Genomic DNA, 144,179 nt, shown 5'->3' on the forward strand with positions numbered 1-144,179 from the left:
TACCTCTTTTACACCGAAGTCCCGGGTCTGACCCGGGATTTGGAACACTATTCCAATCCGGATCTGACCCAGGACAAACCCCTTTTACACCGCTGCGCCATTCATACATTCTTCCGGTGCAGGTGAGAAGCGCTTCTTCCCCTCCGCAACCCTCTTACCTCACTCCGCAGCAGTCCAGAGGCAGGGAGGTGCAGTGCTCTGTGCTGGTCGGCCCACCCCTGGTGCAGTGGTCGCTTGGAGAGGTCATCTCCAAGCGCCACCGAAGCCCGGCAAATAGGGTGGCATGTGGCACAATCCGGATCGTGACGTTTACACTGCAGGGTAACACGGGAACGACCAGTGTTCAATCCTGTAAACTACCAGAGTTGGATCCCTGGACCCGGATGGATCCATCTACACTGACAAAAATCACGGGTTGATGCGCATCCAACTAGGATTTTTAGGTCGGTGTAAAAGGGGTATTAGAGAGACATTGGGGCTGATGGTGTAGGCTCCGTCTTTTTTTTTTCCTCTTTCCCCATTATATTTATTGTTGAAATATTGTTTGAAAACTTAGTTTACATACAGAAAAAGAAACTGTATTAGTCCTACATGCATTAAACACTTCAATAACACACAGAGTGGCAGTTGCACAAATCAATTTATTGTCCATACATATGCGACTGATTGCCACAATTCCCCAATCCCCTGACCACCGGGTCGTGGCATCGGAGAATTACAACATGTTGGATTTCTCAATTTGTCGATCCCTACCAAAAAAATTATTGGGATCTGCGAGTGGGGGAAGTTTAACATGCATTTCCCAAATTTCCTGACAGATAAGCGGTTTTGGTTGCCGATCGGATCGATGTCGGGGAATTGCAGCGCTGATGTATGGGTCCCTTAAAGAAGAAGCTAATCTAGACAAGAAAGAACAGAGAGTTCCCCAAAACACTGCTAGGTTAGCCCCTTCCTTACAAGCACCTATGATGGACCAATAAATTGAATTGAGCAACTGCCATTCAGTGTATTACTAAACTGAGAGGCAGGTATGAGACCAGTAGTCAGAGGGTATGCTGATCCTTGTAGTGCCATACTGGGGTGCCTCCAGGTAAGTTAGCTCTCAATTTAGAAAACTGTAGATGTATGTGCTATTATCATGTAGCAAAAGAAAATACATAAATGCATGACCAACAGTGGGTGCTATTATCATGTAGAGTTAGGACCACCAAAAGAGACGCCTTGATGTGGCTTGGTGGCTTACTATATATAACGGAGATCTCTGCATTGCTATTATTATGTAGGGTGAGAATCTCATTTGCTGGCCCTTTGCAGTGTGTTGTGGATTTCTGTATTAAACACTTAAGTAGGAAAATCAGGTCACAAACAAAGCCACACAACTGCCGTTTTTCTAATATTTTAATATTGTTCACCTGCAAACGGTAGCAAAACATTATTAGATTTATTATGCAGACATAAGTGTTCAGGATGGATATTTTAGGCCTATGGAAATGGCTAGCTTTATTGGGCAAAATAAGTCTGTGGGTTTCTTCATTGTAATGAATAAAATGTATACATAGTTTCTCATTTAACACTTAATTTCCAAGCCAAATTGATAAAATGATTACAATGTTTTGAGCAGGGCGGACACTTCGAGCCGCTAAGTTCCTGCTCTCCCACATAGCATAAAGTGTTATGAGTTAGAAATACTGATATGAATTACCTAGTCCCTAAGAAAAATATATATATACAGTACTGCAGCATAAATGAATATGGAATCTGCAATAACTTACCAAATTTAATATACCTTCAGTTCCCCCTTGGTGCCCAAAATGTTAGCCAACACACTGCACTGCAATATTCTGCTAACACATCTCTAGGAATCCAAGGGGGTTGAATGAAATAAAAAAAAAAAAAAAAAGGCTTCCAATTGCACATATTACCTTGTTTTTGTTCCTTTTTTTGTTTAAATACAAAAAAAAAAATATAATTGCAGGCTCCAAAAGAACTCCCTGTGTTTAAAGCTTACGCTGGTTAAACAAACAAGACAAACAGTGCAAGAGGCAGTACATGTACGGTGATGCCTGGTAAGCTCCTGTGTTAGTCTAAGGCTATAAGAAAGGGTTCGTTGATGAACTTCCTGCTGGAAACTGCCCAGAAGGTGCCCCGGCCTGCAAGAAAAGAAAAACAGTATAATTGCAGTACTAGAGGAAACGAGAAATGATCGGTTTCACATGGCAGGTATTAATGCAGGACATCTATGAAATATTTGATAAATGGAGTTTATACTTCAATCCTATACCTTTGTTGTTGTGCAGTATTATACTTTGGAGTCTTATGTGCATGCACTCTGGGTGGCCAATGTGTTCGCTGATAGTTCTTCTCCCCCATGTATGACTGGGGGGCTTGGCGGTAAATTGGGGGGCTTAGCGGTTAATGACAAGGGCGCTATCCGCCCGTCATTATCGTAGCTGCTATCTACAAGATAGCAGTGCCAATGTGCTGGGCAATGTATGAACGGTCAGCTCGCCTGACCGTTCCGCCCGCTGCAGTTATCGCTATCGACAGCTGTGTGTGCGACTGAGTCTCTGAATCAGCATGTGAAGTGCTACGATGCAACGGCCGCAGCTTTTTTGCACACCAACTTCCGTTTACAGACTCAGGTGCCCACAGATATACAAGTGTCACATATCAAATGAATCAGCAGAGTCTCCTGATGCATCCTAGTTGCATCGCATCGTGACAGACATATTTCCGTCAAAATAGATGTTAAAAAGACGTCTGGGGCTAGCAGAGTCTGACGGGACCTGGCACACCGAGAGGGGCTGTTTGACCCAACTGAAGTATCTGTAGCCATCAGCTGAAATATTGAGGATATGGTCACAAAGCTGCAAAGTAACAGTTGTTGTTTACCTTCAATCTTGCTGTATATTATTAGTCAAATTAATCAGCACAGTTATCTGGTGCTTCTCAGTCACATCACATTGCGACTAAGGCCCATATTCAATCTGAGCCGAGCCGCGTTAATTTAAGGCGGCTCGGACTTTCCGCTGGCTTCGCCTGTTTTGTAGGCGTTAAAGTATCGCGCGCGTGCCCGCGTATCCCCGTATTCAATTTGAAAGTAGGCGAAAACGGCACCCGGCGATACTTGGACTTTGATGAAGGGATGCAGAAGAGCATTTATTTATTTTTTTTAGTTTTTTAAAAGTGGTCCCATCAAATTTGGGGTACATGAAAATGGGTACTAGCATATTTTTAAGTCCCTAAAGGTAATTGTATAAATTCTGAAAAAAATACACCTGCCGCAACTCTGCGCAGTAAAAAAAAAAAAAAAAAAACACACCTGCCACATACTTGGGGACCCCACCAGTATTAATTTAGTTAGTTTGGCTTTTCGCTTGACAATTTTTTTTTGTCACCCCAAAATTTTTTTATTTTTTTTGGGAGGTGTCCCGATTTTTATTTTTTTTTATTTTTTTTGGAACATTTCGTTTTAAAGGGGGCATTCCCAAAAGCACAGGCTATTTTTTTTATAAGCCTGCACCCCTAAACCTCAAATCTAAACTTTATTTAACTTGCTATAGTTCATTAAAAAATTATCCCTGTTTTTTAAAAATAACCCTTGACCCCATTTATGCCTGGGACCCCCCCAAAGATGTCCTGACATGGGGGATCACTATGAGTAGCCCTGTTTTTGCCTGCAAAAGAAAGTCGGGTTTTTAAATAGCTTTTTTTCCTGCAGCGGCTATTAGAAATCCCGACTTCCTTCAGGAGATAAAAATGGGGGTACCCATAGTGATCCCCCATGTCTACACATCTTTAGGAGGATCCCTGGAATATTTCCCCAAAATTCCTGTAGTGTTGTACCTATAAAAAAAACGGAATACAAGTTGAAAAAAATAAAATAAAAAATGACTTAGGGTCCCCCCCCAAATGCCAAACCAGCCCCAGGCTTGGCAGCCAGTGGTTGTTTCTAAAAATACGGGGAACAAAATATGTAGGGTTCCACCGTATGTTAGAAACCAACACCATGCTGCAGGGACTAGTTCTGGTTTTAAATATAGGGGGAAAAAAAAAGTGGGGATCCCTCTATATTTAAGACCAGCACAAGACCCAACCGACTAGGGTGTAATGCCACAGCCCGGAGACCCAATCACCGGGACTCCAGGTCCAAAGCATTACACCCCAAGTCGGTCAGCGCAAGCCGGTGATCTCGGGGGAGTCGGGGACCCCCAAAAAAGGGTCCCCCCTCTCCCAAGCACCACAGGCTTACGCTGAAGCCTGGGGCTCATCCCCATACCCCTGGAGCGGTGGGTATAGGGGGCAAAATAATGTTAATGTAACACTATTGTACTTTACAGTGGAACTACACGTGCCAGCATGCCTGCCATTTTTCACTGATTGGCTCTCGGGACTGCCAGCTCCGTGGATGTGCAGTCAGCTGGAATTCGGGAGCTATGAGTATGTGTGGCAACACACATACTCATAGCTAGTACGTGGATCGGGTAAACGCGCTTTTTGGTGTTGCCAAGTCCCGGGAATGCTGCGGAGACCAGCGCAAGAATATAGGCGAGTATGAAATCTTCCAGGGCCATGTTTTAAGGATGTTCTACTGGAGAAGGGGACAGATTCATCTGGTATAGGTAAGTATGTGTGAATGGGTAGGTGTGTGTAATAGTTATGCTGTCATGGTGTGTGTGCTTTGTCTTTTTTTAACTATTTATTTTACAGTGAAATTACAGGTGCCGCATGTCTGCTGGCACTTGTAGTTCCACAAGTGCAAAATGGCAGGCATTCTGGCACTTGCAGTTCCACTGTAAAGTACAATAGTCTTACATTATTTGGCCCCCCCATAACCACCAAGCAAGGGGTAGGGGGAAGAGCCTCGGGCTTCAGTGTAAGCCTGTGGTGCTCGGGAGAGGGGGGACCCTTTTTTGGGGGGTCCCCGACTCCCCCGAGATCACCGGCTTGCGCTGACCGACTTGGGGTGTAATGCTTTGGACCTTGAGTCCTGGTGATTGGGTCTCCGGGCTGTGGTATTACACCCCGGTCGGTTGGGTCTGGTGCTGGTCTTAAATATAGGGGGTACCCCACGTCTTTTTTGCCCCCTATATTTAAAACCAGCACTAGTCTCTGCAGCCTGGTGTTGGTTTCTAAAATACGGTGGAACCCTATACATTTTGTTCCCCGTATTTTTAGAAACCACCACTGGCTGGCAAGCCTGGGGCTGGTTTGGCTTTTGGGGGGGGACCTTATGTAATTTTTGTTGGTAAATTTTTTGTACTTTTTTTTTCAGGTTCAAAAAAAACGTGAATTTTCAGAAAATATTCTAGGGACCCCCCTAAAGATGTGTAGATATGGGGGATCACTATGGGTACCCCCATTTTTAACTACTGAAGGAAGTCGGGGTTTCTAATAGCCGCGGCAGGTGCATAAATGCGTCTTTGAATAAGGTGATGCAGAAGAGCATTTAGAAGGTTTTTTTTAGGGCAAAACAACTATGGCCATCAAATTTGGGTTACTTGAAAATGGGGTTCAGCATATTTTAAAGTTGCTAAAGTGACTTAAAAAAAATTGTGAAAAACCCACCTGCCGCAAATACCTGCAATAAAAAAAAAAACACTTGGAGCATACTTGGGGACCCCCCCCAAAGTCAAGTTCGCTATTTTTTAAGTTTGTACCCCAACTTTTTTTTTTTTTCAAAGTCAACTTTTGGGGTGCCCTTACATTTTTTTGACACAGATTACCTTTGGGGGACTGTCTGAAGGCTGCACGGGGATTCCCGAAATGTTGCACCCCAAAACCCCAATTCTGCACTTTTTAACGCCTGCCATTCATAGGCGATACTTTACCGCCTATTACATTGCATTGACTTAACGCCTAGGCGGAAAGTCTTTCAAATTGAATACGGAGGAAAACTAAAACAGGCGATGACGACGTCATCGGCGGTAAATTACCACGAATCCGGACTTAACCCCTCAAATTGAATACGGCCCTAAGACGCATTTTGGCAAAAGAAAAAAAAAAAGACACCTAACACTAGCAGAGCTGCACAGGACCTGATGGCTCACTCACGCCAGACATATAGCATGGCGTATTAAGGATGGATTTAGGTGGACACATCTTAATGTGCGGCTTTTCTTTTCCTGCTGGTTGTGGTGGTGAACTGATGAGAAATTCCATCATACTTTGTAGCTTAAGAAAGCGGAAAGGTAAACCCATTGGAACACCTTAAAGTGCAGCATTTTACACTCATGTTCACAAAACAAAGGAAACACATGAATCTGATGGTCAGCAAAGGAATACAGTGCAGCAACTATGCCAGTTACCAATACAACTCCTTCCACTTACTACAAGTTGTCCCTTGTTCTGTTTTCTAACAAAGTTTATCTTGTGTACGTACCAAAGAAAAGGAGGAAAGGGAAAAAGAATCCAAAACCAGTATTCCAAAAAAGGGCAGCCATAAATTACTTGTATTTATTCAATTAGAAATGTTATTAGGTATGCATTATTAGGTATGCATTACTTATATGCACTGTAAGGTCTCCCCTGTATCCGTAATACATTATCGACGCAGCAAAATATTAAAACCAACAATTAATGAAAATTAAGCATTAAGGTTATTGTGAAAACAGGTCTCCAAACCCCCAGTCGTTTATTTATATATAATATATAAAATTAGGTAAAGGACCCCATTCTCCAATGCCACATTTATTCTCTATAGAAATGATTTCTGAATATGTATTCTGGGCTTTGAGCATTATTCACAGTATAATTTGACAGGCTGTGGGCTAAATATAGATCTATACTTTAGACTGATAATAATTAGCACAGATGCCTGAGATTGTGCTTAGTCAGTTATTCCTTCAGCCTTTAGAACTTGAGAGACAATTTCCAAATTGGTGGCACGATGGTAACACGTCAGATCCAAGTGCAAACCACCCCATACACTTAATGTGCCCATACACGGTGCGATAAATCAGCCGATCCGACGGATTGGTACGATTTGGCTACTCTATCGTACAGTGTTTGGGCATGATATCGGAAAGTGCGCGCACCCGTGGGGTCGTACATCACACCCCCAGATCTTACTGCAGGTTCAGTCGATCAGATGTGCGATCCCATGCAGCACTATGCGAGTGGGGGGAGCCGGCATATCGGGTGGTCGGCCACCCGATCTCAGTGGGTGGGAACGCCCGATATGTTGGACGTTGGATCCCCTGTTGCGTCGCACGGTGCATATCGCACAGTGTATGGCCCAGCTTTAGAAGACTTAAATATCATGGTATGTGTGGTCACTCATGCAGTTACTCACCATGAATGGATTGCTAGAGACGGCAGGAGCTGCAACCTGCCCAAATGGAGTAACCACTGACTTCCCCGGAGCAAACACACCAAAACCAGCTCCTTCAAAAGAAGAAAAAGAAAAAAGATACATTAATAAATGAGATTTAAGTCACAAAATCTCCTTGAAAACCATTTAAAAAAAAAAATAACTTTTAAAAAGGGCAAAACCTAAAACAGACCAACTTGTTGGCTATACAGTACCTTGTATATTACCATTGGGCTGCTGTGAGAACGCAGTCTGTTGGGGGAAGGCCGTCTGAGGGGGGAATGCAGGCTGATGGAAGCTGCCACTAAAGCTGGTAGGAAGACTGTATGATGCCGATGTCCCGAACCCTGCGGGCATGCTTAGAGAGGCTGTGCCAAAAGACGCTGTGCCAGAGGAAAAGAAATATACGCGAAGTAATAAGGTGGTACACAAAACAGGAGCAGATTCCTACACTAGCAGTGACCCCATATAACGTGGCAGCAAATATTTCTGTGTCCCTACAACAGGCTGGAAACTATTGGTTACAGGAAAACAATGTTGGAAATGATGCAATATAACTCGCTTTAGTTTGTAAACAGTCATTTGTGTGCAAAACAACTATGGGGAACCGCTGAGGTAAATGTTGCCTAATTACCTAAAGTCGGGCCATGCACAAGTTTCATGAAACTAAAAGATCACTATATGCGTGGGCTTCTGCAAATGCCAACAGCCATAATTGGCATGACCACAATTTTAACGATAGTCAGCGGCTGGTGCCAAAATGGGAGCAGACTTCTAGGTCTGCAGCCAAGTAGGTGATAGGGGCTTCCCAAATACCCCTCAAGACAAATAGATTCCTTCTCTAGTGCTGACAAGATGTACACCACTACTGACTCTATGATACCCAGAGCGAAAGGGCATTCTCTTATTTATATACTGGAGTAAGGAGGACTGCAGCATCACACTACTGTGTTTGTAGTATTGCGGTTGCAAAGACTTCTATATCTGACACCTAGTCAGCGCTGGAGAATAATATCTGTATTAATTATCACATTTTTACCAGTTCAGACAGAAAAAAGTAATTGGAGGACCAAGATCTCTGAGTGCAGTCACCGGGAACCTGTATGTTCTGGGCAGCACAAGCGTTTGGTGATCAGACTGAATCACATACGTCTGCCTATTTTCCAGGAATACAACATACTCCTGATGCAACCGAATCATAATTACTCACCAAAGATTGGTGACCTAACAAAATGTGGCTTTGGGGAGATTTTAGTTGACTGCAGCAAAAGTCTAAGCTAAAGTATAAAGATATACAACTATCATTATACAACCTAAGCAAACAAATATAGTGTAATACATGCACAGATGTGGAAGCGATAGTAACATCCTTAGGAAAACTATAGATAAAGTACAGTTAAACTCTTTCGGCGAAGAGCACAATGAATTTAGCTATGATTTTCCTTTTGCAGTAGATCACACACACAATAACCAAATCCATACAGCAACAGGTCTCTTAATAAACGTCTTGCAGTGCACTAATACTGATCTACAACAGAAGGCAGTTACATGCTCAGAGATACAGAAACAGAATTTCCACACAGAACCATGAGATAAAGGAGAAAGCTGCATACATAAATACTTATTAAAGTCATGCAACTATCACCTGCGTTAGTAATCTGGTTTGTGTAGGGAAATGTTTGAAGTGTCCTCCGAAATAAGACTGAAACAGTGTATAACAAATTAATAACCCTCCACTGACCAGCACAGAAGTATAAGGTCAAATGCACAAAGGTAACTCAAAGCCTACATTATCTGCATGATCATTCAACAGAAAGCAATGTACATAAAGTAATTAGCAAGTATGTTATAAATTGCTATAGGGACTAATGCACCCTGGTGATCGGAGCACTCTGCCCTCCAAACAGAATGGTTCCCCATCTACCCATTTCTGAAGCACAGAACATTAACAGGTCTCGACCTCCAGTGATTTAGCTGTAATGCATTTGGCGCAGGTTGCAGGTATACTGCAATGTAGTCACATTGGCCAGAGCCATACTTTTATATTTACCAGTCAAATTATAAATATTGTTCCCATATAAAAGTGCATCTACAGCGGCTATAAATGGCCACCAATACTGTGCATGTAGGGGCCTAGTTTGGTACTGATTAGGGCGAGTCTGGGAGATACAGAGGAAGAGGGATAAGCTCAGGTCAAGCTGGCCTGTGTGTGACAGCAAGGGGGCAGTTACTTATGGGACACACATCTGTTGACATAAGAGTTGTATCATACCCTGCCTAGCTCCATCTCGAGACTCTAGCACTTTTTATGACAACAGTATCTCACTTGTAACTAGAGATGTGCGGTTTGGTTTTATTTGGATTTACTCGGATATGTTCGGATCTCAAAAACGGCATCATATTGGCTATCCGGCTGTCACGTGTTTTGGATAGCCAATGAGATAAATCCAAACTAATTCGAATTTGAGATAATTTGGCGATAAGAACCGAATAAAACTGAACCCGCACATCTCTACTTGTAACAGGTCACATAATTAATTACAAAACATTCTAAAGGCCCCTACACACAGGACGATTTTTTTTTAAAACGATATTGCCATTTTCGACCAACTGGATCTACATATCGTTTAAAAAGTACCGTGTGTAGGGACTATAATACGCGCTCCTGCTGGTCATTGTCAGTGATCTCTTCAACATGCAGAAAGATCACCAAGCTGTCTTTCACGATTTGCCACACATCGTTCCGTGTGTAGGGACTATAATACGCGCTCCCGCTGGTCATTCCCATACATCGTTCCGTGTGTATGCACGATGAACGATGTCATGGCTGACATAGATGCACGCACAGATCAGGGAGATCCGTGATGCATGCATGTGTGTGTAAGAATCAGACACAGATGCACTAGACAGAGCAGTGAGATCCATCTGTGTTAAAAAAAAAATATATATAAAAGTATAAAAATGATGGTGAGAATCGTGAAAGTAACCACGAATTGTAATTTTTTTTGCCAAGCCCTATGAATTTTGCCTACATGGAACGAAGAGGAAGTGATCCACGCATAGGAGGAGGGGAGTATGGATTACTACTGGACAAGTGGACGCAAATTAGCTATAGGGATACATAGGTGAGTATGTGAGATAGTGAGTGTGAGTGTACATGTACTGTATATGTTTTAATAAATGTTTACTTTCACAATGTGTGTTCTATGTTTTTTTTTTTTATTAATTTTTTTTGCAGTGGAACTACAGGTACCAGCGGGCCCGTAATGCCCCGCAAGCTGGTACTTGTGATTCTCCAAGTAACAGCATGTGGGGGAGGCTTGCTGGGACCTGTAGTAGTTCTGCAAAAGATAATATTTTTACTTCTATCAATCACACCACACTTTACATAAACAACCCGGCACCCACCGCTCCAGGGGTGCCGGGGTTAGCCATGGGCTATCAGCCTAGGCCTGGGTTGCCCTGGACCCCTTTTATTGGGGGGTCCCCAACTCCCCAGGGATCCCCGGCCAGGGCTGACTAGCGGTCAGGGGTAATGCATTGGCCGGGAAACCAGGTGAATGGGTTCCCCTTGCTGTGGCATTACCCCTCCTGGTAGAAAAAGTTGGATGCTGGTTATTGCAAATACAGGGGGGATCCCCTATATTTCCATAACCAGGACCCGATCAGAGCTCAGTGCTGGTTGCGTTAAATCCAGGGGACCCGTACGTCATTTGTCCCCTGAATTTTGGCAACCAGGGCTGGCTCTGAATAGCTCAGTGCTGGATGTGCTTAATACAGGGTACCCCTACCTCATATGTCCCCTGTATGTAGCACAATCAGTACTGGGTCTCCAAAGCTCGGGGCTGGCTGTGCCCTATTTTGGGGGGGGAGGTACGCCGTTTTAAAAGAAAGAAAATTTGATACTGTTTTCCTTTTTTTTTTTTGACACAGAAGCACAGACGGTTCTCACTGATCCGTCTGATGCATCTATGTCTGATTTTTTTTTTTTCATGCAGATGCATGCATCACGGATCGCACTGGTCCAAGCATCTGTCTGCTATCTTTCACGATCTAATGATATGCAAATCATTAGATCATGCACGATAGATCTTGTGACACATCGTGTCCTGGAGCTGCCGGGGAGAGTTCGAGGGAGATCGTTAACGAGATTGGATCGTTGCCTTCATCGTACAGTGTGTATGCACCTTCAGAGTTAAAGGAACGTCAACCCCAAATTGTGCATGCATGATTGTGCCTAGCACAGGGAAATGTATGTGCGTGACAGAGTGTTACATTATCCATGTGTGGAGGCTATAAGCAAATGAAGGGTGCTTCGTCTGCCATGTCTGCACTTTACACCTTTATAGATCTGGCTACTCCAAGGACATCATGTTATATTGACAGCAGTGCTCTGCGGATAAAGCTCTGTGGAGTAGGCAGCACTTGTGATGAGACGAGAGTCCATCATCCTGGATCAAGCCTGTGAATCTGATCTCGCACAGTGTAGGACACAGACAATGTACAGCCTTTTCCATACTTCTAAGACTCTGTACAGGACAACGGGAAAGAGGAGGAGCTGCAAAACCAGCTATTGCCGATGTATAACATAATGAGAACATTGTAAGATAACTAAGTAATAGTATGTGCAGAGCAGAGAGTTGGGCTATGTAACATCAGTTATTGTATATCATCAGTGTATCGGATGGAGTATAAGTGTTTGACGATCATAATTTCAACACTCAGAAAGGGAACAGTGTCAGGTCGAATCCGTATTGCCGGCCTGTTAATAATGCAAGTTTAAGCATTTTAACAGTGTCTGCTTTACAAGTTCAAGCATGGTGCTTTACCATCACGTTTGGTTGTAAAGCAGACACTGTTAAAATGCTTTAAAATGCCTTAATAACAGGTTGGCATTATGACTTGTCACACTCAAAGCGGCATACCGATGTATCTCTGTTATACAATCAGTTATATTGTGAATGTGTTTTTAAAGAATATCTACCAGTCAGTTTACACCTTTCAAAACCCCCTTCTGTCCCAATCACCAGGACTGGAGAGGACTGGAATCCCCATGGTGCATGGCATATTTCTCCTATACACTGAAAGGGAACCATTGTCTGAGGGATGACAGCAGCAGACAGGTAGTCTCTGTTGCTGCCAGATTGGTGAGGGGAGTGTTTATGGACCATTATGGTTAATGTTTAAGTTTATATTTAAAGGACGCAATCCATGTTCCCAAAACAGGACCTTTTCATCCCCAGGGCTGGTAACTTGAAGTGTGATTTGGACATTGCTCCGAATGAGAATTGGTGTTCAAACTGCGGCTTCTGCCAAATCCAGTGTGGAAGACAATGGCGTCTCGCTGAGTGAGAATGTCAGGAGTAGATAGCGGTAATGTGATACAGAAAGAGCGGTAATTGTGGAGGACCTGAATTCCTGCTACACCCCATGGTTCCAATGGGAGCACTCTGTGGACCTTGCAGACTTAGGCCCTGATTCAGAGCCAGACGCTCTGACCAGAGCGCTCCCTCTGAATCAGGGCCCACCTCCATTAAAATGGAGCGTCCTCCTGGACGCTCGTATAGCTGTGGGTCACCACCCACAGCATATACGAGCGTGCAAAATGATGATCGCGATGGTCTTGACCATCGCGACCATCGGAACTGCGAGTGAAAGCCTGCGGTTGGGTTTCTCAACCGCAAGGCCAGGAGTGATTTTAGCTCTATCAGAGCCAAAATCACTCCCACTGACATCACTAGTGATGTCAGTGGGGCCGGCTTCAGACGGTAGGCGTTCCCTTGGGAACGCCTCCGTCTGGCAGGCCTGCCCACCAAAGGGGGCGTGCTGTCAGTCACCATCGACAGCACGCCCCCTTTGATGAGACACTCCGAGCGAAGGAAAGTCCTTCGCTCGTCGGGTCTCGCGCATGCGCACGACGGAGCTCCCTCCGTCGTGCGCATGCGCAGTGGGGAACATCGACCCACTTGCGAGCGTACTGCCGCTCGCGAGTGGGTCTGAATGACCCCCTTAGTGTGCCTCATGGACGGGGGATAGCTGAGCCTTGTTCCCTACTATGCTAGGTAGGGAGTTGGCTATGTGGCAGCAATCAGGAAATCACCATCACTGAAGCAGAATCTCCCAGCGATACTTCCCCAATCCAAGCGGGTAAGCATGACATCGGCAATAACTACAGGCTCCGTACTGAAGGGTTCATTGACAAGGTGGAGAGCTCTCCGGGTGTGTTAATACAGCTGGCATTTCTTTCTACATAGTTACAGTTGCTGTTTTTACACGGTTACTTTATGTAAAATGAAGGTATGAATGTACCTTCGCTATTGTGTCTTTCCGGTGTGTTGTGGGTACCCACGAGCTACCATGCTGCTATAAATGCCTATGTCAAGACGGTAAGGCACACATAAACCCTGTATCCTCACAGCACTACATTGTTTATAATTGTAATAATAAAAATAAGCGAATGAGAAGGAAATAAATGGTACTGTACTAAATCCATTGGTACATTATCCAATCCCATCAAAATATAGTGTAACATTACCCTTTAAATATTACTAGTTGTAGTAGGTCAGTGCTTCCCAAACTCTCTCCCAATGGCCCACCTAACAGCCCAGGTTGTAAGGATATCCATGCTTGAGCAAGGATTGTTAAATCAAAATGACTTAAGTTCTAATTATCTGTGCTCAAATGTGTATATCCTTAAAACCTGGACTGTCTGAAGGGGTGGTTTGTGGTGCATGAGGACAGTTTGGGAAACTCTGCACTAAATAATAAAACAAGAACAAACAGGTTGAAAATTCTTTAGTAGCCACTTACACAAACACACTGAGACACTATCAGCAGTCTAAAAAGACAAAGTTAGGCACAAGCTACTCACAGACATCCATTGCTCCTGCGGCTGTCGGTAGTCTGGCCTGGTGGAATGGGTGGAATGGGGCACTCTGATACTCCATCTCTGTGGTGTGACCATCTCGGATTCCTGATTGGGAAGAAAACTTCATACAGTCACTAATATACTATAGAGCAGGCATGCCTGACACTGAATCACAATGCCTAAAACTCCAGGCCATAGTGATTCTGCACGTACTTAACTTTCAACTCAAAGTCAACCATTAGATAAATTAGAGCCGGTAACTCAACTTTTATGTAAGATCCCCAAAAACTGGTGTAATATAAAGTTCAAACCAGCTTTTAAATGACAGTATTGAATGGGGCTCAGAAAATAATGGCTGAACAAATGAAAATATTACATTAGCAGCACTGTGTAAGTAACGTAAAACTAAAAATGGGGGTCAGTATCATGAATTTTGACCTCCCCTAGTAAAAAGTGAAACATGTTCATGGACACTAGAAGCTACCTATATAAATGGCTTGCTACTGCACATTCTATAAAAACTCAAAATGTAAAAAATTTAATTACAATTTTAAATATTCTTCAACTGTCATCCAATTTTCCATTAATCAGCGGATCTGGTAATGATTAGCGTTCCAACACTGTGACCCTCACTTCTACTGAGGTTCGCCTATCTCAGACAAGCTTAGGTGGTGGTGATTCTCCTCCGTGAACTTTGCAGCCTCACAAACGGGAAGGTCACAAGACAGAGGCACTGCCAACAGTAGCTGTCCCTTTTAAGAGTGCAAGTAGGAGAGAGGTATGTGACAGCAAGTGTCCCTGGAGGACACAGTGGATAGTCAGTACGCTAGGCCGCAGTTAAGTAGTGTTCCGTACATATTATAACCTTCTGAACTAGACCTGGTACTTAACATTCAGTTTTGGGACAGAATAAACAAGTTAGAAAACAATATTAGCTGACATCCTAACACGAGAAATAGGAAAACTAAAAATGGTAGACGTTTACACACTCATATAAAGAATGCACCCATACCTGGAGGCGCTCGTCCATTTGTCTGGAAAGGGTTAACAGCAGGTAAAACAGGAGCGGAGACAAATGGGTTTGTGGAAGCAGGACCTGAAATGTATATAGGTTGTAACATGACAATGTGCCAGCAGTGAGCAGCCAGGCAACACCTTTTACACAATGTAACATTCTTCTAAACCACATTGGCAAAATATGCCCGATAGTAGTCACGGATTCCAGGCTGAAGTTGCTGTAGTAAGGGAACAACTAAGATCTTGTGCGACAAAGCCTTCTACAGAATGATTGGGGACCATGACACATACAACTATCCAAAACACACAGTTGAACAAATAAGTCACAGCTCTTTACTCACCTCCAAAAGTTCCTGCGACTGAGACAGTCTGATGCGTGTGCGCTGACGGGACATTAGATGGCATTCCAAAAACATTGCTGCAAGAGAGGTGTAGCTATTCAGTTGTGAAATACAAGGTGCAAACATAACACGAAGAGACTTTTACATGATTGGGAAAAGCTTGAGTGGACATATTTTTTACCTCATTAGAGGGAACTGTTACAGCCAGACCAAACATCCATGACCAGTAACACAATAGCAATCTAAAAGCAACACTATGATAGGCTATAATGGGCCTTTTTGTTTGTTTGTTTTTTTTAATTAGTGACAAATGTCTCTGCATTAATTAAAAAATAGCAAAGAGATTTCTTGTTCTAGAACTTTATATACCATCATGTCAATTCAAACACAAAATCTTTGCAAATCAACTCATAAGACTAATATTGTAGCAATAGCGGAACCTCATAATTAGTATAAAAGGGGATTTCAGCAATAATTATGCCACAGAATGGGGTATGGGAAGACCTAAAACAACTAGTGGCACTTGTTTTGGTTTTTGACTTGTTTTGAGGATTAACAGACTCCTCCTTTGTTGGCTGCTAGTGTTACATATTTAAGTGTTATCAGATTTGCCTGAATTATCCTTTTGTTTTCGGCCATATGTTAAGTTCTCTGTGAACCATTATACAGGGCAAATCACAATGATGTTCCAGATTATGATTTGCTATACAAAATGTAATGAGAAGTTCAAATTCCACACTGTGAGTTCAGTGTTGATTCTGCTAGTGTCCATCAGGAGTCACCTGAGGAACATGGCAACTAGCGGAGAGCATAAGGCATTAAAGTTTTTTTTATTTTCAAACAAGTCCGTCGTGAGCGTTCATCTGCATTTGCAGCCAAAATTTTTGGGGGACGATGACACCAACCCAGCAGCAGGTCAATTCGGAAGTGGAAGTCATCATCATTTCCAGACACGGGCTGCATTTGCAAGTGATAATCGTTAATAGGGGAAAAAGCAGTGAAGCGTTTCCAAACAAGTTTCGCAAGGAGCCCTCAGAAATCCACCTACTGAGCAGGCCGAGAACGTCGTATCCCGCATAAAATGGTATGGTGGGTTCTGCGGTAAAGTTTACAAATGAGACCCTATTCTCTGCAGATGCTGCAAGCTCTGAAGAACAGTGACCCCAACATGCTCAGGGGGTTTGGGAGGAACATTATTACCGGCTTCGATGTGTGCAGTGCTATGGGTAGAGGGCACATTGAACATTTGTTTCAAAGAAACTTGTTGACTTCTCCTTTTCATCAGTACTTATTGTGTTTATGTTAAATTTGCGTAAAAAAACCCAATCGAAATCAGGTACACAATTTTGACTTACCCTGTATAATGAGAGAGAGAGAGAATAAGGTGACAGAGCAGAGAGGAAAGGCCTCAAGAGAGAGAATAGAGGACAGGGGCAAGGCAGAAACGAAGGTCCCGAGAGAGAGAGAGAGACGACAACAAAACACGTTTAGTTTACCAGATAATGCCTGTACCTTATATAATACTCCAGCGTTCCCGCTAGGCTGTTTTAGTGGGGCGCGGCGCCCTGCCCTCCTTCTGGAAGGCAAAAAGCGCCCTGCCCTAACAGCCTGCGGGAGCAGTCTTCACCCGCAGGTCGCAGTGTCCCGCGGGTGAAGAAATGTGCAGTGACCCGGTCACCCCCGGAGAATAGACGCCGGGCGCATTCCCCACGGCATCTATTCTCACTGTCCTTAGGGCTTGGGGGCTGCCCGGCGTGTCCGTAAGTGCCGGGCACGCCCCCAAGAGTGACGAAAAGGGGACGCGTCTTAGACACGCCCTTTCCAATGATCACGCCCCCTTCTCGGTCGCACGCGCAATGACGTGCCCTCTCTAGCTCCGGCGCCCTGTATCGCGCCGGAGCTAGAGTGAACACTAATACTCTCTCTATATATTTTTGTTTACAGCAATAGGACATTTGCAAAGTGCTGTTGAGGAACAGATTCAGCAGGACAGTAAAACTGATTATTGTGATGAAACTAGTACCTACATTGCAAGGAGCTACCTTATGTGCTGGTCCTAGCCCAGTGGGTGAGCTTAAACCAATAAATTGCAGCGTATAACAGTCAGTGTCACTGTCATAGGTAGCAATACTGAGTGTTTATTACCAGATACATTATTCTGGGCATCACAAATAGACCACATAGTCTGCAAACAAAAAATATGGTGGTTGCTCATATCAGCTTAATGACATAGCACAGGTGCTTGTAAAGGGCGTAGTTTACACTGAACACAGAAAAAAGGGATTTGCCCATCAGCACACTGTAGCAAAGTCAACAAAAATAATTAAATCCTACATGATAATAGAGATTCAGAGGTATTAGTTACATACATTTGCAAATATATGAATAAGCGCGAGGCCAATAGTCAAGGCTCCTCTATACTGGCGTAACCCCTTAATGTTAGGGATGCCAGTATAGGGGAGCCTTGACGATTGGCCTGGCGCTTATTCATATATTTGCAAATGTATGTAACTAATACCTCTGAATCTCTATTATCATGTAGGATTTAATTATTTTTTGTTGACTTTGCTACAGTGTGCTGGAGGGCAAATCCCTTTTTTCTGAGACCCCATAGTCTCTTATCTTCTGCCACAAAACAAGGACAGACAATGAGGACAGGTACATTTATCTAACATACATACTTGTCTGTTGGGGCTGGAACTGGGCCTAATGTGGCAGAAACTGATGCTTTGTTATAGCTGCTGGCTTGACCACTGCCACCTAGGAAAACATAAGCTGTGTAAGATACCATTGGATGCACTTGAATAATATACTGTAATGGTGAACAAAAAGTCAAAACATAGGTCAATGGATTAATTTCTTAAATGGAGCATATTGTCTTAACCAATGTAATAGATCTTTCTACAGCAAAGCTATACGATAGTTACTGCAGAAATCGGCCATAGTTTTATTAGGAGGCAATGCTCTCTAAGTCTCGCAGAAGATGCTATTGGTCTTCCAAACTAAACAAAGCAATAAGACAGAGGCAAAAAAACAAACAAAAACACATATGTAAAGGCAAATACTGCAGGAGTAATGTCAAAGAATAAATGCAACATGCTGTAGGGGTCATGTCAAAGTAAAGGCAAAAACCTGAAATGATCAAAACTATGCAATCTGATTACACAGAAAGCACAAAAATCGACTACTGATATCTCCCTATTTGTACTACTCAATAGTCAAATCACTTATCTATACTAAAAGAGAACATTTCTAGTTCATTTCCAAATTGTACCAAAGTTGCCAAAATGTTTAGTCTTTTATTCTAAAGTAACTTGGTAATATCTTATTTCTAGTTATTAGTTGCCCAACAACCAATTTCCTTGCGCTTAATAATTGTTTTGTTCCACCTGAATTGCTGCTAGTCCAATTTGCCAGTAACCAGCTGGCCCAATTAAAACCCCACACTTAAAGAAATAGCCAAGGCTGGACTGCGCTGTTGGTATATATATGTGTCTCTAATTTACTGGTAACGCTCGACTGAAATGAAAGATTGACTAAGGCTTCTTTCAACAAAAATAAAATATTTAATAAAAAACACATAAAATACTTCACAAGCATGAATGTATCACAATAGAAATACAAATAGCAAATATAGCTTATTACTGCTGCTTGTGATCTTATACATCCTTTAGATACTTGTGTCAATGGTAGTTAAAAAGGCAACAATCATGCAAGTTCAGGAGATACAATCTCATTTCTGCTCGGTAGCACAGTAAATAGTACATGCTGAGGTGCTCTTACCCATCTGTAAATTATACGTGTCTGAAGGTACAATCCTTATTGCAATAACGTTTTTTAAACTATTTCGTCTACAAGTTTCGCTCCGTACTAGGAGCTTTTTCAAGACCTTAGGTCAAGGAAAGGGTTAAAACAGCTTGTGATTACCCAAGACTGCCTGCCTAGCCGCTATTGAGTGCTCTTACAATATCCAATCCAAATGACATTACCATCTGGGCCGAGACAAGCAAGCACGGAGGAAAGTATCTAAGGATTTATAAGATCACAAGTGGCAGTAATAAACTATATTTGCTATTTGTATTTTTATTGTGATACACTCATGTTTGTTAAGTATTTTTGTTTGTGTTTATTAAATATTTAACTTTTATTAAGAGAAGCCTTGGTCAATATTTAATTTCAGTCAAGCGATACAAGTAATGGAGCGTACACACGGTCAGATTTGTCAGACTTGTCAGATTTGTCAGATGAACGATTGAACGATTTGAACGATTTTTGACTGCATTAAAATGAATGGAATCGTCCAAGTCTGACTGCAAACCCATCAGATGTCAGAAATCGTTATCCGACAAACGGGAACGCGCATCGTGGATCGTCCATCGTTCAGGCATGTCAGATATGAACGATTTTCCTCCAGATATGAACGACTGAACGATTTTTAAATCGTTATCGTTCATATCTGAAGGAAAAATCTGATCGTGTGTATGCACCATAAATTAGAGATACACATATACACCAACAGCGCAGTCCAACCTTGGATATTTCTTAAAGTAACTTGGCAACCTAAGGGAAATTTAGGTCATCACTGTGGTCCCTTCTGAGCCCAGAAGAGGGTGCCGGTGCCCAGCAGTCTAACCGATCACAATGTCTGTGTAATAGAACTTTCAAAGGATGACTGATCCCTCCCCTGCGTGTCAGCTGTGTTGCCAATACTCCCAAAATTAAAGCTGCCCACTGGTATAGGACTTATAGCGAAGGCAATCAAAGCAGAGGCAGTAATAGCCTGCGGTGTGGGAAGTAATATAATTGAAATACAAGGTAATCTCCAGTGCTGACTTTAGTGTACATAAATATGACTTTGCATAAACACCTCAAATGTGCACAGCTCACATAAAGTGAGTAAAGTAGGAGGCTATTCATTAAACAAAGTTCTGCTCGAACTGGGAATGGTTTATCCATATTTAACCACTTGCCTGGCATGGTCGCTTCATTTCCGACCACACCAGGCTGTGTATTAAATGACATAGTTGCAAATGATACGACCTGTCAGAAATGCACAGTGGGCGGCTGCCGGAAGATAATATTTCAGCAGCCACCAATAGCCGAGGGACCTCCTGGCCCTTCTACATCCCTGCACCCTCCCCCAGTGTCTGCCCTGCTGATCAGTCAGCATGGCAGGACCCCCCACCTGGCGGCTGCAGAGAGGAGCAGCAGCCAGGAAAATGTAAATTAACACCCCCAGTGTGTACCTCAGCCCCCCAGTGTGTACCTGGGGAAATCAAAGTCACGATGGTGGCGATATCCCAAACATCATAATTGATATAGTAAAAATTAATGTTAATGTGTCTTTAAAAAGAAAAATTAATTAAATTTAAAATTGTGTTGGATAAGTATTAAATAGATGTTCTTGGCCTAATTCAATCATTACAATAAACTATTTCAGAGCGGTTTTTGGAAAAAAAATTCTCTCAATGAAGTGGTTACAGTGTTTATGCAAAGTTACATTTATATACACAAAAGTCAGCGCTGAAGATTACCTTGTATTTCATATTCCTCTTTGGAAGCTTCCGTCTATCTCTTTGGCTGCAGTCTTTAGATGCTTTGGCACCAATTATTTCTACTTTGACCCCAGTAATAAAATAATTACCAAGCTCCCCCATCAAGCACAAATACTTGCTTTAATGCTTAGAGAAATCTGAAAATGAGGATAGCCCTCCTGAACCCTCATCTTGATAGGTTTATAATATCAATGCATGTCATACTTTTTTTATTTTTTATAATCATTTCATCTATTCTAAGCATTATTTACATAAAAACCCATGTCTGTGAAGTTGTTACAGTGCGTATCCTCTTTCTAGCACCTGTTCGGAACATGGGCCAAAAATTGTGTTATGCAGAAGGTGACGTTTTATTGAGCTAGGAAAACATACCAGGTGTGAGCAAGGATGGAGGTGCAAATAGAGAGAATACCCCATGTGCTAAAGCCAGGGTGGCGTGTAAAGAACATGCACTAATATATATATATGTATTTCTCTCTCTTCTTACATTGTGCACTACTGAAGACATTGTCTAGGTCAGCAAGAGCTGCATATTTATCTGCTGAAGTCTGGCTGGGTTTACTAACAGCAGCAGTTTTACTGGCTCCAGTTGAATTGAAGGCTCCAAAGTCGGCGCTGGAGGACTTGGGAAAGTTGTCAAATTGAGCAAAGTTTGCATTAGCGTTTGTACCTAAAAAATAAAAAGGAACTCTTGAAAAAGTCAGAAAAAAATCAAATACTCCCTCATATAACATGACGGGTGGTGTCGCTTTGTGTTTAATCAACTCAACACTGAAGCACTAACCCTGATGTGTAATATTCAGACGTCTAAACGTTGTCTATTGTATTTTCCTACAGAAAAAAAGCTTTACAGTCAGCATTGTTACAGTAACATATTTCCCTTATGGGACTAGGCGTTACTACACCACAATAATTGATGCAAAGTACATAATTATACAACACTCAAATGTGCTATATCCGAAATCTTTTGGGTCAGCGTACTTCTACAAATTCCGACCATTAATGATTGTGTAAAACCTTTCCACTTACAAAGGTGGCTAATAAATTTGAGACGTCGACAGAACATTTATGAAAACTGGTGCACAAAATGAGCATGTGCTGTAACCTACAGCAACCAGATACTAGCTGCTTTTTCTATTAGTTTAATAAAGGCAAAACGTGTTTGGTAGAAATTGTGATATAGCACTAAAGGTTTCATAAATGGTCCTGTAGGTGCCGGGTACAACCTGTAAGCCATCCACAAACATGGGGTACATCTAATCTACAGACTACGGTAAAAAGCTACACACACCAAGTACAAATGAAACATCAGTAGATGCCCCCCGCAGGGACAGGAAAACTTACGGTAGGAGGCCTGCAGACAGAAAGCAGACGTAAAGTCGCCAACACTACAGCTGGTTGAGAGCGTTCTGAACGCTGAGTGGCCATGAAAAGGTGACAGGGTGAGGTGGAAAAGAAAAAACAAAAGGGATGCAGAGTAAAATAATCAAGACGCCATGTTCAAAGAAATGAAAAACAACAAAATACAGACAAAACTGGGAAGAAAAGTGCATGCAGAGACCAGTAGAAAGCTGCAGACCACTAACTTGCTACTTGCTGTTCCAATGAAGTTATGACACGTAAAGGGAACTCCTAAAGTTGGACAGTAACAAAGGTTCATTATTGAAGACCGTTTACTAGCAGAGGTAAGGGGCCACAACAATAAATCATAGCACTTTCTTTCAGGACCAATCACTGCCATTTTCTCCTTGCAAAGTAGAAACATGTTGGCAGTGTTATAGTCTTGAAGCTCTTTGTATTCCTCCAATAACCTCTGTTCTTTTTATATAGGCTGCATGAAGTAGTGAGATCCCTGTTGGATGCCATGTCATAAACAGGTTTAAACTCTACCATTATCCAAGAGGCAAGCAGCAACTGGACACTATTGGTAGTGTAGTATAGCTAGAACAAAAATAATTGCTATCCCAAAAGGCAGAAACAATTCCTATATTACCCGAGATGGGCAGGAATAAAATCCTGTTGGCCAGTGCATACACGAGCCTTTGTGCGCAGCCATAGCACAAAGCCAATGTTTAAAGGCATGAAACTAATATATATTCCATAAGCGTTTGATCATTTTAGTGGGTAACATATAATACTAATATTGCACTCCTTTACCTAGCTTCTACACAGGAGCAATTAATGCCAATTTATAAACCAATTTCTGCAGACCAATCAGAACACTGCAATTTCTCCCTGACCATGTCAAGGATTGCTTCAGATGTCAATGTGTGTATAAGCATAACATAACCTAAAATAAACTAGTAGCAGAGAGCTATTATTGAGTTTCTGCATCCAAATTTTTATTCTTCACCAATAAATAATGTCTAAGGATTTGTATTATGAAAAAGATGAAAATCAGTAATTCTAATGTATGGGCCAAATGACGGCCTTTCTGGCTTCACTTATCAATGACGCTCATGCTAAATTCACCATTGCCAAGTGTTGGTGTTCACCTGTGGTTAGCAGACAACTGACCAAATAGAATGAGCTGGATTATGGTTAAAGAAAATGTAGTTGGCATCCTTTTGACAAACACAAACAATAGTATAACTACAACGCACTCCTCCCTATATCAATATAAGCCATAATCTGGGTCAGTGTAGTGGTCTTGTAGCAAGATTCCAGACTACATATTCCCTCAAGCCTTCAGTATTGTATTTCCCCAGTGCACAATTCTACAGTGCTGGAAAATTGCATTAAAATGCAATGTACTAGAGCAAACATTACAATATGGGATTTTCATTTTTGTATAATACAGCCTTAAAGAGAGTGTTCAAGGGGCACAGTATGTCCCCTGGTGGCCTGACCCAGCATATTAAAAATGGAAGCATACGGTTTTGTTAATAGCTATGGATTTACATGAGACTTATCCTGATATATTTGGCTTCTACAATGAAAAAAACACTTTGACAACTGTTTAATTTAAAAGCCAGGTCATTTAATGATGTTTTCTTACAGGTCAATGATGTTCCTAGCTAAAATAATTTTTTTAATCTTCAGAAACAACATATTGTAAGACGGTATGCAAACATGCAGGCCCATACCCTGCTGGTGGATCTAATCAGCATCACAATACCGACAGCGGCTTCCCGACTGTCAGAATCCCGTCAGATTGCAGCGGTAAGTATTAGGGTCAGGGAGAGACTTAAGGCCGGTACACACTAGCTGATGTCTAGTGTGTACCAACCCCGTTAGCAACGAGACCCGGCCGATGTCTGGAGTGACAGTGCGAGAGAGGGGCCATGCTGCATTCGGTAGGCCTGCATGCAGGTCCGACACGTAAAGTCACTGACGCGTGGGAGCGTGCATAGTCAGCGACATGACGGGTACACACTAGACGATGTGCCCGTGTGTACTCAGGCTTAGACACTAGGGGTGGGTTAGTCTGCGGAAGGTGAGGGTTATGCTGCGGGATGGGTTAGGCTGCAAGAGGGATGGGTTAGGGTTAAGGCGAGGGTAATAATACTTCCAAAGATCTGTTGGGATGCCGCTGTCTGTATTCTGACCGTCGGAATCCCGAACCCAATCCCCAACAGGCTGTACTGTAATGTTTACACTTAAACCAATCATAACATGAGACCCTAAATATAAACTCTAAATTAAATGCATGTTTGTAATACTTAAGTACCACCTTTTGCTTAAATAAAGGAAAAATATACACAAAGCTATAATAGCTTGGGCGAAGCGTTTGTGTGCATTTAACATAAAACATTAAAAATAGTGTCACATACCGAGTTATTCATGTTCACAGAGAAATATCAAAAAAGTAATAATATAAAACAGCAAAAACACAAAAGATAAACAGTCCTAGAAATGGATGGAGATGTGAGTGCCTTGCTTACAGCAGTGGTGCAAGGCTTCTCCTACGTAAGCTGCAGTACAGAGGCAAAACTACCTGTATTTAAGGGCTGGGTGGGTGTCTGGCTTGATTGGGGGAATGATCCGAAACTACCCGTGCTATTAGACTGTCCGAATGCATCAAAGTTTGCAAAATCTGCATGGGCAGAATTGTGAGCTGTGAAATGTAGAGAGTAGAGGAGAAAACAAAAGAAAAAAGTAACAATGACGTTAATGAAGATGGGCAACGTAATACTAAAAACACATGCAAACATCAAAAATAAAGCGATCATTAATTAGTGACACTTACACACAAAAATCAAATGAAATGGACAATGAATGAATGGTTTGATCAGGTCACTATATAAATACATTTTGGGTAAATGTACTGCTATAGATGATTGTCCTTGTAATTCTGTAATGTCCTCTCATAGAAGTATCATACTAGCAAACCCAGGTAGATTGTCACCCTTCTATATTAATAGTCCATTACCCTTAGAGAATTGTGAAATTCTGCTCCTTAGACATGTGACATATCGAGATGCGCAAGCAGGTCAGCTGCTAGTTTCTCCTGTCATTAGCAGCAAGCAGCCACTTGGAGGGCAAGTACCTGATGTTTGGACATGCGGGGAGGGTGGGGCAGAAATGGCAAGGAGAGGTTTCCAAATAAAACACCTCTATGGGCTGCCATAACATTTAATATATACAGTATTATATATCTATATATGCATTTTTGCTATTACTATGTAGTAGGTGGGTAAAGAACTGGTGAAATCCTAACTACAGAATTCACATGCTTCTGGTTGGCCATTGTAGTGCCAGATTTTTTGTTTGTTTTTCACACTTTGGTACATCTGACCGGCTGATCACATTAACATGTGTATGGTATCATCAGTCAAACTGTCACATTTGCCAAGTGGCAGATTTCTGGCTAAACAATTACAGGAGTCAACCAGAATACAGGGTATGATATGCTCTCAAAATACATGGAAATATTAGCAAGTAAATGACAAATTATCTAATAGACACTAAAAAACAAACAAAAGAAACAAATCCACAACGAGGATAATGCTAAAACAAGAGATGGTCAGTAAAAACAGATGCATCTTTATGGATAAAAACAGCAAACCCATATTTATCTGCAGTCCCCAAGATGGTGATGCAAAATTTGCTAGAAAGCAAGTGTGTTACATCACAAGGTGTTAAGTGAACATGTTTTTTTGGAGGAATAAAAAGGTGTCAACAAAGTTGATCAGATGTTGCTGAAAACAAAGTAAGTGTTTGCAAAGTAATACAGCCGTGTGCAGTCAGAGAAGGGGTTAGAGGAAAAGTGTATTTCTGCTGAAGAAAACAAGTGTTTTAAACTGCCTCATCAGAGTTGGTGTGGTGCAAAGCAAGCCACCTTTGCAAAGACAATTAAAGGGACAGTTACTGTGATACATGCTGGTAGTTGTAGTGCCACGCATGCAGAGCTAAACTGTGTTGAGAATACTTTTGAAAGCAAAGTGTAATACAGTAAAACTGTTCCTGTATATACTGTGTGCACTGTATACACATGTATGTTTGCAAGGAGGTGATTTAAAGTCTTGTGTTTATTTAAATCCTCTGTGATATGATGGAGGAGAACTCTTTTCAAGATGTTGTGTTGCATAGTGATGTTCCAGAGAAAGAGACCTTTAAAATGCAAAAGCAAAGAAAAGCTAAAAATGTATGTGGACAGTGTATTGTACCAGGTCTACTAGGAGAGGGCCATGTTAGCATGGAAGAATTTGACAATATCTATAAAGTTCGGCATGAAAGACTTTTGCATTTTGTGGAGTAGATAAGTGACTTAAATATAAAAAAGTCTGCTGAAGAGAAACTGCTGCATGAGAAAGTTGATGAAAAGTTACAGAATGAAATTATCCTCTTTAAAAATATAATTAAAGCTGGCCATCCACTATACAATTTTCTGTCAGATAGCTGTCTGGTTGGAATGAAAACCTGGTAATGTATGGGAGCAAATGACAGTCGATCATATGGTTTTAAACACTGAAAAAAAGGACAAAAATAATTGTTCAAATTGGTTAAATTTGTGTTTTAACCAATTTGTCTGAATAAGCTATTTTTGGCTATTTTCCACTGTTTTTGAGCAAATGGACGATTGTCATTTGCCCCCATACATTACCAGGTTTCCATTCTAACCAGCCAGATTGAACAAATATCTGACAGAAAATTGTATAGTGGATGGCCAGCTTTAGACAAGATAAAGAAAAAAAAGTTGGAAAATGAAAGCTCTTAAAGAGATAGACCTCAAATAGGCAGTTATGTCTGAACTCCTCGAGAAGGCTGAAACATTAAAAGAATCTATGCTGAAAACAAAAAGAACATGAAAATTATATGCTTCTTGCAAATAGAAAGACATTGTTGAATTGCACCAAAAGTGTGTACTCCTTCAGCAGGAAGTGGGGACATTAAAAGAATGTGTAAAGGGACATTTGAGTGACACAGCACACACAAGGAAGTGGCAGATTTAGCTCTGGTGTTTAGTCCACACAAGCAGAACTTACACAGTGTGAATTAGAGAGAGATTGTCAAACTCAGAAGCTCCATGAACGCTCTAGCGAAAAATAGAAACATTTACTTATGCTGCAGACTTGCGCTCAGTGAGAAAGAGACAGGGATGCAAAAGACATGGAGATTGTCTTCAAACAAGTTTTGAGGAGCAAATACAGATGTTCCAGTTCAACTTGGCTACTTCCAGAGCAACTTCAGAGTGTTTTGCTGAGAAATATATTTCTAGAGGAAGTTCTGCATGAAACAGCAAAACTAAGTACTTTACCATGTATGTGCTGTGATTGAGGAGTTGAAAGCAGAGAATATGATCCCTTAAAAATGATCTATCACTTTGCATTTGCCCGCAGCTGCGCTTCTGTGGATGTCTGTTATTGCTCAGGGGAACTCATTTAACAAAGACAGTAGTGGCATCCAATATTGTGATGTACAGTACTTGTCAAAAGTCTGAGCACACCCCCTGAAATTGAAAAGAAGCTCATCGTACATCCTGCTACTTGTGTATGAATGGAGTATGATAAAAATAACAAAATATATTATTTGTGTCCCGATGCATAAGTGTGGAAACACGTGCTCAAATCACGGTTTTGAGGAAAGGTGGCTATTCTTTGCGGCAAATCCACAAACGGTTGAAGGTATTCGTTGGAGCCGTGCTTCGGGCTATTGAACGAAAGTCAAAAAACGGTCAAAATGTTACAAGAAAATGAACTGGTCGTTCAAAAACAATAACTGTTCATGAGGACAACTTCATTGTGACTACTAGCAAGCGTAATAGACGTTTGACCACTCCGGAAATAGGAAGGGAGTTGCAGAAAAGTCGTTCCCAGCCTGTGTCCGATAGGATGGCCTTAGTGGTAGGCCACTTCTACATGCTACAAACGTAGCAAACAGGTACGCATGGTCTAAGAAGCATAAGGATTGGACTGAGGAACAGTGGAAGAGGGTGCTTTGGACCGACACATCCAAATTTGTGCTTTTTGGCTCGCATCGCCGAGCTTTTGTGCGTCGTCATCCAGGCGAGTGCTTTCCAGCAGACTGTGTAGCGCCAGCAGTTAAGCATGGAGGAGGCAATGTGATGGTTTGGGGTTGTTTCACGGGCAACCATGTTGGTGACTTAGTCAGAATCGACGGAATAATGGACCAAAAGGTGTACCACAACATATTAGTGCATCATGCGATTCCCTCCGGAAGGCGACTTGTGGGTCAGAACTTCATTTTCCAACAAGATAACGATCCAAAACATACGTCCAAGTTGTGTACTAATTATTTGCAAAAGAAACAAGACGCTCAAGTCGTAACAAAGATGGAATGGCCACCTCAATCACCAGATGTTTCACCCATCGTGCTTTTGTGGGAAGAACTAGACAGGGAAGTCTGAAAACAGATGCCTACCAACAATGAGGGCCAATGGGAGGCTCTTCAAAGCTGCGGGAGTCGAATGGATCGCCAAAAGCTGGAAAAATTAGTAAACAGGATGCCAAGGATATGAAAAGCGCTTATCAAAGCTAAGGGTCGTCACTTCAATGAAAGCGGACTACCTAAAACTACCTAAATAAACTTGCCTAAAAGTCAAAACAAGATTTTTTTTTTCCTTATTGTTCAAACAGTTGTTTATTTTGTAAACAATGCCAATAAAACATGTTTATTTCATTACTGTGCAGTTAAATTGAAAATTCCTTAAAATATACTGGTGCGCTCAGACTTTTGACAAGTACTGTATATTTTATAGTGTAGACATTGATCACAAAATGTCTTTGTAAACAATATGTGCCGTTTCCCCTTCAGGGATCAACACAAAAAGATACTTCTCGGTGCACCATCTACGGGATTGACATTTATACTGCAACTTCATGAGTCAAGATAAGCTGTCTGATTAGTGCTTAATATATAGTTGGATTCTCCTTCGAAATAAATAGATCAATATATATATATATATATATATATATATATATATATTATATTGACATATATAACTTTTTGCATTCGGGGTGTGCAATAGTACAGTAACTCTCAAGAAAGTCAGTTTCTATTGGTTGTCCAAAACCTTCATAATCTGCAGCAAGTTTAAAGTCATTGCCTTCCATATCTAGTACTCAAAATTCATTAGACACCATTTTAGGCTTTAAAAATTACCTTCTGAGGAGACAAAAACTTTTTTAGCGGTATTTGCACAGGCTCTTCAAATCCAAAATGGCTGTGTGTGTGTGTGAGTATGCATATGTGTGTGTGTGTGTGTGTGTGTGTGTGTGTGTGTGTGTGTGTGTGTGTGTGTGTGTGTGTGTGTGTGTAACATATATACATATACATATATATATACACACACTGTATATATGTCTCTTATTCAAAGAATTCGCCCTCTGAAAGCCGTTCCCGTGTTTCTGAAATTTCATGTTATGGTACAGCCTGCTCCTGATGGCGGTGTGTCTTATGGGGCCCATATATCCGCTATCAACTGGGGCAATTCTCCGTTTTGCAAATTGCTGTAAAAATATATGGTGTATAGGGTTCACTAATTACCAATTCGAATCAAAATATGGTCGGAACCTGTAAATCCGGTTGTTCAATATATTGGCCTTCAGCAAACAACGCTGTAGACTGCTAGTGTATGGTAATGATCAACAGAATTGCCGACTGTTACTAGTAAAATTATGAGACTTTCACGATTGGCAGATCTGTTATTTGCTGAAAATTATCTGTAAATCATTGAAAACTATCTGTAATGTATGGGCGCATATTGGTCGATTGGAGAACCGTGAAATCAGACTGGGGGAGGAATGCAGAATCGTTTCTTTTCCGATTGCTGATGTATGCGTCCCATTAGTCAGCAATGTGCTCCTGCAGAGCTGTTCAAAGCTCATTGGGTCTTTACTCAAAGCAAATAGCCCTGTTGATCAATGTGTTGGAAATGAAGAGAAATTGGAAAGGCCTCGCACGTTGCTTCTTTAATTCCAGGCATCACAAAAAGTGTGCAGGATGAAGATTCTAACCACTTCTTTCTGATATGGGGAAAATTGTTGAAGTTCTTACGTACAGCCAAAAATATATGGATTCGGCTATAAAGAATGTTGGGCTAGAGCTTTAAGAGAAATAATTGGAAGTTTTGAAATGGAGGAAGACGATCAAAAGGCTTTATCTGAAATATGTTAAATTGAAGAAACTTGTTGTTAAGTTTGAAAGCACACTCAAACAACGGATGGAGGATTCACATAAATGTATAAAGTTAACATAAAGTAAAAAAAAAAAAAAAAAAAAAAGGAAGAGACACAGAAACTTAGAGGATGAGACCACCAGATGACAGAAGAGTCTGGATAATGTTCGTGAATGTGGTGAAAGACGCGGATGAGGAAAGTGACGAAGGACTTCGCCATGAAAATGCCTTGTCCTAAGTTGCTCAACCCATGTTCTTAAGCTGGGGAGGGGTATGTGTGGTAAAATTAAGCTAGGTGGTGTTGATGAGCCACTTATCTGGGCTGGTGGGATCCGCCAGAACAGGTTTATAAAGGGGTGTGACCACACCTAACGGCTGCCCAGTGGATACAGCCCAAATGGGACTGTGGCAGCCAAGCCAGGCCAGGCGGCCAATGGGCTATACCTGCAAGTAGCAGGGAGGACTGAGAGACTTTGTGTTAAATTGTGCGCAGACTAGCTGCCCTTGACAGTTACTGCTGAGGAAGTGAGGTAGTGCCCTGAATGGGGCTAGGTTATTTCGTATTTTCTGTTACTGTATGCTGACTATATTAAAGCACCATGTTGTTTGTTGCAACCCGGACACCTGTAAGATGCCCTTACTAGTGAAACTAAACACTGCACCACTGACCACTCTGCTGAGCAAAATACCCCAGAACATCACAAAATACTTATATATAACATCGTATTCAATTTTAACTTGCACACATAAAATTGCCACTAAAATTGGATTGGTAAATTTTATAAAAGTAAATAAACTTGCCCATGTGCCACTGATCTCATTATTTACATGCGGTGCTGAACAGAGATCATGCCCTAACCTTACACAGCGATGAGGAGGCCATACATGTTTTCTACCAAACTTGTGCAGGTTTCCTCCCACACGCCACAAAATATACTAGTAGGTTAATTGGCTCCTACCAAAAATTAACCCTAGTTTGTATGTGTGTGCATGTACATGTGGTAGGGAATATACAATGTAAGCTCCACTGGGGCAAGGACAGATGTGAATGGCCAAATATGTAAAGTACTGTATGTGTGCGCTATATATATATAACTGGTAATAAATAAATAAATTATGTAGGATATGATGAGTGGAATGACAATAGGCAGCTGTACAATATGCTACGTTCCCAAATCTACTATTGAATAGTAATATAGTCAAATTTATCATTTGTACTCAAACAGTAAAAGAAGAATTTTAAAAAAAAAAGTCCCAATCTGAAGCAACATAGCAAAATTTGGGGAGGGAACGGCAATGCCAGTCAAACCTTTAAAGGACCCCCTGCCTCGGCTCTGACTTCCTGAGCGTGTGTGAGGGCCCTGGTAAATGCGCAGTGATGCAGCGATTATAGGTATGCTGGGCCTTGCTAGCCACCCCTCGCCTCTGGCCCAATAGTGGCCACACCTATTACTAATCCACTGATTCCAATTAGAGATTGTCCTTACCTACCCATTTGCAAATCAGGATGCATATATTGCAAAGAAGAAGAAACAAATATAAAGCTGTAAGTGTATCTCACTGGGACACATTACAACATGTTATGACATCATGAGGAAATAGCAGGCCAAGAAAGGAGAAAGTGCAAATGATTATACATAATGGAACATAAGAGTAAGTCAGAAAAGATAGTTCTCACTTTACATTTAAGAATCCAAGTAGACATGCAGAGAAATAAGACGTAATTAAAGATACCCACATATAATGGCTCTTTCCCATAGCAACTGCTAGGCAACCCGGAAAAAATGACACCACTTCCCAAGCACGCTAAATTATGCAACACGTTCTTACATTATTAAAGCTGCTTCTTGACCAAAAGGAGAGCAAAACAAGGCAACTATCTATAGAACCCCAAACCTTTGTGATATTAAATGTTTATCTAGGGTAAACAGTAGCAGCTTACATGTTAGATCATTATTATGCAGCAAAATGAAGGCTGTAGCTGGCACTGGTGATATAGAGTGATGACAGAAAGAAAATATTTCAACACTAAGGCACAGAAGATGGTTTAAGTATTTTTCCTGGTATGTTCCTGTTTTCTGACTCTATTGCAAATAGAAAATTGCAAACATTTGACTTTTACAAAGCAAGTACATAAATTACTCAGTCCGAAGGTGTCTCAGCCACATTGTAGCAGTATTTTCAGCGGTTAATAGCATTCTGATGAACATTAACAATATACATTAGTCTCTTACCTGTATGACTATTAAAATTTGCAAAATTGGCAAAGTTAGCCGTGGCAGCTGGCTGGGGTGCAGGGGTAGCAAAGATGTCTGCTCCAAGGTCACTCAGCAGGTCAAACTGTTTCTTCTCCTGGTGATGATGATGCTGCTGGGGCACCTGGTTGCGAGCCACAACAGGAGACTGAAAACGAGACCTGTGTTAGCTAGGGAGGAAGCTATATCAGAACTTTGTGCATGTGGTCTTTGCATCAGCTATACACCGGAGTTACATAATCGACAGGAAGCTATAAGACCACCAAGCTCTATGAAGGTAAATTGTCATTTATAAAGAGAAGGAACTCTGGACAAAAATAAAAGGCTGCAGCAACCTGAAACTATCAATCTGCTATGGGCTCCTGTAGTGGTCACATACAACTTGTGCATGTACAACAGGCAATGGGACACTGGTGGGACTAACTGCAAAGCAGTCTACACATCATATTAACAATTCTTCCTCAGAACAATGCATTGAGGGTACTTGTACAAAGGTTATTAAATATAGTATAAAGGTAGGATCTAATCTCTTTCATTTCTAAACAATTAGTAACATATAAGGGCACATCCGCTCAGAGCAAAGGTAAAATGGAAGTATGAACCATAGACTCCAAGGCTACAGTGCAAATTAACATGGACCCTGCTTGACAGAGTACCGTATACACTCGAGTATAAGCCAAGTTTTTCAGCACATTTTTTGTGCTGAAAAGCCCCCCCTCGACTTATACTTTAGTGATGCTCCAGGACCAGGGCCGGTTCTCCCGTTACGCAGCTGAGTAGGGCGCCACATATTGGAGGGCGCCTCACTCAGCTGCGTACCATGCGGTCCACGGTGCAGACTGTCTCTGTGACACAGCTGCACCGCATGTGTAGCGCTGACCGGACGGAGTTTGGTCAGCACTACACAGTGCCAAACACACAGCCGCCGGCAACGGCAGCTGTGTGTTTGCTGTAATCAGCAGCCAATGAGAGTCTGTCAGACTCTCATCGGCTGCTGCTGCTCCCACTGCGGGAGCCATCTTCCGGCTCCCGCAGTGGGTAATAGGAGAGACGTCATAATTTCATGACGTATCTCCCATAATGCAAAGCGGCCGGAGGAGCCGGTAGCAGCGTCGGGACCAGGAGCAGGGTTTCAGGCAAGTGTTTTTTTTTTAATTACGTCCCTCTCTACTGTGGGGGGCTACTACTGGAGGCAGTACCAGGGGGGGGGATTACTACTTACTACTGGGGGCACTACCAGGGGGGGCTTACTACTGGGGGCACTACCAGGGGGGGGATATTACTACTGGGGGCACTACCAGGGGGAGATATTACTACTGGGGGCACTACCAGGGGGAGATATTACTACTGGGGGCACTACCAGGGGGAGATATTACTACTGGGGGCACTACCAGGGGGAGATATTACTACTGGGGGCACTACCAGGGGGAGATATTACTACTGGGGGCACTACCAGGGGGAGATATTACTACTGGGGGCACTACCAGGGGGAGATATTACTACTGGGGGCACTACCAGGGGGAGATATTACTACTGGGGGCACTACCAGGGGGAGATATTACTACTGGGGGCAATACCAGGGGGGGATATTACTACTGGGGGAAATACCAGGGGGGGGGGGGATTACTACCAGTAGCTGCTGCATTTCCCACCCTAGGCTTATACTCGAGTCAATAAGTTTTCCCAGTTTTGTGTGGTAAAATTAGTTACCTCGGCTTGTATTCGGGTCGACTTCTACTCGAATATATACGGTAATTCCTTTTTAATAAATACACCTTTACATTAAAAAAGATCCTTTTTTAAAATTGTGTTTCAGTCTGAAGTTTGCTTAGAGTGAATTGGAACCATGGGTCAACATAGTGGGAGGTTAGAAGTGGGTGGGATGATAAGGTCCAGCCTTCTCAAAATTCGTATGGTGCATACACACAGTCAGATATAACAGGACGATATCGATCATATCCTTAATATTGTCCTGTTTTTGGGCCCTTCCAACCCCCAAACAATGGTCGATATCAACCATCGCCCGCGCATGCAGGCCAACCTGGTCGATATCGACTTAGTGCATGTGCTGGATGTTCGATATCGAACATCCAACACATGCAGGACGATCAGACAACGATATCTGAACGTTGTCTGATCGCTCCATGTGTACGGAGCTTAACCCATACATTATGCTATCCACCATTTTTTGAAGATTTGACCCCTTAAAGAGGTAAATGCTGGTAAATTATGACATAGCTGCAGAATTCATACATATATGATAAACTATTGTATGTGAATGACAGGAGTTCTTAACTCATTCCTTTCACAGGGGTCTAGGGGCCTGATTCAGAGACGGACGCTCTCAAAAGAGCGCTCGCTCTGAATCAGGGCTTTTTTTTTTGGTGCGGCCTCCTGGCCGCTTGCATAGCTATTGCGAGCAGCCAAGATGATGGTTGCGATGGCCAAGACCATCGGTCTTGCGACGAGACCCTAGCGGTAGGGTCTCATTGCCGCAAGCCCCAGAGAGCTTCCAGCTCTAATAGAGCTGGAAGCTCTCCCACTGACATCACTGGTGCTCGCTTGGGAACGCCTCAGTTTGTGAAGAAACCCCCCCCCACGCCTACAAAACGGGGCGTGCTGTCGATCAACATCGACAGCCACCCCTTTTGTAGTGAGCCACGGAGCGAGTGCTTTTTGCGCTCGCTCCGGGGCTTGCGTGCGCACTGGCACACCATCGACCCGCTTACGAGCGGATCTCAATCAGGCCCTAGGTTCAGATGAATATGAAAGATGTAAGTACAAATTAGTGTGAGAATCATCTCTTACATACAGGCAAGATGCATGTGTTATGGATCTGCAAATGCAGGTCAGATACAACTAAAATATGTGGTTGTACAATAGAAGCTGTATTAGCTATGAGCCATAGAACACAGCAAAAACAACAGCATCTAATGTACCAAGCTCAGTAAGTCGTTTCCCACTTGATCCACATTATGCATCTTAAAGAAATCAGCTATTTCTTTATAAGGATGATTAACACAGACACCCACCATAATTCCTGAGGACTAGAACGCACCAAAAATTTAACATACCCTAAGGAGTACAGAAGACATTTTTACCATACAGATCAATTACTTCTATTACGATGTGTTTCACCATATAATTGGACCAAACTTACAGCAAAGAGGTAAACAAGCTTACTGTAGCTTTACCTGCTGTGTATGAGAACATATGTGCAAAACTTTTTCAGCTAGTCGTACAACTGCAGGATTAACCCCTCGTGTCATGCTATAAACCTGTATTTGAGCCTACTTCACTGCTCCCAGCCTCGCCAGCTTATCAGAGGAACGGTGTAAAGGGGGACACCTGGAGCATTATAATGAGGTATTGACCAACTCTCGAGAAGAGTCAGGGAATATGTATCAAGTGTATTGTTTTTATCTTTATGGGTCAGAATGAAGATTTGTCATTTACAAATAAATGGGGGGGGGGGGGGATTTATCAAAGTTTGTAGAGAGAATAAGTGGAAAGAGATAAAGTAAAAACAAATCAGCTTCTGTCATTTTTCAAACACAGCCTGTACAATGATAGAGGCTGATTGGTTAGTATTTACTCTCTCTCCAAGGATTGATAAATCTTCCCCATAGTGCAAAAGACTATGGGTTGCTTTGATGTCATGACAATCTATGCAATGCAGAACTGAAGGCCATAAATAATTCACCACGTCTTATGTACCTGTTCCCCTGGGGGACCACATTTCCAGCAGGAACGTAGTAAACAGCGGTAATTAGATGGTTAGTTCATTACGGCTGGATGGCGACGTTAGCATGCATCATCTGGAGCCATGTGACTATAAAAACTCTTACCACTTGTAAAAAGCCTTTTCCAGTTATTTGTGGTTACTCTGGGATTGGGGGGGGGGAAGAGTACTGAAGAGAAAGCAGAGCCAGGGCAATAGGTCACACAGGGAAGAATGAGAGCGGATAGCTGGCAGGAAAAACAAGAGGAAGTATTCATTCACCACCCCCCAAGTATGTGAGAGCGGCGAGTACAGGAAAATAATCTTGAGTACATAACAGGGAAATGCATTTGGAAAACAGGCCAGTAACTGACTCAGCATGTCGCGACTGGGTATTAATGCATAATAAAAAGCTGAAAAGCAGCAAGAACTGGACAGAGATCAGCATATCTAGTGTGTATGCACTATGTTGTCCGATGCGTGCTCCCGTGGGGTCGTCAGGTTGGCCTGCATGTAAGGCCGACCTGACGATGCGGCTGACGACCCCATGCAGCGGGTTGCGTCAGGGGCCGACATATCGGGCATCGGGTCGTCTAGTTTGTACAGGCCGTACGATGTCGGCCCATCGGTGGGGGTAACGCATTGCTGGGTACATACATTCTCTAGTGATCCAAAATGATTTATGAATATGACTTAATTCTCAACAGAGAACATAATGTGTTCAGAAAAACATGGGTACTTTACTTTGGGTATCTTAAGTGACACATCTTTCCCTAAAGATATACTCCCAAAGGTGAATCTACCATAACTTTTACAGCAAAAACACATCTATTAGTGATTTGCAAGAAATAAAAAGTGCCTCTGTCTGGAGAGAATTTATGAAGCACAAAGACAGCTTTGTACCCGCTCTGTGCCAGGTACAAGTGGGCAGAGCAGCAGCAGTCTGCGCGGGCGGAGGGGAGGAGCTTGGCAGAGTGAAATCATTTCTAGCAAACTAGGGAGCACCCCAAATAGTGCAACAGTGTAGAGGTGACAATTCATGTTACGGAGTGAGATTATGCTGTACTTTGGCTGAAAAGAGTACTTCAAGGCCTTCTCCAAGTATTGTAATAAAACATTCACTATCTTTTGCCCACAATCTACTAGAAGTATCAGTACTGTGACCAGACTTATGTTGGCTTTCACTAGCAGGTGGTTCCCACGCTTATGGTTTCCCTGTCATAGTGGAATCCATACCAGGCCGTCTAGCGCAGGGAATCGCTGAGAATTTGTAGTGGGGGTACCGCTGCCCATTTAAGAATAACTTATTTTCAGCATCAAACCTGTTAAAAATTGGAAAGGTGAGTGGTGTGATAAAAGTCATCTTTCTTGAAGCGGCCTTGTTGACGCAACTGCACAATATTCGCCATAGCGGAGACTAAATCGAGCAATATTTTCAGGAGAAAACTGAAATGCTTATTTAATTGAAAGCAATTGTACTAAAAGAGATAGGTACTGTAGCTGGGCTTGCATATGATTATTACATTTTTGTAAAATACCATACCACCACCTCCCCACACAGAGTGTTGGGTACGGGATCCCAGCGGTCGGCATCCCAACAGTATCCCACCCTAAACCTCCCTCTAACCCACCTTTCCCGCAGCCTAACCCTAGCCGTCCCTCCCGCAGCTTAACACTAGCACTCCCCTTCCCAGCCTAACCCTAACCTTCCCTCCCCACCCTCCGCAGCCTAACCCTAACTAAATACCCTCTGAGACACACATTTAATTTGCACAAACCATGGAGGGGCACCTGTATTGTCCAATGCATTTCTTTGGATTCACAGAACTATCCGTAAACCTATTGCCCACACTCTATGCAAAAAAAAAAAAAAAAAAGAACCATTGCTGCCATTCCTCCAAAGTAAAGCTGAATCAAACCCATGGATAAGATTGAAGATATTCGACGCAATGGATGCCTGTTGCACCTAAGAGCTAGTGCAGAACATAGATTATGATTTATCTGGGAACCCTGGGATTGGAATTCTCAATACAGCCTTTAAACTGCAAATGCCAATGACAAATAGGTCATATTCTTCATGTGAAAGCGCAGTCACATGCTCACCTGGCTAGGGGTCCCCTTGTTTAGATGTAGAGAGGGTGCAGATTCCCCCAGAAGAGTTTTCAATGGTTTGACTTCTGGTGTACTGCTAGCACTACTTGCAGAGGATCCAGATATAGAGGCATGCACAGAGGCAACCACCCTGGCTTGCTCAGGTGGAACATACCTAGTAAAAGGCAGCACAGAGAAGAGGGAGAGAAAAAAAACAAAACAAGTGAGAGATTATAGAGTAAGAGAAGCTATCCACACTCAGGCGTATTTAGCTACACGCCTGATTCAGTTTCATCACAAAATGAGAATGGCCTATTGGACAACTACAGCATCACACGTGGCTCTATCAGACAACTAGGTACTGACGCACAGGCCGATAGTAGCCATTTCTCAGACACTTTTACATAAAAGCTGATCCTATCCATTTTAATATAATTAATGCCAATCACTATGGCACCAGACACAATGAAATCTAATTTGCCAACCCTCGCCCAATGATAAACATTTTACCCGTGTTACGAGACAGATACACTGTTTATTTTAAACACTGGAAGTATTCTTCTCAAATTGTAAAGTAATGAAATGTACTTTTAATAGAAGAATATATTTATTCCCTTGACAAGATGGTCAAATATAATATATAAATTAGTTACCATCGCTTCTTCTCATATTTTTCTTGAAGGAATTCTTTCACTTTCTGTGGATCTCTAAAGTCTGGGATTGCAGAAGACCTATCATCAAATAAACCTAGCCAAATCTGTTTGCAAACCTAAAACAATAAAAATAAAGTTACACACGTAAAATGTAATCGTGCACCTTATCCATATTGATAAAGTGACTCAAGTATATTCAATTAAATGCGGTGTTATGTCATTACTGTAAAGCTGTATTATATTTTTTTCAGGTGCATACACTGTACTTGCTAGAACAAGGAGACTATACAACTATGGCGATGCGGTTGTGGATGCCACATGTGCTGGGCTTCAGTTGCACAGTGGTATTGTATTTCACTTTATCATAGTCGCCAATATCAAAGTACAGGTTTGCCTATTTAATTGATGAGCCTTGTAAAGCATCTGTATTCAGCAGTAATCATTCTACTAGGATATCAGTCAGTAGGAGAAAGGTGTGTGTGTGTGTGTGTGTGTGTGTGTGTGTGTGTGTGTGTGTGTGTGTGTGTGTGTGTGTGTGTGTGTGTGTGTGTGTGTGTGTGTGTGTGTGTGTGTGTGTGTGTGTGTGTGTGTGTGTGTGTGTGTGTGTGTGTGTGTGTGTGTGTGTGTGTGTGTGTGTGTGTGTGAGAAAAATCTAGATCTAATTCTCCTACTGAAAAACTACAGCTGTATATGAGCTTTTCCAACCTCTCCATCAGCAGGAGGACCCTTCATTTCTGCCTGGGAAAATTCTACACCAATGGTTCTCAAACTCAGTCCTCAGGACCCCACAGAGGTCACGTTTTGCAGGTCACCCAGCAGGTGCACAGGTGTCCTCATTACTCACTGACATTCACAGGTGGAGCTAATTATTTCGCTTGTGATTCTGTGAACAGATCTGGAAAACATGCACTTTTTGGGGCCCTGAGGACCGAGTTTGAGAACCTGTGTTCTACACCAAAGAAGCACGAGTCAATACACTCATCATGGAAGATGTAAATAATGCACCATAAAATTGTGTGGGGTGTTTTTTTGTGGGAGACATTAAGGAAATTGATCCAAATAGACAAAGAATTGAATGCTACTGGGTATCTGTAGATTTATGTCTTTTAGGTGAATTCCTTCATTGTAGCAATGTACCTATCTGCCAATTGGCTTTTCGGCAAGATAATTTATCAAACCAGAAAACTAATGGGGCCTATCTATTAGCAGATGTATTTCTGAGCGATGAAAGACAAAAGCTATCCCTTGAAAATTCCGGGGGCTGTGCTGAACGATATCTGTCATGTACATGAGAGATTTTGGCAAACGACGAACAATGAACGATATCGCATGACATCATTCAGGGAGTGGATTTTTTCCTCTGCAGCTGCTGCTAGTATCTTTTGTCTTTCGTCGTTTACTGCATATAAACTGCACGATATTTCTAATATTTGGCAGCGATATGCGATAATTGACCAACATGTTGGAGAGATGAAAGATTACATTTATCGGCCACAGTAGTGTGAACCTGTCATCGTTCAGGGCCTATCCATAGCAGATAAATTGAACTATTGAACAATATATCGTTCAATTCATCTGCTAATGGATAGGCCCCTTTAGACAGACCCAAAAACATGAGTTGCATAAAGCGGGATATACATCAGTCTGACACTTCTTGCTGAGGAATGTTCTCATTTTATTCTAGGAATAGATTTACCCTGAAAACATCCTACTGCATTTTGATTAAAAGCTAAACATGCGCACTTAATAGAGCTATGCGTGGATAACGTGGCCAACCAGCAAATGCTTTACACCTACAAATGACTGATACCGATATCGCTGGGGGTTGTGGACGCAAAATTTCCTACATCTATACAATAATAGTGTACGGCTACCCCCTCCCCAATGCGCCTGGGCCCCAATGACTCCCACTGCGAGGGAGATGGGACAGGCTTAGGAGAGGAGGACCAGCTGCCCGGAGGTAAGTATGGGTGCGGGGAAGGACGGGCCTGTTATACTAGTTTTTATATGACAAAACAAACACCGCACCACAATAAAGTGACAATCGTTTCCGGGGGAAGGGGGACACAAAAAGCCCGCTAATGTATAGATATGGGAAACATTTGGAAAGCACGCAACTACAGTGTAGTAAAACTGGTAGTAGCAGGGTGGACACAGAAACCTAAAGTACGTCATTCATAATTTCCTGTTCTGTAGTCAGCCCTTCCTGCACAAATACCTAGACGAAGGTCAGAAGCTTATACATTGAAGGCGTTTCGTAAGCAGGGAAGAGACAGTATTATTAACATTTACTTATACAGCACCAACATTTTCTGTTGCACTTTACATTTGAGAGAACATGTAGGAACAGGGAAACAGCACACAAAGATTGTATCTGAAACATAAAAAATACAAATAACATGTCACAAAGCTCAACTATCCGCTGTAAAACAAAGCAAACAGGTACCAGCTTTTACCAGACTAAAAAGAGATCGTATCTGATCAGTGCTGTAATCCTGACTGCAACCAAAGTGACACTGCTCTTTATACCAATAGATCTTCCCTAATCAGAACTCTTCAATGACTGGACCGATTCTATCTAGAACACTTTTGACTTAACGTAACAATGATAGCCCTATTGTAAATAAACAACCCCCTTTGCGTGAATTTAACAACAAAAAAGAACAGAAGTCTACCCTACTATGGGGAATATGCTACAAGCTTGCAGCGAATACAGCTACATGCACACCTACTGTAATACCACTTTCAGACAGAAACACCGGCTTTAACCTGGCTAGGATCCGGGACACTGAATTCAGCTTAAAGCTGGGGTTTCAGTACTTACACCCTTTCACATCGGCGGATTGACTTGGGTTATTCCTGTGTCGTTGGCGTCCACATCGGACTTTTGTATTCCAGTGACGTGGGTCTTCCGTCTGTCAGTGGGCATTTGAAGATGTCATCTCCAAGCGCTCACTGGGCCTGATTCAGACCCGGTCGCAAGCGCTGAGCGCTCGTAACCGGGTCGATGGTGGCCCAGAGCGCATGATGGAGCCGGCTCCGTCGTGCGCATGCATGAGACCCCGGATAGCGACGGGCAAGCCATCACTCCAGGTCTCGTACCAAAGGGGGCGTGCTGTCGATGTTGAGTGACAGCACGCCCCCTGTGGTGGGCGGGCCGGGGGAGTGGCTGCCCAAATGGAGGCGTTCCCATGTGAACGCCTCCGTTTGGGCCCGGCCCCACTGATATCACGAGTGATGTCAGTGGGAGAGATTTCGGCTCTGTTTGAGCCGAAAACTCTCTGGAGCTTGCGGCAACGAGACCCTACCACAAGGGTCTCGTCGCAAGCCCGATGGTCGCTATGGTCTTGACCATCGCGACCATCTTCCTGGCCGCTCGCTATAGCTGTGGGTAGCTGCCCGGCCCTGATTCAGAGCGAGCGCTCAGTCAGAGCGTCTGGCTCTGAATCAGGGCCACTGTTCCTTCCAATCAGCATAACCCCGGTCATGCCTTTCATTCAGGAGGCTACCCAGGTCAGACCCAGGAATTACCCTGGTAGCAACCAGGTCGGAGTCCCGGGAATTTCGACCTGGGTTGACCCTTTCACACAGAAAAAAAGACCCAGGTAGACCCAGCAAATTACAGGGTAATTTTCTCTTTCTGAAATGGGTATTAATGTTTTATTAGCTGAATGACAGTCACGGGAAAAGAATCAAGATTTATATAGTACAGTAACGGCATTAGATGAAAGTCACTAAGGCCCAAACATAACTCAGGCAACAATTTTAGTGTAAATGTGCAAACTGTATACAACATTTTTAGGGTGCGGCTTTGCAAAATGCCTCCTCTGCACAGCATCTTACCATAGCAAATCACGAGTAAAACAAACAGCAGGTTTGTTATAACACATAATACCAGCACCCTTAAATTATTAAGCCACAAGGTCCTCCTCCTACACTATTTACATCTTTAAAGCTCTATAATATTCCACAATGCTTTCAGAGGTGAGAGGGCCCTTCTCACAAACTTATAATCTCTAGTTTGATAGAAGAGGTTAAGGGGTATACATTTACTAAAGGTCGTTTTTGGGCGATTTTCCGTCGGTTTTGCAAACCGACCAAAACCAGTCATTTACTAAAAGGAAAAACCGACCAAACACCAGACTTTACAATATTTTACAGCATTGAATCAACAATCGATACTTTTTCATAAACAACTATAGAAACCTGAGATTTACTAATGGTCGGTTTTAAATCCGAACAAAACCCGGCAGCAAAGCGACGGCAAACCCACCCGAACACTAAGACCTGCCTGTGGAAGTAACAGAAACACTCATCTGTGCAGTGCTTCTGTTTGGACAGCTTGCCGTCATGTTTGTACTTCTAATTGCCGTCGGTTTTAAAATGGATGAACAAAACCAACAGCATTTAGAGCAGGAAAAAAACGACTGACATCTCCGTCGGTTTTCAATTGACACTGAAAACACACAGTTGGCAAACATAGGAGATGTACTAAGCCTTGGAGAGTGATAAAGTGGAGAGAGCTAAAGTACCAGCCAATCATCTCCTAACTGTCACTTTACAGGCATTATTTGAAATATGACAGTTAGGAGCTGATTGGTTGATAGTTTATCACTCTCCACAACTTAGTACTGTACATCTGCCTCACAAACATAATGTATATGTTGGTTTTGGTTTAGAACCAAAAACCAACCTTTAGTAAACTTACACCTAAGTGTCACAACAAAAGTGCTTAGTGAGCATGCTAAAAGAGCTGAAAGGTAAAGGCGTGTATCCACATGCCGATATAAATGGACGATTGAACGATAACGACCATGTTATCGTTCATTAATCGTGTAGTGGATATGCCGGCAAAGACCAGCGATGCGCGCTCCCGCTGGTCATTGTCAGCATCGCTCATTGCCAGAACATGACGGTCAACCTGACAATATCGTCAGGTTATGGTCGAGGGTGAGGGAAGGTGCCTGCACTGAACGACATATCAGTGTGGACACTGCACGGTATAATGAACGACTGAATGATATCGTAATCGTTCAGTCCTTCATTGTCGGCAAGTGGATACCCGCCTCAAGGTTTTCTGGCCATGGCAAAGCCAAATTTTAGGAGTTCTACAGAAAAATTGTTTCTAGAAGTTCAAAAAAAAAAAAAAAAAAAGGTCCTGCAACAACGTGGATGATAGGCGCTGAGCTTATTGCGGCTCCTCTACAATACCAGTTTAGGCTTATGCTACAAAGCGGGAATACTGTGGGTATAATGGATACACTTACGTCATTGCCGTGCTTCTGAAGGAATTCTATTTCTTGTTGTGTAAACGTGGTCATAGAGATTGACTTCACTCTGTGGGGTGGGTTCAAACCGCGCCTGAAAGAGGTAGAAAGATAAACCTATAATACTTTACATAGTAGCACAACAAAGAAATCCATCAAGTCACAATAAACAGCCAACAGTGATGGTACATAATGTATTTTGGGATGGACAGATCACTAGACACAGACTGCTCACTACAGTATTACCATGGATTAAGGCAATCGTTTTTTTTTCCCTTTCATGAAAAAAATCTGATTTTCTGGGTGTTCAACAGCATACCTGTCCTGTAGTCTGGTATTTTACCAAGGAGAGTGGATAAACCAAACAGAAAAATGTGCAGTAGTATTACACCATTAGTACTGCGTCTCTGGAATCTAATATCCAGGGTACATACTGTGCCACACATTGTTTTCCCCGGGAAAAGTAATACAAGCCCTAACAACTACTGGCTTACATGCACACTGGCAGATAGGATTACCCTGTACAATTACTGGTACACGTAGCTGGAAGCATGTGGTAAGCGGATTGCTTGTGTAGCAGATGTTGTGGATGGCTGAACGATACCCATAACAGCTGGCCCAGTGTCCACATAGGATGTGTGGTGACACTCTAAGGCCATGTACGGACTGGTATTACAATTATCTATTTTACACGTGTGTTTATGGGCCATAAAGCACATGTAAATGGATGTCAAAATGACAATCATTGTACCAAAGGTGACTACACATTTGCATTTTTACATTAGAACATGTCCCATTTCCGTGACGTGCCTCATCCCAGCTGGACACCTGCAGTCATACAAATAGGAGAACATGGTATATAGACAATGATAAGAAGTGGTCACAAATGCATTTATAAAAGGGTTTGCCTTGGAAAAGATAATTTCCTGTTTTGTCCGAGTCAGGTTTAAAAACCAAAGTTTAGCAATTAAAAATAAAAACACAATGATGAAAAGTATATTGTGTTTTACAGTTTATTATGTTGTGTATTTTAACATACTGCATGCTGCCATTATGCAACATAGCCACTATGGTCCATGCAGAAAATACATGAACAGTCCTTGGTCTTTTGCTATGGCTATGTCTATCCTAGAACCCACAGCGTCCATCATGATAAAAGTGCACAACAATTAGAGTATAATACAATGGGTTACATTTAGGCTACAGTCACATATTTACACACAAGTCAGTAACAAGTGTCTTCCAGGTGAGAGAGCAGAGCTACCCATACAAAGTGCCTTCCCACAGTCACACCCCAGGTACCCCACAAAGAGACCAAATAATTCACAATTATCCATAACAGCGTTTAATGGAACACTAACAGTGCATGTTTTCAAGGGATTCCCGTGTGTCCTGGTGCAGGCGACGCCACCTATGCTTGACGTCATGCAGAGAAGGCAGGGCCACAATTGCTGGGAACGACAGCAATACCCGGAGCATTCTCAGTATGCTCCATGGGGCTGTAAAGGTAGTGGTGTTTTTGTTGAATACGTCCTAAAGACGCACTGGGCGGTACTGCAGCAGAGATTCTTGGCTGCAGGATGTCGTTCCAGGCACCTTGCTAGCCAGATGCAGGGCTCTGCATCGACACCACTCGCAAACCGCTAGTTACGGCCCTGATAATTAATACCACTTTAGATCTATTGTGTTGGTCAAGTAAAGCTGGGTACACACTGACAGATATATCTGTCCAATCAGTCTGGTGGAAAGGAACATCTGGTCTGTCTTGCAGGGTTTTGGAGCATATTTCTATTGGTATTTGCTCCCATACATTACCAGATTTTCCTTCCTACCAGACAGATTGGACAGATATAGCGGTCAGTGTGTGTACCCAGCTTAACACACATGCTCCAGCTAGATGATCTGGAAAACATGCACTGTTAGGATTACATGAGGATTGGGTTTGAGAAACACTGATCTACAGTTATCTATTGGACTGAAAAAAAATAAACTACATGAGTAATTAGCCTTTCCCATTAGTAGCCTGGATTAGCGGGACCCTATTTATAGCCACATAATGTATGGCCTATCATCTGCTCAGCTTTTCTTATCAGAATGGTGCCATTCACTATATAAAAATAAAATAAACGGTCTCTCAATTAACTGCCTTATATTAGGTATTTCTATCTCTAACAATTCCTTATATACACTGTATAGCTTAGCAAATGTTTGTAGTTGGCCATATAACAGTTGTATACATGACTGGCCAGAGCATTACAAATGCAACGATGGAAGACTTGATGCAGAACTAGGAGGTACGTCGGTCACACTAACAAATAACTGCACCAGGTACCCATCACTTGTATGTGATGGAGGTAAATGAGGACAATGTTATGTTCCCCCATCTGCCTAGTGCAGGCTTTATTATTAACACTCAGAAGTTGGATTACTATAAAGCCAGAGGAGTTGTAAGAAAGGCAAGCGTGCAGACAGCGCTGCAATACAAGTCATTCCAAGGGTTACAGAGCAAAGTGCTTTACTTTCCTGTGAGAATAAATGGCACAGCTATATTAATAGTGCAGCACGGGTCTGGGTCTTCATTTAGCCTGTATAAAGTTCAGGAGGTGAGACACTGCTTACACTATCCCCATTTACAGTACTACATTAGTGAAATACAGCTCACGCAACTTGCCTGGTTAATATTGAGACACTACAGTATACTGTTAACACACCTGAATTACAGGACTATTTCTAACCGACTGGTTTTATAAGTGCAAGGTTTTTTTTTTAGTCTGCCAGGGCTTAAAAAGAACCATTTGGAGATAGTTTCCCTCAGTACTCCAGTGAGATTTGCTGAAATTCCCCACCCCGGTTATATAAAGGACTTGCAAGAAAAAAAAACAAAACATTAATGAAGCCATAAAAATGTTTTTACGTTAATCCAGTTCTCTTAGTGGGGGAAGCCATGAATTATAAAGGCAGAAAAATAATGGGACTACGTCTTCTTTGACACAGAAGCCGTTTGGCACACAGATTACAGGTTGAGTCTCCCATATCCAAAATGCTTGGGACCAGGTGTATTTTGGATAACAGAATAGTCCCTTTTTTTAAATATTTGCATATCATAATGATATATCTTGGGAATGGAACCAAAATATACACACAGAATGCATGTATGTTTCATATACACCCTATACACACAGCCTGCAGGTAATTTTATACAATATTTTTAATAATTTGTGCCTTAGACAAAGTTTGTGTACATTGAACCAATAAAAATCAAAAGTTTCATTATCTCAGTCATGCCAAAATAATTCTGTATTTTGGAACAGTTGAATATGGGAGACTCAACCTATACAATCAAATGGCACTGTAAAAATTGTATACCTACACGAATAGCAGATCTTGCAATAAAATGTCCAAGACAGAAACATACTCCAGATTTTCAGGTTGGATGAGCCATCAGCAATGTATGTAGGTAAAGAGCTATTCTATACACCAAGTATGTAGCAAAACAGCTTTGTCATTATATAACACAAAATATGAGATATGGTAAGAACTTACCCTTGTTATCTCTATTTCTACGAAGTCCATAGGGTTCCACAGGATACCTTGGGGTATAGGTGTGACGTCAGTCGCAGGGCACCAAAGAGTTAAGCTTTCAGCCTCCCAGGATGCACTAGGTCCCCCTCCTATACCCCGCCCCCGGGCCAAGGCACCTCAGTTAGTTACCAAGCCATAGGCCGGAGGAGGAGAAGGAAGAGAGAGAACAAAGATCTGGACACATACAAGAATCACATTCTCACCAGAGGGAGACGGAAAACCGGTGACCAGAGCAAAGCCCATCTGCAGCACAGGTGCGACAGGGCGGGAGTCCTGTGGAACCCTATGGACTTCGTAGAAATAGAGATAACAAGGGTAAGTTCTTACCATATCTCATATTTTCTACTTCAGGGTCCATAGGGTATCCACAGGATACCTTGGGGATGTCCCAAAGCAGTATCCTTTAAGGGTGGGGACGCTCCTGTGCAGAAAGGAGAATCCGCCGCCCGAAGGAAGCATCCTGAGAGGCGAAGGTGTCAAACCTGTAATACCTCACGAAGGTATGGACAGAAGACCACGTAGCAGCCTTGCAGATCTGAACTGCCGAGGCACCACGTCGAGCTGCCCACGAAGGACCCACAGACCTAGTGGAATGATCTTCAGAGAAGGAGGGACCGGTAGGCCTTCATGAAGATAAGCTTCAGAAATAGCCATACGGATCCAGGCTGCCAAAGTTTGCTTTGAAGCAGGCCAACCCTTTTTACAGAAGCCATAGAGGACAACAAAGCGTCCGACTTCCTAAACAAAGAAGTGCGGTCAACATAAGTCCTTAAGGCCCGCACAACATCCAAAGAGGCCTCACCCACGGAAAGACCCGGTGAGTTAAAGGCCGGAACAACTATTTCCTCGTTAACATGAAACTGGGAAACAACTTTGGGAAGAAACTCGGGCCGAGTGCGGAGCACTGCCCTGTTCCCATGAAAAACCAAGAAAAGGGGGTCTACAAGAAAGAGCCCCTAACTCAGAAACACGTCTGGCTGAAGCAACGGCCAGAAGGAAAACAGTCTTAGCTGTTAGCCATTTAATATCCACTGAGCCCAGTGGTTCAAACGGCGGTCCTTGGAGAGCCCTCAGGACCACAGCCAAATCCCAAGGCGCCACAGGTGGAACAAAGGGCGGCTGAATACGGAGAACACCTTGCATAAAGGTGCGCACATCCGGGATTGTAGCAATCCTACGGTGAAACCAGACAGATAGGGCCGAAACCTGTACCTTCAAAGAAGCAAGGCGAAGCCCATGATCTAGTCCCGCTTGCAGGAAGGCGAGAATCCGAGACAGACGAAACTCCCGCGGTGCATAACCTCTCGGTCGACACCACTGGAAGAACGTATGCCACACGCGATGGTATATCCTCGCGGAAGACGGTTTCCGAGCTCGTAACATGGTACGCACCACAGAGCTGGAAAACCCCCAGGACCTCAGCATGGCCGTCTCAACAGCCACGCCGCCAAAGACAGCCGAGTCAGGTGTGGGTGAAGACAAGGACCCTGAGACAGAAGGTCCGGTCGTAGCGGCAACCGCAGAGGACTGTCCACGGACAGACCCTGAAGGTCTGAGAACCAGTGCCGTCTGGGCCACGCGGGAGCTATCAACAGGAGCGTCCCTCCTTCCTGTTTGAATTTCCGGATTACCCGTGGAAGAAGGGAGACCGGAGGGAACAGGTATGCGAACCTGAACGTCCACCGGACGGACAGAGCATCCACCAGAGACGCCCCTTCGTCTCTTGTGCGAGACCCGTACACCGGCAACTTGTTGTTGTGCCGGGACGCCATGAGGTCGATTTCTGGAAGACCCCACCTGTCCACCAGTAGTTGAAAAACGTCCGGGTGCAGGGACCATTCCCCTGGATGAACGGCCTGGCGACTTAGAAAGTCCGCCTCCCAATTTAGCACTCCCGGGATGAAGACCGCTGATATGGCCGGAAGATTGCGCTCCGCCCAAACCAGGATCCGAGAGACCTCTACGAGAGCCGCCCGACTGCGAGTTCCTCCTTGCCTGTTTATGTAGGCCACGGTGGTAGCATTGTCCGACTGGACCTGCACCGGGTGACCCTGGAGAAACCGCTGTGCCTGCAGGAGAGCATTGAAGACCGCACGGAGTTCCAAGATATTTATTGGAAACTCCGCTTCTGTCGGTGTCCACCTGCCCTGGAACAAGTGTGGACCCGAAACTGCTCCCCAGCCCCGAAGACTGGCGTCCGTTGTCAACAGGACCCAATTTGGAACCCAGAACGGACGTCCCTTGTTGAGGTGGGTCGTCTTTAACCACCACGCAAGGGACAGGCGAACCTCCGGGGTGAGCACAATCGTCTGGAACTTCAGAGACTGAGGCAGCCCGTTCCACTTGGACAGGATCAGGTGCTGCAGAGGTCTGGAGTGAAACTGGGCGTATTCCACCATGTCGAACACCGACACCATGGAGCCCAGTAACCTCATCGCCGAGTGTAAGGACACCCGGCGGCTGTGCAGACAACTGCGCACCCTTGACTGTAAAGCAGAGATCTTGTCCTCCGTCACGAAGATCCTTTGCTGTCCCGAGTCCAATAAGGCTCCAAGATGCAGAATCCTCCGAGACGGGATTAGAGTGGACTTCTGCCAGTTGATTAGCCAGCCGTGCCGTTGCAGCAGTGCAATGGTCAGGTCCAAGTGGTGTAACAGGAGCTCTGGAGATCCTGCCACCAATAACAGGTCGTCCAAGTACGGCAACATGCGGACTCCTTGCAGCCGCAGAGAAGCCGCCATGACCGCCATAGCGTACTGTATGTCCAATGACACCATGTAGTCCCCAGGTTCCAGCGCCAGAATGATGGACCGTAGGGTCTCCATCCGAAACTTCGGGACCCGCAAAGACTTGTTGAGTGCTTTGAGGTTGAGAATCGGACGATATGACCCATTGGGTTTCTGTACCAAAAATAGATTTGAATAGAAACCCTGGCCCCTCTGGGAGAATGGAACAGGCACTATAACTCCAGCCTGGAGCATAGTGTGCAATACCTTCCGCAGCTCCGTAGCCTTGTTCCGGTCTGATGGTAGACCCGTGGTGAAGAATCGAGCCGGGGGTCTGTGCCGGAAGGAGAGGGCGTACCCGTGAGAGACCACCTCCAGAACCCAAGTGTCTGTCGTAGTGAACGACCAACACCGGGAGAACTGCAGCAGGCGGCCTCCCACCCTGGGATCCCCCAAGGGGAGACCCGGACCGTCAGGCCGCAGGCTTGTCATCTGGCTTGGGGGCCGGACGTCTGGTACTCCATGCCTGTTTCCGGGGCTTGACCGATTTCTTAGGGCCAGCCTGTCGAGGAAACGACTGTGGTTTGGGCTTGCCCTGGGCCCTAGATGACCGAAAGGACGATGGTCCAGAACCAGAAGGAGCAGCGGCCGACGGGAGACAAGCAGATTTGGCTGCCGCCAGCGTGTCAACAATCTTATCCAGATCCGGACCGAAGAGAACTTCTCCGGTAAACGGCAACGCTTCCAGACCTTTCTTGGATCTGCGTCCGCCTTCCAGGATCGCAGCCACAAGGTGCGACGAGCAGCTACCGCTGCTGAAGAAATTCTAGACACCAGAGTACTAATGTCTAGAGCCGCCTCGTTGATGTAGGTGGCCGAATCACGGAGATTGCCAATCAACTCCTCCTGTTCGGCCGGACAGTCGGATTCAAAAGAAGCCTCTAATGAATCCGCCCAGCGCTCCATCGCTCTGGCAACCCAGCAAATGGCCATAGCCGGCCGTGCTGCCCCCCCTGCAAGGGAATAAGCGGACTTCAGGCAGATTTCTACCTTGCGGTCCGTAGCATCCTTAAGGGAGGACATGGATGGCATCGGCAATGTGGCACTACGGACAAGACGGGTCACGTGAGAATCCACCTGTGGAGGGGATTCACACTTAGCAAAATAATTATCCGCGAACGGATAAGCCACCGCCAGGCGTCTCTGCGGCTGGTATCTTTTGCCAGGTTGTTTCCACGCCTCCTCTAAATGGTCCACCAACTGACCCGAAAGAGGAAAGACTGTGGCATCGCCCTTCACATCTTTGAAAAAGGCATACTTAGATTTAGCCGCTGGGGGAACTTCGTCCTCAATCACCAAGGCTGTGCGGACCGCCCGAATAAGTCCAGGAATATATACTTTGGACTTAGCATCAGCGTCCTTAGTATGGAAAGGTTCCTGATCGTAAGGATCCAGAATCTCCCCATCATCAGACGTCCCTTCGTCATCCTCCTAAGGAGCGGACAGAGACGCCACCGGCCTTTTATGAGGCAGCATCACAGACTCCCCTTGCAACACATCCGACAAGTGCTGTACAGAACTCGTCAGGGAGTTAACCCACGCTGGCTCCTGAGAACCCGGGAGCGGGGAAATAGGGAGACTGTGGGGTACCACCAATTGTCGTGGGAACCCCTGCATGGGTGACGACACCACAGACTGCTGGGACAAACCCATCGGAGTAAACGCGGGCTGCGGAGCTAACTGGCCCACTAAAGCTGTTAACGCCTGAGCGAAACAAGCCCAGGGCGGCTCCTGTACCGGTGCTGTAACCGTAATAGGCCGCGCCATGGACAAACACTGCCGGCAAAGGCCCTCCGCGCTACCCTCCCCCTCCGCTAACGGTACTTTGCACGTGGTACACTGTAGCCGGAGGGGAAAATCACTTTCAGACATGATGGCACCACGTATGTGACCTCTCTCACCAATTGAGTATTAAATAGGCGAGAGACCACCCTGCAGCACCGCACCGCAAGGGCTTTAGCAGAAAGAACAGGGACAGTAATAAAGCTGACAGTTTAGAGAAGAAAAGTTACAGGCAGCGCTAGCACAGTCACATACAATGCAGAGAAATAACAATTCCTGCACTAACAGCGCTGATCACTCAACTACACAGACACAGGGCCTGGTAGGACACAGCGCTGCATACACAGACCTGAGCCACAGCGGAGGAGAGGTATGCGGGGGGACCCAGACCACGATGCTTCCTTCCAGACTTCCAGCAGCGTTCACCATGCGTTGCAGAGAAGATGGCCGCCGAGGAGCAGAGAGAAGCTGGCCTGGGGGAGGAGCGCTGACACAGGACCAGTCAGCACAGTGCAGAGAGGGCTGTGTGCAGCGGGGGAGGCGCCGGCTGTGAGACAGGGAAGGCGCGCTCCCCTGGCATGCATTTAACCCCTGGGACGCCGCAGCGCTACCGCTCTGCTGCGGTCCGCTGTCCCAGGGGGTAGTGGAAGCGCAGGTTGGTCGCCTGGCTCCACGCTGCAGCCAGTCCCCAGGGAGCCCCCTGCCTGGGGACTTAGGACCATGTGATCAGCGGGGACCCACCGCGGGACCCCGCTGCTTACCTTGAATCCGGCCATGGTCCGGAGCATCTGGGGTCACCGCTAGCTGTGACCCCAGACGCCCACCAGCATCCCCGGATCAGTACCGGCGTTCTGGTACCGGCGGGGTGTAGGGAAGACAGCATGGACGTCAGGACTGACTGTCCATGCTGTTCATCCAGATGTGCAGCCACAGCTGCATGAAGAAAAAGCTTCAGGGGCTCTTCTAGCCCCCACTCCAACAGGTGCACCCGACTCCGGCCGGGCACCAAACTAAACTGAGGTGCCTTGGCCCGGGGGCGGGGTATAGGAGGGGGACCTAGTGCATCCTGGGAGGCTGAAAGCTTAACTCTTTGGTGCCCTGCGACTGACGTCACACCTATACCCCAAGGTATCCTGTGGATACCCTATGGACCCTGAAGTAGAAAGATGATTATGTGTATATAAGGCACTGCAGCCCTCTGACTCCCACCCACTGTCCCAGGACAAATATTTACGTCATGGTACAAAGTTGGACGTATCAGTATGACCAAAAAGGGAAATCTTGCAGAATATATATTTATACTTTATTCGAACATTTCAGGAGCAAATGAATCTGTTTTCAGTCGTACCAGCAGTTGTGTGACAACAACTAGGCGGCAGAATACTCTGACAAAGCCAGGTTGTGTCCCGCTAGGATAAAACTGTAGGCGTCTCACACAATTATTTGCTGACTGCACAGCGAGCACTGGAAGGTACTGACACAGAATTACACAGCAGATAACAGGCACTTGGGCCAACCAAGTCTGACCATTTTCACCATCTGCTATACACGTCAAGCTCCATCTGAATGTACACTACTCATAATTATTTTATTTGTTTTTACCAATTCTACCCGCTGCTTTTCTGGTTCCTGCCATCTGGACATAAGGTCATTTCCATTTGCAAAAGATGATGAAACTGCTCGGTAACAGCTTAAATGTACAAATGAACCTAAAATGCCAGATATGTGGGTTGTATTGGTCATTGAATCCTGCTGTTATCACCTGAAGGAGGCACATTCATGTACAGAGGTACCAGTATAAAGGAGAAGCAATGTACAGACTGACTATCGTTGCTGCAGTCCTATGAAGGAATTATGAAGTACAGGGTGTTTCTCTCTATTTCCCAGAGAAGCAGCAACATCACAGTCAAGTATGTTGAGTCTGGCTCATACCACTACATGCAGAAGGCTTTTTCCCAGCCAAAACTAATAATGTTGTTTTCAGTGGAATGAGGTAAGAGATGTAAATTCCCAGTGTTCCCTTCATGCCCTGCCCTGCCCCTGCCGGTTCAAGCCACAAAGCTTCTCTAACACTCGGCAGCAACACAGTCCGTGACCCTCACATGCCAGCTTCCCATTCAGATTCGGAAAGCACAGCCATGTAACAGTTTGTTGTGTCACTTAATTCCACCCAAAATGAAGTTTATAGCTTTGGATGGAGCCATCCGTTGAAAAATGAGCCTGCTCTCTGGTGATATGAAGAGGGGTATTACAGCAGCCTAATAGCACTAATTTTACTAAGCACCTCTAGGGGGCGCAAGGGAAAATTGGAGGCAACAAACCATCAGTGTTCCAACCCCCCCGAGGCGACACTTTAATTCCCACCAAACTGCAAAGGGGAGCCTAGAAAAAGCAAACAACTTATAATTATCTTACACAGATGGAGCTCCATTACAAGTATAAAAAATGCTCACAAACGGGGCGATTCAATTGTATATTAGGGTGTGCTAATTAATTGGCGCCAAATATTGCAATTCAATTGTTTTTGGGCACCCAAAAATTATCGCGTGTAAAATTAGACAGGGTTTAGCCCCGTAAAGTGGCTAAACCCTTCTAAAAGCCTGGTTAGTGCACCCAAACATTAGTTTGGGCACCCAGAACCAGGACTTATCATATAGTTCTGCTCTCCACCTCAGGAGGGTGCAAGCAGAAATGCTACGCCTATCGTGCCCGAACTGAGCAACAATTGAATTGCTCCATCGGGTGCCCATAAGGCAGAGCCACCGGAACTAACAACTGAATTCACCCCCCCAAAGATATGAGTGTTAAGAATATCCAATATGAGTGTCATTTCATAAGGGAGAAATTAATCAAACCTTATGGAGGGGACAAGTTGAGAAGTTGCCTATGGCAACCAAATCAGCTTGTAACTAGCATTTATAAGTACTTTCTATAGAACAGGGGTATGCAACTGGTGGCAATCCAGTTGTTCTGGAACTATACATCCTAGCATGCCCTGCCTCAGTTTGGCAGTAAGGGAATGCTAAAACTGTGGAAGGTGACTATTTGCTATGGGCAACTTCTCCACTAAGTTTCCTTTCCCAAGTTTAATACTTAACGTCCCTATAGCCTATTATTACCAAGGCTTTTAGCAAAGTGTACGCTCCACATTCCGCCAGCTTCAGTCAGTCACTGTGTACATGTGTAGGTGTGTGCTAGTTAGGAATTTACCCTCAAACACAAACTCAATGGCACAGTTTGTTTGCAGTCAAGTTATTCTTTGTTTTCAAACCAGCGAGCACTTTACCTGTGGCACTGGTGAAATGGTGTTTCCTAAATAGTCTGAAAAACAAAGTCTAGAAATGGAGAATTTTACAGCACATGAGAACAAGTTAAACTAGTAACTAGCTAATTAGTTATGATTAATTGATCTATTAATCACATAAAAGTTAAAAAGGAAAATGGACCATAATTATGTCACAAGATCCAGCCAGAAATGATTCAATTAAAATGACTATCACAGTTTGATCAAAAATTGCTGTAGAGCTAAACAGAGAGAGTATCAGCTCGTACATATTATGCTCAGGTTTCTAACTTTGAAATGTAAATCAGTAAAATAAAGCATATTTGAATGTTGTGGAATAATTCTGTTAATTTTCAATCTTTAAAAAAAAAAAAAAAAACATTTTCATAGCAAATCAGGAGTAGAACGTGTTTTCAATGATTTAAAATAAGGTACAATGACATACACAAATATGTTCTTTTCCTTGTGTGTCCCCAAAATACATTACACCCAATAGATAAGTACATTCGTTCAGAGCCCAAAAGAGGAGCTGGGCAGTGCGCTCATCCCCATGGCTGCCGTTTTGGTCCAGGCATCAAGGCTCTCATTGATATAAGGAGGAAAACTAGTACAGAGCACTGCAAGGGCCGAAGGTGCCAGAACAGACCATGGCATGCAGATGGCAGTTACAGACCTCAGCACTTTATTTCGGCTCTGTGTGCTACATCACACAATCATCAATTGTTAGCTTCCATCAACAACTTACATATATTGCTTTCAATGTTTACTTCTGGTTTTTACCTTCAGACCTGCTATGGATACGTTGCAGATAATTTGGGTCAAACCGCATCTCCGTAAAATTCATAGGTGTGATCAGTTGGAAAATGAAGTGCAATCTGACAGAAAGGGCTGGGTACGCGATACCGGCTGTCAGTATCCCGGCACCTTAGTCCTGACAGTGTAAATCCCAACGCATGCAAGTAAGTCTTCTAACCCTTCCCCTGACCCACCTCTTCCAAAGCCTAAGCCTAAGGCCAGTTACACACTAGACGATGTATGTACCCAGCGACGGCACAATATATATCAAGCGGTCTATACACACTGCACAATCTAGTGTACAACTGCACGAAAAATCATTCCCCCGCCGCATCCAGAAGCATGGTGTCGGCCCTCGGATGTACACATCTGCCTGATCTGAAGATGCGATGAACAACGCACAGGAGCACGCAATAGTACGTTCACACTGGACGATGTGCATGATTTTTCATTCAGATTAGCCTGAAAACGACAAATATATTGTCAAGTGCAGTGGTCCCCAAACTTGGTGCTTCAGAGCACTGGCATGGGTGACTCTGGTTGGTGGTCCAGTACCAAATAAAATGATTATCAGTCAGTGTGATAAGGCTGCACTTCCTTTTTGTCCACATATTTTTTGATTGCCGGTCGGTCATTAGTACTGGTTTTGTATGTCAACCACCACATAACTGAACCCAATGGTGACATATAAGCACAATTTACTTCACTTAATGTTTGCTGAATTCTCAATAAGAAACTTTTGGTCTAGGGGTGCCATGGTAAATATGCCGATACTCTAGGGCTCAGTGATTCAAAAAAGTTTGGGAACCACTGATCTAGTGTGTACCCAGCTTAACCCTCCCCTCCCGCAGCCTAACCCTAACCCATCCCTCTTCCTCCTCAGCAGCCTGACTCCAGCCCTCCACCTAGTGCCTAACCCTACTAACCCAAAACACTCACCGTCGGGATCGTAGCTGTCGGAATTCTGGAGCCGGGCCTCTGACTGTTGTCAGGATTCCGGCGCCAGTATTCTGACCGCTGGCATTGTGTGCGTCAGGATGCCAACTACATCTCTTTCAAGGCTCTCTATACCTGGTAACTACCATAATATATCATACATTACATGTTTATGCTTAACAAAGACCATTTTTTATTTTTTTATTTATAAAACTGAAATTTTACTATAAAAAGCAACTTGCATTTTAGGTTCAGTGTTGATTTAACATAAATGCTTGTCACAGAATTAAAACATTGAGTACATAAGAACAGATAATAAACACTATTAGGGGTATTCAATATGAATCTTCGCAGTCTATGCGGATCGAAGTTTCCGCTGCACATCGGCGCTTTTGCCGGCGAAAAAGTATCACGCGCGCCCCCGATTATACCCGTATTCAATATGAAATCGTCGAAAACGGCACCCGGCGAATGTGAAATCAGCGAAAACTTTGCTGATTTTTGGGGAAATTACCCTAACACCCCCAAAGAGATGCTCTGACTTGGGGGATCACTCTGGATACCCCCGATTAGCCCTGCTGAAGGTTTTTGGGGTCTTTAAACGGGCTCGATAGCTGCTATTTTGGGGATTTGGGAAGGTGGTGAAGAATAGTATTTAGAAGGTTTATTTTTGCTGAAAATAAGTAGTCCCAGCACATTTTGGGTACTTGAAAATGGGGGTGAGCATATTTAAAAGTTGCTGAAGTGAAGGTGTTAAAAAATGTGAAAAATCCACCTGCCGCAAACACCTGCAATGAAAAAAAACACTTGGGGCATACTTGGGGAGATTGTAGTTCGCTACTTTTTAACTTTGTACCCCCAATTTTTTTTTTGCCCCCAAAATGAAAGTGCTTTTTTTAGGGGTCTTCTGAGGTATTTTTTTTTTTACATTTTGACACAATTTACCTTTGGGGGACTGTCTGAAGGTTGCAGTGTGGTTTCCGAAATGTTGCACCCCAAAACACCAATTCTGCACTTTTTTTCGCCACCCATTGCTTGGTGATACTTTTTTGCAGGGTCGAATGCAATATACTTTTCGCACCGGCGAAAAGTTTTCAAATTGAATATGGTGTAAACGCAAAAGCGGCGAAAATTACGTCATCCGAGCGAAAACATCACAGAAACGGCGTTTTCGCTCCATATTGAATACCCCTATATATGTCAGAAGCAGGTAGCGGCAGGTGACTTAGGGGTTTATTTATCAAGCAGTGAAAAACTTAGTGAAACGGACCAGTGGAGAATTTGCCCATAGCAACCAATAAGCTTTGAAGTAACATTTATTAAGTACAGTCTACATATAATAGGTAGGAGCTGATTGGTTGTCATGAGCAACTTCTCCACTGGTCAGCTTCACTAAGTTTTTCACTGCTTGATAAATAAACCTCCTAGGTTGGTATCTGTGTGGGAGTGTAGCCTTTCGCCTCCCGGCTCTACCAGGAATGATCAGCACAAGCAGGAAAGTGTGTGCTGTAGAGGACTGCCAACAGCACTACAAACATAAATCTGCCAGGAAATCAGACACACTCCTAATACATTTAACAGCGCAGTAATACGAGCCAAAGACAAATGGTTAAAAACAAAATGAGTAGGGGTTGCTCACGATACATAACATTGTCCAGGTATAGTTAAAACTCCTACTACACCCTTCCTTCTGCACGCTGCCATCATACAAGTCTGTCACATATGCATATATGGCATATACAGAGGAGACAATCTGGGACACAAATAAATACTAAATAATGTAAATAAAACCACCAATATGTCCTTGGGTGTAACATACCTTTCACACTGTCATGCCTGTGGATATTAGACCTTAAGGTGCATACACACAACGATTTTTTTTGAACGATTATCGATAACGATGTCGTTCAATCGTTGAAAAAATCGTTCACTTTCTGAGTTAAAACGATGAACGATCATCGTTCATGCGCGATCATGTTTGTAGTTCAGCCAGACTGACCAACTCAACGATTTTCAGTAAGGGAATATGCAAAAATCGCTTGTAGTTCATAAAAATCGTTCATTACATTAAGTAAATGAACAATTTTAGTAAACGATTTTCGTTCATTATTCCCTTGAAAAAATGAACGAAAATCGTTTACTAAAATCGTTCATTTACTAAATTGTTACGTGTGTATGCACCTTAACATTTTAACCAGGCTTTCCACGAACGACTGCCAATGAATGAGAGAGACTAATGTGCACAGATGCCAGGCACAATTATTCATTAACATCTGCAGGAAGATACATGCTGTCTGTCTCTTGGACAAGTGGGAAAGTATGTGGCCTCTAGGCACAGAAAGTAGGTATATACTAACTGCAGGTCATCCCCCAAGGAATATAAGAGACATCATTCTCAAAGAAATGCTGATGAAGAAAACTATTACATTGCTAGAATTCCTGTAAATCTCCCCACAGTACTGAGCGTAAAAGCTCTACATTTTTGTATTTCATTTTGTTTAGCAGTGAACTAGAAATTAAACCAGGCGTCTCTTTCACAACAAGCTACAGCAGAATTCTTGTAGTGAGATATACATATTACACACAGACATATTTACATACAGCCGTGGCCAAAAGTTTTGAGAATGACACAATTGGTTTTCACAAAGTTTTCTGCTTCAGTGTTTTTAGACCTTTTTGTCAGATGTTACTATGGTATACTCAAGTAAAATTATAAGCATTTTATAAGTGTCAAAGGCTTTTATTGACAATTACATTAAGTTTATACAGTGTTGACCCCTCTTTTTCAAGACCTCTGCAATGCGCCCTGACATGCTGTTAATCAAATTCTGCGCCACATACTGACTGATGGCTGCCCATTCTTGCCTAATCAGTGCTTGGAGTTTATCAGAATTTGTGGGTTTTTGTTTGTCCACGCGACTCTTGAGGATTGACCACAAGTTCTCAATGGGATTAAGGTCTGGGGAGTTTCCTGGCCATGGACTCAAAATTTCTATATGTTTTGGTCCCCTACCACTCCATCATGCTGGAAAAGGTATTGTTCATCACCAAACTGTTCTTGTATGGTTGGGAGAAGTTAGTTGCTCTTGGAGGATGTTTTGGTATTATTCTTTATTCATGGCTGTGTTCTTAGGCAAAATTGTGAGTGACCCCACTCCCTTGGCTGAGAAGCAACCTCACACATGAATGGTCTCAGGATGCTCATCAACAGAAAAGTCCCAGGCACCATGTAGTCAATGCACTGTAAAGTTACTGCTGACAACTAACCTCAGAGAGCAACAAGTCACAAAGTGCCTATTGGCTATAATATTCAACATTTCAATACACCTGCTGGACCTAGTGAGTACAAGGGTCATTGCTGTTGCCTTCTCTGTCCCTCATCTGGTACTAGCCATGGCTCCTTGGTGACTGCTGCCATAACTCCTGCTAGAATGAATCTCCACCTTATATTGCTTTCATGTAGGAAGTTGAAACAGGGAACTCATGAATACTTAACTACAGACCTGACTTCCAGATCAGTGTTAAACTTTTCAAAACCATTATTCTTACAAAGAGACAAGTAATGCCTGATCTACATACAAAGGGACAATTCTTGCAATTTCCCCTCATGCTACTCTGAGGTCAAAGTCAAATGTAGGTGGTGAAGGGTGGACAGAGCTCCCCCTTAATGGTGCACTCTGAAACATACAGGAATTTGATCCCCCTGTACTCTTAATTGTAAAGTTGTTATAATTAAAATTTCAGAAAAAAAATGTGCATTGCATCTTTCTTTAAAGAAGGGATGGGGAACCTCAGGCCCGGGGGCCGTTTAAGGCCCGCGGAGTAATTTGGTCTGGCCCTCTGAGCTTTTCTCTGCTAGCCTCATCTGGCAAGCAGGGTTCCTAGTTGGCACCCTGCAGCCAGAATCTATGCAGCAGTGCCACCTGGAGTGTCCTTAGGTCGCTTCAGACAGTCACACCGCTGCCCTTAGAGCTTCCCAGAGAATCCTCAGGATGCTCTGGGCATTGCTGTAATCACCAGCGATTGTGGTCCCACTCCGTTTGACATCACATGGAGGCGTGGCCTGCACCGGGCCCGCGAATAATGTTATACATATCAAAATGGCCCTCGGAAGAAAAAAAGGTTCCCCGCCCCTGCTTTAAAGCTTGCAGTTGTAGTATGCAGGAAATAATTACAGCATTTTACAGTAATCATGTTTTAGTGCATCTTGGTACTTTTTTTTAGATTAAAAGACAGGAAAAAAATATATATAATAGGATAATTGGCTAATCACGGAAGTTACTAACAAACATAAAACACTCTCCTTGAGAAATTCTAAAGTTGCGTACACGCTAGACAATGTATGTACCCAGCAATATCGGCAACAGCGGGACCCGGCATCGGTAAGTGCAACGAAGAACGAGGCGGGGGGAAAGGAATGCAGGGCCATGCTGCATTCGGCAGGATGGCATCGCTAACGATATCCCCAGATTGTACTACAAATACAGGTGACTGGGAATATCGTTAACGACCCGCAGGAGTGCGCATTAACCATATAGTGCGTACAGACTAGACGATTAAACAAAATTGTCGTAGCGATGTATCGTTATCGGTAATATCGTTTTAAAAATTGTCTAGTCTGTACGCACCTTAAGAGAACTAAACCTTTATCAGTAATCTTGTGAATGAACAGTTACTATTGTAGCTTCACATACACAAAAAAAAAATACTTTGCGGTCTTTCCATGAACAATCAATATTAATTATACACAGTAAGATTGGATCTAGGCATTCCTATTACTTTCCTAGGAAATAAAGCCAAAGGCATACTGCAAATTTGTGAGGTGCAGCACTACAGCGTCCATCACAGAGAACAAACACTGGTTCAATGTGTATTGTGAAGAAATAATGTCATCAGAACACAAATGAGAAAAATCAACAAACATTCCAACGTTTTGTGAGAAATTAGAGCCACTCAATGGCTAATTAGCACTTGGGCTTTTCATGTTAAATTGCATGATGTGGAGTGGCAGAAAATGGGACTACTAACAGACTCATGGGAATGTACAGGGACAGAAAAGACAATATGACTCCAACAGCAAAGCCAGTGAAGTTTGGGACAAGACAGTAAAGACTCTAATCCAATCCAGCACCCACTGAGCGAAAGTATTCTGTAGTGCCAAGAACCTGAATACATTCTGTGCAATGTATTGTAAAGCATGAGTCTATAAACTTGTCCTGTGGGGCATGAACAGGCCACATTTTAAGATAAAAAGGCAAACAAAGCAGAATTCAGCAGCCAGGATAAGCTGCATCCATTGCCTAAATAGAAAATATTCCCAAACACAGGCAGCAACTCAATTACAGACGATGTGTCTCTGAGCGCATATCTGCAGTATACGGTAGCTGCAACATTGCAAGTTTTTCTGCGCACCTCTATGGGATGCCATGTTGCTAGACTAGATGTGCTGTTCCAGGACAATTGCCCCCCTCCAGCAGTCATTTAGGCACAATGGCTCCTGGGATTTATCCAGCCCTGCACTACAGTACTGAAAGATTGTTCATTAAGAACAGATTAAGTAGAGTTCCAGCAATTATTTTTGCTAGATTCTATTAATAAGGTATCCATTATACTCTGCAAAATCCTGCTATTCATAAGGCAACATTAACAAAACTGATGTATGAATGTTTAATATTATGTTAACCCACACAACATCTTTCCAAATTTAGCTATGTTCTTTCCCCTCCTCCACAGGACACAGCTACAATCACCCCTAAAGTATAATGAACTATATGGAAAATGATCTGTATTTATGTAAATTGGATGATCTCCCTAATGTATAATGAAGTATATGGAAAACTATCTGTATTTGTGTAAATAGGATGATCTGAAAAAGGTACATGTATTATTTTCTAGTCCTGAAAGTGACATCTTTCTTTACTGTGAATGTTGCCTAACTACAAGACTGTCCCCAATACATTTTTAGATTAGCTGCCATTCCCCATAAAGTTGCCGCAGAAAATAATCGGTAGGCATCTCTTTTCCATGCGGAAACCTGGCAACGCATATCCAAGTATGATTCAACATTATACGAGTTTATATTTTTTGTCATTTCACTCAACTCAATTTATTCTATTTTTAAATTAAAGACAGACATTTTTGAAAATAGTTTCAAATTAAAAGTGCCGTTATTCTTTAAGTTCATTCTAGAAAACGATAGTTAACATCCGATTAGTTGCTATGACCACTACCACCATTATTTTTCTTGTGCACCAGTTTCTATCAGCTTGGCTACAATACATGGCCTGTATGCGGAGTTATCTGGAGAAACACTGTCTTACAAGGGAATATTAAGTTGTAAAATAATGAAATGTATGGTTTTCAGATTAGGTTGCAGGTAATGTATGTACAAAAATGTAAAATTAAATACTTTCAACCAGTTAAACTGGTTAAGACAGGGTTTCCCAAACTCAGTCCTCAAGGAACCTTAACAGTCCAGGTTTTAGAATAACTATGTTTGTGCACAGATGGTGTCATCACACTGCCCAATGTACTAATTAAATCACCTGTATTTAAGCATGGATATGCTTAAAACCTGGACCATTAGCCTCCTGCATGCATTACTGTTCCAAGCTGCGTCCATGGACGGAGCATTGGAACATCTGCGTGATCCTCTGCCGGCTGAGTAACCATGGGGTCACTCAAGCCGGCGATCGCAGTTTCTCAATAGAGGCCAGGAAATCTTCGTCATCCGGAGACCCTGGCTTCCACCTTCCCCCCCCAACGGAGGAGGTCGCTCTGCCTGTGGAATCGCAGACCCATACTGCACATGCGCGCAGTATTGGGCCTTGCGCCGACGTAGAACGGTTAAAATCAGAGATGTGCGCCAACCATCAGGTTAGCGTGCATCTCTGAATTAGCCCCTTAGTCTATACCCAGAGTCCTGGAACACACTCTTCGTAGTGGACTTCAATGTTCTCCTTAGATGGATGCACAAGTCTCAATCCCACCTATTCTGATAATATATATCGTCAGATGCATGTGTAATGACCAAATTTGGCCATGCTATAACCAGACGGACCGCTCACAAGATGCACTTGTATCTCCAGTGGAAGTAGTTTGCACGTGCACAGAAGAACAGGACACATCTATTTATCTATCGCTACAGATCACCAGTGTCGTCTGCTGCAATATGTTGGGGTATAGGAATAAAGGAAAGTTATTCATTCCATATTTGATGTGCCCAAAAGTACAGAAATTACAGAACTAGTTGATGAGTATTTAGAAGGAGTAATAAAAAAAAAAAAAACAACTTGAGAACATTTTATATAAAGAAAGCAGTGTGTGGTGGGAAACATGTTAGAAAGATATGCAGAAGATCAAATCATCCCAAGAGGACTCAAGATTCAAAAAGAACCTTCTTCCTACACTGAACGGGAAGAATTCCAACAGGAATGGAGAACTATATTAGATTCATAAACTAAAGGAAGGGGGGTTTACTATTTGCGCCTCCTGGCAGCTTAGGTCAGATATCCTGAGAAGGTATCTGTCTTCGCCAATATTAACGTGGAGAAAAAATAAGGTAAGGTATCACACCCTAGCACCCGTTATAAATAGAATAAAATGATGCTTATCTTATACGTATCAGTAGTATCTTTTCCTTGATTTTTCGTCTTCAAGGAATGATGAAGTAAAATACATTTTTTTAAATCGTAACATGTAAAAGAAAAAGGAAAAAACATCTAGTGCAGATCGTCCCGTTTTTTCAAATAAATGCTTTAAAACAGGATATGGTTATAATAGTCTTTTCTTAAAGGTAAATCTCCTAGACCATACCCCCAGGAATAATCTTCTTATGTACAGCACAATTATCATATGGCCCATTAAAACAAAATTGAAATAACATAATGATGTACTTGGTTTATGTCTAAGGAAAGCTCATTATACACCATGAGCATTTTTCCTTGTTTTACTGGATTAATTCTTATATTATTTCAATTTTGTTTTAATAAATGTGCCATATGATAATTGTGCTGTACAGAAGCAGATTATTCCTGGGGGTATGGTCTAGGAGATTTACCTTTAAGAAAAGACTATTATAACAATACCCTGTTTTAAAGCATTTATTTGAAGAAACAGGACGATCTGCACTAGATGTTTTTTCTTTTACATGTTACGATTTAAACATTTATTTTACTTCATCGTTCCTTGAAGACGAAAAATCAAGGAAAAGATACTACTGATACGTATAAGATAAGTATAATTTGATTCGATTTATAATGGGCGCAAGGGTGTGATACCTTACCTTATTTCTTGTCCTATATTAGATTCATGTTCTCGCTTTCTCTCTGATGAATCTGATCATAAAAGAGAGAAGGAAGAAACTTTCACAAATCACGTATGAAATACTTCTTTATTCTTCTATTATTACTTTGTGCACAAAAAAAAATAAAAGCTATATTAATCTGCGTTCCTCCATTAGCCAGCATACTTCCCCCATCACCTCTGTCTTTTGGACACAACTCTCATTTTCTTCAGATTATTTCTGTAATAAATATTACACTGCATACAGCGCTGTGTCTAAACACACCCATGTGCAAAGTGATAAAATGGTTATCATTATCATTGCTTTCCGACAGTGATGGGGCCATGGATTCATTTCCCTGTGAAGATTGTATGTTCTACCTGCGTTTCTTTTCTGTGATCGGGTTTCCACACACAGGGCCTGATTCAGCAGCGGATCCAATGCCGATGATTATGCAGTTCGAGCTATTATTTACCATTGCACATGCATGTAAGTTGCACTGCAAACGCGTCGCGATTACATACGTACAAAGGATCCATTCGTAAAGTGAAGCGTTTGGGGGTGGTAACAGGGAGTATGGTTAGGTAAATGCAGATGTGTCTGACCGTTTCAATGCAGTTTCATGGGTGTGCATAAATTAGCATTAGCGATTGTATTCGCAGCATGAGACCTCTGCGAGTGAGGAGAGCTGCAGTGTTTGTGGCTGGTCAGACCTGCCGTACATGCTGCACTACTGCTTGATGTACGTCGATGGTACCGAAGTTTACGCAGGAGCGTGACATTAGACGGATATGAGAAGGCTGTAGTGGACTGTGCTTTGGCAAGCTTGGCATATTTTAGCAGCTGCGATCCGTACGCGGTTGCTGAATCAGGGCCACGGTCCAAAAACATAAGGTGCGTACACACTACACGATATGCTCCCTGAGCGATATCGTGTAGTGTGTCCGCGGCAGGCTGTGCTCAATGTCGTTCAAGACATTGAGCACAGCCGCTGAACGATATCATTAACGATATCGTTCAGCGCCGGGCTCTCTCCCCCATTCCCCAACATGCAGCAACCTGACGAGGTCGTCAGATTGTGCTGCATGTTCAGGCGATGGACGATGTCAGAAACTACCAGCAGGAGTGCGCATCGCTGGTCGTTTCAGACATAAAAGTGCACGATGTCGTAATCGTGCAGTCGCTCAGTAATATCGCCCAATGTGTACCCACCATTAGTTGTAGGTTAACTGGCTGCTGACACTGGACTCTAGTGTGTCAGTGCATTTGTGTGATAGTGAATTCAGACTGTAGGCTTCAAAACAGCAGGGCAGGTACTGCAGTGAATGATCAAAAATATATTCTGTAAAGTGCTGCATGATCTGGTTTAATTTTATAACAATAAAGTATCCTATTAATAGTAGGGTACAAAAAGGCAAACAACCCCACAAAAAAATACACTCAATTTTTTTTAATAAACAATGACCATCCCAATATCCTGCACCCCAGGCACATCTATTCCTCAGCAACACCCCAGTGCCCAGGTTGACAGACTCATGCATTCCGCAGCAACACGCCAGGGCTCAGCGTGGCACGACGCAACCCGCCAGGGCTCAGCGTGGCACGACGCAACCCGCCAGGGCTCAGCGTGGCACGACGCAACCCGCCAGGGCTCAGCGTGGCACGACGCAACCCGCCAGGGCTCAGCGTGGCACGACGCAACCCGCCAGGGCTCAGCACGGCACGACGCAACCCGCCAGGGCTCAGCACGGCACGACGCAACCCGCCAGGGCTCAGCACGGCACGACGCAACCCGCCAGGGCTCAGCACGGCACGACGCAACCCGCCAGGGCTCAGCACGGCACGACGCAACCCGCCAGGGCTCAGCACGGCACGACGCAACCCGCCAGGGCTCAGCACGGCACGACGCAACCCGCCAGGGCTCAGCACGGCACGACGCAACCCGCCAGGGCTCAGCACGGCACGACGCAACCCGCCAGGGCTCAGCACGGCACGACGCAACCCGCCAGGGACCAGCAAACCTGACATCTATTAATCAGCAATACGCCACTGCTTATCATGGCGAATACATCTGTTCCTCAACCTATACTCCAATGCCGAGCATGCCAGTCACATCCATTCCTCTACAATAAGCAAATGCGGAGCATGCCAGTCACATCCATTCCTCTACAATAAGCCAATGCGGAGCATGCCAGTCACATAAGCCAATGCCCAGCATGCCAGACACATCCATTCCTCAGCATTAGCAGCAATGACAAGGGACACCCAGCACAACTCTCTAAAATAGACAACGTGAAATTTTCTTCCTATGAATCCCCTATGATAAGGTGACATCCCCATGAACATTCCCCAGCACCCTAATGCAGAGACAGCAGTGTGGCCCCGGTACTCACAGGATGCCGGAGCAGGACGTGCAGACGAAGGCCCCCGCCGTCATGTTGGCGTAGGTCGGGCCGCGCTGGTCACAGTCGAAGCACTTGCGGTTGTGGGGGAGGCTGGTCATCTCCCGCAGCAGCTTCAGGTGCTTCTCCTCCTGCTTCCGCTTGGCGCTGGCCGCCATGGTGAAGCACCGGGCGGGGGCAACACACCGGGAGACACCGGGCGGCACCTAGCTAGCACAGTCAGGGACCAGTGACGTGTTCTGGGGGCGGGTCCAGGAGTGACGTTCTCGGAGGCGGGGCTTGGTGACGTCAGGGGGTCGGTGTATGGGCGAGTCAGACAGACACAGGACTCTGTCTATAGCCGGGGAGCGGGAGGTGGGGTCACTCCTGCAGCTATTGCAGTGTCACGGGGAGATAGAGGGCGGAACACCGAGAAGGAGCCGGAAGTAGCGCAGTGCGTTTCCGGATTCCTTCACTGGTTGCCTAGCAACGGAAGCGGGCTGAGGCATCTGCGGACATGTCAGCCTCTCCCCATCCCATGCGTGAGGCACCCAGTGTTTCCACTTTTGGATTTTTTTTCCCCTATTGGTTGGATAGAATTTCCTTTTCAGTTCTGAATTTATCTATGAAGTCAGTTTTGTTAACTCTTCTGTTATGTAATCAGCACATAATGTTAAGTATAAAATGTGACAGAAAATGTACAGGGAAAATGGCCAGGAAGCCCAGGAGAGAATCTGGTAGAGATCAGGAAATCTGAGTTTGAAAGTGGAAACACTGGAGGAACCAGTGCAAAGCCTCTCCCAATCCCATGCATGGGGCACCAGCACAGAGCCTCCCCTTTCCATGTGTAAGGCACAGAGCCAGTCCTATGTATGAAGCACTAGTGCAGAGCCCTGTCCCCATCAAATGTGTGAGGCGCCACTGTAGAGCCCTGCCCCATGCATGAGGCACCAGTGCAAAGTCTCTCCCCATTTCATGCGTGAGGCACCAGCGCAGAGCATCTTCCTTTTTCATTCATAAGGCACCAGCACAGAGCCTCTCACTTTCCCATGTGTGAGGTGCCAGTGCAGATCCTTGTCCCCATCGAACATGTCAGACGCTATTATCTTCTAGAACACAGGTTCTCAAACTCTGTCCTAAGTACCCGAAAACAGTGCATGTTTTCCAGGTGTCCTTACAAAATCACAAGTGAGATATTAGCTCCACCTGTGGATCTTTTAAAATGTGTCAGTGAGCAATGACTACACCTGTACACCAGCTAGGTGACCTGCAAAACGTGAACTGTGTGGGGTCCTGAGGACTGAGGGCCTGATTCAGAGCCGGACGCTCTGACCAGAGTGCTCGCTCTGAATCGGGGCCCTCCTGCATGAAAATGGAGTGGCCTCTTGGACGCTCGCATAGCTGTGGGTGACCACCCACAGCTATAGCGAGCGTCCATGATGATGGTCAAGACCATCGCGACCATCGGGCTTGCGACGGAGACCCTGCGGTAGAGTCTCGCTGCCGCAAGCCCTGGAGTGATTTTGGCTCTATCAGAGCCAAAATCACTCCCACTGATATCACTACTGATGTCAGTGGGGCCGGCTTCAGACGGTAGGCGTTCCCATGGGAACGCCCCCGTCTGGCAGGCACGCCCACCAAAGGGGGCGTGCTGTCAATCAACATCGACAGCACGCCCCCTTTGGTGCGAGACCCGGAGCGACGGCTACCCCGTCTCTAGCCGGGTCTCGCGCATGCGCACGACGGAGCTCCCTCCATCGTGCGCATGCGCAGTAGGGCACCATCGACCCGCTTGCGAGCGCCCTGCGCTCGCGAGCAGATCTGAATCAGGCCCTGAGTTTGAGAACCACTGTTCTAGAAAGTGCTAGCTAAATGTTAAATAGAATCTGATTGGTTGCAATGGGCAACATCTCCATTTCTAAAAACTCTCACTTTAATATATATACCCCCAGGTGTATTAATTAAGCAAACGCTAAGAGAAGCCTCTTATTGCCTATACCTAATGGTACCATGTAGATTTCTCATTCACTGACAGAACTTTTTTTTTTTTCATTTATACAGTGCCAATATATTCCACAGCACCATAGTTTATATCTTACTTTATAAAAAAAACATCTGCAGACAAATAATTATGAATTAGAACATTTGTTTTAAGAGCCCACTTGTTCGCAATTAAAATACTGTATGAAACAATCTGCGTCATTTGCATACCTCCCAACATTTGTTGAGGTTTTGGGACTACCGAGGGCCCGTAAAGGGGGCATGGCCTGATGGTAAAAATGGCGTGTCCTGAAAGCACGCCCTATTTATAACACTATGGGGCGTGTCCAGCATCTCCGAGATGCTGGGCTGCCACCAGGCTTACCCCCGTACTGTGAATAGATGCTATGCGCATCATCAGATGACTTCCTCCCAGGTGATATTAATTTTACTGTGCTGTTTCTATATACATTCTCTTACTGTTTCCAATTATGGATAGTGAGATATAAGGCAACATTTAACCCTTTGTGTGTAACCCTTGATGTGGATATCCAACTGCATGGGGTATTTATCATGCCTGACAGATTAATGTATAGCCCATCAGGACTACCTGCAAATGATCCAACAGATAATGGTAAAATTGTGGGGGCTTATAAATTCCAGGCTTGCCCTTCTTACCAACATGAGGTTGACCTGGGGAGTGTCATCCCCTCCTTTTGTGCAGGATCTTGACAGATTTGCATTAACACAGAAATACAAGGGAGGGGGGGGGGGGCTGACACTCAGATAGGGATTAATACTATGTCCCACATGCAGAACTATATGCAATGCTTGGGAGCCAATCTGACATTGGGACTTGCACCATCTTCTTGCGTCTCCTTGCAGACAGGTTCATGTAAATGAGACTGTTCTTTTTTTTCCCTTGTTTACATGAAAATTATTTGCTTAAGGCTATATTTGTATGTCATTCTTATTAATTGTTTTTGTATATACTTTGAGCATTCTGAGTATCTTTCTCATATTAAACCTCATTTAATAAGATTGGCCTCTGTGATTCTTATCAGATCCATTTTGCCTGTGGATTTGGCTAATCCTTGCTACATATCTGTACTACAGGTTATAATTTGGTAATGATAACTGGGACTTAATTATAGTGGGACTGTAGGGAGGATTTAAGGCTTCCTATTTGTAGTGAATAGCTCCTAAATCAACCTTCAAGTGGTGGAAGAACCTGAGAATTAATAGTGAGTGGGAGAGAAACTAGAGAGTAATCATTTCTGTAGACAGACAAGGTGGTTGTATATTGATTAAATCTATGTCAGCCCCACATCACGCAGGGTCAAGTGAGTAATGATCAGTGAGAAAGTTACGGAGACCGGTTAGAGATTGAAGTATCTTGGAACTGCGTCCCTGACATTGTCCTTAAAAATCGTATGTTACACTTCCTGTTCCAGCTCCCATGTGAGGAGAAGCTGGTTATATTAGCTCTCCTACAGCCCCAGCTTCAGGGAGTTACAGTGCTGGCATCCTGCCGCCTACACCGACAATTTGGGTGTCTACTTGCACAGGAACACCAGGTGCACTTGATGGACAAGTTTTTATCCACTTCTATGGCTGCTAAACCACAGAGAGCTAGGTCAGAAAAAACGGACCCAGGAATCCAAGATGGCCACCACATCTGCTAAACAGGTGGGAGTTTGTGATCCTCACAGTGTTCCCTCTGAATTTTTAATACTAGCTACGCACTCTAACATGCCTGGACGCTCTGCTGACAGTGCTGTTACTTATGCTGATGTGGTCAGAGCAGTACAGGATGCTATGGGACCCATTATGGAGGCTCACTCTGCTAAGCTACAGCAGGCTGTTTCAGACATGAAATCCCAGCTTAAGCAACTATCAAAGAGAGTTGTTAATACTAAGCAACGCATGGGAGAAACTTTTCAGGATGTGTCTGAACTTAAAACTAACTATGAGCAGTTGCAGAAATCTCATTACCAGCTGATAACAAAAGTAGATGACTTGGAGAACAGATCGAGGAGATGTAATCTCCACATCATAGGACTTCCTGAAACACTGAAAGGGCCTGCCCTGTTGACTTTTCTGCAGACATCTCTTTTGGAATTATTACATATTCAGGACGCCTGCTCTGGCCTGGTTATTGAGCGTGCGCATAGGTTGGGCCCAGCACGCGCATCTCCTGACAGCAGACCACATGTTGTTATATTCAAATGTCTCAGTTTTGTTCACAAAAAACTGATTTGGTCCGCATCCAGGAGGAATAGAGACTTATGCTGGGAGGGATCTCGGATTTTTATTTTCCAGGATTACTCCTCAGAAGTCATCCGTGCCAGGAAAGAATTTTCCCTGCTATGTTCCCACCTCGTCAATGAAAATAAAAAGTTTGCTTTATTCCCCGCTCTGTTACGCCTTTTTGAAGGAAACTTTTTTAAAGATTTTTCAACAGTGGCGGAAGCTGAAAGTTATCTAATGGAAGCTGCTCTGGCTGCGGATTGTTCCTCTCCATCCCGTGAGAACTGTGACCAAATTACGTGAAATTCTTCTTTGTCTACTTTATTTTTCTTGTTATTACCTGATTTGTTGAGGCTGGTATGCTGCTATTACTCCTCTTTGCTTCCTCATACCTCATTTTTGTATGTATATGGAACAGGTTCTGAAAGCATAATTGCATGTACATTTGTACTTTAAGTATTTAATAACCTTTACATTGATCTTTGTTCTTACATTATAGTCTGCCTCTTTCTGTGTCGGGGTGCCTTATATGTATGCCCTTGTATTTTTTGCTGCTCATTTTCTGATTTTATTGGCGCCCGCTTTAGGCCTTTTCCACAATTTATTCTTCATGTATATGTCGGCTCTTTGTACCTTACACCTGCTATAATAAGTTTTCATATTAGTGCATATAGCTGGGAACAGCTGAGAGTGATCCCTCTTGTTCTGGTTCTGTACGTGATTTTATGTTACGTATAATACTTCATTACAGGGTGTCTATATTTGATAATTAGATTTCATGGTAGGAGCTGCGCTTCTCTTAGAGAGGTGGGCTCTTCCGTGTATCTTTGTTCTATTTGGTTTTATTGTTTTTGTTTTCCCCCTTCCCCTTTTTCTCCTTATGGGCTCTATTTATTACAATCCGCATTTCTAATGCAGATTGTAGTGTGATATTACTGACTGAATTCAGGCAATATCACAGGGATTTACTACAAATCCCTTGCAGGGACAGAGCTTGCGAGAAAGCTCTGTCCCTGCGAATCTCCTCCGCACACTAGTCACAGTATTTCTGCAAAAAATACTGTGACTAGTGCCTCGCGCATGCGCCGACCGGCCGCGCTGCTACCCTGGTGCTAAGCCCTGCCCCCCGTGATCGCGGCCCCCCGCGACTCCCCCTCTCCCTTAATTACACTTACCTGCATGATCCGGGCTTCGGTGATGTCTGCCATGTCCTCCAGTCAGGTGATATCCCATACTGCACTGGGACCCAATCACCTGATGACCAGGCCACAGTGCAGCTGACCGGAGGGGAGACATCTCCGGAGCCCCGACCACCGGTTCCTGGAGTCAGGTAAGTTAATTTTTATTTTTTCTACACTATATCAGCGTGTGGTCTGTTTAGACCACACAGCTGATTACTGGGGCCGGCTCTGGGCTCTGCTCTCCCCGTTAGAGCAAGGCAGGTGTCCGGTAACCGGGGGAGACCCTGGATAACGCCATCTCCAGGTGGCGTTATTATCACAGGGGTTTCTCCTGTATTTTTTTTACAATTTATTTTTAGTAACTTTAGTCGGATCACATTTCCCATTACAATTATAGGAAATGCGATCTGCTTACTAAAAATAAGGGATAATTAGGGGTTGGAGTAGAATTTTATGAATTCTACTCAAATTGCCCTTTAGTAACTGTAGGTGATACTAAAATAATGTGAAAATGGTGTGAAAACACCCTTTTTCCCTTTTTTTTTTTAGTAAAAATAATGTTAATAAATAGAGCCATATGTGTCTTGTACTATCCCCCCTGACATTGGGTTCTCAATTTATTGTGTATTGCTGGAATATATTCATATACTGGCTGGACGTGTTTTTCCTTTTGCTATGTGGTTTGAGCTGCTATTGCCATGTCTAATTTGATAGTGAACTCCCTCAATGTGGGGGGTTTTAATTTACCTGCAAAAAGGAAAAAGGTGTTAATATATTTAAACAAAATGCATATTGATGTTGCCCTGCTTCAGGAAACCCACCTCCTGAGATTCTGAAATTAAACTCATTACACTAGAAGGTCCTGGTGTCAGCGCCTTTCACCTCTAAGGCTAGAGGGGTAGTTATTTAGTACACAATCGTATTAGTGTGACACTGCATTTTTCTGTGATAGATCCTCAGGGAAGATATGTTATTGCTGATGTTATCCTGGGCTCCTCCAGGTATATATTATGTAACATATATGCCCCTAATTCTTATTCAAAGATTTTTTTTTCTTTTTCTTATCTCTGGTTTACACATGTACAGTGATGTCCCTATTGTGCTAGGTGGCGATTTTAATATTGTGGCGTACACTCGTATGGATAGATCCTCCCCCTCGCCTTTTGTGGTGCATGCTCCGAAAGTGGACATTAATTATATCACACAACAGTTACACCTAACGGATGTTTGGAGAGCGTCACACCCTCTAGAACGCGATATTACGTGTTTGTCTGCAGCACATGGGACCCTGTCCTGGATAGATCATATTTTGATGTCCACAACTGTTTTTCCTCGGGTACTTGACTCAAATATAGATCCAATGTGCATTTCTGCCCATTCATTATGTTGGGTAAAATTAACGGTATCTACTGATAAGGGTCCGTATATACAGTGGAGGTTTCCATCACACCTGGCTCACTCTCTTAAGTTTCGGGCTGCTTTGGATGCCTGCTGGATGGCATATAAACTTAATAACTCTTCTTTTGAAAGTACCTCTCAGCTTTTAATCTGGCAGGCATCCAAACCGGTCATCAGAGGGGATATTATGTCTTATCGTTCTCTATGTGATAAGGTTTATCAAAAAAACTATATTGATCTGCAATCTACACTGACAACTGCCTATCAGACATTTAAAGATGCCCCCACCCCTTTCAATCGTGAGAGATATTTATCCACCGAAGCTGCTTTTGATGCATTGTTGTCCCAATCAGAGTCAAAATACACTTTTTTATCAGGTTTCAGATTCTACCGACATGGTAATAAATCCAGTAAATTGCTGTCAAGTCTTTTACGTGGCCAACGTCCCCCTACATTTATTAAGTCTTTGAGGTGCCCTGATGGCACCATAGCTAAGTCGGGAAAAGCCATCTCCGCTATCTTGCACTCTTTTTACGCTGACCTATATGCTCATCTTGTTGTAAATGTATCTGAGAGGGCTGCTTTTTGGAGTAGAGTTTCTTTGCCACAGATGTCTGAGGAACAGGCTTCTTCCTTGGTAGTGACCATAACAGTAGAAGAAATTAGAAAGGCCATCAGTCATTTGAAATTGGGTAAAGCACCCGGCCCTGATGGCCTCTCCAATGATTACTATAAAATTCTAGGCCCCAGAATAGAGGATACTCTGCTTTCTGTATTTAACTCTTTACTTATAGGTACTCCTACCCCTCTTTACTTTAATTCGACTGTGTTAAAAGTATTACATAAGCCTGGTCGGGACCCAGAACCAGCTAGCTCATATAGACCTATATCTTTACTGAATACAGACTACAAACTGTTTATGAAAATGATGCAGTGGTTGGAATCCTCCGGGGCACCTGGCCATCATGCGATCCTTTCATTAGACGCAGAGAAGGCTATTGATTTAGTTACCTGGGAACACCTTTTTGACTCTCTTCGTTGCTTTGGTGCCCCAGGGGATTTCATCGCTGTGCTTCAATCCCTCTACTCTGGTTCATCATCCCAAATTTTCAGCAATAATTGTCTTTCCCCCCTTTCTATACTTAAAGGTACTAGGCAGGGCTGCCTCCTATCACCCCTCCTTTTTGCTATACCCTTGGAGCCCTTAGCAATAGCCTTACGAGCCCTTTTTACAGGCATTTCTGTGAATGGCTTCGAGGTCAAATTAGGCCTCTTTGCTAATGACATGCTTCTATTTACATTGAACCCTCTCCAATCTTTACCAGCTATTACTACTCTTATTGATAGTTTTGGTATGTTTTCCAGCTTCAGAGTTAACTACTCCAAGTCTAGGCTATGTCTTTTAGCCACTGACTTCCTATTTTAGTTCTAACTCTGCTCACGTTTCTCCTGCTGCAGCTCCCCTCTCCCCCCTTGTGGTAGGGTCTCGTCTGCTGCAAGCCCCAGAGAGCTTCCGGCTCTAATAATCTCACTGGTGATGTCAGTGGGGCCGCCCACAAATGGCAGGCGTTCATTTGGGAACGCCTCTGTTTGTGAAGCCACCCCCCCGCCATGCCTACAAAACGGGGTTAGCTGTCGATCACCATCGATTACTAACCGAGGGGACAGCAGCTTTTCGGAGCAGCTGTCCCCGCACCGGAGCAACGATGAATTGCTCTGGTGTCACGTTTCCCCCGCTGCGAGTTGGTTACTTAAGTATCCCTCGCAGCGAGATGATTACTTGACCATACGGCCTCCGATGATGAATAGTCCCCCTTGCCCTATTCTGCTCTCTAAATGTAGGCATTGATGCTTAAAGCTTAGTTAAAAAGACTCAACAAGCATCTGTGTGAGGAGAATTTGGTCAGCTCCAAGAATGCAGGTACACCTACAGCGCGCAGGGATAGTCAGAGTGCCCACCAGGTGTCACCAGACCCGGTGGCGCCTCTGTATCTTTTGCACCTAGTATAAGTACTCACTAATGAGAACTAGTAGCAATCCAAGCATAGGGGGTGGAATCATTGTGAGATGAATACAGCTCTGCATAAAAGCAAATACAGTCAGGTCCATAAATATTGGGACATTGACAGAATTTTCAGATTTTGGCCTCTATTCACCACCACAATGGCTTTGAAATGAAACAAACAAGATGTGCTTTAACTGCAGACTTTCAGATTTAATTTGAGGGTCATTACATCCAAATCAGGTGAACGGTGTAGGAATTACAACTGTTTCAATATGCGCCTCCCACTTTTTAAGGGGCCAAAAGTAATGGGACTATCAACTCAAAAGCTATTTCATGGACAGGTGTGGGCTATTCCCTCGTTATTTCATTATCAATTAAGCAGGTAAAAGGTCTGGAGTTGATTCCAGGTGTGACATTTGCATTTGGAATCAGTTGCTGTAAACTCTCAATATGAGATCCAAAGAGCTGTCACTATCAGTGAAGCAAGCCATCATTAGGCTGAAAAATCAAAACAAACCCATCAGAGAGATAGCAAAAACATTAGGTGTGGCCAAATCAACTGTTTCAAACAGTCTTAAAAAGAAAGAACGCATCGGAGAGCTCAGCAACACCAAAAGACCCGGAAGACCACGGAAAACAACTGTGGTCGATGACAAAAGAATTATTTCCCTGGTGAAGAAAAACCCCTTCACAACAGTTGGCCAAATCAAGAACACTCTCCAGGAGGTAGATGTACATGTGTCAAAGTCAACAATCAAGAGAAGACTTCACAAGAGTGAATATAGAGGGTTCACCACAAGATGCAAACCATTGGTGAGTCACAAAAACAGGAAGACCAGATTAGAGTTTGCCAAACAACATCTAAAAAAGCCATTACAGTTCTGGAACAACATTCTATGGACAGATGAGACAAAGATCAACTTGTACCAGAGTGATGGGAAGAGAAGAGTATGGAGCAGGAAAGGAACTGCTCATGATCCAAAACATACCACCTCATCATTGAAGCATGGTGGTGGTACTGTCATGGCGTGGGCATGTATGGCTGCCAATGGAACTGGTTCCCTTGTATTTATTGATGATGTGAATTCTGAAGTGTTTCGGGCAATATTATAAGCTCATATTCAGTCAAATGCTTCAGAACTCATTGGACGGCGCTTCACAGCGCAGATGGACAATGACCCGAAGCATACTGCAAAAGCAACCAAAGAGTTTTTTAAGGCTAAAAAGTGGAATGTTATGCAATGGCCAAGTCAATCCCCTGACCTGAATCTGATTGAGCATGCATTTCACTTGATGAAGACAAAACTGAAGGGAAAATGCCCCAAGAACAAGCAGGAACTGAAGACATTTGCAGTAGAGGCCTGGCAGAGCATCACCAGGGATGAAACCCAGCGTCTGGTGATGTCTATGCGTTCCAGACTTCAGGCTGTAATTGCCTGCAAAGGATTTGCAACAAAGTATTAAAAAGTGAAAGTTAGATTTAAGATTGTTTAGTTTGTCCCATTACTTTTGGCCCCTTAAAAAGTGGGAGGCACATATAGAAACCGTTGTAATTCCTACACCGTTCACCTGATTTGGATGTAATTACCCTCAAATTAAATCTGAAAGTCTGCAGTTAAATCACATCTTGTTTGTTTCATTTCAAAGCCATTGTGGTGGTGAATAGAGGCCAAAATATGAAAATTCTGTCAATGTCCCAATATGTATGCACCTGACTGTATATTACATAGTATAAACTTAGAGTTATGAATGAGCACTTCTGATATAACATAACGGCCTTCTGGATCTGCATCAATAGATTTCACTGATATTGAGATAGAGCGTTTGCATAATATAGCAACTCCACGAGATTTTGAGTTATAAGGAGGAGCTGCTATTAAAGTTCAATTAAGCATTTGTAGTTTTTTTAGTTTCTGAAGATGTTGGATATGTTTCTTGGAAGAATAGCAGATCAATATGTTGTTTAGATAAGTACATAAGTATATTCCTTCTTTTAATGGGTGAATTAATTCCCCCTACATTCCATGTTCCTATTTTTAAAGCCATGATATCTCGAAAATCACATTAGAAGATATAACCATCCAAAACAAGCATCTCAAACAATGTGTAAAGAGGGAGCGGGAATAACATGAGGATAGAGAGACAAACAAAAAGAGACAAGGGATAGACATGACAATTAATACATTGAAACATGGCAACAAATGGCATTTGCCAAGAGTTTGAATAAGAATTGTATAACTTATTGGATATTGAGAAAAAGATCATATTTTGAGAGGTATAACAGAGCCTCACAATTCAACCCTTTAAATATGACAGTAGAGGGTGAAAAATAAACTATTGTATATAGTCATAATAATGATGACTATGATGGAATCTAAGATCCCGAGAACAATTGCGCTATTTACTTATCAATATAAAACTAGCATTGAAATGAGCACAAATTGAAAGCAATTATCATAAGAGTAAACATGTTGAACTGCCTTATATGTATAAATAAGAAGCAGGAATAAACAGTCATGTCTTCAAAGCCCAGGAAAGGAAATTCAAGTGAATAAAACCAAGTAAAGAAGACCAAAAAAGGCAGGTAGTAATATACCACAGTAAATATATGGCACAGAGAAAGAGAAAAAGAAACATAATTAAACATAGTTATTACGAATTCACAGGAGCATCCGAGATGTCATGGGAAGCAGCTTCTTTTTCTTCATGTATGAAGGCATCAGCATCTTTCGGGTTAGTGAAGTCCTTAAACTAAGTCCCATCAAACAATCTGAGCTTAGCCGGATAGATGAGAGCAAATGTTCATTTATCCGCCACTAATTGAGAGCAGATTGGTGAAAACGCCTTGTGGGCTCTAGATAATTCAACAGAATAGTCTTGGGATATATATATAGCTTCAAACCCTCCAGTTTTAGAGATTTTTTTAGATCTGCAAGTAGCTCAGAATGCTTGTTTGTGCAGGTAATTAAGGCACCGGAAGAGGACAACTCTAGGACGAGCATCTTGAGTGCGAGGAGGTTGACCAATTCTGTGAACTCTTTCTATTACAAGGTCACGATATTCTGTTTCAATTTCAAATAGGGAAGGTAGGGTATTACGAACAAAGTGATCCATAGAAGGACCTTTGATCGATTCAGGAAGGCCAACTAGCCTTATGTTGTTCCTATGGGAACGGTTCTCGAGGTCATTGAGTTTGTTCCACAATTGGAAATTGTCTTGCTCTAACTTTTTGACAGTATGCTTGAGATGAGAAACGTCTTGAAAAACTTCTCCTACTCTGTGTTCTGTTTCTGAAACTCTATGAGTGAGAAGTTGAAGTTTGGAAGTTATTTCAGCTACAAGATCGTTGTAGGTAACATACGAGTCATGTGGAGTTGCCACTTTTTAGCAGCAGGAGTAACAGCTTCTGTATCTTTATCTGGAGCCATGTTAGGGTCAGCTCTACATTTCTCTTGTCTGTGCGGCTGTGACTTCAGTGTGGTGGAGGAAGAAAAGTATTTTTCCATATAAAAATCAAAGGAAATAATATACGTGGTACAATGAAATTGTGGCTTAGACTTTGTAGCACCCCAACAATAGTATTCACATGGAAGGGTTAGTAGTGAGGCTCCGTATAGAAATTTAGAGTCACATGTGTATAATATCCGGTCTCAATAATGACGCAATAAACCATGTGGTGAGATTAGATTAAGGTAATGAGGATGGCAAATTTCCCAGATTCAAGATAAAAATTGCTTGATAAAATCGTACAATGCTTTTTGACCTGACCCGCAGAGTCATTCAAGGAAAGATATTACAATGAGAATGTTACCAATAATAAATGATAAATGAGATATATTGAGTTCTCAATCCACTGGTGTAGGGGGTGAGATAGGAGCAAGGTGTTATTGCTTGTGGCAACAGCTGGATATATGAGCAGACGATATCTGATGGGTTAATTTTTCAAAATAGAGGGATTTGCTTCCCAATACTAGGTAGTATAAGGTAGAGAGATATATCTTCCTTCAGTAGCCGATGTTATACATAAATACTGGTGCAGTAACTCTTTGTTTTGGTATCCAATAAGAATTTAGATAGTAGAACTACAGTAATTCAGTTGAAACAGAGTTTCTTGGAACTTAATTAGCTTGCATTCTTGATAAGCATACTGCACTACAAATTGAAGCATGTGTTGAATAATTGGTGAAGGTAGACAGATAAAATGACGTGCCTCTGTTATTTACTCACTGACAGGGCTTAGAGATGTTACTGGGTCCACTCAGTGTCTCCAAAGATCTGCTGAGAACAGCAGGCAGCAAAATCTCCCTATGACTCCTCAGAGAGCGTCCGATATCAACCACCTGGTCCGGGGATGTATGCAGTCTGGTCTGCAGAAAATGCAGCAGCCGCTGTGAACGCCAACACCGGAAGTGCCTGAGCAGTATGGTACCTGAGGTCCCGGCTTCAGCGCGAGCACCAGGCTCAAAGAGGAGAATCCCGCGGAGCCTCTCAGGAGATCTACGAGTGATTCCACTCGTGTCAGGTAAGCTTCCAGAGGTGGCCTTCGTTCAGGGACAGAGGGAACGGAGGTTATTGCAGGGGGAATATGATGCCCAAGAGCGGGAGCTCCGATGCTAGCGTCCTGCTCAGTCAGCCGCTAAGCCACGCCCCTATTGTATATTATTTATTTGTAATGCGAATCGTACAACATAATAAGTTGATGCTTTATAATAAAAAAATAACAAATGTAATAATGTGAATACTGTTCTCAGAAATACTTCTCTGCATTTAAAAGAGTATTGCAGCCAGAAAATAAACCACAAAAACATATAATATAGTACAGTTCAGCATGCTCCTGACCTTGCCTTACAGTGGTTTGCATGAGTTAACTCTTAGTGATCTGGTTTCCTCCCACAGTTTACATATAGTGTTAGGTTTATTGGGCTCTTACTAACAATGGCTCCAGTGCGTGTTTTTGTGTGCCTGGTAAATAAATTAGATTGTAACCTCTCCCAGTTATAATATTGCATTAGGAAATTCAGTTATTCTTCTTTTCCAAGCTCTGTAGTGTCCTGTCACAGAATTGCACTAGTGACTTGTATTGACCGTGAGGAGATATGAATTGTTCCCTTCTTTTTTCTGTGCTTCTTCTCCAGCAATCTTCTGTTGTGTTGCTTCTAAGGATGGGACATCGAAGGGCAACATCAGTGTTACCAATGATTTTGCCATCGGTAAATCAACATAGATGACACTAAACCAACAAATACAAAACATTTGATGTCTTACAGTAGCGATTATAGGCATGTTAGGGCATTGTAGGGAGGAATATATCTCCCTTTATTAATAATTAAAATATAGCTGAAATAATAACTGTATATATGAACTGGTTTTTGTAAATGTAAGGTCATGGAGGGCAGATTATCTGAATGCCTTTTGTTTTGTTATTTTGATGTACTGTTAAAATTCTGCCCACACAGATCAAAGGGAGTTTAATTACACTCAGGAAGCCTGAGGTGGGCTAGTGTAGTTTCATTAAAATGTACATTTAATTATGGTATCTTTTTATTAGGAAAATGCAATTATCTGGACAGGATGGGTAGACAAAGGCCATTTCATCTATGTCCGTATATAGATGACTAGAAGATGCTTACTTGGCTTCTAAAGCTGCAGGGGGTATTCAAAACAGCCATCTAATCAAAAGGGGTGACTGCTCATAGGCAGAGATCAAAAATGTTGCTGTATTTTATCAGTTTTTTACATAAAAGTGATAGTTTTATACCAGCTAGGAGTTCCTAAAATCATTGATTTGAGAGTCACTAGGACTTATGGCTTGGGAGAAATTAGGTATCTAACCAATTACACATCCTGGAGTAGTTGTAATTTTATTCATTTTATAGCTTAAATAATAGAGATTAATGTGAACATACCATATTTAATTTGGCTATTGCGCAGGGGAAATTATGTGCAGTTATTTGTACTTAGTTTAAAAGTTATTTGGGCAGTCCTGGTATGGATCCTAGGTTACTTAACAAGCTAGCTAGTCATCAGGGACTTGGCCATGACATCACTATGGGGGGGGGGGGGAGCTGGTAAAAGGTAGGGGAGAATGTTGCTTTGGGACAGACTCTGGGGATCAATTCTGAGTTGAAGCCTGGACCTGCATTTTCTGCCATGTTCTCTGGCCCAGAATAAGCTGTGTAAGTATTTCCTTTTATTTTGAAATTGCAACCCATGTTGGTCTATACAATCTGCAACCCTTTTTATTTATATAATTTATGTAACTAAGCATTGTACTTTGTTTGTTAAAAAAAAAGTGGTTATTTTATTAGTCTATTTTACTAAGTACCCCAGAAGTCAGTTTTTGAGGATCGCTAAGGTAATGCTATAACCAGTGGCGGCTCCAGAGGTGGGCTGCAGAGCAGTCCAAAATTGAAATAGGGGAATCACACCAACTGCCCTTTCAATAGCTGCCAAAAATCTCTGGCTGGAACTAACTAGCAGTTGTTGTGGCTCCCCTATTTGAAGTTTGGACCGTGCTGCAGTCCCACCTCTGGAACCACCACTGGCTATAACTATTATTTAAAATCAGGGAGAGACCAACTAACTGCATGGTAGTTTGTGTCAACAAGGCTGCACAATTGTGATAGACTATTAGGAGACCTGTGGCCCCTGTATTTTCCACAGGTAGTGGCATTAAAGAGAGGAGTATGGTATATGGTCAAAGAGATAGAATATTAATTGTATTATATTCACCTCTGCCCACACTACATCAGGAGTTGGGGATCTGCACAATTGCAGTCCCCAAGCTAGTGTAGTACCAGTCAGGATGATACCGTCATAAGCTCTGACCAGAGTCAGGGCTAAACTCAGGGATACCTACTGGGCTACTTGACAATTAACAGGAAACACTGATTTTTGTGCCCTGTGGGGAGAAACAGCCACTGATACCTTCCTCAAGTAAACAAGAGGAGGTGAGGGGGGGGTAATATGTTCATAAACACTGGAGAAGTTGTCAGGGACAGATATACATGCCCCAGGTTCCTAGCTGGTAGACAGTTAGCTAATTAGCAACCCTGATTGCCAGGCCAACTGTGAGTGACTGATAAAAGGTGAAACAGTTTCTTTAGTCTGTCTCTCACTGCCTGGGGAGCAGATGGAGACCTGCAGACAGAGTCAATTGCTTGTTATTGTGCCCGTTGGAGAGAAACAGCCACTGACTTCCTCAAGTAAACAAGAGGAGGTGAGGGGGGTCATATGTTCAGAAACACTGGAGAAGTTATCAGGGGCAGATATACATGCCCCAGGTTCATAGCTGGTAGACAGCTAATTAGCTACCTTGATTGCCAGGCCAACTGTGAGAGACTGATACAAGGTGGGTCAGTTTCTCTAGTCTGTCTCTCACTGCCTGGGGAGCAGATGGAGACCTGCAGACAGAGTCCATTGCTTGTTATTGTAAGTGCTGTACTAAAATTGTTGTTTTTGTTATGAGTTGAACACTAGGTCTTTCCACCCAGAGAGAGCGAACTTTATGTTAGTTAGAACTGGAAAGGCTAGGATTTATCTTTATGCTTTGTTTATTTTATGCTGCTAAATAAAACTAGCTGTGGATACATGTCCCGAGTCACTGGAGACCACACTTGCAACAAACAATTACAGGTAGTTTTCAAAGTGACAGCGTATTATAGGAGATGTAGTTTGTATTGTATTTTTCTTTATATATATATGTGTGTGTGTAGAGGAAGATTACAGCACCACTTTAAGACAGACCCTTGTTAGTAACACTCCTAATAAGTTTGTGTAGTACACGTGTATGTGATACTATTTATATGAATCAGGCCCAGATATATTTGAAGCACACCCCAATAATGTGGGTGTCAGCTCAACCAGAAATAATTGTAACAGTGGTGATCTGTTACATATAGAAAAATACAAGTATTGGTACTGGATAAGAGCACCTGATGTGCTTATATACACTTATATTTGTGTGTTTATAATAGTGACTACAAAATACAAAGTGCTAGGTGACATATATAAAGTGCTAGATGTGTAAATACAGTCTTACCTCAAAGATACTACTAACGTACTATAAATCATAAAAGACATTGAGTGGAAAGAAGCATATCTATGGGCAACAATAGATGTCCAATCCTTATATACATGCATCGAACATTGCAAAGTAATCAAAGCTTGCAGAGAATTTCTGGAAACAGATCTACTAATAAACACCCCACACAGAGTTTTAATGTGATATAATGACTTTTATTCCTGACCATAATTATTTAACATTTTTAGATATTTTTTATCGCCAAATATGTGGTACAGCAATGGGGAAAACCTTTGCCTCCAGCTTTGCCAACCTTTTTATGGGGTGCTGGGAGAAGAATTACATCAATGAGAATAACCCTTTTAAAGAGAACATCAGACTATATAAGCGGTAAATAGATGATGTCCTGATAATTTGGGAAGGGTCGGAAGATGGTTTTAGACTGTTTTTAGATCATTTTGCAGATAACAACATGAATTTAAAGTTCACATCTATCATAAATGCTACCTCCATCAAATTTTTGGACTTGATTCTGATTGGAGAAGGGAGTAAGGTTATTACAAAAAATTTCATAAAAGAAGTGGATACGAACAGTTATCTCCATTACAAAAGTAGGCACTTAAAGAAATGAAGGGATAATATACTGTATTCACAGTTTCATAGAATTAAAAGAAACTGCAGTGATATGGAGACATGTAATCAACAAATAAGCTCTACACAAACAGATTCTTAGAAAAAGAATATCCTCCAAAAGTGTTATGGGAAGCGGAAAATAAAATGAAAACCCTGGGGAGAAATAATCTACTTGAATACAAGAACACTGAGGAAGAAGAAAAAAACATTATACCATTTATTACTACGTACAACGCACAAGAAAGAATTTTAAAGAACTCTTTCAACAAACATTGGAAAGTTCTTTTGATGGACCCAGTCCTAAAAGAAGTTTTACCACCAAGACCCCCCATTGTTTTTTGGAAGGCCAAAAATCTTAAGGATCCCCCGGCACCCAGTATGTTAAAAAATACTAATACTTCAAGATCCATTCCTCTATTTATTGTCCTGGAAGTTACAAATGTGGCAGATGCAATGTATGCAAATAAGTACACCGACAAAGGAAGACTTTTAGTAATTCAATGAACAACAAGGAATACAAAATTAAACAGCACCTAACTGTAATTCATCGGTCATATATCTCTTGGAGTGTTCCTGTGGGATAAAGTACGTGGGCAAAACTAAACGCACGTTGAAACTAAGACTACAGGAACATGTACGAAATATCAAGAACAAGGTGGAAGGCCATATGGTATCAAAACAAAATAGCCTACATCATAACTCAGATCCGGATCATCTTAGTTTCAAGGCAATTGAACATGTGGAATTGGGAGACAGAGGAGGAGATATAGCAAACAAACTCTCCAGGCATGAGATGTACTGGATCTTCGAACTCGACACCATGACTCCCCGAGGATTTAACAACAGTTGTGAAATAGCTCCTTTCTTGTAATTGGATGGGGATATACAGATGGGGAGGGCACACTGTGTGTCCTAATGTTACCTGCAGTCATACCTGGACTCATACGCCCAATCTCGTCTGATCTTGTAAGCTAAGCTCTGTTGGGCCTGGTTAGTACTTGGATGGGAGTCCTCTGGGGTAGACCAGGTACTGTAGATATATATGGGACACATATGTGCAACCCATCGATGTCATGTGACCTATAAACTGATCTCTGAAATTATTTCTGGAAATCAGTCAAACAATCCATACCAGATTGGTTCTCAAAGATGCAATATTTATTCAAGATGGACAATAAAAGAACTATCATAAAGCAATTTTTTATTATGAACATTGAAAAACTTTTTTAATTTTAATTTATTGTTCCTCCTTTTTTTCTGGAAATTGTTTTAATTAACATAATTTTATATATATATATATATATATATATATATGCAACTTATCCTAAACACAATGGGCGTAGCCCTATTGCCACATTGACCTATCATCTATTATGTTATATAGATATATGGTTATGGTTAAAAAAGGTTAGAAATATATATATATATATATATATATATGATAACTGCCTAAAGAGAATGTGTTCATAAATAGTTACATCTAGAGGAATAATATATAAAGATTCCCCCCCCCCTTATTTTCGATTTGACGCATATTTCTATTAACACGTCTCCTATTATGCTATATAATATCAGGAATAATGGTTTTGACACTTGCAGCACCTAAGAATCGGAACAATACATAAGAAAATGGCCGCAGGTGTACCAAGATGGTCATGAGTGCATGGACGATCGTGAGTACCAAGATGGCAGCGGGTGTATACAATATCAGGAGTACCAAGATGGCCATGGGTCAAAGACGGAGGCGACGAGTCAGGAAGATGGCCGTGAGTGTACCAAGATGGCTGCGAGTGCAAGCACTACCAGGAGTACCAAGATGGCTGCAGGTGCATACACCACCGGGAGTACTAAGATGGCCACTGTTTTAGCCTAAGCGCAAAGATGACAAGTCTGGAAGAGAGGCCTAGGCGGAAGTACTGAATGGAGGCATCAGTATCCTGATAGAGGCAATGCGCCATCTATCAAAGTGGGCGGATATGACACACTACTCACCGAAGTGGGCGGAAGTGATGTCATACGAGGTCCTGTTTATGCGAGCTAGCTTGCGACTTTGTGGACTACAGCTAGTTCTTAATCGGAAAACGATTATGAACATGGACGCATTACTAATATAGAACCTTACCCACCATGAAAGTTAGGAATTTCTTTTTCAAAAACACATGGTAATTAGAAAACCGGAAGTGAGGTCATAATTGATTCTAATCCCTGTTTGTTTGTCCTCATTAAGGGGGTATAAAGATCAGACACCCCACAGGAGCTCTAGTATCCCTTGAAGAAGTCCAAGGAACGGACGAAACCCGTTGGAGACTCCTATTCTTCTCCTTTCATGAACTTACCAATTGTATGATCAGAAAAGCAATTTATTTACCCCCTTTTTTATTTAATGTTTTATGTACCTTTGAAATAATTGTTTTTACATCTGTATTTATTTGTGGATTGTACGTATACTATCCTATTTATATATATATATATATATATATATATATATATATATGGTGATAGTCCCCTTTTTGTTCTAAAACATTTTTTTTATATTTTATATACAATTTTATGACTTTTTGCACATATTTATTCACTGTGAATTGCACTTTTTATGTATTTATATAATTAAATTTCTAATATTAATATGAGTATGAAGTGATTTTAAGGTTTTTAGAATTTTATGTATTGTATTTACATATCTAGCACTTTATATATGTCACTCAGCACTTTGTATTTTGTACTCACTATTATAAACACACAAATATAAGGGTATATAAGCACATCAAGTGCTCTTATCCAGTTTCAATATATATATATATATATATATATATATATATAGCTTAGTTGGGCAGCCAGATCGGCAAAACTGGGGCAGTGACCAGCATTTGTGGAGGATCTGAGGGCGTGCCACGTGGGAGCGTCATTTTGGCCCCGCCCTTGCTACACAATGGCAAGATTTCCGGCATTGTGCAGCAGGGGGTGGGGCTAAAATATGCAATTCGCCGTGAATCGCGTCACCGCCCCCCCGCTGTGGTGGATTCTCATACAATCGCGCGGGGGGGACAGGAGGGGTTGGCGGCTGCCCAGAGGCTTCCCCGCCTTTCCGGGGGGCCAGGAGCGGCTCCCGATTTTCAGGAGGCTCCCAGCTAAATCGGGAGGGTAGGCAAGTATGATATATATTTTTATATATATATATATATATATATTTAATTTTATTTATTTATTTTTTTTTTAAATTGAGGATGGAACATACATAAGAGTCATATTTGAGTTACCAGTATCTAACCAGTGACAAATATAACATATCAAAGCAGACCCCCTACCATCAGGTACAAAATTCTCTGCTCTTGGACTTCCTTATTAATTTATGATTGCAGTCACCTGTATTAAACTAGATGATTGATGAGAAAGGTGTTTCAACACAGGTGGCTGCAATCATAAATTAAGAAGGAAGTCCAGGAACAGAGCATTTTGTACCTGATGGGAGGGATCATGTTGGAATGTCTCTCAAAGTTACATGACAAAGTACCACTTGCATAGTGATTGACATAACTCACATTTTGTAGAAGACAGGTAATTAATACTGGCATCACAAAAAATTAAGAGGGCATGGCCGGCGTGGCAAAGAGGCAGGCTCATATGATATGGGAAGTTGTAGACATATCAATCGGGGCATCATCCAATAGTTGTCTAGGCCCCTATTTACTACAATCCACATTTGAAATGCAGATTGTAGTGTGATAATTTCACCTAAATTCGCATTGTGAATTTAGGAATTATCATGAGAATATATCAACATTCTCAAACAGGGACAGAGCTTGTGAGAAAGCTCTCTCCTTGCGAATCCTCACTACACACTGTTCACTGTATTTTTAACAAAAAATACAGTGCCTCTGCGCATGTGCCGACTCCGGCTAGCACTACCTATGTGACCCCCCGTGCCCCCCAAGGCTGCCCCGTCTCGCGACCCCTCCCCTCTCCCCCAGCTGACACTTACCTGGGTGATTGGTGAGCTCTCTCCTCTGGTCAGCTGGCCACCAGAGCTCCTGGTCTGTGACCCCAGTCAGCTGTGCTGTAAACTGAGATGCCGGTTTACAGCACAGCTGACCAGGGTCACAGTGTATGTGCCCCTGCGACCAGCTGACCGAAGGAGAGAGTTCACTAATCAGCGGACTACCGGCTGCAGTTAAGTGTCTGAGGTTTTTTTTTATTAGTATTATTTTTTAACAGTAATCAGCTTGTGGTCTGTTTAGACCACAAAGCTGATCACAGGGGGCCGACTCCAGGTTCTGCTCTGCCTGTCAGAGCAGCGCAGGAGCCGGGGAACCTGGGGGAACCCTGCTTAAAGCCATCTCCAGATGGCGTTGTTATAGCAAGGCTCCCACCGGTATTTATTCACAATTCCCCCTTTGTAAATTTCAGTCAGATAGCATTTCCCTTTACACGTATTGGAAATGCGACCTGCTTGCTAAAGAAATGAGAATGAAAGGACTTGGAGTAGTTTTTCACAAAAACTACTTCAATTGCCCTTTAATACATTTCAGTGACACTAAAATAATGTGAAAAGGGTGTGAAAACACCAATTTTCTCATTATTTTAATAAATAAAGATTGATAAATAGAGCCACTAGTTTCATACCATTTGAGTGATAACATTTGTGCAGTAGATGTTTTAGATCAGGAGTCTCTAAACCCCTGCCAAACCTTGAAAAAATACCGTGCTCTCTGCTTTGTGTAAGGAAGCTTCAAGCCAATCCATATGGATGGCATAAAATATTCTGTCCGGAATAAAGTCAGGGAAGGAGGCTCTCTCTGAATCCACATTTGTAAAAGGCATTTACGAGCAACTGCAGAAATAATAAGTAACAATGGGGCTAATTTGCTAAATGCAGATTCCCAATTATCGAGAATATGCGCATGTGCAGGACCCATTCTGCTAGTGTGCAGAATGGGTCCTGCTAACACGCACACTAGCCCTTGAATGCCTCTGCCTGATTGACAGGCAGAGGTATTTAAGGGCGGTGCGGGGATGGGGTCAGCCAGCGTTTCTGCCCATTTTCTGGGAGTGGCCAGCCCAGAGACCACGTGCACCTACGCAGTCTACTGGGCTCGCAAGCCGGCCAGCCTGAGTAAGCTGAGGCTTACTCAGCTGGCCAGCAGCCCGGTGCCATCCACCATCGCAACCTTCGACTACCGATGGTGGCGATGGTGATCCCAGCAATGTGACCACTGTCCCAGTCCTGGGATCGCAAATGCAGCAGGGGGTGTCATACACCTCCTGCTGCATTTGCATGATTGCAGGGATCGCATTGCAGGGACAGTCCCACATATGAGGGGACAATCCCACATACAATGTACGATTGTAGCGACAGGAGCTTTGGACATGCTCCTGAGTCCAAAAACACCCATTGAGAACCTACGGTGTGCGGAAAGATACTTAGTATGAAAAATGTTGTAAAACATTTCTCTGTACATGGAGGATGACATCATACGTATGGAATAAGAATGGTTTTTAAGATGCGCTCTATAGTAATATGGGGAAAGGTTGTACCCATGAGGATAGCCCTCGCGTGGACTTCATCAAGTCCATAGGTATATGCAAAAGTTTGTAATTAAGTGAATCACTGAACCAACGTAATGTTTGGCTTGATAAAGTGAAAGGGTTTGTGAATTTGGTATAGCGTATTTGTCCACTATGGCCTGTATACGGAGAGGAAACCCAGCAGTGATATCCACTAGTGCCTTGATATTGTTAATCCCTTTAGAACACCAGGAAGAGAAAGGAGTTGTGGCCTGGCTGAATTCAGTATTAGATACACATGGCAAAATAAAGAATGGTGACTGTTGAGCCGAAGTCTGGTGTATTGCTATAGTGACCATGAGTACATTAATAAGGGGTTTTGAAAGATCATGTCAGGAATTTCCTTTTTATGAATATGTGAAAAAGAAAGATGTTGGTGGGGTAAAAAAAATTGATCAATGTCAGAAATTGTGTAGAGATCTGTGCAATGAATCCAATCACGAATATATCTATGTACAGTATACTAGTGTGACTATAGATTTTCAAGTCAGGGAGGTTCGTACCCCCTTCGCTGGAGATTGTAGCATTTTAAGCAAGCTAATCCTGGACCTCCGAATCTACCAAATTAATTTTTGGAAAACTGTATAGATTAATTTTCTATCCGCTGCGGATAGCAAGATGGGCAACATCAGGAGTGGGTAAAGAATCTTTGGAAATGTGATCATCTTGAGCAGATGTATTCTGCCCATGTACTGTAGGACAACATTAAGTTGTTCCATTTGTCAAGGTACCCCAGTGTATAATTGATAACACCCAACATGTTGGGACCATACAAATCCTGGATATTTTCTGGTAGCAAAATTAGAAAATATTAAAGATTAGTCCATGCGATTTATCATGATTAATTACAAACCTGGATTCCTGGCTAAATTCCCCAAGTTTAGACAGTATCGAAGATAAACTAGGGGTTAGGTTGCACAAGAGCAAATTGTCCACAAAAGCCATAAGCTTTACCTCTCGGGACCCCAATTGTCTGCCACAAAAAATACTCCAAGATTTTAATATTTTCAGTGTCACGTTTTGGGTTTTTAGAATGAGTCAGGACCCACGGACTGGGCTGATGGGCTGTAGCAGAATAATCAGAGGTCTACTCATGGGTGAGACCCATGTGGTAAATGCCTGGGGCCTTTGGAGAGGTCATTGACATCTGTAAAGCTCCCAGTCTGCCCCTGGAGCCAACTGAGTGGAACTCTACCCCTTACCTTGAATATAGGGGCTGTAACCAGTGTGAGAACTCTGGGGACAGTGCAGTGAGTAATTCAGGTAATTGGTAGCCCATCTGGAATCTGCTAACGGATGCAGCAGACCAATTATCAGAGCTGGGTCACTGGAGCCTAAATCCTCAAAGAGAAACGTAGATCCAGCACCCAGTCGCCAACAACCGGAATGAACATTTGTGGCAGAGACTCAGCACGAACCCCAACACTCTGGGAGAGGACCCACAGGGCAATAACCACCATTGTTAGAAGTACCGATAGTATGGTGAGTAGTGAGCCCCAGAGTAGGTCAGGAGCTGCAAAGCCGAGTAAAAGCAGTATAATGCTTGTCAAGAGTAAACTGAAATACAGTGAGAATAAAGTTAACCTGAACCTGTATTGAGCAGGAGAGATATAGTAGATATGGTCACTGTGCCACATCTAGACTTGGACTTGGAAGCACTAGTAGAGTCTTGAGATACCCAGGAGACTTCAGAATACAAGCAAACTGGAATTGAAGGATAACTCACAGACTTGAACAGTAGATGAAACTGATAAGATCCGGAGGTTGCAGACATGAGGGAGGCTTGAACCAGACTGGAACCAGGGGTAACTGCAGAGTAGCTGAGGTGGAACCGGAGGCTTGTACTGGACTGGAACCAGAAGTAATTGCAGATTAGCCAAATTGGAACCAGAGGCTTGAACCGGACTGGGACCGGAGGTAACTGCAAAGTAGCCAGAGTGGAACCAAAGGCTTTTACCGGATTGGGACAGGAAGTATCTGCAGAGTAGTCGGAGTGGAACCGAAGGCTTGTATCAGACTGAAACCAGTGGTAACTGCAAAGTAGCCAGAGTGAAACCAGAGGCTTGAACCGGATTGGGACTGGTGGTAGAGCAGCAGAGTAACTGAAGTGGAGCCAGAGAGAGCAACAGTCATTTGGGCTTGTACCCGACTGGGAACTGAGAGAGCAGCAGCCAGCCAGAGTGGAACCACAGGCTTGAACTGGAGTGGGACTGGAGATAACAGCATCCAGCCAGAGTGGGACCACAGGCTTGAAAATGGAGTGGGACTGGATATAGTTGGAGCCAGCCGGAGTGGGACCGCAATAGTAGTAGGTGCAGGCTTGGAAGCAGCATAAAGTGCAGCACTACAGAGATAATGTAGTAACTCAGAGGCAGCAGCTTGCAGGAATCCAGCAACGCAGGTTCAGGTAGTGGATCGGAGGTAGCACTTACTCACTAGTGAGTGATATCACTGGGAGGAAAAGAACCACATTGTTCCAACAAGGTGCTTGTGTCAGATGCAGGCTTAAATAGGGCGCTCTTGCCAGCGTTAGGATGAGGTGGTCATGTGAGCGCAAGAGACAGGTAGAAACTGGATACTGATGCTCACCTGTTCAGAGTCAATATGGCTGTGAAAGAAAAAGGGTTTGTTCTGAGAGGAACAGACAAAGAACTTTATATAAGAGCACTCTCATAACCTAATATACAAATTAGTTTAAAACAATTTTTAATTGGAACTGCCATGCCGTTAAAAAAAAGACTTACATAAACACCAAAAAATGAAAAAGTGTAAATATGTGGACAAATAAGAAAGATAAAATGGTCTTCAGTCCCTACAGTCCCTATAGATGGCAAAATATCACAAAACTATAACATAGAATAACACTTGACATACATAACATATATAGTATTAAAAAACACCAAAAGTCAAGTACAGCAAATGATGTACCCCATATATAGCATCACCTACCTCCCGCCGGTAGATCGCGACCAACTTGCTGCAGCAACTGGGAACGCTGGTCTCTAAAGCGATCAGATATTAAAGAAGCCTCTGATCGCTTCAGAGGCCAGCGTTCCCAGTGATGCAGTGCGTGGGTGACGTCATGACGTCACCCGCGTCATGAGGAGCCTGTGTGCCTGCTGGATCTAGTTATATCCAGTCAGTGGTAGGCAGTGTCTACTTGGGAGTGAAAGCGGGAGCGCTAATGGCGTGAAGTGGTGCCCAGTGTGAAGAGAGGTAAGTACTGCAGATGGAAGTGGGGCCTGTTCTACACTGGGAGGGGGCCCCAGTACTGGGGGCACAGCATAAGGGGCACTACTAAGGGCATTACTGGGGGCATAACATAAGGGGCACTGCATAGGGGACACTACATAAAGGGCACTACTGGGAGCACTGCATAAGGGGCACTACTGGGGCACTGCATAAGGAGCACTACTGGGGACACTGCATAAAGGGCTCTAATACAGGGGGCATTGCATAATTAGCTCTAATACAGAGGGCATTGCATAATGGGCACAACTACAGGGAGAACTGCATAATGGGCACAATTACAGGGGCACTGCATAAGGGGCTCTAATACAGAGGGCATTGCATAAGGGGCTCTAATACAGGAGGCATTGCATAATAGGCTCTAATACAGGTGATTGGTTGATAATGCCTCCACAATAGGGATCTGCGATTGTCTCACCTAGACTCTCCTCCCTGACAACAGATAATGAATGCAGGGATGTTACCACATTTCCCATGTCTGTAAATGGGAAAAGCAGTAATCTGCAATGTATCAGTCTGCAATTGTGAAATTTATTTGGAAGAAGCCCCACATAACTAACGCATACTTGCTGACTTTTTATATCTCCTCTCCAGTAGAAGCCCGAGAGGAGAAGCTGGTGGCAGGGGACAGGGACGGGCTCCTATGTCATTAGGCCCCGTTTTTGCATCATTTAGCCCCCCCCAAACAGAGCCATGACAATTATCTCCCCATCCTGACTACTTCACTAGGAAGAGGTGGGATGCGGGAGGTCCGGGCACTCTTCCAAGGGTGCGGGGGGCTACCCGAAAATTCGAGCTCCCACAACCAGGCTTGGACTGGGCTGCCGGGGAATCGGGTAATTCCCCGGTGGGCCCCACTATGTTGTAGCCAGGCCCATTTATATAAGGGGCGGGGCTTAGCAGGCCGCGAATAGGGGGCATGCTGCCGGATTAAATTAATGACAATGGAGCGGGAGCTCCATTACTTCAGTTTAGACCCCTGGGCCCTGCCAAATCAGCCCCTCGGCCGTCTGAAGCACTGTGGAAGGCCCAAGCTCCGCCCACTCGCGGGTAGCCGAGGCTCCGCCCACTCGCGGGTGGCCGAGGCTCCGCCCACTCGCGGGTGGCCGAAGCTACTGCCATTTGCCCCCCACAGTCCTTAGTGCAGTGGAGCAGCAGAGGCTAAGCTGGCCAGTGCCTACAGAAGGATGAACAATCAAGGGGCATACAGAGTAGAGGATTACTACATGCATCTCCACAGGTCACTGTTATATCTGGTGCTGCACCACACATACACATACAGGTGCTGCATCACACATACAGGTGTGTGTGTATATATATATATATTATACACACACACACAGGGGCACCGAGAGGGAGGGGTGGGTACTGATTACCATGGCCCGGCCATGCCAGGGGGCCCGGGCTGCAGCACAGCAGTAACTGTTTGCATTTTGTTTTTGGCCAGTTTATTTTAAGAAACAATCACCTTTATTAAAACCTCCGCGGGCGGCAGTTCGGGTGGGGGGAGTATGTCATGGCCACCGGACTGTGTGTAACTCACAGCCGCCACGGAGCGAATCTTTCCTGAGCCTGTTGAAGAGTGAGAGCCTCGCGAGATGATGACATCATCTCGTGAGGCTCTCACTCTTCACAAGGGCAGGCTCCAGGAAGGGGACAGTCTGTGGGAGAAAACACAGAGAGGAAGGCTGGGCTGGGTGATGCGCCGGCGACTGAGTGTGACGGTGCTGCAGTTTGTATATTTTTAATTTATAAATATAATAAATGGATCCATCCTTGTGTATCATATACATAACATATAATCTATATCTATACTGTATATAACATAGATATGTCTAAACATGTGTATGTGTGTTTATATTTTTATATATATATATATATATATATATATAGTGATCGCACTTGCGTGCACATCCTATACCGATCACCACCAGGTGAATAGACACCGTTCGCGTGAGGGGAGAGCTTAGGGGGAAGCCCAACACTGATGTAAGTCCCCAAGTGTGACGAATAGGGGCATGCCACAAGAACACGCCTCCTACCCGGCCGGCCACATCCCCTTTTCGGGAGCATGCCCAAGGAGCTCGCAGAGACTCCCTGCTCGCACCCTCAGCGCCCTGCCCGCAGTCTAGCTGGAACACTAATCCGGCTGCTATGCGCTGCTGCCAATCTCTCCCCCTCCAATAGACGGCGGTAATGTCATGTGCTGTGTATGGCTGGGGTGGGCCCCAGGAACTTGCTGTATATATATATATATATATATACTGTTGCGAGTCTTAGCGACAACCGCAGCCCGGATTTGCATAAAAGTGCTCCCAGCTCCATAGAGCTCCTAGCAAAATGATGCATTTTCGGGCTTGGAGCGTGCTGCCAGGGGTGCGAGATGCCATGCCATTACCAGCATTTTAATATGCTGTGATATCCAATTCTGCTGTATTTATTGTTGTTATTATTATGTGTGTATATATATATATATATATATATATATATTTGAAACATATGCTGAGATATATTGATTTGTATTATAATTGTTTTAATAGGGATACATTCAGTATCCTGAAAACAGGGGTACCGACAATCATAATGCCAACGCCGGACTCCCGACACTTGTCAGAATCCCGGTGCAGGCATCCCGACCACTGTCATCCCGAAGGTAAGTAGCAGGGTTAGGATTAGGCACTAGGGGTAGGGTTAGGGTGCGGGGAGGGGGAGGTTAGGTTTAGGCACTGGGGAGGGAGGATTATGGTTAGGGAGAGTGGGAGTGTTAGGATACCGACCGACACCTACATTAGCACTTTGAGAATATTTAGGGACATATTTATCAATTGTCAGGTTTTAGACCTGATAATTAAAATTTATTATCATTGCTATTCATGGTAATAGAAATTATTTACCGCCTGAATGTATAAAGAAAAAAAACACATGCAGGGACAGGGACGCTGAAAGGACCCATCCCTGCAATGTATTAGCAATGATTAGCAGTTACCTCATTACTATATTGGGACCCCCGGCACGCTACTGCGCATGTGCGGTGAGGAATCCTCTTCCAGTAAATTGTCCAAAATGTAGCCCAAAGGTTACAGCGGCTAATGCCATCTTCAGATGATGTTAGCTGCTGGGACCAAACTCTGGAATGGTAAACCTGGCAGTTTTAGACACCTATGGGGGTTGCGGCTACTGTCTGAGATATCTGCTGCTGTCCCTACTTTTCACATATGGCTGATACTTAATATTTGCAGGCATTCTACGAAAGCGGGTGTTTACGGGGGATACGCCACAAATATTATATGATAATTAGGCTCTTTAACCACTTAATTGACAATTTTTTCACCACAACACCGTTCAGTAGTGGTCAGGTTTTTCTATTATTCAATAAAGTTTAAAATGTATTTTTAATAATATATTTAAATATTTTATTAAAAAAGTTATCTATCTTTTTATATCTACCCCCATCCCCCCGTGTCCATAGGCCGCCATTCTAAAGCAACTTCTCACCCCCTATTGGCAAAAGATCCCCACAGTGGACATAAATCCCACAACCCATTAGATCCCACACCCCATTAGTAGTAAAAAAATCTGTTCTGTAAACCAACCCTCCTCATGTAAAAAGACCCTATTTCTTTGCCCCCTTCCTCCTCCTACCCTGTGACTAATATTTTTTTGTATTATTTTACCCCCTCCCTCTCCCAGCTTCATATCTCTATAAATTACATCTCCCACACCCCCACTTATGCTGTATCCCGCCCCCCTGTTTACACCCAAACCCCCATAGACATACACCCCCACTCGCCCATATTCAAAGCGTAGTGGAGTGTATGACAGGAGGGACTGATGAACAATCCTCCCTGCTGAAGCTAATTTCTGCACTTGCAGAGATCAGCAAAATAGTGCTTGGAGGGGAACTAAGGGGGAGCGATTCTGGGTAGCGATTCCGGGTGTGATGTCGGTGGTCATAGACTGCAGCATCACTTCTGGTGGTCCGGGGAGTCAGATCCGGGGAGAGCAGCGGGGAGAAGTTTTCGCATGTGATGCGACCTTGCCAGCTACAGTACAGCTGACTGTGGTCGCACCCATGGAACTAGCCACACCCCATGGCATAACCACACACCCTGTGCTGACCACACCCACACAGCACTGGTGACGCTCCCACATCACTAGTCACATCCCTTGTAGTGGCACACAATAGGCCCATAATAAATTTCAGCTCCAGACCCATGTGAACCTTAATCTGGCACTATGACAACTATTTCTCTGGCTTTTTAGCAGTCTATCACTAGTTAACTCCTCCTTCATCTATTTGAACATATTATTGCCACGCCTTTCTATTCACTGGGTACACCCACTTTGGCAGATGGTTACACCCCTTCAGCGGGCCCCTACTATTGCAATCCCCTGGTGGGCCCTTCATGCCCCAGTCCGACACTGCCCACAACTTTCAGGAGAGTAGGTAAATATGAATTAATGCCAGCTGTCTTCCTAATAGAGAGAGTCCGGGACATACTTATCGACATTCTGAAAGCCCCCTCTGGGGTCGGTGCAGCAGGGGCTGAAGTGGTTGGTGCGGGAGCGTGCTGGCGTGATTGCTCCATCGTGGCGCTGCCCCCACTTTATAATGCTGATATTACTGGCATTATAAAGCAGGGGGCAGGGCAACGATTCAACGCAAATCACTTCCGGACCAGCCACTTTTGTGAGCGTGCGCGGGGGGGACACAGGGGGCCGGCGGCCATACCGGGAGACTTGCCTATTCTTGTGGGTGGCCGGGAGCGGCACCCGATTTCCAGGAGGCTGCCGGCAGTCCCGGGAGAGTAGGCAAGTATGGCTCGGGGTCTGTGCAGATCCCTTCCCTCTTTCTCAGCTATTCCTCCCCTGCCAAATAAAAATATAGAACAAATAAAATACATTACATGAAACAATGATAATAATGATTTTTTTATTATTATTATTATTATTATTATTATTACTATTATTATTATTATTATTATTAATAATAATAATAAAAACATACTGAACTTGATTGAATCAAATCCAGGGACCAGGTGACGCCCCTGTAGATAGCCCAAGCCCCTTCATTCACACACAGAAGTGGTCATGGTAGTGATGTGCATGCCTGATATTCATTCAGCATTATGACTGCAGGGATGTGCAGTTTTTCAGATTTGTAAAGACTGACGGGGGAAAGCTTCTCCCCAAAGGGTAAGTATTGGCCGGGACAGTTCTTTTCCGCAACTGCTGTCCTAGCACTCCACCGTTAATATATTCCGGCGTAATGTTCGTATCTTGCAAAGCAATTGGCGGCAGTATTATCCCCTGAAATTACATTGAAATTACAAAGTATGATAAATAGGCCCCTTATTGCAAAATATTTTATTTTATTTGGCGGGCATCTCCATAAACAACTTTGGTAATCCCTCAAAATAAGGGGCATTAGGTGGCTATGATAAGAACGGTTAACTAGTCAGCATTCACTGTTTATGTTCATCTCTATCACATTACAGGAAGCCGTGAATGCAATCTCTGTCACTGGAAAATCATACGTTTGCAAAGAGAATTGTTACCTTCCTGAGAGATAACAGAATTATAACTTGGCATTTGGTACTGCAGAAGAATAATACAGATGGATGTATCAGACATTGCAAAACAACATGTACTTTTTGTGCTGTTCTGTGCTTCCTGTAGGACATAGTACACCAGCAGATAATTTTAATTTCATCACTGATTAACCAGAACCTGCAGGGAAATTATAGTAATATATACGGCATAACTCATGGAGTTATTCACAAACAGCACCAGTGCAGCAATATGACGGCGGTACACCCTGTGCTGGCTCCGCCCACTGGATGTATGATGTCGTGATGTCGCTCCAAGGGGGCGGGTATGCAGGGTGCACGTCTGGAGCATCCAAAGGATGCTTTGGGGCACTGCAGCAGCGATACTGACTACAGGGTCCCGTTCCAGATGCAGGGGCCGTGGACCATGGTGCTGTCCACAGAGGCCTGCCCTTTGTGCTACAGAACATACTTGCCAACTCTCCCTCATTGTCAGGGAGACTCGCTGAAACAGCAGCAATCTCCCTGACTTCCCGAAGAGTCTAGGACAGGGGTTGTCAACCCGTGGCACTGCCAGGTGGCCCGCCGAACGGGAGGAGCTATTCCCTGCGGCCAGCCAACAGGCTCCATTTGCCGGGCGCCCGCTGAGATTTTGTTACCAGCGGGCGCCCAGCTCCCTACCTGCACCGCCGGGGGCTAGAGCTCTGGCTTCCGGCTCCCGCAGTATATGCAGTGCACTATGGGAGAGACGTTAGGAAGTCTCTCCCATAGTTCAGACAGTAAGAGAACAGTGGATGACCTGGTCAGTGGGAGAGCGCTAACCGAGTTTGCCCCGGCCAGCGTGACAGAGACATAAGCAGGTGTTCTGGCCATGCAGAGCCCGAGCCAGTGGGAGAGAGCTGCCAGGGGGAGCCTTGGAGCAGTGAGAGAGGGAGTGAGTCACCATTGGCTGCCTTTCTAGCGAGAGATCTATGTGTGTATATATATATATATATATATATATAATAATACCAATTGTGGTGGCACTCAGGTGCAAAAAAATCAATACTACATCAGGTGTAAATACCAACGTTTCGATGTTACTTTTATTGCATCGTCCTCAGGGCATAAAAAGCATTATAACATTACATACCTATATTCCATCACCATCACCGCATGTGCCGCTAGCTTCCAGTGCTAGATGTATATATTAGGGGTGTGCACCGGCCACTTTTCGTGTTTTGTGTTTTTGTTTTGGATCTGGATCTTTCTTCGTGTTTTGGATCTGGATTGGTTTTGCCAAAACCACCCTTCCGTGTTTTGGGTTCTGGGTTTTGTGTTTTGGATCTGTATTTTTTTTTTAAAAAGCATAAAAACAGCTAAAATCACAGAATTTGTTGGTTTCTCTGCTCCTATGCTATTATTAACCTCAATAACCTTAATTTCCACTCATTTCCAGTCTATTCTGAACACCTCACACCTCACAATAGTGTTTTCATGTCCAAAAGGTTGCACCGAGGTAGCTGGATGACTATGCTAAGCGACACGAGTGGGCGGCACAAACACGTGACCCATCTAGGAGTGACACTGCAGTGGCAGACAGGATGGCAGTTAGAAAAACTAGGCCCCAAACTGTACATAATGCAAAGAAAAAAAAGAAGTGCAAGATGGAATTGTCCTTGGGCCCTCCCACCCACCCTTATGTTGTATAAACAGGACATGCACACTTTAACAAATCAATCATTTCAGCGCCAGGGTCTGCCACACAACTGTGGCTGAAATGATTGGTTCGTTTGGGCCCCCACAAAACAAGCTGGCAATTAATGTGTCCCTGCACAAACTGGCTCTACGGAGGCAAGATGTCATCCTCATCCTCCTCATCCACCGATTCCTCACCCTCTTCAGTGTGTACATCCTCATCCTCACAAAGTATTAACTCGTCCCCACTTGAATCCACCACCACAGGTCCCTCTGTACCTTCTGGAGGCTGGTCTCCCTGGAAGAGCTGATAATTCATTTTGATGAACATCATCTTCTCCACATTCTGTGGAAGCAACCTCCTACGCCTTTCGCTGACAAGGTTCCCGGCTGCACTAAACACTCTTTCGGAGTACACACTGGAGGGGGGGCAACTCAGGTAAAATAGAGCCAGCTTGTACAGGGGCCTCCAAATTGCCTCTTTTTCCTGCCAGTACAGGTATGGACTGTCTGACATGCCTACTTGGATGCTGTCACCGATGTAATCCTCCACCATTCTGTCAATGGTGACAGTATCATATGCAGTGACAGTAGACATGTCAGAAATTGTTGCCAGGTCCTTCAGTCCGGACCAGATGTCCAAACTTGGTCCTGCCTGCCCTGCATCACCGCCAGCGGGTTGCTTAGGATACCTAAGTTTTTTCCTGGCAGCCCCAGTTGCGGGAGAAAATGAAGAAGGAGCCGTTGACGTGTCACGTTCCGCTTCAGCTGACAGTGTGTTCACCAGCAGGTCTTTGCACCTCTGCAGGCTTGTGTCGGCCGGAAAGAGAGACACCACATAGGCTTTAAACCTAGGATCAAGCACGGTGGCCAAAACGTAGTGGTCTGATTTCAACAGATTGACCACCCTGGAATCCTGGCAAAGCGAATGAAGGGCTTCATCCACAAGTCCCACATGCCGAGCGGAATCGCTCCGTCTTAGCTCCTCCTTCACTTTCTCCAGCTGCTTCTGCAAAAGCCTGATGAGGGGAATGACCTGACTCAAGCTGGCTGTGTCTGAACTGACTTCACGTGTGGCAAGTTCGAAGGGCTGGAGAACCTTGCACAACACGGAAATCATTCTCCACTGCGCTTGAGTCAGGTGCATACCCCCTCCTTTGCCTATGTCATAGGTGGATGTATAGGCTTGTATGGCCTTTTGCTGCTCCTCCATCCTCTGAAGCATATAGAGGGTTGAGTTCCACCGCGTCACAACCTCTTGCTTCAGGTGATGGCGGGGCAGGTTCAAGAGTGTTTGCTGGCGCTCCAGTCTTCGGCACGCAGTCGCTGAATGGCGAAAGTGGCCAGAAATTTTTCGGCCCACCCAAAGCGTCTCCTGCACGCCCCTGTCGCTTTTCAGAAAATTCTGCATCACCAAGTTTATTGTGTGAGCAAAACATGGGACGTGCTGGAATTTGCCCAGATGTAATGCCCGCACAATATTGGTGGCGTTGTCAGATATCACAAATCCCCAGGAGAGTCTAAGTGGGGTAAGCCACTGGGCGATGATTTCCCTCAGTTTCTCTAAGAGGTTGTCGGCGGTGTGCCTCTTACTGAAACCGGTGATACACAGCGTAGCCTGCCTTGTAACGAGCTGGCGTTTCTGAGATGCTGCTACTGGTGACGCTGCTGCTGTTGCTGCGTAAGGTGATACATCTACCCAGTGGGCTGTCACAGTCATATAGTCCTTAGTCTGCCCTGTTCCACTTGTCCACATGTCCGTGGTTAAGTGGACATTGTGTACAACGGCATTTTTCAGGACACTGAGGACACTTTTTCTGACGTTTCTGTACAGTCTCGGTATCGCCTGCCTAGTGAAGTGGAATCTAGACGGGATTTGGAACCGGGGACACACTACCTCCATCAATTGTCTAAATCCCACTGCACTAATGGCGGATACCGGACGCACGTCTAACACCAACATAGCAGTCAAGGCCTCAGTTATACGTTTTGCTTCAGGATGACTGCTGTCGTACTTCATCCTCCTCGCTAAGGACTGTTGGAGGGTCAATTGTTTAGTAAAAGTAGTGGTGTTCCTACTTCCTCTCTGGGATGATGAACGACTCCCAGCAGCAGCAACAGCAGCAGCGGCAGCAGTAGGCGTAGCAATGCAGGATCCTCCAGAGGAATCCCGGATAGGAGAGTCAGTCATGCCAGTGACATGGCCTGCAGGACTACTTCCGATCCTGACTAAGGAGGAAATTGACGAGGAGGGAGTTGACGGTGTGGTTTGCAGGCGCTTGGATACAACAGGACAACGGGATTTAGGTGTCCCTGGACTGCTTACGGTCTTAGCCAAAGTTTCTGAACTTGACAGTAACTTTTTATGAACGCGCTGTATAAGGGAGGATGTTCCTAGGTGGTTGACGTCCCTACCCCTACTTATTTCACCTTTACATATGGTACATATGGCAAGACAGTTGTTGTCCGGATTTGGATAGAAATATTGCCAGACCAAAGAGGTGGAATGTTTGGTCTTCTGCCCAGGCATGACCGTGATGGGCTTTTTCATCCCACGGACAACAACTGTCTCCCCCGGAGCCTGATTTAAACAAACCACATCACCATCAGAATCCTCCTCGCCAACTTCCTCCTCAGCGCCAGCTACACCAGTATCCTCATCCTGTTGTACTTCAACAGTGACATCTTCAATTTGCATATCAGCAAGTGGACTGTGGGTGCTCCTTTCAGCACTTGCAGGGGGCGTGCAAATGGTGGAAAGAGCCACCTCTTCCCGTCCAGTGCTGGGAAGGTCAGGCATCGCAACCACCACCACACTTGGACTCTCCTTGGGGATTTGTGATATCTTCTTAGAAAGCACAGTTCTTCGCTGTGCTTTTGCCAGCTTAACTCTTTTGATTTTTTTAGTGGGAGGAGGGCTTCCATCGTCATGTGAAGCTGAACCACTAGTCATGAACATACTAGGGATCGACCTTAGCCGTTCCTTGCCACTCCGTGTCGTAAATGGCATATTGGCAAGTTTACGTTTCTCTTCAGCTGATTTAAATGTCTTTTTCAAGGTCATTTTCCTGAACTTTGCCATTTGGGATTGTATGTGCCCTCTACTATGACATTGGGCATCGGCCTTGGCAGACGACGTTGATGGCATGTTATCGTCTATGTCATGACTAGTGGCAGCAGCTTCAGCACTAGGAGGAAGTGGTTCTTGATCTTTCTCTATTTTATTTTTATCGGAGAAAGTTTGGTCCTCCATTTATGTTATATCGATTTGATATATACGTGCGGCTAAACACAGAAAATAATTTTTTTTTTGGTTTGGACTGGAGTGTACTTTCGGGGGTTACAGCACCCTTAACGGTCAAGCCAGCCGGCCCTTTACTTATGACACAGGTGCACGCTTGGCACTACTTTGTTGATGCACGTGCGGCTACTGCGCACACAATTCACAAACACAGAAAATAATTTTTTTTTTGGTTTGGACTGGAGTGTACTTTCGGGGGTTACAGCACCCTTAACGGTCAAGCCAGCCGGCCCTTTACTTATGACACAGGTGCACGCTTGGCACTACTTTGTTGATGCACGTGCGGCTACTGCGCACACAATTCACAAACACAGAAAATAATTTTTTTTTTGGTTTGGACTGGAGTGTACTTTCGGGGGTTACAGCACCCTTAACGGTCAAGCCAGCCGGCCCTTTACTTATGACACAGGCGCACGCTTGGCACTACTTTGTTGATGCACGTGCGGCTACTGCGCACACAATTCACAAACACAGAAAATAATTTTTTTTTTGGTTTGGACTGGAGTGTACTTTGGGGGTTACAGCACCCTTTAACGGTCAAGCCAGCCGGCCCTTTACTTATGACACAGGCGCACGCTTGGCACTACTTTGTTGATGCACGTGCGGCTACTGCGCACACAATTCACAAACACAGAAAATAATTTTTTTTTTGGTTTGGACTGGAGTGTACTTTCGGGGGTTACAGCACCCTTAACGGTCAAGCCAGCCGGCCCTTTACTTATGACACAGGCGCACGCTTGGCACTACTTTGTTGATGCACGTGCGGCTACTGCGCACACAATTCACAAACACAGAAAATAATTTTTTTTTTGGTTTGGACTGGAGTGTACTTTCGGGGGTTACAGCACCCTTAACGGTCAAGCCAGCCGGCCCTTTACTTATGACACAGGCGCACGCTTGGCACTACTTTGTTGATGCATGTGCGGCTACTGCGCACACAATTCACAAACACAGAAAATAAATTTTTTTTGGTTTGGACTGGAGTGTACTTTCGGGGGTTACAGCACCATTTAACGGTCAAGCCAGCCGGCCCTTTACTTATGACACAGGCGAACGCTTGGCACTACTTTGTTGATGCACGTGCGGCTACTGTGCACACAATTCACAAACACAGAAAATAATTTTTTTTTTGGTTTGGACTGGAGTGTACTTTCGGGGGTTACAGCACCCTTAACGGTCAAGCCAGCCGGCCCTTTACTTATGACACAGGCGCACGCTTGGCACTACTTTGTTGATGCACGTGCGGCTACTGCGCACACAATTCACAAACACAGAAAATAATTTTTTTTTTGGTTTGGACTGGAGTGTACTTTCGGGGGTTACAGCACCCTTAACGGTCAAGCCAGCCGGCCCTTTACTTATGACACAGGCGCACGCTTGGCACTACTTTGTTGATGCACGTGCGGCTACTGCGCACACAATTCACAAACACAGAAAATAATTTTTTTTTTGGTTTGGACTGGAGTGTACTTTCGGGGGTTACAGCACCCTTAACGGTCAAGCCAGCCGGCCCTTTACTTATGACACAGGCGCACGCTTGGCACTACTTTGTTGATGCACGTGCGGCTACTGCGCACACAATTCACAAACACAGAAAATAATTTTTTTTTTGGTTTGGACTGGAGTGTACTTTCGGGGGTTACAGCACCCTTAACGGTCAAGCCAGCCGGCCCTTTACTTATGACACAGGCGCACGCTTGGCACTACTTTGTTGATGCACGTGCGGCTACTGCGCACACAATTCACAAACACAGAAAATAATTTTTTTTTTGGTTTGGACTGGAGTGTACTTTCGGGGGTTACAGCACCCTTAACGGTCAAGCCAGCCGGCCCTTTACTTATGACACAGGCGCACGCTTGGCACTACTTTGTTGATGCACGTGCGGCTACTGCGCACACAATTCACAAACACAGAAAATAATTTTTTTTTTGGTTTGGACTGGAGTGTACTTTCGGGGGTTACAGCACCCTTAACGGTCAAGCCAGCCGGCCCTTTACTTATGACACAGGCGCACGCTTGGCACTACTTTGTTGATGCACGTGCGGCTACTGCGCACACAATTCACAAACACAGAAAATAATTTTTTTTTTGGTTTGGACTGGAGTGTACTTTCGGGGGTTACAGCACCCTTAACGGTCAAGCCAGCCGGCCCTTTACTTATGACACAGGCGCACGCTTGGCACTACTTTGTTGATGCACGTGCGGCTACTGCGCACACAATTCACAAACACAGAAAATAATTTTTTTTTTGGTTTGGACTGGAGTGTACTTTCGGGGGTTACAGCACCCTTAACGGTCAAGCCAGCCGGCCCTTTACTTATGACACAGGCGCACGCTTGGCACTACTTTGTTGATGCACGTGCGGCTACTGCGCACACAATTCACAAACACAGAAAATAATTTTTTTTTTGGTTTGGACTGGAGTGTACTTTCGGGGGTTACAGCACCCTTAACGGTCAAGCCAGCCGGCCCTTTACTTATGACACAGGCGCACGCTTGGCACTACTTTGTTGATGCACGTGCGGCTACTGCGCACACAATTCACAAACACAGAAAATAATTTTTTTTTGGTTTGGACTGGAGTGTACTTTCGGGGGTTACAGCACCCTTTAACGGTCAAGCCAGCCGGCCCTTTACTTATGACACAGGCGCACGCTTGGCACTACTTTGTTGATGCACGTGCGGCTACTGCGCACACAATTCACAAACACAGAAAATATATTATATTTTTAGCACTTGGGGGGAGCACCCCTGATGGACAGAGCACCCCCTGGACAACACTACAGCACCTCTTTAGGACTGGGACACTGCACAGGACTTTGGAGTGGACACAGCCCCTATGGAGAACTGACTGCACAACACAGTCCAGCCAGCCCCTATGGACTTTGAAGTAGTGGACACAGCCCCTATTAACAACAGCAGCACAGCACAACACAGCCAGCCCCTATGGACTTTGAAGTAGTGGACAACAGCAGCACTACACTACACTACACTACACTACACTACACAGCCCTAACTCCCACCCTCCCTCTTCACTGTCCACAGCCGAGTGAGAAAATGGCGCCGACGTGGGAACCTTATATAGGATCCAAAACCCGCGAGACTCGGAAGGCGGGAAGATGACGTTTTGCCTCGATTTCAGAATCCGAGTCAGGCGGGAAAAGTCGAGCCTGACTCGGATCGGACTCGGATCGGGGGGGCTCGGGGGGGTTCGGATTTCAGAAATCCGAACCCGCTCACCCCTAGTATATATGTATATATATATATATATATATAATCACTACCCCCACTGTTCTACAATTTTCACATAGGCCCTCTGACTTACGATGTGGAGTCATTTGTTTTTTATATATATTTTCAGTTTTTCCCTAAGACCTTTCCTTTCCCATTATGTCTACAGGTCATGTGATATTTATTTTCTCTGCATTTATTATTGTCAGTGTTGATCGACCAAGTTCAGAAAGGTTGTCCTTGTCTAGCCTCTGCATCTCTCCAGATTTGTTTAGATGGTGAACTTTATGTCTATCTATGCTAAAGGTCTAAATTTTCCTCAGAAAACGAAGAGTTGCCTTGCGTTATTTCCGAACCCACAGAATGGATGTTATAGCGATCCAAAAAAACCATTTTGGTAAAGCTGCCTCCCCTACTTTCTCTGACCCCTACTACCCATTTGGTTATTTCGCTAATGGTCCTGTTAAAAAAAGGGGGGTGGCAATTATTTTTCACCGCCACTGTAATTTGACTTTAAAATCCCAAGTAGCCGATGCTCTAAGTAGATATCTTATTCTGATAGGGGTGTTAGAGGGAAAAGCTGATACTCTAGCATCTGTATATGCCCCAAATACTGGTCAATTGTCTTTTATTAGAAAGTTCCTTACTCAGAAAGTATGCTCTGGCCAGGTTATCCTTCTTGGTGACTTTAATTTAGTCCTGGACCCTAGGTTAGATAAATCTAATAATGCAGTTGGTGGTACTTCTACTGATCCTTCTGATGCCTCGAAGGCCTTTGGTCATCTGGTTGTGGAGTATGGTATGTATGATGTGTGGCGGGCAATACACCCTATGATGGGTGACTACACTTTTCTCTCTCATGTTCATGGATCATATTCCAAAATAGATCTTGCCTTTATGGATAAACGGTCACTGCAACAAGTCCGATGTTCCAATATTCTCCCTATAACTTGGTCTGACCATGCCCCCTTGACACTTACATGGGACCTTACTCGGTCTCTTACCTCCACCAGACCATAAAAAATTAATAACTTTCTCCTATCCTCAACAGAAGCAAAACAGGCCATCCAATCTGCCCTTTCAGATTATCTCCAACATAATAAGACCACTGTACCTCACCCTTTAACTTTTGGTGTGCCCTTAAGACGATCCTTAGAGGATCGGTAATTCAGGTAGCATCTAGAATTAGATGCCAAGAAGCTCGAATGCAAAAAGATTTGGAGATAAAAGAGCTGGAGATTTATTCTCTGAAAAAGATCAAATCCACCATTGATAGGATGAATCAAAGATTCTACGTAGATGGAAATAGGGCATCCCGTCTCTTTGTGCAGAAGTTAAGAGGGAAAGAGGCTTGTGCTTCCGTTAGGGCCCTGTACAATTGTTCTGGAGCTAAATTGACCAATCTACTGGACATTTCCAATGCTTTTGCAGAATATTATTCTCGCCTTTATAGCTTGAAGGATGATGTAAACACACTACAACCCACTTCGGAGACTATCTCTGCTTTCCTTTCAGATCTCTCTCTGCCCGCCCTTAATGATCAGTATTTAGACTCCCTTAATACTCCCTGGACAGATAGGGAAGTGAGGGCTGCCATCAAATCCTTGAAACGCGATAAAGCACCTGGACCTGATGGCTTCTCTAACAACTTTTATATAGCCTTTCAAGCAGACCTTATTTTGGCGCTGGTGCAGGTGTTTGAGGCGGGGACCTCTTTAGGCTCATTCCCTCCTGAAATGCTCGAGGCTCGAATTATTACCATCTTAAAGCCGGGCAAGGATCTAGAATATGCCCAAGATTATAGACCCATAGCCCTGCTGAACACTGATATTAAACTATATGCTAAATTGGTAGCTAATAGATTAAACCCGTTGCTACCAGACTTGATCAACACAGATCAGGTGGGCTTTGTGCCGGGTCAACAAGCTCCAGACAATACACGTAGAGCCCTTAATATTATTGAGCTTTTTATGAAGGTGGGGGACCCTCTACTGGCACTTTATTATTCGCTGAAAAAGCCTTTGATTGGTTACACTGGGGCTATATGAAGACTGTCCTCCTCAAATTTGGTTTCACAGGACGGTTCTTAGATGCCATTCTTGCACTTTACAGTACAACAGGAGCCCGTGTATTTAGCAATGGTTTCCTGTCTTCTATGTTTCCTATTAGCAATGGTACCAGACAGGGTTGCCCCCTATCTCCCTTAATCTTTGTCCTAGCAATAGAACCCTTAGCAGAACATATCCGCACCTCCTCTCTTCTACATGGTCCCCTTATTAATGGGTCGCAACATGGAATTTGTATTTTTGCAGACAATGTTCTTTTGTTTGTTACACATCTGGAAACCTCTACATCAAATACACAACAGTTGCTTCATGATTATTCTGCGGCCTCATATTATAAATTGAACACATCTAAAACGGAAGTTCTGGCATTAAATGTTCCATCTCAGCTTCTGTTCTCTCTTAAATCACACCATAATTATAACTGGCAAGCACTCTCTCTTCGTTATTTGGGTATCTCTTTGTCAGCTAAAGAGGACACTCTCCTTGAATATAATTATTTGCCCCTGTTAAAACAATTTATTGCCTTCACAAAAGATTGGATGAATCACGAGGTTTCCTGGATTGTCAAAATGACACTCCTTCTCAAACTCCTGTATTTTTCAGATCTATCCCTAGGACCCACCCCTCCTCCTGGTTAAATAGATTTCATGTAGTACTGAATAAATATATTTGGAATAAGAGAGCCAGGCTTGCTAAAAAATATCTTATGATGTCTAGATCGTTGGGGGGTTTAGCCTACCCAAATCTAGCACTTTATCAAACTGCATGCTTGGTCGATCAAATTGGTGATTGGTTTCAGCTGGGTTCAGCTGGAGAGTTTCTAACCTTGGGTTTAGCTGGAGAGTGACATGTTGGGCAAATTCCCCCCTTTCGTGACTTGCTATGGATCCCGTCTAGCTCTAGAGCCTTTTTAAAATCTACTGTATGTTCAAGTCGACACTGACTAAAGCCTGGGATGGTCTATCCATCCTCCTACAGTTTCAACTGCCATCTGTTAACCTCTCTATCCAAAGTCTGTCGTATTTAATTCCAAATTTGAATCTCCATCTTGGCACTTCAAGGGTATTCGCACTCTTCATGATTTGTTTATAAATAATACTCTTATGTAATTCTCTCAACTACAAGCTAATTTTTCCTTCCCCTCCAGAGATTTCTATAAATTTCTTCAAATCAGACACTGAATTCAATCTTTTCCACCTATGGTAAGCTCGACTGGTATTGCCCCCCTCATGTTCTCTCCCGCGTGACCTCGACTTCACACAAAGGAGGAATATCTTTTTGGTATTCTCTTATGTTGACAGCAGGAGAACCAGATAAGTCACAAGCCATTTTGAAATGGGAACAAAACCTAAATATATGGGGGTAGGGGGGGTAAGGTGCGCTCTTCCTGCTAGTAATGGTGATGGTGATGACTTGTGTGTGTTTGTTAGTGGTGTTAATTAGAATGTTTCTTCTGGTGGTGGTGATGTTTTGGGAGTGAGGAGGGTGTGATTGGGTATGGAGTGTAGTTTGGAGTAATGTGAAAAGGGGAATGGAATAGGATCAAAATGAGGCCAGCGAGACACAGTAATTTTGGGCAAAATCTTTTATTGAGTAGTCACAATGCCGCTCTGTTAAGATCCCGGGCAGGTGGGTGGGGTTCAGTGATGAGTGGTGATGAGACTGGGGAGGTAGGTGGACCCTTTTAGGGGGCTCCTTCCCGTGCGGTTCAGTGACCTTGCACGTCACGCCTGCTGGACCTAAGGTCGACAGTCTAGGAAGTCTCGGGGGGTAGGGGGATTTGCAGAGTGGATTGGAACACCTGTGCGGCGTCCCGCGTGTTGGTGTGAGTCTTGGCAGTACTTACCTACCGGTAGGTTTTTTGTTATGGTGATGTAGGTCGACGTAGCGGCCGTTGCAGATAGGTTGGAAGCTGCAGGTTTGTTGGTGAGCTGGATCAGCGTGTTGCTGGTTTGCTTACAACCTACCAGTAGGTAAGTACTGCCAAGACTCACACCAACACGCGGGACGCCGCACAGGTGTTCCAACCCACTCTGCAAATCCCCCCACCCCCCGAGACTTCCTAGACTGTCGACCATAGGTCCAGCAGGGGTGACGTGCAAGGTCACTGAACCGCACGGGAAGGAGCCCCCTAAAAGGGTCCACCTACCTCCCCAGTCTCATCACCACTCATCACTGAACCCCACCCACCTGCCCGGGATCTTAACAGAGCAGCATTGTGACTACTCAATAAAAGATTTTGCCCAAAATTACTGTGTCTCGCTGGCCTCATTTTGATTCTATTCCATTCCCCTTTTCACATTACTCCAAACTACACTCCATACCCAATCACACCCTCCTCACTCCCAAAACATCACCACCACCAGAAGAAACATTCTAATTAACACCACTAACAAACACACACAAGTCATCACCATCACCATTACTAGCAGGAAGAGCGCACCTTACCCCCCCTACCCCCATACGTTTTCAGTGCGGGAAAGGTAATCCCACATAAAGGTGCAGCACCCCGAAACAACAACACACCACCCCCTGGTCAACGAGAGCGCAGTTCTACCGCCATCTTCATAAACCTAAATATATGTTTAGACTCACGTGTATGGTCCCAATTATTTTTTCCATTTTTAAAATGTCTAGATGTATTTAGTATATTGAAATGTATATGAAATTGTTCCATCACATTTATTTGACTAGTGACATATTACACAAAATATGGCCTTCCTAATCTAGATTGTGTTGGCGTGCATGTGCCCAAGTAGGAGAGATTTTTCATGTTTTTTGGAGTTGCCCTGTTATATGCCCCCTTTGGTTAGAGGTAGAGGATTTAATTCTGAAGGTTACTGGCCTACAGCTGACTCTGTCCCTCCCTCCACTGCACTCTTACATATATTCCACGATGATGTTCCAGTTTACCACAGATATTTTATAAGTCATGTTCTTATTGATACCAGAGTAGCTATTGCTCAGTTCTGGAAGCAAGATAAACCTCCCCCTCTTATGTTGATTAAGACCAAAATTAATTATAGTTTTCTTATGGAGACCATGCACTGCCCTTACTCCTTCTCTGCTAATTCACCGATTATAAAGTGGTTCAGCTGGCATAAGTTCACCACGGAGGGTCCATGCCTTCCAGTAAACATACATTGATACTCTTTATTTATTTATTTTTTGATTGTCTATTAAAGATAAAGGGTGTTTTGTACTATTTATATATGTTATACACTGATTTAGATTGTTGTTTAATCTATTGTTTTTTATATTTTGAGGATCATTTGCCTGTAACCCCCCCCATGTTTTTTACCCACTCTCTTTTTTCTGTATCCCCTTATTGTTTGAAAAAATCCAATAAAAACTATTGTTTAAAAAAAAAAATATGGAGAAAACATAAATATCACATTTTCCAGCTATTATGCTGGAAAAATTAGATGATTATGTTTATTAAATATCCCCATAGTCCCTCATTTCCCTATCCCATTGTATGTTCTCTTACTGCGATGGCAGTTAAGTTTAACTACAGTAGCTTTACTGCTGTCCTTGGTGTCCTTGTGTAAAAAATAAATCAATCATGAATCAGTCGATAGAAGAAGATCAGTCCAATACAAGTGCTGGCAGTCATAATACTTCAACATCTACTTTTATAGGCGGTCAAGGGGAAAAAAGGTATAAGAAAGGGCACCTGGTTGCACTCTTTCTATGATGGTCTGCGAATTTCCAGAGTGGAGTTTCTGGATTGGACTGCTATGTTCTCTCATCTGGATCCCCCTCCTCTATCAACTGTTGCTGGGCATAGGCAATGGCACTCAGTATGGGGGAAGAAACAAGGCTCCCCATCTCAGTCCCGAGATGTCGCTGGACAAGTCACCTGATTTCTACCACCTGCTTGCCGTTATATATATATATATATATATATATATATATATATTATTTTTAAATTTTTTTTTTATTCTTGTATTCTAGGGTTGGTCCTGCTCGAACTTACTCCTTTATACAATTATGATTGTGTTTTAGTTTCAAAACTGTTGATATCTTTATTTCTTATACAAAGTTCGGTGCTGATTTGTGCTGCTTTAGGATTAGTTATTTATTTTTCCTTCCACAGCTACCTGCTGGAGCTATGGCGCAGAGGCAATTTGTTTTATTAAAATATAAAAAGGCTAGGAGTATCAACCAAATGCGCAAAGCAGCCTCAAATGTACCCCCTAAAACCGTGTGGATGTCACCCACTCCACAATAACAAACACTGTACACAAATAAATTGGAAAAAGGGGATCCAAACTGGCCACTTGACATATAAGAGATATCACAAATGTACACTCAATATACGTTCCTTAGAGTAGGTCCTCATGTGGAATTTCTATGGATTCGGACGTCTATCCTCTCCTCATTGAACGGAATATAACATGTAAAAAGGAAATTGCCAATGTGTCAAACGCCTGTACTTCTGTAATAAACACGAAGGAGAAAAGAGTGTGTTGATGTATAACACCCCCACAGGCTGAAAGCGTGTACCCCACTCACAGAAATAAATGGAAAGTAGTTCCTTAAATGGTATCTTTAAACGACGAATTTCACCCAGTGTGTTGTTCAAAAAGATCAGATGTACATTCTGCGTACCATAACTCACTTGTCAAAATGAAGGTAGACTCTCATAAAGGTATCTTTTGATGTAGAAATAGGGCACCACAGCTCTGAGGAAAATCCAACTCTACATATCAGGGTTTCTTTAACCGAAAGGGGCTGTATAGCTTTGATTCACTATGTAGTCCGTACCAGATAATATATCTCTCAATCTCACAGTGGAATGGTACAAATAAAAAAGGTATTTATTTTGATGCACACAAGTCCAGGGCAAAACATGGGATGCAAAAGGTAATAGATTCAATCCAAGTCAATAAAAAAGGATGGCACTGATATGTACCATACCAAATATAAAAACATATAAAAAAAAACATGTATATAAACAATAAAATCATGGTAAAAAAATATATGAACTCCAGCATTGAGGTAAAAAGTCTATAACTCCAAAAGAGTTTTATGTTCCAGCAAACATACCTCAAGCATTGAGAGAGTGAATAAAATCACAAGTTCCTTGTGAGTTATAGACTTTTTACCTCAATGCAGGAGTTCATATACTTTTTTACCATCATATATTTAAAGAGCATTTATCACTCTGCCATTTTGGTCAAAGAATTGTAGTATAAAAAGTGTGACTCAAAGGAAGACATTAAATGACAATTCCTCATTAAGTCCTGCAGGTCGAAATGTCCCAAATTTGTAAATGAGTTCACACTCTTTTTGAAGCAATTTACACAATCTTCCCCTCTTTTCAGTGGTTTAATTTGATCCAAAGGCATGAAGCGAAAGTCTTTAATATTATGTCCAGCTTCAAAGAAGTGTCTGGCTACAGGCGGTGTATTACCATCAATTATTGAAAAAGCCTTTTTAATAGAGGAGCAGTGCATGGCAATCCTCTCCTTCAACATCCGTTTGGTTTTGCCAATATATATCTTTTGGCACGGGCATATGATCGCATAGATGACAAATTTACTCTCGCAGTTGAGTCTATGTTGTATACAGTACTTTAATCCACTTGATGGGTGTACAAATTTATTGTCAGTCAATAAAAATCTGCAATTTACAGAACCGCTACAGCGGAAGACACCATTTTTGAGCGATAGCCAGTTAGTATTCAAGGAGCCCAGACTAATATCTGCTTTGGTCACCAGGTCTTTCAAGTTGTTACTCCGTTTGTAGGCAAACATGGGCATACTGCAGCATGAGTCCTTAAGAATTGGATCAGACTGGAGCATGTGCTAGTGTTTCATGACCGCCTTTCTCATCATGCCCGAGGAAATGGAGTATGTAGTTGGAAAAATAACTCGAGATTGTTGTATCAGTGTTTCCTTCGGACTCAATAGCATGTCCCGGTTAAGGGACAGGCATTTCTGAATTGCTCCATCCACCTCAAGTTGATTATAGCCACAATGTACAAAATCAGCTCCCATCCTGAGGAGGGTTTGTTGAAGGCTATCTGTATCTGAGGTGATTCTTGCCGCCCGGATGAATTGTGAGAGGGGCATATATATGCCTCTATATGTATGTATGTATGTATATATGTGTGTGTGTGTGTGTGTATATGTGTGTTGTTGAAGTCAGGATATGATGCTATATTGTTCAAGACACCATTTTATTAAGATGATTCCATTTTCTAATATTCTTGTGTGGAACAGACATAGAAGTTATTTCAGATGCTGAATCTCTTTTAGAAGAGTCAAGGACAAGCACACCACCTATATATGGTCTCGAATGGGAATGGACATTGCCCATGCAGCTACCTCGTTAGGAGGGATAACATGAGTTAGATAAGCTAGATACGTCAGATTTGAATAAAAAGGAGGGAAGTTGTTGAAGTCAGGATATGACGTCATTTTGTTCAAGACAACATTTTGTTAAGATGATTCCATTTTCTAATATTCTTGTGTGGAACAGACATAGAAGTTATTTCAAATGCTGAATCTCTTTTCGAAGAGTCAAGAACAAGCACACAGCTGCATTGTTATCTAGAGTTTCTGGGAGTATAACTTCTCACATATATTATCTCCTGTGTTTATTGGAATGTATCAACTCACAGTTTGTTTTATGTTTTATAATTAAGTAATGCACTATAAGATGATTGGTTAGAATATTAGCCAGAAATGAGTGTGTAGTAGGCAGACTTCAGAGTTCCATAGCACCCTTGTTAAAATAACCTATAAATGAACCGCTCGCTAGCCGTGGAAGGGAAAACCCTAACATAGCCGGTGTCAAAATGAAACAATCCCAATATACCCTTTCCTTATTTGCTGATGATATACTCCTCACGCTAACAAGACCACTCACATCACTTCCCAACCTGTTTCAGGAACTCTCCCTTTATGGCTTGTCGGACTACAAAATTAATCATGACAAATCTGAGGTCCTTCCTCTCCATCTTCCTGGAAACACGGGGAGGTTATTACAGACAAATTTTAATTTAATTTGGAAGAGGGATTTCCTGAAATACCTAGGGATTTCCATAACAAAATCCTATGACTCACTCTATAAAACCAATTACCCCCCCCTTATCAGATCAATCTATAATGACCTGCAACAATGGCAAAAGTATTTTATTTCATGGATGGGACCTATTAATGCTGTGACGATGAATATTCTTCCTAAACTGCTATATCTTTTTCAGACCCTCCCCATACCTATCCCATCCCACACCCTTGACTCTCTTCAAACTACGCTCGGTAAATTTGTATGGGATAATAAAAAAACCCGTATCCATCGAGATATGCTTGTCAAACACGCATGGGAGGGAGGTTTGGGTCTACCCAATCTACGGCGTTACTATAATGCTACCCAACTGAGTCAGTTGGCATCATGGCATTCTCCTCGACACATCAAGCGTTGGGTCGACCTGGAAAGTGACCTTGTGGATATCCACTCAATCTCTTACTTGCCGTGGCTGCCTCGTAAACACAGACCCAAGTCCTCCTTTCTGTTTCCTACTATTAACTCGACGCTTAGTAATTGGGATCTAATAAATAAAAAACTAAATCTTTCCTCGCACCCTTCCCCTTTAACACCCATCTGGAATAATCCCACATTCCCCCCAGGCCTTTCTCTTGGTATGGCTCGCCCCTGGACCTCGGCGGGTATCACAAGGTTCCATCATATCGTTGGGGCATTCTCCCCTTTGTCTTTCGCAGATATACAACACAAACACAGAATCACTAATACTCTACACTACCAATACTTACAAATCCGCCATTTTGTGATTTCTTCTTTCTCTGCCAGCCCCACACCCAACCCCTTACCCCTTGAAAGACTATGCATTTATACATTTAACGACAAAGGGGCTATTTCATCTATATACCATTCTATCCTGGCATTGGAGTCTCCTCCACTTGAGGCACAACAACAGGCCTGGGAATCAGATCTAGGCCTGTCCCTTGGAGAGGAGGCCTGGGATAATATACGCTTAGCTATCTCCAAGTGTTCTATCAGTGTAGCCATCAGAGAGAACTCTTACAAGGTGTACACCAGATGGTACTTAGTGCCAGAACGTCTTCACCAAATGTTTCCTAACTCTTCTAACATGTTGGCGAGGATGCGGTCAAGTAGGTACATTTTTCCATACATGGTGGACTTGCCCCCTGATCGTCCCATTTTGGAACATGGTTCGCTACCTACTCTCCCAACTCCTTAGATTCCCAACTATTCCCACCCCTGTTAATCTTCTACTTTGCGCCCCAATCGATAATGTTCCCAATACCTCCAATAAACTAGCTCTCCACATATCTTCAGCTGCCAGGTATCAAATAGCCCATAATTGGAATGTTCCAAACACTCCCAGCCGACAAGAACTTGTGAACAGAATTTGGTTCGTAGCAAAAATGGAATATATTACTAGTTTGTGAAACAATACTGTCCAGAAGTTCCAATCTACATGGAGCCCTTGGTATTCTTACCAAAATGTACCCCTCCCCGGTCTTGGTTAGTGTCATGATGATCACCTTTGCTGTAATTTTTACCTCTAAAATCCCCCCTAAATCGCTCCCCCCCTCATTTCTTTTCTTTTTCTTCATTCCCCACCCCTATTTTCAATTTTGTCTATTAAGGCCAGCTCTACAAACCAATTCTAATTATATTGTATTTAAATGCTTACAGTTTTTTTGCTGCTTTGAATAGTTTTGTAATGATTTGATATTACTGTTTATTGCATTTTCTCAATATACTCTCAAATTCATTCAATAAACGATTACAAAAAAAAAATAACCTATAAATACCACGCCTTGAATACAATAAAGTTCAGATATACTTCAAACATGCATGCTGTATGTCTGTGTATGGACTCTCGTGGTAAACTGCAGATAAGGAATTGGAATGTGGCTATCTGAACTCACAGCACAAAACTACAGGTTTATTAGCCTAAATTAATCAGAACTTCGACAACAATGGAGGAATTTCCACCGAGATACCCATGAATGAATTCTCTGATGGGCACATAGAAACTGGCTGGAGGGAGGGACGCTGAAACACCTGCGGTGTGAGTATTTTTGCTCAATTTCAGACTCTGGACCTCATTCACAGTCGGTCGAAGCGGCCGCACGGTCGTACGCCACCGATGTTCGCTATACTGCGCATGCGTAAAGTTCGCAATGCACGTGCGCAAACTAGCCGCTACGATCTGAAATTTCTCTCTCCTTGAACACAGCCAGGTCGGTAGTTTGAGTCACATATTGAGCCGTTTGTGGGTGGTAACAGGGGAAGGTGCTTGAAAATGGGGGAGTGGAGATCCGAACGCAGGCGTGCCTAATTATGCGAACAGCGTTTTATGGGAGTGCATACGGTTTATGGGAGTGCATAATTAACAAAGTAGTGTCATGGCACATGTGACATGGGAGGTTTTTACACTGACATGATCGTAGAGCTTAAGAGAGGGTATGGTCAACCTTAGGCTCTACGACCAGTTCCGATGGTTCCCGATGGTCTCGATTAATCCTTATATGCCCGGAGATGACGTGTAATGCGTACGAGAAGGGGGCGTATTTTTTTGTCTTCCGGCCGCTTCCTCCCCTTGGTCGGCCAGCTACCGATCCGAACTTAGGGACGCAACTTGCGAGGGAATCATTTGCATATCCGGCCCCTTTTCCTGTACGACCGAGCGGCCGCTTCGACCGACTCTGAATGAGGTCCTCTATTCCTTCACCCTGTGTTACGATCTGTCAGGTGAGTTATATCTGGGTATTTTTTGATAGTCACCTTCCAAATTCATTCCATGTTCTTTTATCTGTTATAACGTATGTGTTATGTGCATCAGAAAGTCTGAATCTATTCTATTGTTTGTGTGAATTTGGCTGTCTGGCTGGGACCGTGCAACCCAAGGTCAGAGGATATGTCCTTATTTGTTTCTATTTAAAGCAATGATAAATAATACTCTGTCCAGAGTGTATATGTATAATTACCTTGATATGCCCAACTGATTTAGATAGTGAATAGGGGGAACAACAGTGGTTTGTACTTGAGGTTACTGAAAAGAGGGATGTCCCACACGGTGCCGAAAGTGCAGACTCTGGAGTCTGGGTGGAAGTATTTGATTTACTAAAGTGTGTTTGCTGTCACTTTTGGGTTGCTGACAGTCACCAGGGCAGACCTTGGATAACAGTGTGTTAAGAGATTGGTGGTGATTTGCATTCTGTTCATGGTGAGGATGACTAGACTATAAGGGAGATATAGCTTTGCTGGAACATAGATTGTCATACTGAAAGATCTGGGCAAACCACAGATCAGTTCTCAGATTGCCTCAAACAAGTAGAGAACTTTTAATTGACTGATTTTATGATCGGCAATTAAAGGGAGTCATTGGGCTCCCGGAGCTATAAGGGAATTTAGCTCCATGATTTATAAGGGCGTTATAAGGTCTAATTTGACCCCCTGAGTCATATGGTTACTCTGACTCGAAGATTTTTAAGGGGCCATAAGGTAATTTGGTTCCACAAGAAAGGTCAAAATGACCATGTGGAGCGCAGAGAGTAAGAATGTACCTGAAGGCACTGCCTGTCAGGTCCTTAATAAGCTTTATGGAAAGCATAAGGCTGATAAGATGATGAAGGTGTTCCACAAAGCTAATGTCTCTGAAAGTGATTGGTTGGGTCACCACAGAATGATGGATGTGAGAAAGAGAAACAGGGGTTTTGTTAATAGACATGATTTGAATGACACATTAGATGATTGGACTGATAAGTGCAACAGACTTGAATTTGAACGGGAAAAGGGACAGGATAAGGCATTTATAGATCATCTGACTTAGGCCCGTATTCAATTTGGAGCGAAAAGCCGAGATCGGCGAAAAAGTTTCGCCAATGACGTCATTTCGCCAGGCGGAAAAGTATCGCCGTATTCAATTTGAAAGACTTTCCGCCTTGCAGTGTAATAGGCGAAAAAGTTTCACTTATGAATAGCAGGCGGAAAAAAGTGCAGAATTGGGGTTTTGGGGTGCAACGTTGCAGGAACCCCCGCAACGCTGCACCCCAAACAGGCCCCCAAAGGTAAACTGCATCAAAACATTTTTAAAAAAGACTTAAGAACACCCCAAATTTTTACTTTCATTTTGAGGGCGAAAAAAAAAAAGTTGTGGGACAAAGTTAAAAACTAGCCAACTAGACTCCGGGGGGTCCGTAAGTATGCCACAGGTGTTTCTTTGATTGCAGGTGTTTGCGACAGGTGTATTTTTTACATATTTTAAAACGATACTTTAGCAACTTTAAAATATGTTATCCCTCATTTTCAGGTACCCAAAATTTGCACGGACTAGTTAATTTCTCCAGAAAATAAAACAAAATACTATTCTTCACCACTTATGCAAATGCGCAAAACAGCACCTATTGAGACCATTTAAAAACACCAAATACCTTCAGCATGCCAATTTGGGGGTATCCATAGTGATCCCCCATGTTAGTGCATCTTTATAGGGGGGCCAGGCTGAGTACCCCATTTTGGAGAGGACTTTCCACCTGTTCAAGTATCGCCAGGTTCCGTTTTCGCGTACTTTTATATTGAATACGAAGAATCGCGGGGACGCACGCGAAAAGTTTCCGCACCCAAAACACGCGATGTAGGCGAAAAAAGTCCACCAGGTGAAAAAGTATCGCGGGTGCGAAACATATTGAATACGGGCCTTAGGCTAAATTAGCATCACAGCCTATTTATGTTGTGCAATTATCAGGAAAATGACAACGGTTAGTGCAAAATATTGGCGCACGTTTTAAAAAATAAATGAATAAATAGGCTAACAGCATCACCTGTTGCTATAATGTTATCTAATGTTAAAATTAGTCAAAAATCCCAAACTTATATGTAGAATGGTTTGTGTTTCCACTGCCCTCGTCTCAGTGAACCCATAGCAGAATGCACAGACAGAGCAAGACATAGGAGTTTAAATTCTAAATATCTCTATTAAACATTTAGATAGTCCAATGTGTAATAATCCAAATACCCGTAGATCAAATAGATCTAGGAAGAATAAAGTTAATCTACAGACAGATCGATACAAGGAACTGTCTTTCTTTTGTGAGAGGAGGGGGCATATATAGAGGTACTGTTATGATTTTCATGACAGCCCAGACGCTTCTTCATGCAAAGCGACCCACAGCATCGACACACGAACAAAATAGAGAAACTGTTACATTTACGACAGATAAGATGTATGTTCGGTTAGCTAAATTCTTAGCAGCTATGCGTGGGTGTAGAATGTGTGGTGTAGAAATTGAATAGTCAGAATGCTAGTTCTAAGTTAAGAAGTACTGTAAATTTATAAGTGTACATGTAGTAGTGTAAATAGATATGCAATCTTCGGATGAGGACAATGTTGACAGCTTCCCTTTAAGATATTTCAAAGGGGAAATTGAAATTGCAGTGATAAAAATATTGCTATTGCAGAACCATTAGCTTTGTATCATGAATAGTTTGTGGCTACTCTGATAACAATGGAATGTTTGGAATGCAGTATGTCAGAAGAAACTGTAAGTGCTGTAATAATGTAATAAAACAGATGTTAGTTTGTACGGTATAATTATCTAATGTATGTATGTGAGGAGAGAAAGTTAAGTGAATCTGTAGTGAAAAATTTTATTTATTTGCATCAAGTTTTATCGATCAGCTGTGAAAAGAGAGGGCATAAATGAGGATGATGCAAAGGGATGTGATTTTTTTAGCATGTTGGGAGGGGTTCTCTCAATATAGAAGGTTTTACATATGTTTCGCTGTGAGATATAGGCCCTGATTCAGAGGTGCTCGCTATTTGTGAGCGCTCGCTCTGAATCAGGGCGGGACAGTTTTTTTTTTACCCCGGCCTCCAGGCCGCTCGCTAAGCTGTGGGTGACCACCCACAGCTTTAGTGGGCGGCCTGGCGATGGTTGCGATTATCGCGACCATCGGGCTTGCGACGAGACCCTTGTGGTAGGGTCTCGTCCACCGCAAGCCCCAGTGAACTTCCTCCTCTAATAGTGCAGGAAGTTCACTACTGACATCACGTGTGATGTCATTAGGGCCGGCCACAAATGGCAGGCGTTCCTTCGGGAACGCCTCCATTTGTGCAGCCACCACCCCAACCCGCCTACAAAACATGGCGAGCTGTCAATTAACATTGACAGCTGCCCCATCTTGTAGCGAGCCCCGGAGCGAGTGATTCCTCACTCGCTCCGGGGACTCGTGCATGCACGCTCCCCGGCCAGCGACCCGCTTGCGAGCGTTATGCGCTCGCGAGCAGGTCTGAATCAGGCCCATAGTTGTTTATGACAGGAAATCAGGAAGTATTCAAGTGTCTATTAAACAGGGTGGGCTTGATGCCTGCTGCATTGTGTGATGAAAATATGGGAGTTACTAAAGGCTGGATATGGGCACCACTACAAGGGGCTGCCCCTATTCTTTATTTTTACTTCTCTTTAATCCCATATGGACCTGTCTCCTCCCTGGAACATTTGAGGGGGGGGCGCCATAGCATGCATGTACTCCGGGCACCCTGGCTACACGCTACTGCCCTGTATGTAATAGAAACTTACCAAAGTCCATCACCAAGTGTTTTCTTATGTTCTAGATCCCAATTCAGAATGCAGCACCTACACACTGCAACCAGGTGATTGGGTCGTGATAAAGAAGAATCTACGGAAAAGTCCTAGGTCCCAGATACGAGGGTCCTTATCAAGTTCTCCTAACTACTCCAATGGCAGTAAAGTGGTAAAAAAGAGTACCTGGACACGCCTCACACTGCAAGATCTTCATACGAAGGGGAGTTGGAGTAATTTGAAATGATGAACAAATATATGTTTTTAGGCCCAAAGCCAGATAAGGGCCTGTGGGAATGCATACTTTGCTTTGATTTGTTATGGTTTTAATTTTAGTTTTAAACTTTGAGTTTTTATAACAAGTATTAAGCTGAGTAACTGCATAAGTAGTAGTATATCAAGAGATAGGAAGCAGTAACAATATCTAGACTCAGTGTAGAGAATGCTCACAATATAGAAGCTTTAGCTAAATTGGTTAATAATGTTACAGATTAAATATTTGATGTGCTTGAAATAATCACTAATGAGTTGCAATTCCAGGTAAAGGTTTTGGGGCAGTTTAGACTGGTCCTTGATTACCTCACGGCTACACAGGGAGGTATGTGTCAGGTGGTAGGACCAGCCTGCTGCAATTACATATCTGATAACGTCACCATACATGGGCATCTGAAAAAGATTGATGAACTCAAGGAAGAATGTAGGGATAAACATAACATTGATTCCTGGGATACATCCACAGAAGGATGGTATTCATGGTTGAACCCAGCAAACTGGTTCAAGAGTATTGGTGGATGGATTTTATGCATACTTTGAGTAATAGCTAAGGGATTAGTGATACTACTTGTGATATATATAGTAATAAAATTGTGAAAAAAATACTCACACTTGATTGTTGTTCCAGGAACCAGACTCCAGCATCAACTTCAATGTTTCAATGGTGGTCCTTTATGATGGCACTGCACAGACTTGCGTGATTTGCAAAAGAAAGCAGCTCTGCTTGAAAAGGATGTATGTGAACTTTGTATGGTGACTGCAGTAAGACTATATATGAAAGTTGGACAAGATAAAGAGGACATAGGACTGTAGGGACTGAGGGACTCACCATTATGAATACCTAATAATCTTTATACCCGAATGTCGCTATTTAGCGTTGTAAGTCGCACAAGAAATAATTGCTTTCCAAACTTTGAGTGTGGTTCCAAAGCACAATAAGATATTATTCACATAAAAGCATTTAGTTACATGCCTTGATCTATAATACAATTACCGCAAAAGGTTATATAATCACAAGGTACAAGATACGCAGGGGCTCTGGATCCAGATTTCCCGGCATCAAAGGTGAAGCCTCCGTCAAAAGAAAGAATATGATGACTGACTACTGGAAATAGAGCGTCTGAATATATACCCTTACAGAGAGTAGGCAATACAATAGGAACGAGTTGGCATAATCCCATTGGTTCTTCTGTTACGATGTAGTTCATAGGTCAGTTTGTACAGTGGTAGTTCAGCCCTCCAACGGCTCTTTGTGTATCTTTTCCCGCCGAAGAACAAGTCTAAACTGGCTAATAAACATTACATTACAGAGTACATTTCAATACCTAACTCTCTATAATTCATAACTTGCAGATGCATGTTGCGATCTCCTTGCTGATGGAACCGGAGATATGCAAATAAACAGTGGTTTAGAATGGCACCAAACACGGTCTCCTTATCATGTACTAAACCCTAGATATCAAATACCTGCATTTCACAACATAATTGATAACAAGTAAAACCTCTAATATTAACATTAATGCTAAGGAACCTTTCAGTGTAAGTGAGCACTGTGTAAGTGTAGGGATATTGAGTAAAGACGCTAGTATGCGTTGTGCGTCTACGTGTTTGTGGAGTACATTATGAAACGTGCTTTGTGGGGTTGCTCATTTTATATGTATTAATAAATGTATGTATTTGTATAATGAGGACTTTTAACCTGGGGCAGTGGCAGACGCATAACGCTAATAATCATAATATAGCGCCGTACACAGAGGTACATCATGCGGACAACGCAAAATGGCGTCGTGAAGATATTATTGTTACAATTTAGGTTTCTGCCAACCATCCGGCTTCGACACCACCTATATATGGTCTCGAATGGGAATGGACATTGCCTCTGCAGCTATCTCGTTAGGAGGGATAACTTGTTGTGTGAAGTAGGGACCAGATGCATAGGAGGTGGGACCATGAGTTAGGTAAGCTAGATATGTCAGATTTGAATAAAAAGGAGGGAAATTGTTGAAGTCAGGCTATGACGCCATTTTGTTCAAGACACCATTTTGTTAAGATGATTCCTTTTTCTAATATTCTTGTGTGGAACAGACATAGAAGTTATTTCAAATGCTGAATCTCTTTTAGAAGAGTTAAGGACAAGCACACAGATGCATTGTTATCTAGAGTTTCTGGGGGTATAACTTCTCACATATATTATCTCCTGTGTTTATTGGACTGTATCAACTCACAGTTTGTTTTATATTTTATAATTAAGAAATACACTATAAGATGATTTGTTAGAATATTAGCCCGAAATGAGTGCATAGTAGGCAGAGTTCAGAGTTCCATAGCACCCTTGTTAAAATAACCTATAAATACCACGCCTTGACTACAATAAAGTTCAGATATACTTCAAACATACATGCTGTATGTCTGTGTATGGTCTCTCGTGGTAAACTGCAGATAAGGAATTGGAATGTGGCTATCTGAACTCACAGCACAAAACTACAGGTTTATTAGCCTAAATTAATCAGAACTTCGACAGTGTATATGTATATATATTTTTATCAACTAAATTCTGAGTTTTTTTTTCTTATTTGGATCTCTTCTTCCACCTAATTTTAGCCAATGGCAAGTCTGGCCATGGGAGTCTTTGGGCTCCTCGTGTTACAGGGCGATTTTTTGGGGATTCTTCTGTATACCCATTTTTTCTGATGTTATATGTTTTCTCCCTTTTTTGTTTTATGTGTTTCTGTTTTTGCTTCTATTGTGTCACTGTTTGTTTCCCTTTTCCTCCCCGCTTATGGCACTGAGGACCTTATTCAGAGTCGGTCGTTGCGGCCGCACGGTCGTACGACCAACGACCGCAAAATCCAATCGTACGGCAGGGCGATCATAAACAAAGTGATGCCCATTCGTTAGCACTGCACCTCCTCTAGCTACCGACTGATCTGAACGAATGAACGAGTCAATCGTAGTCAGGCGCTGTCAGTCGCTGTATGCTAATTATGTTCTGATGTTTGCGGCCGTATGTGCTGTTTTGATGGTCACATGTCATGTTTACATGGACTATCGATCAGCTTGTTATTAGCTTGTTGTCAATTATCTAATTAAGTGTTTAACTCTTGCTGTTCTTTAAAACAAGTTTTTTTTCATGTGTCAATAAACTTTATTGTTCATTTCGTGGTTGTTTTCTCCGTTTTTTTTTTTTTCACACAATTTGAAAAACAAAGTAAGGTTTATTAACTGTGAATGTACGTTTGCTAATTGTGTTAACTTTATAAATGCTTGTGCATTTTGCGTTAGGATCATTTGCACTCTTATGTTTGCAATTGCACACTACGTGTTGTAGCCAATCGAATGTGACCTTATTTTTCAGGACACATGATTAAAGGATTGTCCAATAGTGTTTTTTTTGAGGAAAGTGTAAATATTTTAGCCAATCATATTTTTTGTACCCCATGTATATTTAATGTTTTGTGTAAAATCGGCCATTGCCATCATGAGAGCCGCAGCCTTTACCAGGAGAGCGTTGCTTGTCCTGGTAAACATCCTGGACAGGCTGATTACCAACGCTGTGCCGCCCATTTCGAACCACATAAAGCGGGCGGCCTATGCGGAGGTGAGGCGAGCCCTCCGATCAGCAGGGTATAGGCGCAATATTGCCCAATTCGAGAGGCGCTGGTCAGACCTGCACCGCCGGTCGCCTGCGCTCCTCATGAATTTGCGGGCACAAATATGCAGACATAAGTATGCATTTGTTTAAAAGTAATAATTATTGGACTGTTAAAAATGTATGTTCCTTTACCAATTTTTTTAGTCAATGTTAAAAATCCCTCCTATATGTTGTCCCTATTGTCCAGAATGTGTAAAGTGTACTTGTATTGTGTAGCCGAAATTCTAAAATATTTTTATTTTTGGATTTTATGTTTACATTTTAGAAGCACAGCGGAGACAGAGAAGGGCACGCAGAAGGCAGCCCTCACCTGCATCTCCTCAACCCAGCCCTCCCTTCCCACCACCATACTCCCCCAGTAACCCTCCCTCTTCCAATCCTCCCCAAGTATTCCTCCCTCCCCTGCCCACTCATCCCAAATGTCTCAAATCTCCCCTCCCTTGGAACTTTCCTGCTCCATTTCCCCTTCAACCATTCCCCCCACTCCCGAATATTCTCCCTCACCCGAAGGATCTCCGCCAACATCTGTTGCTGTGTCCGACCACTCTGAGGGTATGTTTTATTTTGATTATTTATTTTTTTTGGGTGTTGTTGTTATCCATGTATTTGTACAAATTTCTGAGCTTATTTTGTTGGTTTAAAAATTTGCTGTATGGGGTTCCAAATCATTGCGCAGTAATGCTGTTTTTCAGAATTACGACCTTAGGTTTTGTGATTGAGCCTTTTTTTTAGTGTGGACCCCAAAAATATAGGTTTAGTGGTTTTTAAAAAATGTTTTGTATTTTTAGGAAATAATGATTACATTAGGATTAGTATTTTACAATGTAAAAAAACATGCCACCAAACTTGGCAAGGTGCAAGGAACCAGACTACCCTTGTTGATGTTGTGTACACTGTGTTTAAAATGTACTAATGTACTTAGGCAAAGTGTTGTTTTCCATAGCAAACAAACACATTGTATTTTTGGTTTATCAACAACATTCTAGAAGTGAATACGTGCATTGTGTTTTAAGGATATGGCCATCATGACCTAAGAATACACCTCCCATTATTTGTAACATCATCATAGTGGTTTTTGGCTTATGCCACATAGTTAGGGTTTCCAATTAGTTTAACAACATAAAAGTAGAACCTATTAATAATGTTGTGTGGCTGATACTTTCAAACACACCGTAACATCATTGTGTTTAAACACTTTTTGGTACATTGAATAATGTGTAATGTTCAAATGTTTGTAATTTTAATGAAGTTTTTAATCCTCAAAATGTTTATATTTTCCACAGATCTAACCCACATCCTGAGGGAAATTCGGGAGGAGCTGAGAGAGACCTCAGGCTATTTAATGCAGGCCTACTGCTACCTACAAAGAATAGGGGGGCGTTTGGAGGAAGTTTCGTTTTTTGTTTTCATATTTTTTCATTTTTCAGACACAAAAAAAAATAAAAAAGTTTTTGTATTTCAAACATTTGTCCTCTTTTTTTGCCACACATTAAAGGGTGTAATTCTGCATGTAAAAATTTTTTAGAACAAAGGTGGGTGCCTTTCCATACTGTAAGAACTTCAAAAATGTATTAGTAAACCTTAAGAACATTTGCAGTAATGTTGTATATTTTTTAATTATGGGTTGGCATACATTATCCACCTCAAAATGGCTTTAATTTTTTGAAAACAAACAAAAAACAACATTTGTATTTAATTGAAAACATTTATTAAATAACAAACATGTTGCCAACAGGCTTTTACTGGTAAAAATAATTTCATAACACATTCACACATAACAAATGTCCTCATGGTTTGGGCAAATAAAACATCTGGCTTAGTCAAACATAAACAACTATAGTAAAAAACAAACAGATTTTTGAATGGGAAACATACAAATTACTAAAACAAAAGGCAAATTAAATAAACATGTTGGGGGATATCCATGCAAAATGTGTTAGTTGTCCAAAAACATACATGGTATTTCCAATGGGTTCCATTTTTTTTGCAGGTTTGGGAAAGTGTTGTGATTTGGTTGGTAGGAAAAGAAAACAAAAGAAAAAGGTACACATTAAAATACATTTGCAAAAAGTGTTTTGTTTTGTTTAAAAAATGTAAATATGCCTACCTAAAAAAATGTGAAACAACATCATCGCGTCTGCCCCCCCCCAACAGCATCACAACACCTTCCTCCAGGGGGCCATCCTCTGGCAAGCCCTCCTCTGGCTGCATGGGTACTCGACTCCTTATTGCAATGTTGTGTAAAATCCCACACAGGACAACAATGCGAGAAACCATATCCGGCGAGTACATGAGTGCACCACCAGAGTGATGAAGACACCGGAATGGCCCTTTAAAAGGCCGATACAGCACTCCACCACCTGCCTGGTGGCAGTAAACGCGGCATACTAATAAAATGTGCTAGATGATTGAAAAATGCATCTAGCACACGCCTCAGGATCTGTGAAAATGAGGGCTGGGAGAGGCCACCCACCAGCCCCAAAGTGGTTTGGAAGGACCCTGAGGCGCAGAAATGTAACACCGCCAACAACTGTGTAAGTGGTGAGATTGCTGTAGGAATGTTAATCTGACTTTCTAGATCATTCTTTATTATTGAAAGAGTGTCTAGGATAATATTTGGAGGCAGGCGATAAGTGGTTACAACCACATCATCAGGCATTCCAAAAAAGGTGACATGTGTTCTATATATCTTGGCCCTTGCACGCCTCCTATGCCTATGCCCAGGAGGAGGCTGAGGAAGGTTGGTGGGGGTCAACATGGCCACTATTAGCTGTCCAACATCGCTCTGTAAAGTTACATTTATATTTTAAATAGGTTCTACAGAGTGTTTTTAGATTATTTGTGCAAAAATACTTAGCTTTATAATAATGGAGCATATTCTTACAGGGTCGGGCAGTGCCATCTTCAGAAATCACTACATGTGTATTTGTTGTACGTTTTTAAAATTAGAGGGAATAAAAAAAGTAATTAGTTTTTTTGAGGTCAAACCAATATTACTACTATTATTGTTAAAACCATGCTTATTTTTTAAAATCACCAATATGAATTGTTGTTAAATGTACAAATGTTCATTTTAAAAATAGATCAATAAACAATATTAAAAGTAAAAATTTTAAAAAAGATAAATAAATAAGTGTAGGTTTGAATAAATAGACACTTACCTGATTCAAGTCCAAAATGGAGTGTTAAACACCTTTAATAAATTAAAAAAAAAAAAATTAGTAACAAAAAATGTAAGTTTTTTAGGATTGTTGATCCAAAAAAAAAAAAAATAAATAAATGCAGTAGGCTGGCACACTTACTTGATTATTCGAATAACGCTGGATTTTTGAAGAAGAGAAAAGCCCGGCCACCCAAACCGAAAAAGTAACCGGCTCAAGCACAACAATTAAGGGGGTTTGTTAAAAGTCCGAACCAATCAAATTTGACAAACAAAAACCACCACCAAAAACAAAACACTCAAAAAAACAAAATAAAGGAACACTAAAACCACCACCACCACCAAAACAAATGAAAAAAAAACCAACACCCAAAAGAAAGTAACCAAAAAAAACCCCACCCAAAATAAAGTAACACAAAAAACAACCACCAAAAAGAAAGGAACACAAAAAAAACCTACAAAAATAAAGGAACACAAAAAACCCCCCAAAAAATAAACAAAAAAAACCCAACCAAAAATAAAGGAACACACAAAACAACAACCAAAAAGAAAGGAACACAAAACAACCCAAAAAAAAGAACTAAAAATAAAAATAAAAAAATAACACACACAAGCACCTCTCAAACAACTCACACAAGCACCTCTCAAACAACACACACAAGCACCTCTCAAACAACACACACAAGCACCTCTCAAACAACTCACCACCTCTCAAACAACACACACAAGCACCTCTCAAACAACACACAAGCACCTCTCAAACAACACACACAAGCACCTCTCAAACAACACACACAAGCACCTCACAAACAACACACACAAGCACCTCTCAAACAACTTCAAACAATTTAAGTACTATCAAACACCTCCTGCACCACCAAACACTCCAACTACAACCCACTAGTAAGGGAACATTTGGCTTTGCCTTAAATAGAGAAACAAAACCCCCAATTATTGAAACATGCAGGAGAGGTGTGCATTTGTAGTTAGGGAAATAAGGATGCACGGGTAACCAATCCAGGGATGCGATCACATCTAGCACAACCACGCAGTAATTACGGAATGCAGGAAAGGTGTGCATTTGTAGTTAGGGAAATAAGGATGCACGGGTAACCAATCCAGGGAAGCGCTCAGATCTAGCACAACCCACGCAGTAATTACGGAATGCAGGAAAGGTGTGCATTTGTAGTTAGGGAAATAAGGATGCACGGGTAACCAATCCAGGGATGCGATCACATCTAGCACAACTCACGCAGTAATTACGGAATGCAGGAAAGGTGTGCATTTGTAGTTAGGGAAATAAGGATGCACGGGTAACCAATCCAGGGATGCGATCACATCTAGTACAACCCACGCAGTAATTACGGAATGCAGGAAAGGTGTGCATTTGTAGTTAGGGAAATAAGGATGCACGGTAACCAATCCAGGTATGCGATCACATCTAGCACAACCCACGCAGTAATTACGGAATGCAGGAAAGGTGTGCATTTGTAGTTAGGGAAATAAGGATGCACGGGTAACCAATCCAGGGATGCGCTCACATCTAGCACAACCCACGCAGTGATTACGGAATGCAGGAAAGGTGTGCATTTGTAGTTAGGGAAATAAGGATGCACGGGTAACCAATCCAGGGATGCGCTCACATCTAGCACAACCCATGCAGTAATTACGGAATGCAGGAAAGGTGTGCATTTGTAGTTAGGGAAATAAGGATGCACGGGTAACCAATCCAGGGATGCGATCACATCTATAAAAAAGTCTGCACAAGCAGTATTCTTCATGCTCTCTCACAGGTTACCAGAATGTCAAGCGAGGAGCATGGTGAGCAGAGGCTAACTGAGCCAGGTAAGTGCAAATCACATTTTTTGCACAACACAAGGTATGGTCATATTTCCCTTAAAAAATGTTAAAAATTTTTACTATTTTAAAAATTGTTGTAGGTGCTGGGATTCAAAGTCCACCAGTAGAGGAGGAGGCGGGCCCAAGCAGGCCAAGGCCAAGAAACCCTCCATTTTCATGGATCGAGCTTGAGACATTGGTGACCATGACAATGGAGAACCTAGTCAATGCACCCAGAAATATGGGGGCTGGAGCCAAAGACAGGATTTGGAAGGAGATATCCAGGGCTGTTAATGGTGTGGGGACAACCTACAGAACACAGAAAGTCATTAAAAAACGGTAAGAAAATGATATTGTGAGTGTACTGAAGTCCAAAGCTTGATCTTATTTAAATAAAGTAACACTTAAAATTTCCAAAATAACATTGACAGCTGGACGGATTTCAAGTACCAACTGAAGAGGAAGCAACGGAGTAGGGTGGACCATGCTGCGGGGACAGGTGGTGGTCCCATCCCTGAGGAGCTGGCCTTGACAAGGTTGTAGACGTTGGCTCAGGGATGTGTGACGGAAGAGGAGATAGTCGGCGTGTCCACTATGGACACTGACATGGCCGACTTCAACGCTCCACATGTGCAAGAAGGTAATTTTATTTTGTTAGACAAAAAGTATAAAGCTCAAACGTCTTTTTTTTTTGGGCAAAACAAATAACAATTTTTTTTTAATATTCCAGACTCAGAGGAGGTAGTGCCTGCTCCTGAGGTCAGGTCTGGGTCCAGCACAGATGGAGACTCTGCAGGGGAGGATCCAAGTACTCCATCTGGGGACCCTGTGGAGTCTACTCCAGGGCAAACATCAGACCGAGCAGCGCCTCTCCTCACCAGGTTGGGCTCCCAAACTCAGGAGAACAGATGTGTTCTTCGGAGGATGGAGACCACTCTGGTGAGGGTGGCGGTGGCCCTGGAGACCATTGCTGGGGCCCTAGATCGTTTGGCCAATACCCAGGAGCAGGCCAACCCACCTGCCATGATGGAGCGAGACTCCCTTCCTCCCAGGACCACCACCTCTGGCAGCCCAACAGCCACCCCCGCAAGTATGGAGAGCCCTATGCCTAGGCCAGAGAAAATCCCATCTACCTCTGGCCAGGCCAGTCGGCGTGTTACACGCCAGTCGCCTGTCCGTAGCTTACCTCTTCCTCCGAGCCGGCCCAAACGACGCAAGTAGCCCTGGATATCTCCTCCCTCACCTGTTGTCCAGTCCCCATATTTCTTGTCACCAATGTCTCAAGCTCTTTTTTTTTTGTTCTAAAAAAATTTTGTTTGTTTTTTTATTAAAAAAAATAAATAAATAAATATATGCAAATGTTGCCGAAACAATTATTATTTGCATTGTGATGAAAGGCAAATTTCAAAATAATAAAAAAAATTTACAACAAAAATGTCTATCTTTAACTATATCAATGTATACAAGGTTTAAAAAGTGTGGTATCTGAAAAGGCTGCTACGCAAAACACAATGCTAGATGTTCTAAAAACTGTTTTATCCAAAAACTGTTTAAAAAGCACAAAGAAACATTTGTGTTACGAATTCCCTAATGCACACACAAGTGAAATGAGTTACAAGGTAATTAGCAGTGTTAATAGTTACAATGCAGCAATCTTAGCTGCTTGGTTTGTGTGGTTCCAAATCGAAACATCGCAGGTAACATCAGATTAACGATTGTACTGTTGTGGCTTACAGACACTTCTTGCCTACCTTAGCCTGGACGATCAGCCTGTTCGTAGAGTGATGTTTGCATGCATCTGCAATTCTTGGTCGTATGAAGCAGGTAATTTATGCACTCCCCTAAAACGCCTGGAAACGCTGAAGAACGCCTCCGTTTCCAGACCACCACCCCCGTATACTCCCACAAACGGTCTTTCCTGTCAATCAACTTTAGCAATCCACTTCCGTGTCGGAAGCCCTACAACCGAAAGTATTTTTGATCGGTAGAGCTCGTACGCACATGCAAACTGCTAGCCGTGCGCAGGCGCAGAAAAAAAAACATTGTATGCGTACGACCGTGCGGCCGCAACGACCGACTCTGAATGAGGTCCTTTGTCCCTTTTCTCTCTGGACCTGTCCATATCTTTCCACTGCTGGCCTTGGTTCTCCAATGGTTTAACCTGCAGCTTCCCCCTCTGAGTTGACATGATAGCTACATCTGAACTCTTGAAAATTTCTTCTATAAATGCGAAGGGATTGAATATCCCTGAAAAAATGGTCCTCTGTAGCTTGACATTGTTTTTATTCAGGAAACACGTTTTAAGCATAGGAATGTCCCTTCGCTCAAAAATTATTATTAGCCATGAGTTTTTACTAGTGACAACTCAGAGGGGAAGACTAAAGGGGTGGCTATTTTAACGTCTAGTGCAGTGGTCTCCAACCTGTAGCTCGCGAGCTACCGGTAGCTAGCGGTCTTAATTTTGGTAGCTCACCTACCTGCAATACTGCCTAGTCAACTAGGAGGAAGTGACCTCTGGCGCGTGATCTCCCGTGGCATCTATGCCATGGATGGAGCCACAAAGAATCACACCAGGTAATTGCCGCAGCCTTTACAGCAATCACTTGACATGCTTCCCCGTGGTTCCACCCACGGTGTCTACGATATGGTGGACCATGTGACTCCTGCCGGAAAATCACACAGACTGCAGCCCTGCCTATATCTTTTGCCCCTCTACTGCACGTACCTCCTTGGAGCAGGTAATTAACAGTGAAATGTGCATGTGCTTAAATTTTATTTACAAACTACAGTACAACATCACTGTAATAATTAAATGTATTTTTATTTTCCATGAAACATTTTTTTTTTTCATTTTCATTAAATTACCTTAAATTGTTCAGTTATTAGCCAGATTTTTTTTTACAATTTTAGTAGCTCTTCAGGAGGTTTCATTTTTCTAAAGTAGCTCACACCTTAATTAACTTTAGCTTTAGCTTATACCTTTTTTCTGAGGTGGCTACCCACACTGTTTTAGAAGGACAAATTTTTGTTTTAAACAAATTAATCCTACAGCATATTTCTGCTCTCTGCATAACATAGAGCAGATAATGGCAGTGTTTGGGGATGCTATATACATCCAGAAGTAGTACAGGAATTAATCTGCTTGGGAGAAGAGTGTAGCTGAGCAGAGCAAGTGGCAACCAGAAACTTTTTTATCAAATGTATACTTTGTTTAATATTTATGCCCTTAATACGGGTCAACCTGCTTTTTTTTGCTAAAGTTTTACAATATGTTGAATCTGTACAAAAAGGCATTGTAGGTGGAGATTTTAATTGATCTTTTGATCTGACTCTAGACTCCAGATCTGTCTCAAATGTGTCCCTTAAGATCTGTGCAAGGTAGGAAGGTGATCATCAATTGATGGATGTCTGGAGACTACAACATCCTAATGAAAAGGATTTTACTTTCTTCTCTAATCCCCATACTACTCCCCATGGACTCTTGGATAGATTACTTTTTTGCTTCGCATAGATATCTCCATTTGATTAAAAGCATGGCTATTGGTTCTATTACATGGTCAGACCATGCTCCTGTGTCCCTGCATTTTTTTTGTTCCAGACTCTCTGCCTAAATGCTGGTCCTGGTAATTAAAGGAAGGCTTAATTCAGTTCCCAGACCAGTGGAGGAACTGCCGGAGACAATGGAGTCAGCTGCCGCCGGGTGCCAGCCCTGAAGGTGGCCCCTCCTCCATTGTCACCCGGCCGTTCCTTGTCTTACCTGTTGCTACAACAGAGGAGCCGCTGAGCTGAGCGCCAATCAGCATCAGCGGCGCTCCTCCTCCTCCTTGACTGGACTCTGCAGTCTCTGGTCGCAGACGTCACGTAGCATGTGACCGCCCGCGACCTTGAGCCTGCTCGTCTGAGGAGCCTCAGCCGGGAATCATAGAGTGCACGGTGTTGGCGGCTATCAGTCCCTTTGGGCAGTGCCAGTGGACCTTACCATGCTGTGGACGGGAGCCACTCACTGCGGGGACGAGTGGACGGGAGAGCATCCAGAGCCAGCCCAGCAGATAAGCAGTGGCACCACTGTGACAGTAAAAAACTTAGTAAGTCAAGTGCAAGCCAAGCCCTATGAGGGTGGGTTGGGGTCAGTGCTGGGGGTAGGGTGATGGGGAGTAGGTGCTGGGGGGAGGGTGATATATTTAAAGAGCATATATTTTATCACTCTGCCATGTAGGGGGGGGGGCTGATATATCTAAAGATCATATATTTATCACTGCAATGTTAGGGAGGGAGCTGATATATTTAAAGATCATATATTTTAACCTCACTGCCATGTTAGGGGGGGTGATATATTTAAAGATCGTATATTTTATCACTCCGCCATTTTAAATTATTTTACATGAAAGAGTGATGAAATATATGATCTTTAAATATATCAACCCCCCTAACATGACAAAGTAATAAAATATATGCTCTTGAAATATATCACCCCCCAACATGACAGAGTCATAAAATATATGTTCTTTAAATATATCAGCCCTTTCTTACATGGCAGAGTGATAATATATATATATATGTGGGTTCTGGAGGACCGGCACTCTGCTATACTAGTGGTGAATGCGCCCCAGTGCCATCCGTAACAAATAGCATAAGTAGAAAGAAAGTCGGCGGCACTTGGGGTCTGGAAATAAGGGTTTAATGTACACCCAACACACCAACGTTTCGGGGTCGCACGCCCCTTTGTCAAGGTTACGTGCTGGTAACCTTGACAAAGGGGCGTGCGACCCCGAAACGTTGGTGTATTGGGTGTACATTAAACCCTTATTTCCAGACCCCAAGTGCTGCCGACTTTCTTTCTACATATATATATATATATACACACACCCCCACCGGTGCTATATATATGTATATCGATTGGATGTGCATCTAATCTATCATAAAGACATTATAATATATTTACACTATCTTGCTCTTTAAATTTATCATGACAGAGTCCTATATTTAAAGAGCAATAATGTCTTTATGATAGATCAGATACAGATCCAGAGTACAAATAAATTGTTAAGAAATCTATAGAGGATTATGTGGACCTTAATAGTACCTCTGATGCTAGCAAATGCTCCTTTTGGGAACCCTATAAAAGTGTGATTCGGGGGAAACCCATAAAATTAGGCTCATTGGCTAAGAAACAAAGAGAAGCTCAGAAAGAGATGCTCCTCTTAAAATTTGTTCTTTGGAAATTTCTCATAAATCTTCTCTGGATGCTGTTGTGGGAGCTGAGTTAGTTCAGACTAGGGTGGCCTTGAATAAACTACTTTCTAATAAGTCCAAGCTGGCTTTCAGAAAGTGCAGTCACAAGTACTTTCAATGGGGTAACAAAACCGGTAGACTTCTTGCACGTGCTTTGAGAGAACAGAGAGCCTTAACCTTTGTAACTAAGAATAAAAACTCTCATGGTGACATCAGTTTCCTTACTAAACAGATAGCTGAATCTTTTCGGAGGTACTATTCTGGTTTATACTGTATTCTCTTTCTGGGTCGGTTTCCCAGATCAGTTATCCCTATGCATCAAGGAGATAGACGATTATTTATCTCTCATTAAATACCCACGTCTTTCAGAAGACACTCTTAGAACAACCTATCTCGTTGACCGAATTGGAGGCGGCAATTAAGTTTACCCCGATTGGTAAAAGTCCTGGCCCTGATGGGTTCACCATCTCTTATTATATATTATTTCAAGCCCATTTGTCCTCTCTTCTACGCCAGGCTTTCAATGAGATTGATGGTGTGAAAAACCTTTCTGCCCAAATGTTCGTAGCTCATGTTACTGTTCTCCCCAAGGCAGACAAGGACCCAGCCAATTTCCCTACTTAATGTAGACCTCAAATTATATGCGAAAGTGTTGGCAACCATCTTAAACCTTGGTTAGCCACCTTGGTCCATAGTGATCAAGTAGGATTTGTTCCCAGACGGGAAGCTAAAGACAATACAACAAAAGTGATTGATATAATTTATACGGCTATTTCATCTCAATCCCCCACGATTCTGTTATCAACAGATGCAGAAAAAGCTTTCGATAGAGTAGATTGGCAAATCTTGTCTGGTGTGCTTGGACATATAGGTTTGGGTCTAATCTGCCTTGCGAGAATAATGGCCTTATATAAAAATCATTATGCCAGGGTTGAAGTAAATGGAGTATTATCTGCCCCATTTCCAATTTTAAATGGGACCAAACAGGGGTGCCAATTGTCTCCCCTTTTTTTTACTGACTATGGAAGCCTTAGCACGGGCTATTAGATGCAACTCCAATGTTCGGGGGTTTGACTTTGGGTCGACGGAATATAAATTAGCACTTTTTGCAGTTGATTTATTGGCGATCTTCTCCAACCCAGTGTATTTGCTACCTAATTTAACTCTGGAGTTTAAGAAGTTTGGTGCTCTGTCAAACATTAAAATCAATTATTCCAAATCTGTAGCTCTCAATTTTAAATACCGCTGGCTCTATGATTCAAGGTCAGCCTTCTTATTTAATTGGCATCAAGCTCATATCCAATATTTGGGCATTAAGCTAACAAGGGATGTTAAGAGTTTATTTCACGACAAGTTTACTCCCCTATTACGTACAGTGGGTAAAAACCTTCTGACTTGGCAACTTAAGACTTTTTCTTGGATAGGGAGAGTAAATATTGATGAATGTCTTACCTAGAATTCTGTATTATTTACAGACGCTTCCTATAAGGATCCCACCATTCTTTTCTAGAGACTTACAGAAACTGGTGAGAGATTTCATTTGTTTGGTGGGAAACCCAGATTTTGCTATGATATCCTATATAGGACTAAGGTAAATGGAGGACTGCAACTCCCCAACTTCCTATACTATTTTCAAGTGGTCCATTTAAATAGGATCGCCAATTGGTCCAAATTTAACTCTGATAAGCAATGATTTTTGGTTGAGGAGCGTTCTAGCCCTATCCTGTTAGAAGCCCTACCATGAGCCCAGGTTATACCATCAATTGACCATCCCACTATCACCCCTACTTTGCAAATTTGGAAGAAATTGAGGATTCAAACCTCAATCTCCTTAGTCCTCTCTCCTTTGACTAACCCTGAATTCCCCCCGGTATAGATGACTGTCAGACTCTGGTATTCTCTCGGGATTTTGAAGTTAGATCAATTAGTCCACTCAGGAGGGGTCCATTCCTTTCCAGATTTGAGGACAGAACTGGATCTTCCTCAGTCGAAGGACTGGTCCTACAGTATATTCATCTGATGTCCGATGGAGTCTTGATTAGAGGTTTGACCCTCTAAGAAATGCTATGTTCTCAAAAGGAACCTATGCACCACATAATTTCTATCATTTATAAGATGCTTACAGATAATGCTTTTGTCTCTCTACCTAAATTTACAAGTGCCTGGCACAATGATTTGAGCATGCAGTTCACGGAACAACAATGATTTAAGGCTTTCCAATACTCTCATGTTTCATCCCAGAGTGTATCAGTTATTGAGACACACTATAAGGTCATTACCGGATGGTACCGATGTCCCAGTGTATTAAACAAAATGTTCCCAGGTGTTTCCAATTTATGTTGGAGATGCAATGGGAGTTTAGGTTCTCCTCTTCATATATGGTGGCTCTGCCCTTCATTGGCCTCTTACTGGAAACAGGCAGGGCCAAATTAAGGGCGGGGCAACAGGGACGATCATCCCGGGGCCCCCACACACTGAGGGGCCCCCACAACAAGCGCATGCAGGGGGGTTTTGAGTACTTAGAAACCCCCCCTGATGAACAAATCCCCCACATACGGCGGACAAAGGGTGGCTGGAGCCAATACCATGAGGGGGCGGAGCCTAATTATGTGAGGTGCCCGCCCCATTACCAACCTGCAGCATAAAAATTTAAGTGTATGTGTACTGGTTTAATGGGTATATATGTGTACAGTATCTATGTGTTTGTGTGCATATACTGTATGTGTATGTGTTATTGTGTGCATACTGTGGATGTGTTAGTATGTATATGTGTATGTGTTAATTTGTATATATGTGTTAGTGTTTGTGTACTGTGTATGTATATGTGTTATTGTGTATGTATGTGTGTACACTGTATATATGTGTGTTAGTGTGTATATTATATATACACTTGCTACACATATATGTGTAGCAAGTGTACACCGTATATATGTTAGTGTGTATATTATATATACACTTACTACACATATAGATATGTGTGTGTGTATGTTTAATATATATATATATATATATTAGAACCCCCCTGCGTTTGCCTCTGCCCACATAGGGTCGGCGTGACCCTGCCGAGGCTCAGTGTGGCTTGGTGGGGGCCCCAGGGCCGTTGAGAGACTGGCCGGGCCTGGGTAATGGAGGGGGCATGGCCTAATGGTGGGAGGTGTGGCCACACCCCCTTGAAAAAAAAAGAAAGCTGTAAGCCCCCAGCCCGGTGCTAAGCAGGGGGGGTAGGCGCGATCAGTGTGATCGCTCCCCCCCACAGCCATAGGAAACTGCTCCGGCTGCTGCAGCAGCCGCGAACAGTCTCACACAGCAGCCCAGCACAAACTGTGTGCTGAGCTGCTGTGAGGGAGGGGGGGAGGCGACGCCTCTCTAGCAAGCCCAGGCCCAGGTAAACTGTACCCGCTCCCCCCCCGCTCGACGCCCATGGTTGTGCCAGGGCCCCCACAAGCCTTAATCCAGCCCTGGAAACAGGTCATACAAATTACTAGGAATATTGTTGGTGAGGGGGTTCCTGATGGACCGGAGCTTTGGATTTTGAATATAATATCCTGGCATATCTCCAAGTATAAAAAGTATCTTTTACGACATATGAATAGTGCCGTTAAGGCAGTCATACTAGTTAAATGGAGGTCAGCATCACCCTCAACTATCAAAGATTGGTTGATTTGATTAGACATGTATATGATTATGATTATTTCTCTGTCTACAACAGATCGTTTTTCTTATTTTATGGCCGCACAGTGGCAAACGCAGGATTTTGAAAGTGGGGTTTCCAAATCATTGGTTACCAAACCAATGAAAAAACATCTAGCCACAAACATATGTATATATATATATATATATATATATATATATATCTTACACTGGATTTAGGACAACTACAGTAAAATATAGCACTCGGCCTATGATGGGGTACATACACACTGACTGACACAGACACACACACCTCTATCACTAATAAAAATGAATGCAGCAGGCAAATAAATACAGCCAGCATGATTTATTAAAGACCCCCTCCCCCCAGTAGTGCTCCTTATGCAGTGCCCCCAGTATTTCCCTTTATACAATTGCTCTGCAGTTTTGCTGCTGTTGTATTACATACTCCTACAGGGAATGATCTGAATCTCCTGCTATGCCGACACGTTCCTCATGCTCCAGTACAACACTACCCATTCCCCATTTACAGAAAAATTGCGCAGGCAATTGCTTTATTTGCATGTAATCCAGTGCCGCTTAAGTATGCACACATCCGTCCGCGGTGAGCGACGAGATAAAAAGGGTGAGAGAGAAAAGAATCGTATAAAGCGACAGGGTGATGGGGGAGTGATATGGGAAAAAAGGGGCAAAAAGTTAGGGGGGAATTTAGGAGGAAGAGGGGGTGAGAGAGCAGATACAGATTGCCTTCTCTAGGTACAGTCTGTTGTGCCCAGACTGCAAGGAGACTTACCTTTCATATTTAAATAATTTTTTTTTTACATAAAAGCACCTGAATGATTAATGTATTTTTATTTACTAATGTATAAAACAATTGGTCAGAATGCACTTGCATTAATAACCAAATTCCCATTTTTACTTCATGTAGAAGTGTTATACTGTACAAATCACCATCATAGTCTTTGTGAATTGAGCACATCATTTACTTAATTCTTAATTTGTATCCTGCACTGATCACTCTATTTTATGACCCTAGCCAATATCGTGTCTGGTGAATATTACATGCTTGATAATTATTTAGCCCACTACATGATTGTTTTCATTACATGCAGGTCATAGCCTAATACAAAATAATACATAATATTAAGAAAAAAGTTTGGTATCCACATAAACATAAACATCCGCTTTTCAAATGTTTAGCATGCCAACATGTTCTCCCCCCCCCCCCCCTTTAGCCTACACACATAGTGACACGGACAGATACACACAGACACACACACACACATGCTGACAGACACACTGACACAGACACACACATTAAACACATACACCGCAGCGCTCACCTAAATGCCACCACACCCCCTGTCCCTCCAGCTACAGCGTGCGGCTCCGGGACCCAAGAGCGCTGGAATACTATCACCCGGTGGCAGGCGATGTCATACAGTCACGTTGCTGGTGTCCATGGAAACTGACTGGGAGGGGCTGCAGCTCCCCCTACAGCCAGCTCAGCTGAGCCGCCCAGTACAACAGGTCATCTCTTAAACTTTACACAAAAAAAAAGTAATATTGTTCAGCTGCGCGGGCCGGCAATGGAGCAACGGGCGGCAGGGGGGGTTTCTAGGTACTCGGAAACCCCCCCTGCATGCGCGTATGCCACATAGTTTTATTGTTTAAAATTTAAAGACTCTGCCAAATATAAAGTAGTGATGATCGAGATCCGGGCCGGGATCCGAGTCCAGCTCGGGTTTTCCTGTCTGACTCAGATTCCAAGACGAGGCAAAACATCATCCTCCCACTGTCAGATTCTCACGGGTTTTGGATACTATAAAGGTTCCCGGTCATCGGTGCCATTTCACTCCGGCTTTGGAGAGTAAAGTGAGCAGGGGGGTGCTGTGTCCATCCAGGGGCTGCTGTGTCTGTCCAGGGCAAGGGCCTCTGTGTCCATCAGGGGTTGCTGTGTCCATCTAGGGGCTGCTGTGTCCATTCAGGGCAGGGGCTGCTGTGTCCATCCAGGGGTTTCTGTGTCCATCCAGGGGCAGTGTGTCATGATCCGTACAGGAGGTTCCTCAGGTGAGGACAAAAGTCAGAGGGTTAGGGTGGCCAAGAACCCTAGATGAGTGACAGTGACTAGGTCTCCCTATTGCGGCCAAACCCAGGTTTGGCTAGACCTGCCCAGAGGCGCATAGTC

At 43.2% G+C, this 144,179-nt stretch overlaps 1 protein-coding gene across 6 annotated transcripts; it reads right to left on the reverse strand.

Moving 5' to 3' along the window:
• Window positions 1-1,380: 1,380 nt before the first annotated feature.
• Window positions 1,381-68,868, reverse strand: AGFG1 (ArfGAP with FG repeats 1). 6 transcript variants are annotated; one of them, XM_088466521.1, is made up of 15 exons: window positions 68,502-68,868; window positions 44,661-44,754; window positions 39,394-39,509; window positions 38,753-38,915; window positions 32,908-33,076; window positions 25,031-25,150; window positions 22,438-22,509; window positions 21,581-21,763; window positions 18,220-18,298; window positions 15,539-15,615; window positions 15,193-15,276; window positions 14,184-14,285; window positions 7,528-7,695; window positions 7,295-7,386; window positions 1,381-2,150 (listed from the first exon to the last, which is right to left on the reverse strand). In XM_088466521.1, exons 1-15 carry the CDS (start codon window positions 68,666-68,668, stop codon window positions 2,091-2,093), a joined length of 1,746 nt encoding a protein of 581 aa, XP_088322647.1. In that variant the 5' UTR covers window positions 68,669-68,868; the 3' UTR covers window positions 1,381-2,090. The 6 variants fall into 6 exon arrangements, with proteins under 6 accessions (XP_088322647.1, XP_088322652.1, XP_088322649.1 ...); XM_088466526.1 differs by lacking the exon at window positions 21,581-21,763; XM_088466523.1 differs by lacking the exon at window positions 22,438-22,509 and having other exon boundaries at window positions 68,502-68,867.
• Window positions 68,869-144,179: the final 75,311 nt, after the last annotated feature.

Source organism: Taudactylus pleione, unplaced genomic scaffold (assembly GCF_031769625.1).
Source record: "Taudactylus pleione unplaced genomic scaffold, aTauple2 ptg000066l, whole genome shotgun sequence".
Lineage (NCBI taxonomy): Eukaryota > Metazoa > Chordata > Amphibia > Anura > Myobatrachidae > Taudactylus > Taudactylus pleione.

What these genes read in the sequence shown, in the direction of transcription:
- AGFG1 (XM_088466521.1), bottom strand. Translation starts at nt 68,668, where the DNA reads ATGGCGGCCAGCGCCAAGCGGAAGCAGGAGGAGAAGCACCTGAAGCTG. An exon ending in ACAAGGGGACCCCTAGCCAG is followed by an intron (nt 33,077 to 38,752) that starts GTGAGCATGTGA and finishes TCTCGTTTTCAG; the next exon opens with TCTCCTGTTGTGGCTCGCAA. An exon ending in CTGTCTGCAGGCCTCCTACC is followed by an intron (nt 21,764 to 22,437) that starts GTAAGTTTTCCT and finishes TTTATTTTTTAG; the next exon opens with GTACAAACGCTAATGCAAAC.